The sequence below is a fragment of the Panulirus ornatus genome, chromosome 35, assembly GCF_036320965.1.
Source record: "Panulirus ornatus isolate Po-2019 chromosome 35, ASM3632096v1, whole genome shotgun sequence".
NCBI classification, from domain to species: Eukaryota; Metazoa; Arthropoda; class Malacostraca; order Decapoda; family Palinuridae; genus Panulirus; species Panulirus ornatus.
In genome coordinates this window covers 7,163,282-7,305,000 of record NC_092258.1, presented here as the reverse complement: position 1 = coordinate 7,305,000, position 141,719 = coordinate 7,163,282, and the positions used below count along the sequence as shown (strand labels likewise).

Below are 141,719 nucleotides of genomic sequence, written 5' to 3'. Positions count from 1 at the left end.
ACCTCCTGATCCCATCGCCGCAGTCTCAAGTACCAATCGAAGGAGTTTCCATTGCTTTTAAGAAGGATCTGAAGCGTTGCGGGGATATGAGCCCCAAACCAAGCCTGTGTTTTTTTCTTATAGAACCACGAATACAGTTTGGGTGTGTTTCTTTTGTATGTTATTTGTCCGCATCCCAGTAAACTGCTCCACTTAAAGGCTCACCAGTAAGGTGTAATGGAGGGAGGAGGTAGCTACGTAGCTGGAGCAAGGAAGGTCCTCCGATATCAAAGTTTATTTAGTTAAATGTCATATATCAATGTGCCATTTGTGGAGAGAGAACCACTCGCGGCGCTGGATCGAAACCCACAGTCGTGAAGTGATCTGCCATCTGGTATTCTGGGGATGATGAGTTCGGTCCACTGCTTACCAGCTCGCCTGGTCCCTGTCATCCGTGGAGAGAACCACTCGAGGTAATGGACCCCAACACATCATTAGGTAATGAGTAGTTCGTTCCACAGTCAGCCAGCTCGCGCCTCTGATTCTTGAACCTGGGAAGATACAGTTGCTCTGCGTCCTTCTCGGGATTTTCCCCTCTCGATGCCTTTACGTGCATGAGAATGAAAAGACAGTTTTCAAGGGCCTATATTGTATCCATTGCCACCAAGCTGCCTTGTGGCACTTTATGGTTCGCGAGTAATGCAGGTTTAATGGTGCAGAAGTATGGTGGATTTGATATTACAGAACTGTGGTACTTGGTGCGTGAATAATGCAGGTTTAACAGTACATAATGATGGTACTTGATGGTGTGGAAATAATGAGGGTTTAATGGCAGAGAAATATTCTAGTTCCAATTTCAGATGATGAGACCCGAGTTACGTCACTTGCTGAGGACTCAACTTAAAGCAGTTTGACCTTAATTATGGCCATGCAAATTTGATAGCACCCCGTACATCCACAGTTAGAGAGATGATTACCACGGAGGAAAACGGAGAGCTCCGGTGTTGGACCTGACAGGAATTAAGATTTTTAAATGGTTAAAAAAAAAAAACACGAATTTATGGACGAAAGGTAATTGTTAATCTTCCTAATATTAGATAGATACTGACACAAAGGATGAATGTAAATAGATATGGAATATACGTCAAAAGAAGCCATAAATGGTTGTTATATCACAACATTTCTCTGAGGCACAGGAGGGAAGCAAGAGGGCAATATATCAAGTCGTGATGGCCGGGTTTAACGCACTGTCCCCCAGAACTGTGTGTGTGGGAGGAGAAAAAAGGGGAGTCAAGCAGAGCGTTAAGTTGAGAGTTATGGCGACAGCTGTTCCTGCAGTGACACTTAACCCAGGGATGAAGGATGACGCGCTCAGGGATGGGGGCTGTCCAAAGCATATCCTTCAAAAGATCCTAAGGTTATTTTTTAGGGACCGCTCGCTTCTATGAAGATACACCTCTTGATCCTAAGGTTGTGCGTTTTAAAAGGACCGCTCGCCTCTATGTCAGTAAACACACTTCTGTATTACTATTCGTTTTTTGTCAAGTAGGAATGGCCACTTCGCTCCAGCTTAGATACAGTCGTCTTTGTAGAGAGGGTGATGGGAAGGGGCGAGTACCATTCGTCATGTGTGTGTGTGTATGTGTGAGGCGGAGACTTCAGCGTGGTGGGGTGTGCTGGTGGGTCATGAGGCGTCGTAAGCGTCTTGTGCCAGCTTTATAGGAAGGCTGGGGCCATGGTGTGAGTGGGGGTTCATGAGAGAACTCAATTAGCTTTCCTTGTGTTTTTCCCCTCGAGTCTTCGTAATTGGTAGATCAGAGTCCACGTGTGTTAATGACCTAATTGTAATTACAGTACTTATTTGTACAGTACAATACTCTGGTAGTGTGTAAGTGTGTAATCACCTCTTCGTACAGTGCCGTACTTTTGCACAGTACTGTAAAAGTACTTTTTGCTACATCTTCTCCAACACATTTCTTGCTTGAGTTTCTTTCTATGGCCTCTGGTTGCTCAGGCTCTTCCAACTTTCTCTGAGTTGTGTTCCCCGTCGACGTAAGAGAAGTGGTTTAGAAACTCGAGGATTGCGATCCAATTACGTCTTCCTCTTCTCTCATCCATAGTGGGCAAATTCATGAGATTTAACCTCTCACTATAACTCACCTCTCTTAGTTCTGAAACATTCTTTCTTACCCTCCTCTTTCTTGGGAATCTGTCCTTGGGTTTCACAGATATATGGCTATTAGAAGCCATATGGGTTATTAGCCAGAGTCCCTATTGTACGTCATATATACCAAATACATATCAACATCTGTTGGACTTCTTCTGACACGTCAGTTCGTAAAACGCTAAGACCTAGCTCCTGTTTCTCGACTCGGTGGAGCGAAACGGTTCGAACGCCTGATCGAACCAACGCAATCCCATTAAAGGTTCAGTTCTCTACCAATGGTCCGGGGAGGGGAATTCTCTTTAGGGGGGTAACGAGCTGTAACGACACTACAACAGATTATTACCTAACGATTAAGATCCTCTGATCTCACTTAAGAAACTAAATGGCAATTGGTTTTATTGCTTCAAACCAGGAGTAGCGTTCTCTTCGAAAGAATATAAGGCAGAACTGATAAACATTTTGACTCCTGTAAATATATTCCTGGTTGTAGGATGTCATGTAAATACGAGATGAATCTCATTTACAAGAATAGTAATAGACGAGTACAAATTCATTTACAGTAATTAGTGTAAATGTTAAAGACTACCGTAGGCTTATGATTAACGCAAAATGTCGTTACTCTGTTGATAAGTGAATGTGGTCCCCTGGTCATGATGGGAACGTGGAACATGGGTCATGATGGGGAGGTGGAACATGGGTCATGATGGGGACGTGGAACATGGGTCAAGATGGGGACGTGTTCTACGGGCCAAAATGGGGACGTTGAACACGGGCATAATAGGGACGTGGAACATGGGCCAATATGGGAACGTGGAATATAGGTCCAGATGGAGATGTGGAACATAGATCATGAGGGGAACATGGGTTAAGATGGGGAAGTGGAACACGGGTCACGATGGGGACGTGGAACATGGATCAAGATGGGGACGTGGAACATGGATCAAGATGGGGACGTGGAACATGGATCAAGATCGGGACGTGGAACATGGATCAAGATGGGGACGTGGAACATGGATCAAGATCGGGACGTGGAACATGGTTCATGATGGGGACGTGGAACATGGATCAAGATCGGGACGTGGAACATGGTTCATGATGGGGACGTGGAACATGGTTCATGATGGGGACGTGGAACATGGATCAAGATCGGGACGTGGAACATGGATCAAGATCGGGACGTGGAACATGGGTCAAGATCGGGACGTGGAACATGGGTCATGATGGGGACGTGGAACATGGGTCATAGTACCATCAGATAGTAACAGCAGCTGAGTAACAGTGGAAATATGAAATGTATCTGGTATGTCTGACGTATGGTAGGGAAGGGCCTCTGGCTTAATGACCCTTGGCTATTAATAGCCATTAAAGCCGGATAATTGCTTATTTATACTGTAAGCTTATCAAAAGCCAGAGTGATTGAGACCATCAACGTCATTTTCCAAAATCCAGTCCAGAAAAATCAAGATTGGACACCTCACGGTCTTCAGGATCATTCATCGATCATACATGGTCCCACAGCATGTATAGCTCTTTTCGTATACATACATACATGCATACATATATAATGGGATGGCCTTTGTTAGGGCCTCAGCTGCCCGTACCGTCACAGCTAACATTAAAAGAAATGGGAAAATAGAAAGTGTATCTATCTACATATCTATCAATCTATCAGAATGATACTAAGACCCCTTTTACGGGACTGCTGCAGCAGCTTCAAGTCTGCGCTACTTCAAGTAGCAGGGAAGTCAACCTTGAGAGTACAACGGAAGCAGAATATCGTCGTCTTAAAATCTGTGAGGTGTTTACTTCTGTGTGCAAGACTTGCTGAGGGACATCTGGAGGTAGAAAAAAACAAACAGCAAAAACTCGTGTCTTTGATAAGCGAGGAAAATTGGGCCAAATGTTGATGTGCGGCGCACCGTTGGATACGTTGGAATATATCATAGTGCCATGTTGGATATGTGGGAATGTGGTATACTGCTATGTTGTATATGTGAGAATGTGATATATCGTCATGTTGGATGTGTGGAAATGTGGTATACTGCCATATTCGATATGTGGGAATGTGATGTATCGTCATGTTGGATATGTGTGTATATGGTATGATATGATGTTGGATATGTTGGAGTATAACCTACTGCCATGTTCAGACATGTTGGAATATGATGACAAACTGCGATGTTAGACATTTTAGAGTATTTTAGCATTCTTCCATGTTGGGTATGTTGGGATATGATGTCGTACTGCCATATCAGACATGATAAGAGTTATGATATCATAAGACATGATGGAGTTATGATATCATATGCGACGGAGAATAGAGGGACTTTTGCAGGGTCAAGAGTTACATAGATAGACAGGGGATGGAAGGGCTGCTGACCCGAACACCTGTGTGTGTGTGTGTGTGTGTGTGTGTGTGTGTGTCTAAGATGTTGCTTAATGTATAAGTTATACATGTTTCTTTAAAAGTTTAATCACATGCTTTTGTTTTAACTTTTTTTTCTCTTCGTACTTCTATACTTGTTCGCCTTTCCCTCCTGGGCGAGGTAGCGTCAGGAACAGACGACTTAACCCCTAGGGAGAAAAATCTTTTATTGGCTCCTTTTTTCAGGTTCCCAGCGCCCCCCAGTCTTTCGCTCCTCTTCGTCGCCTTCTACCACACACACACACAGACACACCCACACACGGAAGACAATTGGGAAGTGTTCTTTCTCCAGTATCCCCAGGGATACTTAGTCTACAGGAATAGAAATAAAAACATGTAACTCACAAATGGTAGAGACGACTCCATATTCTATTTGCTATAGAAATTGTATGATTATTCCAAGTTAGGTTGTAGATTTCTCACCTCTTAATAGCACAAGGTCTGTACACACTGGGTTGTAAATTATCTGTCCAGTTAGCAGTTTACTTGCGACAGAATTGCGTTCTAATTGGTTGACACTCGTAAGCTGGTGTTTAATTGGCTAGTGGAATCCCCAAGCTCCTCTGGTGCTTTAGTTTGCCCTCGTGTGTTCTCGTGTCTAGATAACTCAGTTCTTTTTTTGTAAACCATTTGGACTGAACAGTGAAGTCGTGAGTTTATGATCTGCACCGCGGTATGAATACACTATATATATATATATATATATATATATATATATATATATATATATATATATATATATATATATACAGTAAAAGTCCTGCGTATGACGTTGTAATAATGATAATGATGATAACTGGAAGAACCGTAACAATAGACATTGATACCTTGAAGATACTAGTGATGGAGAAGGAAATAAATAGGTTGAGCATCAAAATCTTTACTTCCCAAAGGTTTGAGACTAACTTCGACGACTTTCCAAAGTATCTAGAACACTTCTTACGGTGTTCGAGGCTTAGTCTTTCAACTGGACAGTAAATACGAGTTACAGGACCTTAACTATTGTTCCCAAGGGTTGTAAAGACCTTTAATCTAGTTAGGAGACTTTAAGGTGTGATTCGTTTTAATCATGTACGGGTAAAAGATCTTCTGGAGGCCCCTGGGGAGCCGCCCCTAGGGTAAGGATCGTCGGCTGGAGGCGTCTGCCAAAGGTTTTCGGGAGCTTTCTGTGGTCTGTGAGGCCATCCGAGGGATCTGCGGGAGGAGGAGGTCCTGGAGAACTTCTGTAGGAGGAATGGTATGATGAAGATGATGATAGCGCCAGCGATAGAATCTGGTTAAGGGCGACTGTGATCAGTCGGCAAGAACGGCCGGGGATCAAAGTGTGATCCGATGAAACCATAAGATCATGACCAGCTGCTCTCTCCCAAGTAACAAGTTTACTTCATAATATTTCCTCTGATAACTCTACCATATTTTATACTATTTATTGATGTTATCATTTATTGTGTACAGTACATCAGTGTTGTTTAAGCCTGCTGGTTTTCTCAGCTTATGAGAAGCCGTAGTATGATTCAACTTAGGAGTAATTTGATATCATGTCAGTACCAACCTTCATGTTAAACGTGTTACTCTAAATATCTGATTTACAACGCCATTTACATCATCCTTGAAAACCCTGTAAACAGCTGAGGATAAGACATATGTCGTTTAACAATTCATAATTGCACTACGCTACTCTGGTCCCAGAATTGTACCGTGCTAACTATTGTAAGAGCGGCATTTCTATCGCCTTTTCCTGAAGTGATTTTTCTTTTTTTCACTTTTGCAACAGATCCGTTTGAGGTCCGACGATAGCTATGTCCACTATATCTATGCATTACATAGAAGGTTTTAAGTTTGCTATATTTACTATGTGTTAAAATTTGCCACATCTACTATATCTGCGCGTCATAAGTTGGGTTAAATGTAACATCGTAGATTGTTGATTACATTTTTTTATTCAGTCTACGATGCCAGAATACCTTAGCGCTTAAAGTGCTTTAGAATTGGGAAACTTAAGAAAATGGGACGTGGCGTACCCCTGTATCAGTGTCTGGACGAAACAGCACATTTTCTGGTCCCAGGTCTGTGGATGTTATGGCTTCCCTGGATTGGTAGTGACGTTGTAATTTCCCAAGTCTTTCCTGCCCACTGCTCGTTGCTGGATGAAAATCAATGACTGCGTCGGAGGGTAGGTGAGAGGATGGGTGGGTTCCAGTGTTTATCTGACAAGAATCTCGAGCCTGGTTCTTGGTTCGCTCAGCCGCCGCCAGGTGGAACGAGGAGGTTCAAGGAATACGTACAACAACAGATCCGGATCAGGGTTCGAAGCTTCGTTTTCGGTAGGAATACGTACAACGACCGATCCGCATCAGGGTTCGAAGCTTCGTTTTCAGTAGGAATACGTACAACGACAGATCCGGATCAGGGTTTGAAGCTTCGTTTGTCAGTGGTTAGGTGAGATATGGTCTGTTTCGTGTGGTTAACGAGTTCCTTGCCTTCGCTCGCACCAGAGGACAATTTGCCATGACTGACAGTTAATTTTTGCTGACGAAAATTGACAGATTAATGGGTCGTCCAGGTTTTGATGAGTTGACAGATTACCTATACTGCACTGCTGTTTACCCTTTGGAATATCATTCATCACAAGAAGTTCATAGATGTTATTTGTCTTTTATAAGCCTTTAAGATCACTGGATGATTTGTGGTCATTTTTGTACATTTTTCACGGAGCCGCGCGAAACAATTTTTTTATAGATTTTTACGAGACTTTCCTTCATACACACAAACTCGTGTTGTGAACGGTTGTGACTCTCCTTCATACAATCACGAGTGAGGGTTGTGTTGGTTTAGAAGACGGAGGGAGCGATGGTAAACATACGTGCCCTTCCTACCGTCAGACCACAGGGTCTATAATACTGGCAGACACTCTTCATACACCACCAGTGAGGCCCGACAGACCAAGAGCCATCTACACAACCCAGAGCCTCGACCAAGAGCCATCTACACAACCCAGAGGCTCGAAAACGCCCACAACACACAGGTAGCGTATCACTGGTGACTGTGGGAAGGTGAGCGGTAACAGAGGAGGAGTCTACCTGAACAGAGAGAGAGAGAGATCTATAGGTTATGGTTCATACCACATCCGCCAACGTTCTAGATGTATGGTACAGAGATCCCTCACTATATGATCCCGACGTACACCGTAAAGTCTACATTCCCTCGATTGATCCTGGTGATTCTCGACACACGAAGGTGTTTATAAGATGTTTTGTGGTGAGAGATGTGTAGCATTCTCTTGCTACTGTTTGGCTGCTGTATCTGCATTGGGATCAGATTCCACTGTCGAGGGTGTTTTTTCCCTCAGGGGAAGCGTCCATTGTTCCTGAAGGTGATAATCTTCAGGAAATCTACTCCAAAAATGACCCGCCCATTTGAATATCTAATTTAAAACCTTTGCTTTGTATTTTATTGGGAGTGGCTCAGACTACCTCCAGAATGCTAATGAGTCAGGTCTGTGCAGGGGAAGGGGCGATAACGGTGTTGGAGGTGGTGTTGGCAGCAGTGTCGGAAGGGGTGTTGGCAGTGTTGGAGATGGTGTTGGCGGCAGTGTTGGAGATGGTGTTGGCAGCAGTGTTGGAGATGGTGTTAGCAGCAGTGTTGGAGGTTGGTGTTGTTGGCAGTTGGAGGTGGTGTTAGTGGTTGTGTTGGAGGTGGTGTTGGCAATGTTGGAGGTTGGTGATGGAGGCAGTTTTGGAGACTGATGGTAGTAATGAAGAGAGAGAGAGAGAGAGAGAGAGAGAGAGAGAGAGAGAGAGAGAGAGAGACGCGTGTCTGAATTTAGCCTTAATTCTGCGACTGGATGTGTTCGAAACGAGCTAAAGCTGTGGTGTTGTTATGAATTAAGACGGGCTAGAGAGCTGGTTTCGTATGCGTCCTGTGAAATCTAGCGCCGTAAAATCTGCAGCTACGAAATCAGCAGAACTGTGTTTAAGTAGGTGATCCTGGAACTCCCCTTTTCCTCTTACTGATGAAAGGACTGGGACGAGACAGTAGAGAATGGGAAGCGGGACAAGTGTGTTGAAGAATGGAATGCTGAGGATTCTATTATATGACTCTGTGATATCCAGGGGCGAGGCTGGAGTAGTTCCAGGGGCTGGCTCAGCCTCCAGGGACAAGGGTCCGGGTTATGGAAGGATGAGGTTATGCAACGGTGGTGCTGGAAAGTAGGCACAGGCTCCACCAAAAGCGACAGGGGAGAGTCCGAGAAATGGCATAGCGTTCCAGCGCACCGGTTCTGGAACATGGAACGGGCTGTACCATGAGCAACAGGCTTCCGGATTACAGAATGGGGCTGCAGTACATCGACGCTGGAATGTGGAACAAGGTACGCCAATGAGCGACATGGGCTGTACCAGTAATACATTAGACCCTCAGCGACAGCCCGCTGTTGCAGAGACCACAGTGGCCAAAGGAGAGGAGAAGCTCTGGCCCACCAGCGCTTCTTGTTAGATAGGAGTTACACACGCACACACGCCTGGATTAACCCTCAGATATCTCGAAGACATTTGGCTTTAAAGTTCCCAATGGGGTTGGTGGACACGGTGGTCAACATCTTCTCGTCATGACATATAGAGTCATCTCATCGGTCTTCAGAACAGCATCACAAACACACACACACGTCAGTGATGTGAGCTCACAACACAGCACAAGATGCTGTGCTCGTCATCATCAAAAACACAGTCTCGCGTTGTTCAGCAACTGTGCGATTTATACCAGTGAACGCGTACGTTCTGAGCGCTTGAAACAGGAAGCAAAAGAAGGTGAATAATGCATTGCGTCGACCGTTTATAAAACAGCAGAAAAAGCTGATGCAGCAACTCATTCACTCGGGCCAGCGTACTTGAAATATACATTCTTATTGTCCTCCGTTTTCTGTGTTAGACCTCGGTCGGGTGTGCATAATGCTGAACTTATGGTCAGCATAACGCTGATGGCGGGGACCTTGCTGGTACTTTGTACTTGCGGGGAATAAGTCATAGTGTTGGGGAACAAGACTGCTGTGTTGGAGCGTCACAGTAGGTATTCTAGCCACTTGAAAACATCGTTTTAGGGCTTCACAGTGGACACCCCAGCCACTGAAAGCACCATTTGCACTTCATTTCCTGCAGAGCGCTATATCTATACTGAAAGACAGACGCATATATATACGACCGTATAGTAATCACGCATATCATTACGACCACGTATACCACAGACATACTGTTGTCTCTGTGCCGTTCCCTCAACCCTGCATTCAACACTGGCTTATTCACCGGGAATAACACTTGATTCAACTCCCTCGCTGAGTAACTCCAGACCTTCACTTGTTAATCGTTGTGTTGGGCAGGGGGTAGGGAATAAGGTCTGGTCATTCGCATGTGGCAAACACAGTGAGACATATGATCGTACTCGAGAGCAATGAGACTTGCTATTTGCAAGTATATACACAGAGGGGGAGACTAAAGTGGGTGAGAAGAGAACAGAGAGAACAATGAAAAAAGGGGAAGGGATACAGAGAGATATGGGAGTAGAGGAGGGAAATACTGGATTCTAAATGACGTGTCAGGACATATGAACCCCTGAATGACATTCGCGTGGAGTTATATATGAAGACACAAGAATTAGAGAACACTCGGTAATATATATATATATATATATATATATATATATATATATATATATATATATATATATATATACCTCGCAAACGCGGGAGACAGCGACAAAGCAAAATAAAATAATATATATATATATATATATATATATATATATATATATATATATATATATATATATATATATATATATATATATCATGCACATTAATGCTCATGTTCTAAAGCAAAAGCAATTTCGCCTGCCTCAGTGGTCAGTAAAAGAGAAAGACTAACTCGTAGTTGTATATTAGGCTTGGAACAACACGGACCGACTCACCCTGCTGGAAAATAGAGAGCTTATATTTAGGGCATAAAGATTACGCCGGAATTCTACTGTGTAACGCACTGCTGTAACTCACAGGGTAATGGAGTGAATGTTGAAGTACCCTAAATAGACACGGCCGACGCTTTCCACTGTGTGTGTGTGTGTGTGTGTTTGTGTGAGGATTAAGGGCTTCTTGGGGAAGTCAAATTGCAGAGGTATTCACCGAGACCTATTGTAACGTTCGTTGTGTGTGTGGAGTGCGGAAGCACCTTCAGCGTAAGTGTCGAAGAGAAGAGCCCAATTTTCGAGATGGTCGTGTAAAACTCGTTGGATGTTTCCTCATCCATGGGGCTTTATTGAATATTCTCAACAGTGATCTATTATACCTGTTGCGAATGTAGTCATCTGCCCCCCACTACGCGGGTGATTGCACACTGCCCTCTTATCCCCATTCATTTTGTCAAATGAAGTATTCAAGAGTGATTACACAGACAAGAATAGGGAATGGTAACCGAAGAACTAAAGGAAACGTATAATCTAACATGATTATCTTTCCAGTTGTGAAGACTTAGAGGGTTCGGTCATGTGAACCAAATAGTGAGGAAGAAAACATTCTCTTTTTGTCCACGTAAGATTCTGAGACAAATCTCACATGAAAATACTTGGATCCACATCATCTTGAGAAGGTCCGGCAACACTGTCTTCCATTATATGATTCCTTGGCTGGACCCACACTTGACGTCGGCTCTGTCTGCAGTGCCCTTGACCCGAGCGCTCCTTAACAGCCTAATACGTATGGTCTCTGGTGGTCTTTATATGGGCTGGCAACACTGGACTTGAACACGTCTCATGAAGATTGCTTCTACCACCAGGGTCCCGAGGGAGACCTAAGCTTGGCTCAGCCTAAGCTGCCAGAGCCTCTGGTTTTATGGCTTGTTTGAATTGCCCTTCTGAAAAGAAACTCTTGAAAAATAAATCTCTTTTCGTTTTACTTCCGAGGGGTTTATACATCCTTGAAGTTCTGTAGTCTGGTCCTTATAATTTATCCGTCCCTCTTCCATCTGCTCCCTCCGCAGGGGAACTCCGCAAGGGAAGCTGTGTAGGAGGAATGAAGATTGATCTGGTCACTGACCCTAACTCAAGTGGCTGACCGGAGGAGGATCCTCATACCCAAACCCTCCTCCTTATGGGTTCGGGATACATAAGAGTCTGCGACGATCTCATCCTCACTGGACCATCGTCTGATGGTAGGGCGTGGTAAGCTTTAAGACGGCGGTAGTAGCTGTCGTGTGGTCAACACGCAGATGTAAGTCATGATGCACACGAGGTATGGAATGTGTTCTCCTCCTGGATAAAACAATCGAAGCGTCGACTCCTTCGTCAGGAGAGATGGAGTCCTCCGTCAGTAAAGATGGCGCGGGATGTTTGGTATCTCCAGGAGAGATGGAATCCTCCGTCAGTAGATATGGCATGGGACTTTCACCTACGCTAGTGGGGAGCTGGAATCCTCCGTCAGTAGAGATGGGGCGGAACCATCAGCAAAGCCAGGAGGGTTGAACTCCACCTTCAGTAGAGGTGGCGCGGCGCTAAGGATCTGCAATCACCAGTAATACGATATATATATATATATATATATATATATATATATATATATATATATATATATATATATATATATATATATATATATAATCTTTTTCGTGTGTGTGTGTGTGTGTGTGTGTGTGTGTGCCTGATCTCTAATCAGACATTATGCCTCATATAATAACACAGGATTACCTCAAACTACTATTTACTGGAAAAGTGCACGAGGAAGCCTTCAGTATAAGATAATATATGAATATAGTGCTCCATGATTATATAAACTATCGGCAGTAATTCACCTTTAGAGAAAACTTCACTCTATATATACATTGCAAGTTAGGAGTTCCTCCCCTGCAATAATGTTTATAGATATTTTACAAATATTGGCACTTACATTATCCCGGCTCGAACCTCAAAGGCAAGGAAGGAATCCCCGGGAAGCTATTTACTGGCCTTACAGAAAAACTAATTTGGCTAAAAGCCTTGAGTAAGGAGGTCATTCCCTGTGCGTATTCCCTATCTGTTCCCGCTCCTCCGGCGCACGAGAGAAAAAAGAAATCTGGAAATAACGTCAAGTCTTGATTCCTGGTAACAGTAACATGCAAGGCCCACTTGACCTAGTGTGTGTGTGTGTGTGTGTGTGTGTGTGTGTGTGTGTGTGTGTGTGTGTGTGTGTGTGTGTGTACCTTTTGGTATGAGGTCTATGGTGAGACTGAAGATCTTTGGCGTATATGTAAGTATACGCCATTTTTCGTTAGTCTTTTCAAGCATTGGGCTGATTATAAGTTTTTTCAGCTGGAATATTAGGGATTTTGTATATCTTTAATATATATATATATATATATATATATATATATATATATATATATATATATATATATATATATATATATATATATGTACAATCTTTCGTCTGTATCTTTGCGCTACCTCGCTTACGCGGGAGACGGCGATAAAGTATAATAAAAGATATGTGTATATATACGAGGTTGAGAAAAAGTGGGCAGCAAGTGTTGAACTCTCATACTGTAGAAAACAAACAGTAAACACACCGGAAATGACGTAGCTTCGCTGACGGATCATCTCTCTAGGATTTAGGATTTTTGAGGATCTTCCTCGAATCTTACAAGTTGCTAATCTTAATCCATTCGAATCATGATTATTCCTGTATGTACATATGTGTGCGTGTGTGTGTATGTGTGTGTGTGTGTGTGTGGGTGTGTGTGTGTGTGTGTGTGTGTGTGTGTGTGTTAACCTAGCCTGAACATTCATGATCATACGAAGAACAAAAGAAAGTTTTGCCTGCACGGCAGAAGACGTTCGGGGAGAACATGGCAAGTGGGAATAGCATTTATAAGCCTGGAAAAGTGAGGGTGTTTTGGATCCCTCCACCAGAGGGCCTTTAGGAACTTGGCATTGTGGCCATTCCAGCGAGATCTTCCCTATTGCGGCCATCTCTCTCTCTCTCTCTCTCTCTCTCTCTCTCTCTCTCTCTCTCTCTCTCTCTCTCTCTCTCTCTCTCTCTCTCTCTCTCTCTCTCTCTCTCGCGCGCGCGCTCGGTCCCAATCACGTGATGGCCCCGGTTCGCTGATCGTTCCAGTCACGTGATGGTTTCAGTCACCACCACCACCTTTCTCCAACCCTTTACCCATTCCGTAACCCTTACCCATCCCGAAGTACCCCACCCCGTCACCCTTTCCTGATGGGGGAGGAACGTGGGTGGGTACTGCTAGTACTGCCTCGTCTGGTAGGAGGCCAGACATAACGCCTTGGTGCTCCAAGTACCTCGTTGGTAGGGTCTTTCACAGACCGTATGATGGTATTACCACTCTCCATTATGGACGATTGCGGGGCGCGCGTAACATATTCTCATCCGATTTCCCTTCCATTGAAGAAGTCTTTTTATTCCCCACCGTTTATGGTCAGGCAGACGTGGAGGAGGATTGTGTGTGGGTGTGTGTGTGTGGGTGTGTGTGGGTGTGTGGGTGAGACCAGTATAGTGACAAGATTCCCCAGGTGTTGACGAGGGCGCGCCTCTCTCTCTCTCTCTCTCTCTCTCTCTCTCTCTCTCTCTCTCTCTCTCTCTCTCTCTCTCTCTCTCTCTCTCTCTCTCTACCCAGCTGTGTCCACACACACCAGTGTTGGTCCTCCCCTCCACAAGAGGCGTCGCTTTCCTCCTCCTCCTCCTCCACCACCGTCCGTAGCGGACAAGCCCTATGTGATGCTGGTGGAGGGAGGGTCCACAGTCTTAGGGTATTGGAGGAAACTCTCGTATTGATGAAAGGACGAGAGAAAGAGATAGATAGATAGATAAATAGATAGATAGATAGATAGATAGTTACTTGATATCGAGATTTTGCCCAACTAGAAAGGCCAGCCGGTAGTGCTCACCACTGGAGAAATGTAGCATTATGCAGAATGAGTCGCCTGCACCACGTATTGTCAGATGTTTGTGTGTGAGGTGGTGAGATTGTTATGGTTGTGGACTGGATGCCAGCAGCCGCGCGTGCTGGTTGAGGCAGGGAGAGACAAAACACACAGTTGCATGGGCAGCGGGAGTGAAACTTGGCGGCCGCTGTTGTATCGTGGCGAAGGAAACTCTACGGAAAGGTAAAAGATATGGGGAGGGAGGGAGTGGAGTCAGACCTGAAGGTAAGAGGAAAGGGGGAAAATCAGACGTGAAGGTAAGGGAGTCAGTCATGACAGGTAGAGTAACACAGCCTGAGGGAGGCAACGTAGGACGTAATCCCACACTCACTCTCTCCTCCCCCTGGCCTGGGGTTCGCTCCCGCCTCCATGTGGCTCACGTCTTGACAATGGTAAGATCACATCGGGGTCCGCTCAACACAACGGCCGGGTTGAATACTAGGATTCCACAATGATTATCCCCAGACGATCCTTCCCTCCCTCCTCCTCCTCCTCCTCCTCCCTCCTCCCCGTGATATTCAACCCCTCTTCTCTCTCTCTCTCTCTCTCTCTCTCTCTCTCTCTCTCTCTCTCTCTCTCTCTCTCTCTCTCTCTCTCTCTCTCTCTCTGGCGGCCGGCTGTCACCGTCGCGAGCCGTGTGACTCAGTTACGAACGCAAAGTCGTGAGCATTTTACTCAACGCTCTCTCTCTCTCTCTCTCTCTCTCTCTCTCTCTCTCTCTCTCTCTCTCTCTCTCTCTCTCTCTCTCTCTCTCTCTCTCTCATCTGCGATGCGGCAGTGTGATTGTCACCTACATATAGCCGTTACTGAAGTCAGTTTAGATATGGCACATATTCTCAGTCTTGGAAACCAAGCCATGGCTCGTCGCGAGAGATCAAATTACGCCTCAAAAAAAGTACGAGAAATTGGATCCAGATTTCTACCATGTATGAGCAAGACTTAGGAACTGTTATGTTCTGATGTTACTCGGCAATAAATTATTCAGTCATAACTTATATCGACCCATATTCCTATATTTATTTCACTTCATCCTAAAATGGCGTTGTGAGGAACTCAATCCTTTACGTCGCTTAAGACTCTCATGATCTGGCATAACCTGTGCCGATGTGAAAATAAGTATTGCTCTCAACAGGCGTATTGCTCTGTGGTAAAGAGGATCGGATTCGACATATCGTTTCTTCTCCAGATACCAAGACTCATTGATATATCTGTTTTCAGGCTACCCATTCCCGTTGACCTGTCCACAATTCAGACACTAAAGCTTGGAAATATTTTATTTTTAGATATTTTTTTTTTTTCCGTTCGCACCGAAAAAAAAAATGGGTTTCCGTGTTGCAGCGTTTAGCGTTGCTGACCATGACTTATTCATGGGTCGCACGGGGTCGAACCGGGATGGGTTTGAATGGGTCATTTTACCCTTGTTCCGGACGCCACCTCTCTACGCTGGAAACGGCGAACGGAGAGAGAGAAAGAGAGAGAGAGAGAGAGAGAGAGAGAGAGAGTGAGTTTGCGTGTGTGTGTGTGTGTGTGTGTGTGTGTGTGTCCGCCCTTACAGATGACGTCATATACTATAAGACTTACCACGAATGACGACACAGCTCAGCCGCTCAGTGGCCCACCAATCAAGATTCGCGGGTTGGAACCCAATATGGAATCTGTGAATCGGTTCAAGACTCGCGGAGGAAATCGTGAGACATTGTGGCACACGTTTTGTGGTAACTTAGAGAGGAGATTGGAAGGGTCGACTCGCGGGTCGACTCGCGTTATGACATGGAGGACGAAAAATTTCGTTCCTCATTAATCATTTTAAGTTGAATGTTTATTCATCTGGTTTTCATTCGCCTGAGGTATACATGAATGTCTTGTATATCTTATGACCCATGGGGTATACATGAATATCATGGTTATCTTGCGACCCCTGGGGTATACATGAATATCATGTATACCTTATGATCCATGGGTATACATGAATATCGTGTATACCGCACGTTCCCTGAGATAATGAATATCGTGTTTACCTTATGCCCCCTGAGGTATACATGAATATCGTGTATACCTATCGTCCCCTGAGGTATACGTGAATATCGTGTATACCCTTCGTCCCCTGAGGTATACATGAATATCATGTATACCTTACGTCCCCTGGGGTACACAACGTACCTTTCCCGACCTCCCTTAAGGTCCTTTCCCCAGAGTCCATCCGTCTCATCACCAGCTTCCAGACGCAGATGATCATCACCGTAAAAAAAAAAAAAAAAAGTGGACTTGCTTATTAACGATGACCGATAATCACCAGCCAATTGCCTCGTTCACTCCGCTATGACCCGCGAACACGGCCACCAGGGTCTCGTAGATAAACTGTATCCAATGGATTCACACACACACACACACACACACATACACACACGCACACACATACACACACACACACACACACACACACACACACACACACAGGAGGTACCAGTTCATAGTCCTATGTTGTTGGAGTCTCCCATTGGTATGCTTGCTAAAGCGTTTCTTGGAGACCTGCGAAAGGCAGGTCATCAACCTCACTCACACCAACAGGAGAGATGACCTCCAATTAGATTAGATTAATCATTTTGATTAATCATTTTGATGACTTGTATGTATCCCTTTCACCCCCCCTCTGAAGTTCTGGGGCTCAAGTGGCCCAGTTGAAAAGAACAGTCTATTAACCGAAGAACTAATTCAATTTTGGACTTGAGAAAATCCTTTATCCCTGCCATCAGGTTTTGGAAAACCACATCAACATATTTCCTCTCCCTCCGGAGCCATCTAACTCCAGTGTGCTGCATCAAATATTTATGATCGGCTTCAATATCCTCCAAGAATGCCGTGGTAAGAGTCTGTTGCAAGGTCACAACCTCAATAGACTTATATATATATGTATATTGTAGCCCCAGCCTTCACGTCACTTACAAAACTCGCTCCACGCTGGGGAGATACCGTGTCACGTGATGCTGTTGTGGGAGGCGTCATTCTTGAGGTGAGTGAGGAACTCTCTCCTTCACACTGTTGCTGCTGGTGCCCGTCTCTTCCGGAGGAATACACGTAAGCGTCAGTCAGTCAGTCCCGAGCCATATGACACTGCAGAACGGTTCCTTGAACGTCTGATATATATATATATATATATATATATATATATATATATATATATATATATATATATATATATATATATGTATATATATATCTTTCTAACTATGCGCCATTTCCCGCGTTAGCGAGGTAGCGTTAAGAACAGAGGACTGAGCCTTTGAGGGAATATCCTCACCTGGCCCCTTTCTCTTTTCCCTCTCTTGGAAAATGAAAAAAAAAATGAGAGGGGAGGATTTCCAGCCCCACGCTCCCTCCCCTTTTAGTCGCCTTCTACGACACGCAGGGAATGCGTGGGAAGTATTGTTTCATACCTCGTATGCCCTTTCCATGACAGTGTCTTCAGCAACTTTTCTCTCATGAAGACGTCTAAGAACACCATCTTAATCACAGTTGCTCAGCTGGGCAGTGATCGTCTTGAGCTGGTTACTCACCTGCCAGTCACTGTTCGACGTGTAGTCCACGTTCTTCATCTGGTGCCAGAGTGTTGCAGTGTCTTTACGATATTCAGTTTAAGAGGTTCTTCAAAAAGTGGTATTTCGTCAGTTGCTCTGAACTGTTTCGGCAAACTTCCCCCACTTCAAACTCTTCTTTTTTTTGTTTCAATCTAATATTAACAAGCAAATGTACAGATTCTAAAGCTTTTTTTTTTTCATCGCTATTCTAATTTCATATTAGCCAACATGGCAAGGAAGATAGAATGCACTTGTCATGGCCGTGTTGTCAGATGAAAGGTAACGTACCATTAATGAGACAAATCAATACAGGAAGAATTAACTTTAGTTCCATTGGAGTCGGAAGACCCGACATGTCAAGGATGGGAAGGATAGAGGAAGAGGGAAAGACGAGAGAGGAGAGAGAGAGGGTTAAAATTTTTCGTCTCATCCATCAGAGTCCCTATAAAGAATTATTACTGGGGATATAGTTTCACTCTCAAATCAATCGCTTTCTTCCTCCAAATCTGGTAATTGATTCGCTAATTAGAGCGAAGATTTTTTAATGACCTGTTTTGGAATCCCATTCGACGTCCACATTCCACTGTATTACAGGACGAAAACTGGACAATGAATCTGTACTTTTGCCTCTCACGCCAAGAGCATAATGCCATTTTTTTCCCCCATCGACTTTTGAAATGGCTTTTTGATGACATGAGATTTACTTGTGATGATACACAAAATAATAGCACTCATTTTATCCCGGTGCCTCCAACAAGTTAACCCATCATTAACTCGTCCAACCATTTACGGACTTAACAACTTAGTACATCGTTGAAAATCATGATACATTAATGTACCTCCCAGGCCCCAGACCAGCAATGAGTATGAAGTTACGATCGTTCATTTCACTACGGCAATGGAATCCGAACGGACACATGGCATTAGAATCCAAACGGACGCGTCAGTCATTTCAGAAAATTTGAAATAAACTCTGCGGACGTACCCACCCATGTTACACTAACCTATACATTCCGTGCAGCCTCCTAGCCACTAAGATGCCTACGGTCACATCTACCCAAGTTTCACACGACAGACTGTGCGCCTATGGACTGCGTATGGAAAGATATTACTGTGGCACAGTGACTACTCACACTGGTTCTTCCTCAGTTCCTGTGGTACGAGGACCACGTCTCTCCTAGCGTGTGGAGGGAACTGCTCCCACCGGGTAGGTTCCGATAGTGAGGTTCTTCTGCACCATTGAACCTTCCTCTTATGGCTCCTTGAACGTCGCTTCCTTTGTACGAGAGACATTCCTAATTGAACATCAATTTCACGATTATTAGATACTTATTTCACATGATAACGGTCGAACGCTGGGTCATTATCACACACAAGCTAGCTAACGTAGGAAATGGCAAGCACGTCTGAAATATATATATATATATATATATATATATATATATATATATATATATATATATATATATACGGAGGGGGTGTTTTTACACTCGTAGAGTCACGTGTCTTCAGAGCCTTTCCTAATGTCATTCAGTATCTGGGCACAGTTCACATTCACTGTCTCAGCGACACTTTATTGGCGCACATCCAGGTTAGGGACAATAGCAGCTTCCAAATCCCTTTCACACACAGATTCCTGCAGCTTATTTCCTTCTAGGTGGTATTATTCGTCCTAAGACCCTCTTCCATTGAGTTCCAACCTCATTGATGTATATATACTCAGGTTTTATGTATGTATAAGTATGCATGTGTTTTTGTATGCTTGTTAGTATATATGAATTAATGTATATATGTATGTATTAGTATAGTATATATGTATTCTTGTATACATATATTGTAAGTATGTACGTAAATATTTGCTTGAATTTTCAAGTTTCAGCTGATAGTTCACCATTCCTTATGTCCCTTATGAATAATAACACCATAACACGGGCCTGTGAGCCTCCCAGGAGCTGAATAGAGAGACCTGTCCTCGTCCTCGCTGGTCTCGGGACAAAGGTAGGACGCTGAGCCCAGCACTTAAACTTCCTCCTGCCCGGGAATCAGGCTCCCTCAAGCGTGACTACCAGGAGACACGGTTGGGAAGTCGAGGCTTCCCTGGGAAAAAAAAATATAATGTTTGCTGGAAAAGTTTGTCGTATATCATTCAAGGATATTGTAGAATTCCTTAGTTGTCCTCATCTTACATTACACTATTACTGAATGCATATATATATATATATATATATATATATATATATATATATATATATATATATATATATATATATATATATATATGTTTCTTGTGGTATCATCCAAGTGCAGGTCTCTGGGAGGACCAATACATATTGGGATATACAGCAGTAAAGACCCCGTGTGTCTGATTGCTTCATCATACACAACCCCGGACGTGTGTAGGGAGGATGTGTCCCACACTGTCCTCTCTCACAGGTTTATGACCACAAGAGGAGAACAAACACGTATGCTGAGGGAGACGGACGGATCTATCTTTGGTGAATTTATTCGCCTCTTCCTTCTTCGAGTAGAATATATCAGTCAACCTTCAGACTAAATACGTTTTCTTTTTCAGGGGAATTACCAATGGATATATCTGTCATTTATCACCTGCGAGGGACTGATATTAATTCTATATGTTTTATCTTTTGTTATAGGGACCTTCCCACCTGGTGATAGCAGCACTGATTCTCGTAAGTACCTATCTTTTTATTCTTTATCTTTGATGCTCGTATATTTCTTTCTCTTTCGGTTAGACGATGTTGGGAGCATTTTGAGTTTTCCTTCGTTCGTTCGTTCCTTCCTTCGTTCCTTCCTTCATTCATAGTCTTCGTCTCTACAGGATTAGGGCCTGAGGGCCGTAGATCATGAAGTAGCAACAGTGGTCGTGTTGTGTGTGTGTGTGTGTGTGTCCGACTTTCGTGTTGCAAAAATTTGGATTCCGTCACGGAAAATTGCGTTGTTCTGCTGATGAACATTCGTCGCAGTCTACGAATCATAAGCGATTGATTCGTGGCAGGTAGAAGAAATAACGCCTGAGAAGTGTGGAGGTGGAAAGGAGGACGGAGAGAGAGAGAGAGAGAGAGAGAGAGAGAGAGAGAGAGAGAGAGAGAGAGAGAGAGAGAGAGAGATTGCTGGCATACGTAAGGTACGCCCCAGGATGTGTGTCTTGTGGTGTGTGTGTGTGTATAGAGGGCACCGTGTTTCTTATCACTAGTAAGAAGGTATTCAAGACAAACATTCAGAGATAAAAGATGGTCTGGAATCTTGGAGGATAATTCTCTCTCTCTCTCTCTCTCTCTCTCTCTCTCTCTCTCTCTCTCTCTCTCTCTCTCTCTCTCTCTCTTCTGGTGTTGGTTTTCGCTCCGAGCTGTGTACTAATTGTGAGGATGGACGTCAGTTACCCACAGGATAAGGAGCGTTTTAAAGAAAGGTTGAGAAAACTATTCCCATCGTCGTAAAAGGGTATTTGAACCCCTGGGGCTTCCCAGTAGTGTTATGAGGGAGTAGAATGGGTGTATCTCCCTTGATCTTATTGTCTAAAGTGAGTTTATCTCTTCATCTTGCTGGTGGGATGAGGCTGACCCACAGCGCAGCAGGGTCACGACAGTGGCTGGGGTGGGTCATAGGTCATCCTCCATTTGCTTCCTCCTGTTCTGCCGAAGGACGACCGAGATGGTGGTGGTGACCCCTCCAACAGAGTTCAGGTCAGGTCAGGCCTCTCTCTCTCTCTCTCTCTCTCTCTCTCTCTCTCTCTCTCTCTCTCTCTCTCTCTCTCTCTCTCTCTCTCTCCCGGCCACGTCTCCCTCAGGATAAACTGCGTAAGTTTAGGAAAGAAAGTTTGTGATGGCTCATCTGGGTTGTTTATATTACTGGCGTTTGTGTCTCCGAAGTCGGAGCGAAGAAGAGGAGGAGGAAGAGGAGGAAAAAAGAGATGGAGGACAACAAGACGAGAGAATGAGAAAATATGGAGACGGAGGAATGATGATAATGATGGTGACAGTGATGGAGGTGATGCAGATACGAAAAGGTGCAAGAGTAAGTGGGGAAAAGAAGACGAAAAAGGAGATGGGAGAGAGATAGAGAGTAAAAGAAAGAAAGGGAAAAATGCCACGGAAGGAAGATGAAAGACAGTCAGAGATGTTGATGGTGAAGAAGGCAAAGGAAAAGATAATGATGAAGATCAGAACATCATAGAGATAAAAGATAATAAGACGAGGACGATTAGAACACGACGAAGAAGAAAAGGAAAACAGGAAGAAAGATATAAAAAAATATATATATATCTTTAAGGGCGGCTTATAAACCAACAGAGCACCCAGGTACAAGACACTGGAAGGGTGGTGACCATATGGTTCACTGTAGGAATTCCAGTCCTCGGGCCCTGGATGGTTATCACTGACCACTAACTGAATTTTCCTCTCGAACGCTACTGGAAAGGGAAGGATTTTTACTTATTATTATTATTATTATTATTATTATTATTATTATTATTGTTATTGTTATTATTATTGTTGTTGTTATTGTTATTATTATTATTATTATTATTATTATTATTGTTATTGTTATTATTGTTATTATTATTATTATTATTATTATTATTATTATTATTATTATTGGGTTGGGTGTGGGCTAACAGCATATATATATATATATATATATATATATATTGCCAAAAATCACACATTATTTCCACGATGATTGATATCAAACAGCCTCAACATATCTTTGCCTAATCTCAACAAATCAAAAGATATATTTAATCAGCTGTGTCAACATTCCCTCCACTCTCGAATGCATCGCCAGTATATAAGAAATCAGAGCAGAGTATCGGCGCAAAGGTTTACCCACCATTTTCAGTTACGTTGAATATTAGCTTGGGTATTTGATAGCGTAAGGGGATCGCATGATAGCGTAAGGGGATCGCATGATATCCCTTGGTGTTCGATCGTCTCCTTGCCAATATATTAAGGAACAAACCCAAGGACAACCTTAGTATAATGCACGTTGTGGGTAGATCGCCAGCATGAGAGAGACCCATATATCATTAAGGGACAGTAGTTGACCACGATAATGTATATACGTTTTATACTCGAGTATGAAAATATCTGCTGGATATTTACTGGCATTTGAAGGCGCACGTTTCAGCTAGCGTCCTTTGATTGAATGTATATGAACTGGGTCAGCGAGCAGTCTATGTTACGAGTGGAAAAAGAGGACAATTTAGGTCATCATTCAAGGCACACCAAAAAAAAAACTTATGTCCTGGTAATTGAACTATGATGAATTGGCATTAAGGGTCAAGTTAATAGCTTTGATGTGTGGCACGCAAGGTCAAAAACGGGAATGGTATTTCGTGACTTCGATGGACAAGAAATGTTGCCTGGATTCCAATACCTCAAGATGATTGACTGGAACTTGTGAAACACCTAAAGTGTCGCACCAAAAAATGAAAATTTGAATGAAGATTCTGTCAGAAACAAAAGACGAATTTTTGTAACTCCCTTCGTTCTAAATGCAATTTTAGTTCTTTCTTCATTGCAACATTTATTCTGGATCTTTGTTGGACTCGAAGTGTCGCAATTAGCTGCAGCGAACAGTCGTCTCGATCTAGGAGGGCTGGGCTAGGGTTCTCCCATGGTGATAACTAGTGCTGAGAGAGAGAGAGAGAGAGAGAGAGAGAGAGAGAGAGAGAGAGAGAGAGAGAGAGAGAGAGATGTGTATAAGGTTTTGTCTCTATTTCGGGAACTGCATCAGCGAAGCTTCATATTTCCGCGGTGGGTTGAATGGCTGACATTTGACCAGCTCTCGGGTAGGAGGCCGCCTTCCTCATACTCCCCACACTCACCGATGAGGACCACAGTCCTCCGCAGGTGAGGTGACTCTTCCCTCATCATCTTAAATCTTAACTAGAACACTTGTGTACCATTGAACCTTCATCATTCGCGCGCACCATCAAGTACCACAAGACAGTCGACGTCTCTATTCCTGTGCCAGACTTTCCCACAGTGGCACATGAAAGCATTGAGGGCGAAATCCCGAGAAGGACACAGAGCAACTGTATCTTCCCAGGTTCAGGAATCAGAGGCGCGAGCTGGCTGACTGTGGAACGAACTACTCATTACCTAATGATGTGTTGGGGTCCATTACCTCGAGTGGTTCTCTCCACGGATGACAGGGACCAGGCGAGCTGGTAAGCAGTGGACCGAACTCATCATCGCCAGAATACCAGATGGCAGATCACTTCACGACTGTGGGTTTCGATCCAGCGCCGCGAGTGGTTCTCTCTCCACAAATGGCACATTGATATATGACATTTAACTAAATAAACTTTGATATCGGAGGACCTTCCTTGCTCCAGCTACGTAGCTACCTCCTCCCTCCATTACACCTTACTGGTGAGCCTTTAAGAGCAGAAGTTTACTGGGATGCGGACAAATAACATACAAAGATACGCACCCCACAATGTATTCGCGGTTCAAAAACAGGCTTGGTTGAGGCTCATATCCCCGCTGCGATACCCGTTCAAATACTCCCAAAAGCAATGGAAACTCCTTCGATTGGTACTTGAGACTGCGGCGATGGGATCAGGAGGTCTCGGGAGCCCACTTGTACGCAACACTGACCTGGTAATCACTAATATTCTTTCGTCGTTCTGAAGATTTGCTCGATGGACGAGAGGGTGAGAGAGAGAGAGAGGGAGAGAGAGAGAGAGAGAGAGAGAGAGAGAGAGAGAGAGAGAGAGAGAGAGAGAGAGAGAGAGAGGAGTCAAAAGTGAGGAGGAAGAGAGGGTAGGAGGAAGGAAGGAGTGAGGGAGCAAGGGAAATGAAGCAGTGCAAGGAGGAGGGAAAACGCTGAAGGAGAGAGTGAGGGGAAGAAAGTTAACTAAGACTTTCAGAAGGTTAACTTCTTGAACGGTTTGACGCTGGGCCTCAGATGACGTTGGTCTGTGGATTACGCTGGAATGAAGTGACTGGAAAGACTGGAACAGCTGTAACACTGGACCCTAACTTGAAAGACTGAAACTCTCTAAGCACTGTCCTGAACTTGAAACACTGTCCTTAACTTGATAATAGATTTCTCAATAGTGGTGAGGGTTATGAAGACCAGAGAAAATGTGAGGATCATAGAAATGTAATGAAAATTCCTTAAACGTGTTTAGGAATCAGTAGAACCTATGAAAACCTTACCATACTTCTTGTAGCATCTAACATTTACCTTATTTTCAGTGTTATGTGACAGTAGGTGCGCCTATCATGGCTTCTGTTGTGTATTTCTTCACGTACTTCACCTCCTTCTTAGCTTTGTATAGATTAATCCTACTTCTTCCACTGATCTCCAGAGCCCTCCTCACTATCGTCTCACTCATTATCGTAAAATCTTTTATCCTGTTAACTACACACAGCACTGTCATTATAGAGAAGATTGCGTATGTCCCAGACCTATTCCTGTGACACATCTGAACTGGAACTCGTCGTTCTTTTCACTCGTTGGTCATGATAAAGATGTGTTCTGCGTCATCGATTGATGACCGGGTGCCATAAGCCATTCTCTATTAACGGAAAGCTTGCTGCAATATGGTTCGTTTGCAAGTGGGATCCGAAACCCGTGTCATTGTACAAAGCCGTGTCAATTCATGTGATAGTGTACGATAGCAAAAGCGATTTAAACTGTAAATCAGCATATATAACAGAGGCTTGATTCTATTCACTCGGGAAAAAGCTCTTATTCATATTTGGAAAATTGTCCTACCAAAAATGCAGGACGTGTACGAGTATATCAGCTTCTTATCAGCATTATCAGTGCCTGGTGACTCTGGGCATAGATGATAACAAGGTTTGCACGACATTGCACTGCTAATCCAGCCATGTGAACAACGTGTGCACGATATTGCACAGCTAATCCAGCCTAATGACAACGTGTGCACGATATTGCACAGCTAATCCAGCCATGTGAACAACGTGTGCACGACATTGCACAGCTAATCCAGCCTAATGACAACGTGTGGACGTCATTACACAGCTAATGCAACCTCGTCTTGGATCACGCTTTATCTCCTGCTGTGGCTCGGGACGGTCATGCACGTACAGCGACTACAATGCGAGCCTTCTGCCGGGGCAGGAACCACAGTTGGCAGTTCTCTTTCTGTTCTCCCCTGGCCGTCAGGCGACCTGGCGTGTCCTGCCGTTGTTTGAATCGCTCGAGGCGGCTTGCATGTCGTCCACGATTTTCTCAATCGGCCAAGTCGCTTGATAAAAGGAAGATGACGGGGTTTTTTTTTTCGTTTTCGTTTTCTTGCTCCTTCGAGATGGCGTAATGTTATCCAAACACTCGGTTTTATTCGCATCTGTGACGTTGGTAAATGCCATTCGTCATCATGTGTGATACCAGGGTTACTGAAGCCACACCAGGACGAACTTCAGCACTTGGAATACACGTCATGAATCATCTCTCTCTCTCTCTCCACGCAGGTCAGGATCATCGAGCCACCCTGACGACGACTTATATTTCGTGTCGCCTGGGGGCCGCTGAGTGTTCGGGGGAGCAGGTCGGGGGGAGAGCAAGGTCGGGTAACAAACATTACCACCCTCCAACACTGGACCATGAAGGTAGAAGATGGGTCTCTCTCAGTGTCACCTCTGGCAGTGGGGTGCTGAGCTATACTTCGACTCTCTTTTCCACTGTTGGGGCTGTGTTATGTGGGCCAGGGAGACCCTAGCTGCCTTAGAGACTGTCGAGGATGACTTGAAGACAACTTTTAAGTTTTTTTTAAACAACTTTGAAAACGTTAGAGAGTTGACGGCTGGTCAAAAGCAGCAGATGCAAGGTTGGAGCAAGAAAAGGACATCAAATGAAATTAAGAAACTTGTTCGAAACGATGAAGAGAGGTACTTTTCTTGTGTAGAGTCAGTGGGTGAATGGAATAAGCACCTAAGGACGAAATTGTAGATGTGAACACCATGCATAAGTGTAAAAAGTTGTATCAGGGAGAATGTTCAAGAAATGGGGCCTCGCGTGTGAAGACCTCCATCCCTGTGAAACACAAATAGGTAGTTAAATATAGGTATCTATGCCATTATGATCCCTCACTTTATTCTAATCTCGCCAGCTGTTCGTTCGTGATATTAACACCAGTTTTAACTTCTCTCGTATCTGATGTTGAATAATAACATCATGACTCCATTCTCAAAATCACATTCTTGCGACCCCGTGAATCCAATTTTACTTGCTTTATTGCAAGATAATGTTTTCATGACAATTTCATGACGTCGTCATCAGAGACAGGTCAATAAACAAGCTATACGTTGCTCAGATAAACAATTTATGCCACACTTTTCACTTAACTATTTCGTTGTGAAATTGATACTTTGGGGGCAAGAATGTCATTCTATGAAGCATTAAGCTGCCAGACGTATGAATTTGAAGCATTGAGCTGCCAGACGTATGAATTTTTTATGCATAACAGCTACTCTGGATGTTGCACCGTCTGACGTATGAATGGAATTTTAACACAGCGTTTATAGATTATATGAGGCGCTGCGTTGCCAGAAGCACGAGTGCGAACGTATCATAACACGAGCGGGAATATTGCGCTGCCAGACGTAGGCTATGAAACTTAACACCTTTATTTTTTTCTCTCTCTGCATTTAACATTTTCATACATGTTAGTATCTAAATTTCAAACGGCGATTATTCGGTCGGTTTGCCATAAACGCCCACGAGCGTTATTCGCTGGGAAAACCGAAATATTGGCGGCGATATATATATATATATATATATATATATATATATATATATATATATATATATATATATATATATATATTTTAATTTCCATTTGTTAACTAGCAGCAAGCGACGCATATTGTTCTTCACGTTCAAAATCCACCCAGTACCACTGACATTTGTGTGTGTGCGTCTGTCTGTCTGTCTGTATGGAACACTCTCTCTCTCTCTCTCTCTCTCTCTCTCTCTCTCTCTCTCTCTCTCTCTCTCTCTCTCTCCCCAACACTGTTTATTTTGGCAGCACTTTATTCAGACGAACTAAACCATCATTTTCATTTTTTTTTTTTTGTTTTTGCACGATCTTAAGTTTGCAGTCGTACGTAATGATGCTTAAAGATGCTTCGCTCTCATTACGTACATGTAACGTGCTGCGAAATTTGTGAGTACACGGTTTCATGTCCATGGCATCGCGTTTGACCTTGGCCTCGCGTTTGACCTAACTCGTGAAGAACAGGTCATAGAACAGAACAGAAGACCCGAGAGTCGACCCGACACACTCAAAAACATTTTGAAAAAAAAAAATTGGATTAAGATGAATCTTTATTGACATCATCAACCGAAGTATAAATCCTTGCGACATATTTGCAAAAAAAGGTGAAATAACACGTACCCAAAAGTGATTTGTTATTTAGCATACAAATATCGTGTCATCTCTGAGAATCTGTCGTGATAATAGGAGTGGGGTCAAACATCTCAGGGGGACTTGAGTGATAGTGGCTTGCAAGGTGTTTGCCTTAAGGGGAAATTAACTTACAAGGTTCTGGTTATTTGCTGAGCCTTGTATTCCCCCACCCTACTCATGGCATGAAGTTGCAAACTGTTGTAATAAAACTCGCCGATCTTTTAATCTACGCGCATGAAAGTTAAATTAAAAAAATTTGTTCGTACACTCTCTGATATTCCCTGAGTCAGCTCTTTGAGGCTTTTGATGATAAAATTGAAGTTCCGTAGCGACAAGTTTCTCATGGGAAGAGGATGTAGTTGCCTAAAGGTATTAATTAGTCAAGGGAAAGACTTATAAACGTCGTCCATTCTTAAGAAGGTGAGGTGACGTCTGCAAACGTTCCAGTTGGAAGTGATGGCGTTGAACCTGGAGAGCGAGGGCTGTTAGACAAGTGGCAAGTCTCCTGACGTTTGACGCTCCTCCTCGTCAGTCGTCTTGTGGTACCAGAGGCGACAGGGAAGATGAAAAGAGACAAGGTTGTGACACACACACACACACACACACACACACACACACATACATTCACTGTCGTACCTTGTGATTGTATATGACAATCATATGTCATTCCGTTTCACTTTGTAATGCTATGATAAAGTATAGCGTTAACTCGGTCACCTGGGGGACAGACGTACCCAGCACCAGACATCCCTGACTATACAGAACTCCAGGCGAGACATCGACTCCCTTGGACGCATCATGTTAACGGCATGTGGCATCAGGCAGCGACACACGGCAACACGGCACCGCTTTGGAATTTCAGATTTATACAGACGCGCGAGCAAGGTATCAGACGTGCACTTGTGGTAATGATGGTCACAGCTGCTGCGGACCAGAGTTGCCAGTCTTGGTAAAACATAAGGTGGTTTCCTCCTCCTCCCGCTGTCGCCCTCCACACGACCCAGTGTCGTGACGTAGAGCTCTGATGTAGGATTTAGGATACAGACGCGAACTACGACGTGAGTGGAGGGAGGAACGAAAGACTTGTAGGGGAGGGGGAAGTGAGGGCCTCATCCTTCTAGGGTTGGCTCCTCATGTTTATCATCACTGGGACGTGGATGGGCGACCACATTATACTTGAGACAGATTTCTGTCTTATACAGACGATCATTTTTTTTCTTCTACAGGACGATCTTCTGCCATCGTTGTTGTAAAGGCCTTGGACGACAGCTTCATTATATATACATCTGTGGTCCAATAATGGATGTGTTCAAGATGGATGTAGCAACTAAATCCATATTGGCTGCGCTCATCTTCCCGTTTCTTCATAAGAGGAAAGATAATATCATCATCAACTGTGTACATTATGTTAAGAATTATATACCGAGGATCCTGCTTGATCCATGATGAACCACAGCTGTCATCAGCGGTCCTGGGGAGAGCAGCGCCTCTGTTGTTCATCCCACCAACACGGCGACTGGATCAGTGATTGCGTCTCCCTCGCCCACTTTACAGATAACCTAATCCTGCCGCCACATCTTCCTTTTACCCGGAGAAAATTATTAACTTTTCTCCCAATACTGGAGGGAGTGACCACTGGGTTTGCAATTGCCTCGATTGTTTCCCTGTACAGAAGACGTCTAAATCTACAACATTAGTTTTAGGATATATATATATATATATATATATATATATATATATATATATATATATATATATATATATATATATATAAAGAATAGAAGGAATAGAGTTTATACTTCAAAAATACAGTGATCTGGGTCTTGCATTAATCGTCTGGCGTTTCCCATACATCACCAGTTCGGGGAGCAAGAAATTAAAGCGGATTGTCCCCTGACAGAGATAAACTAAAGGAACGTCGTTTTACTCCCTGGAGGGATCAATAATCTGTCCCTGCTCCAGTGTAGGAACCATGAAGTTCATGTGTTGCTGGATGATTCAGCGTTTGTATCTAGATTACCATTTCTCATTGAATTATATTTTCATATTCAGGGGAAGAGTTTAAAAGAGGTTCTCCTAATATTTCAGGGAGAATTGTGTGGTTTTTATCGGGATTTTTTTTATATATATTTGTCTAGGTCTCTTATGGGATTTTGGGGGTTGTTGACGGATTTTCTGTAGCGTCTGGCGAGTTCCTGGTGATTTTCAGACACAGTTCCGGTGGGTTTGTTGTCCCGTTCGTCCTGGTCTCGAGGAGACGTATGTTATTTTCTGGCGTCGTCTTCCTATTGATCGATGGTGATGTATAGAGGCAAGCCCCTGGCGGGTATTATGGTGGTGACTGGTGGTCATATCTTGCGAGGTGGTCCTGGACGACCTGGGATCCTGGACGACCTGGGGTCCTGGTCATGGTCGTGTCAGACGGGTGATAATGACCCGCTGACGAGGTCGATTTGGGTAATGGCCGCTAGATAGATAGAGAGTGAGAGAGACAGAGAGAGATCCTGGTTGAGGATGAAAGAGAGTCATGGGAGGAGAAAGTGTGCCACAGGTTGGTGGGTGGGGAGGAAGAATTAATTGCCTTTGTCCCGAAGCTGACGACTCTGACGCCCTCGTCTTTGACAAGTTTTTCTCTCGTGTGAACGAAAGAGAATTCTCAAGGGACTTTTCAGAATTAGTTTTCAAGCCGTGAGAGTTTCCTCACCCAGTGACTTGAGGGAATTTTCTTCAAACTGACATTTTTAGAAATTATCCCATGTGGAAATTCCTGTCGCAGACGGAGGGCTTCGTCATGAAAACGAGAAGGGAGTCCTCCAGTGGGTCTCCTTTCCCTCGTTAAACCCCCACCCGTTAAACAATCATCTCCCATGTTTAACGACTCGGCCCATTACGCACGATATGAGGCGTATTTTATTCTCTCGCTGTTGGAGACATGGGTCACTCTGGGTGCGCACTCCAAATAATTCGTCTCTTTCCACTGCTGATCGTAATATCTTTGCTTTTATCCACATATTCTTTCATACTCTGGCACCAGTTTGTTGCATTTCCTCACTCGAATCTACCACCAGCTCTGTGTCATCAGCAAACAATACCTGCGTTACCCCTGGACAGACCGCAAAACCTGTTCCGTTTTCCACGATCCCTCGCGTTCCCCTTTCTTCGTGTACGGATCAAACAGCCATGGGGACATCAGACATTCATGTTAAAGACTAACCTTCAACCTGCAACTACGCAGTGTGCCCCCATCCTGTCCGCACACCCGCCTTATTATCTTGATATAAAACATTTCACTGCTTCGAGCAGCGTGCCTCCCACACCATATTTATGTTAAGTCTTCAGTGGGCGTCTAACTCAGCCGTACCCAGTGCTCTCGAGATTCATACTGCCAGCGTTACCCATGGCTACTTAAGAGTACCTGCGTTACCCATGACTACCTCGAGTACCTGCGTTACCCAGTACTACCCACTGTGCCTGCGTTACCCAGTACTAAGTACTTAAAGTACCTGCGTTACCCAGTACTTCCCACAGTACCTGCGTTAAACAATACTCCTCACCATACCTGCGTTACCCAGTAATTCCCACAGTATCTGCGTTACCCAGTACTTCCCACAGTACCTGCGTTAAACAATACTCCCCACAGTATCTGCGTTACCCAGTACTTCCCACAGTATCTGCGTTATCCAATACTACCCACAATACCTGCGTTACCCAGTACTACCTAGTACGTTACCTATGCACGGTAGATATAATTGCGTTGTCTTGATAATGACTTTTGATGTATGGCAGATGAGGAACAGTCACCTCCACATGTCAGATGACAAAGGGTGTTTGGAAAAATAATTCTTCCCTTTCTCCCTTGGCTTCCAGGAAGCTGATATTTTCCCCTATCGTTTTTTTTTTTTAGCAGATTCTTTGCTTGTGAAATGGCATGCAATTTGCAGTGTTATGACAGTGGCCGGGAAGGGGGGGGGGGGGGGGTTAAACATGGGAGTTCCTGTTCTGTGTATATTTTGATCCTCATCTGTTAGAGAGAGAGAGAGTCACTACATTATTTCTCGCAGTTAGCTGGAAACCATGAGAGATATATTTCATAACGTCTCTCTCTCTCTCTCTCTCTCTCTCTCTCTCTCTCTCTCTCTCTCTCTCTCTCTCTCTCTCTCTCTCTCTCTCTCTCTCTCTGCACACACACACACACACACATATATATGGTGACTGAGTTTGGTAAAGTGTGTGGAAGAAGAAAGTTAAGAGTAAATGTGAATAAGAGCAAGGTTATTAGGTACAGTAGGGTTGAGGGTCAAGTCAATTGGGAGGTGAGTTTGAATGGAGAAAAGCTGGAGGAAGTGAAGTGTTTTAGATATCTGGGAGTGGATCTGTCAGCGGATGGAACCATGGAAGCGGAAGTGGATCATAGGGTGGGGGAGGGGGCGAAAATTTTGGGAGCCTTGAAAAATGTGTGGAAGTCGAGAACAGTATCTCGGAAAGCAAAAATGGGTATGTTTGAAGGAATAGTGGTTCCAACAATGTTGTATGGTTGCGAGGCGTGGGCTATGGATAGAGTTGTGCGCAGGAGGATGGATGTGCTGGAAATGAGATGTTTGAGGACAATGTGTGGTGTGAGGTGGTTTGATCGAGTAAGTAACGTAAGGGTAAGAGAGATGTGTGGAAATAAAAAGAGCGTGGTTGAGAGAGCAGAAGAGGGTGTTTTGAAATGGTTTGGTCACATGGAGAGAATGAGTGAGGAAAGATTGACCAAGAGGATATATGTGTCGGAGGTGGAGGGAACGAGGAGAAGAGGGAGACCAAATTGGAGGTGGAAAGATGGAGTGAAAAAGATTTTGTGTGATCGGGGCCTGAACATGCAGGAGGGTGTAAGGAGGGCAAGGAATAGAGTGAATTGGAGCGATGTGGTATACAGGGGTTGACGTGCTGTCAGTGGAGTAAATCAAGGCATGTGAAGCGTCTGGGGTAAACCATGGAAAGCTGTGTAGGTATGTATATTTGCGTGTGTGGACGTGTGTATGTACATGTGTATGGGGGGGGGGGTTGGGCCATTTCTTTCGTCTGTTTCCTTGCGCTACCTCGCAAACGCGGGAGACAGCGACAAAGTATAAAAAAAAAAAAAAAAAAAAAAAAAATATATATATATATATATATATATATATATATATATATATATCAGCAGATTCATATAAAAAGACACGCAAGGGCTGCTGCAGGACAATATTAACCCAGAGACGAGGGAACGCATTTCTTCTCTGAATTCTTTTCTTTCACTGAAAGCTTCTTCTTTCACAGTTTTACTCCGTCGCGCGAACAACTTTCCACACAACAAATTTTGTCTTGCCAGTATATTTTGGCCAGTAAGTTCGGAGTTCGACATGTAACGTAAAATTATGGAAAGCGAACCTTTATATATATATATATATATATATATATATATATATATATATATATATATATATATATATATATATATATATCGTTTGTTTCTCCTCTCATTCTCATCATTTGGAATGAGTATTTTTGTTTAGTGTAAGTTCGGTTGTAGCATTACGGAAAAGGATGTAAATCGACCTTTAAACACATGTCTCATCGACTTCAGGTTTTTCCCGTTTTGTTGTGTATTTGTAAGCCTCAGAATCATGAATCTTGAGCCACAGAGAACCATAAAGTCCTGTCCCAAGTTCGGGTTCTAGTCCTATCCCAAGTTCGGGTTCTAGTCCTATCCCAAGTTCGAGTTATAGTCCTATTCCAAGTCAGGGACCTCATACAAGTCCTTCATCTGGACTGGATGTACCTATGTGCCCCTGGAGGAGGAGGAGGTGGATAAGGAGGAAGAGGTCAGGTCCTCAACAGGAGAGGAGAGCCCCAGGGACATACAGTAGGATCTGGTAATCCACAGGACCCTGCTGAAGGATCCCCCGCCACCATCGCCTTAATTAAGAGGTGGACAGGCGACCTCGGCCGCTCCTACTAAAGCTGCATTATTTGAGTGTAGTGGAGGGAAGGAGGCCTTCCCTGGGAGGCAATATGTGAGGCTATGGAGGCTAGGCCTCCCTCTCTCGGCTTTGATGAGACACAAAATAAGGCTACTGAAGACACTAATTAAAAGGTCCTGTGTCATCAGACGAGATAAATTCCGCCATCGGCCCGGAGCAAAGGCTCCTTCCCTCACTCTTTTACACCAAAAGGAATTCACTTTTCCCTCAGAGGAGAATAAAGAGAAAATACTAATGAAGTAAATGTTTTATTTCTGGCGAACCTTCTCAATACAGGTTATGAATATGGAGGTGTTCAGCTGAGCTCCTGAGTGCCTCTGGTTATCAGGAAAGATGGAACAGTCTCGTTTTCTTTACGTGAATATGACCAAAGGTTTTCTAAAAGGATGATGAACATGTTGCCAGACGTGTTGAAAAAAATCCAAGTGAGAACATTGATGAGATCTTTACAGATTTACCAGTATTGCTAGGTGCGAAATATATATAGATATATATTCACGTCTGAATATCATTCATCTTAGCAACCGAGTGAAAGATAACCCAATGTGGGATATATATGTTTATCTTTCCCATCGGCGCATGAATGTTGAAAGTTCGACTTCTAAAGATAAACGAATATCCAACATCTCATAGTTTTCGTGATCGTTTCAGACATTAAACAGGTAACATTCCACTTAATTTCTATGCTTTTGTTGATTACGACAAGTTAAGATATCAGTAAGAAATGAAAACGATAAAGATATTATAAAATCCTTCCTTGAAAAGCTCTTAAAAGTTTTCCATCCTGTGCCGTTTTAGGCAAACTTTCCTGACGGCGATGAAGAGAAAAGAAGGAAAGACGAAGCCTCAGCAGGTCTTGCAGGAGTGCGGCGCCCGAGGCATCATAAGCATGTGTGCAGGGGTGTATGATTACCTGGAGAACCGACCACCGTTTGCCCACACCCGGCGGCCTCTCCACGACCCCTCCTCACTACCCACACGTCACACACTATTATCATACAACTTACGTGGCAAAGAAGAAAAGTTATTCTTTTTGGCTTTTTTTATGCAAGAGAGAAGTATGTTTTCAAGTTATATATTTGATCAAGATGAACGTATATTCCTAATTATATATGTAGATATATGACTCTATCTTTGTAGTGAAGTGGTTGCCGTCTTAGGTTAACGGTCTCACAGTCACACCCAACTGTTCATCCTCACTTTCAAAGGTGATCAATAAAATGGGCATCCAAGAAGCCAGGGGTAGTAACATCATATTGATTACCCAAATCATCTTCAACAATACATAAATCAAGCGTCTGTGTGAATAAGGTGGTAAATACGAGTGGAAGTTGAACATTCCGTTACATAAAGAAACACTGTAAAACAGAAGCAGCAAAATAACAGCTAATCAACACCAATGATCAGCCATGTTGACTGCATCTTTTGTTTCAGTTCACGTAGATAGATTGGTCTTCTCTTTGAAGCTGTCAGCCACGTGAAACTGGTATCTATTTAGGGACAGAATACACCTCCATCAGAGAAGGTCTGATTCATTAATCACGACCCACAATCAACCATCAACCTCCAAAACACTGGTCGTGAACCCCCGCTACACTTTCGCTTCTTCCCCCACCAACCAATTAGAACTGAGGACCTGAACGGGTCATCTGTGTGAACCAGGTTGGTGCTTGTACACGTCCGCCCCTGCCACCACACGAGTCTGCCTCAACTCTCCCCTGACTCCTTGAACAGTACAGACCTCTCTCTCTCTCTCTCTCTCTCTCTCTCTCTCTCTCTCTCTCTCTCTCTCTCTCTCTCTCTCTCTCTCTCTCTCCCAACGGAGGCAACCACCTGAATAAACAACCCGAACACAAGCCGAGAGAGAGAGAGAGAGAGAGAGAGAGAGAGAGAGAGAGAGAGAGAGAGGAGTCCCGCCGCCTCATCTTGCCCTTACTTATATTTTTCTCTGCTTGTCCCGACCGCCTCTCCCACACCCACTTGCTTATTCCCCCTCGCAGTACCAGCAGAGGACGTGTCGCCTTTTTAGATGAAGTTTGCAACTAGAACATCCTCAGTCATTCCCTGAAGCTGCTCTGATGACTGCATTACTCCACAGGGCTTCAGGCTCTCTGCAGTGCAGCTTCCTCATGGACAGTTGGACTTTAGAGACAATTCTTTCATTTTAGTGATGTAGAATAACTTGTTGTAGTGAAGATGATGCACTGTGGATTGACATGCTCTTTGGCAATATACGTCTCAAAAACCTTTTGGAAATTTGCCTATTTCAAACTTCGTATACGTATCTGAATATATATATATATATATATATATATATATATATATATATATATATATATATATATATATATATATATATATATATATATCTTTCCTTTTTTCTTTCAAACTATTCGCCATTTCCCGGGTTAGCAAGGTAGCGTTAAAAACAGAGGACTGGGCCATTGAGGGAATATCCTCACCTGGCCCCCTTCTCTGTTCCTTTTTTTGGAAAATTAAGAAAAACAAAATATAAATGAGCACGATAGGATGGGATTATAAGAACACTGCTCAGTGGTTAGTTCTTCTGCCATTCAGAGCTGAAGGCTCACACCTATCCATTACAGTCACTTTAAACATAATCATCTTTGCCCTAAAAGACGCCAAGTACGTCCAGGAATCGTCGATTTGGGTTGAGATCTGTTACATTTGTTAGATATAGAATTCCCTGCTTGAAAGAAAGCATTTAAACGTACATTCCGTAAGCTAAAGACAACCACGAGGAAAAGCTGTGAGCTTGCATGTTTTGTATGGCCTCGCAGACGACGACGACCTCCGACACCCCATGTATCATGTGTTTAGCGGGGCAAAGTTGTGAAAGAGTCATCACTCAACGACGCGGAGGAAAAAGTCATTACTGACAAAGCTCCTGTAGTCGGGCGGGACGGACCGAACCTGGAAAACTGTGACCAGTGTGTTGTTAAAGGGTGAACGTGTATGGCGTAGGGCTGTCTATGTGAGGGGGGTCATGGGAAGTGACTCGTGTTCCAGGAAGATGACTGAGGTGGAAGGTGACTTAGACGTTCCAGGAATGTAATTAAGATGTTTCAAGAAGGTTGATTAGATGTTCAAGGAAGATCATGGGGATGTTCCAGGGAGGTGAGAGGGAAATTCCAGGAAGCTGGTTAGGAAGTTCCAGGAAGGTGACTTGAAGGATCAAGTAAAGTAAGAAGGATATCCAAAGGTGGTAACTATAGCAATGCAGTGGAGTGACTAGGACGTTCCAGACAGGTGATGAGGCTCTTCCAAAGACCGATGCGTTCCAGGGAGGTAACGAGTACGCTCCAGGAAATGATCAAGACTTTCAGAGAAGGTGACTACGACTTTCCAGGAAAGTTGCAAAGATCTCTAAGAAGAGAACAGTCCAAGAACTTATCCAGGACCTTGAGGAAGGATGGATGTTAAATGATGCTTTGCTCTTACCCTTACCATTTTCAAGTCCAGGTTTCCGTACCACAGTCTCATGCTTCTGGAATAGCAAGTTTCCAGTCATGGAAACAACGATGTATTATTAACCAGACGTACAGCCGCCTTAAAGAACTGTGAGGTTACCTTGGACTAAACTTATCAGGTTTGTTGTCACTTTGATGCTAACCAGCGAGAGATGTCGCGTTGGCTGAGGAGAGAACGTTCGAGGCTGACTCTGTGCAAACTGAGGCTGGAAATAATGGAGGTAGGATAGACGGACGAGGATATGATACTGGAAGGTGGAGTCTGGACGAGAGTTGAGTGAGTGCGTGAGGCAAAGGTGGATCCGTCGAAGATTATGTTATCAGAGGATGTCTGCCAAGTTTTGTTGTTGAGGCCGCGCTACTGGAAGACTGGTTCCACCAGTTGTAAACATGGGTAAGAGCTTTATGAAGACACTTGAGAAAATTTACTGAGTTTTGGCGATAGTTTACTCGCTGAGTTGCCACTACGCACGTCTCGTATACACAAGAACAGAACCACTCTAATGCAGCGCTGAGCAGGGTTAAATATCATCAGGGAGTTCAAGGTTTTCTCTGAGACTTGTAAACATCTCGAGAGTTCACTTCTGTTTTGTTAAAAACCTTCGTTAAATTCAGCTCAGGTCTATGGGCTTGGATGCTAAAGAGATCTTAAGGACTCTGAAGAAAAACTGGTTCTTGAGGAAAAACTCGAAACTTGTGTCTTCCTCTGAGCGAGTAACTGAATGATCCTCTTCCATCACTGGCCCGTGTCCCCCACACGCATCTTCCTCTCCGTCTCTTCTCCACTTTTATAATGTTCCCTCCTCCCTCCTGTTTCTTTTTCACTGATTTCAGTGGTTTCTTCTTCTTCTTCTTCTTCTTCTTCTTCCAGCTGTGTCGTTTAATTTCCTCCTTCTCCCTCCTGCATTTGTCCTGGTCATAATCATCCTGACCCCCTCTCTCGCTGCATGACGCTCATGCTCATTCAACCGTCTTTCGCTCTTTTGCGTATTCCAGCCACGCTGGTCGCTCCCTTACCGTTAGTGCCTTATCATGCTTTTCGTCCGTCTCCTTTGATGTTCATGTTTGTCTCCTTTTCACCATCAGAGGTAAGTTACAAGTCTCCGTCATTTCGTACGCGTCTGCCAAGTGGTGTATCTGTATAAGATTACCTTCGTGTGCACGTCCGAAGGATGTCTACGAAGGGCCTCACGCATCTCCTTTCAGAGGGTCATAGTCGTCCTCGGCTCTCATGTAACCATATCAGGGTTCACTCCGTCTCGACAGTAAACTTTTTCTTGGAAACACTCGGATCCCTCAAGTGCTCCTCGAGGTTTTGTTTCCCGGAAGACAGCCTCAGCTACGCACTTAGCTACCTCCTCCCGCCTCTTGCCTCAGCCACCCACCTAACTGTCTACCCTCGCCTCTTGCCTCAGCCACCCACCTAATTGTCTACCCTCGCCTCCTGCCTCAGCTACACACAGTGCCTCATCCTTTTTGTCTGTCGTGACCCTCATTATCTGCAGTCGTCTGCTAGTCTTCTCGCCCGTCCGCTTTCCCGCTCCAGCTTACGTTTTGTTCTGCTGCGTCCGTTCTCCTTCTGTGCTACATTTCTTCCGTCTGTGCTACGTTCATTTCGCCTCCACTACGTTCTTTCTGTCTCTGACACGACTCTCCTGTCTCTTTTATGTCCCTTCCGTCTCTACTTCGTTCTCCCGTCTCTCTTACGTCCCCTCAGTCACTGCTATCTTTGTAACGTTTCGTCCGTGTTTGCTACGTTCCTTTCTTGTTGGACTCTCTCCATGTGTGTGTGTGTGTGTGTGTGTGTGTGTGTGTGTGTGTGTGTGTGTGTCGCTTCCTTACGCCCCTCTCATCTTTCCTCCTCATTGCTTCCTTTCTTTACTGCCTACCACTGTGGCTCCTGCACGCACTCAGTGCGCTTCAACCCTTCTTCCTCCTCTTTCTCTTCCCTCCGTCCCTACCCCCGCACACACACACACACACACACACACACACACACACACACACACACACACACACAGGGGGGGGTAGGTGTGTCCACCTGACTTGGGCATCAGTGAGCGAGGTAAGCGAGGTAGGTAAGGCTCGAAGCAGAGAAAGTCGTGTGGTTCACTCCCTCTCCATGAATAATATTACGACTTGTCAAGTCTAAAGTCTTAGGGCGAGACACAACTCCGCAACGAGCAAAACGGTGGTGTGACAGGTGAGAGTGTTGGTGTGAGAGGCGAGTGGATGGTGTGAGAGGCGAAAGGGGATTTGAGAGGTTCGTGTCAACGTGACTAGTTGTTGTGAGAGGTGCTGGGAGAGCCTTCTGAGCCTTAGTAAGAGGAGTTTGAGAGCAATGGAGGGCGGGGGACCAAGCCGCATAATGTGTTACGTGTTTTGTAATGCCGGACCGACGTGTTGGCCTGGGAAAGACTGTTATTGTCTCAAGCACGACACACAAGTTGGCCCAAGTGTTGCCACCAAGCCCTGGGTAAGAGGAAGACAGGGTGTGTGTGTGTGTGTGTGTGTGTCTGAACTTGACAACATATATACCCATATGAAGTCCTCTTATTCTATAGTCATAGTTGGGCTACGGTTTTCTGACGTAAGATTCCATTTGTGTTACTTTTTCGGTGTGTCGACGCAGACGAGGACATCTGCCAGTACCGCCAAAAACGCCCCGTGTGTTGTGGGGAAATTCCTTTTTGTTCAGAGTGGCAACTTCTCGCCCTCACGAGCATTCGCCAAGTGGCGTGACGCGCTTCGTTGGAGCATAATGTTGCCGTTCTTAGTAAAGGGACACTTCTTCCTCCTCCTTGTACCACGACCGTCAAGGGCGTTTTTATAACAACGCTCAAAGTATTCAACCGCGAAGACGATTTCTGCTGTGTATATCAAGACTTGAGGGATGCGCTGTTTCATTTGGACTATATATATATATATATATATATATATATATATATATATATATATATACATATATATATATATATATTTATATATATATATATATATATATATATATATATATATATATATATATATATATATATTTATATTTATATTTATATTTTTATTTATATATATATATATATATATATATATATATATAGATAGATAGATAGATAGTTTGAGAAGGAAAACGACAAGGCTTAGCCAGACTGAATCTTTATGGAGAGGGGGATTCAGTGAATGCGATTCCAACTGGCGATCTGCAGCGAGTGATTCCATGTGGAGTGAATCATGATTGGATAAACCTTTCAGCACTCGCATTTGATTGGTTGCATTGTGTTCTCTGGTTATGACATTGTCAAATCTCTTATTGCTATGCCCTCGATTTTTGTAGATTATTATCCAGTACACCTTTTTTTTCTGTTTTTCATACGGGTTTTATGACTACCGAGGAATAGTATCGTTTGAGAAGTAAATTGGTGAATAAACATTTGATAGTGAGGCAGACTTTGTAGACACACCATCTCTAGTGAGAGAGCGACCAGACCAGTCTAACTTCGTATTTGTTGTCGTCAACAGGACACCGTCTGTCTCTTCTGGCATAGCCTGCAGATTTAGAAGGCACGGTAGAATTAGTGATACTGCTGGACTTCAAGCATCCTTGAACACCGCTGACCTACTGACGTTGTGAAATGCTATGTGACCATCTGGTCCCCAGATTATAAAGGAATCATCGCTATTTTCCAGTAAACATTCCCCGTCTGATTCTTGTCAATCTTGCAGTCGAAGATGCTTGCCAGATCCACCAAGCTTTAGGAAATGGCGGGTTTGTTCCTCTTCGTACCGGGCTCTCGTCCCTGTGGCTAGATGTCTCTTTGACTGTATCACCTGTGGTCCGTGGCGCCTGGCGTCCCACTCAGCCGAAGTACCACAGCCCAGGGTATGTATGGAGGCCGCAGACCGTCACCTCAATGTCACACACACACACACACACACACACACGTAACTCAGGAGTTTTGAGGGAGAGTTAGGCGATGGAACTCTTGAGATACAGAGAGACCATATCGACAGTTCTGAATATTCCTAGGAATATATTTTATTTTTCTCGTTTAGGATGTTGATGGTCGGAAGTCCTGATGTCTATAGGAAAAGAATCTTATCAGTTCAGTGGCAACGCAAGTGAGGATCTGTTTTTCTCGCTCTCTTTTTTTCACCACCATCTTCGTACCTGTGGAAGACCATTGTTCTTAAAACGTTTCCTATATTAAGATGGAAGAGTCTTTTACCTCGTACCGGCAGAGACACGTAACACCTCTGAGATGAGAGATATGGCTATAGGAGAAACATTGAGAAGTTCACAGGAGGGGAGAAGACATTCATATCTTTGGGATGGTAATCCTCGTATGTAGGGGGATCCCGTAGGAGCCAAACGCCCCCACAGAGGGAGGGAAAGACATGTGACGTGGGATATAAACCTGCAAAGGAACAGACCCGACCGACCCAGGAATAATATTTCTCGTGACGGCGTTACCATCTGCACTTAACGACTCTTCCTGAGACCTGCAGTAATTTGCTGGATAGATTAAAACTTCAGGACGGCCGAGCGAAAACCGACCCTCCCCTTTTTCTAAGTGATAGAATGTCTCTCTCTCTCTCTCTCTCTCTCTCTCTCTCTCTCTCTCTCTCTCTCTCTCTCTCTCTCTACAGATATATATATCTCTCTCTCCCTCACCTCTCACTCCATCAGTCCCGCCCCCCCCAAAAAAAAACGCCACGCATCACCCCTTTGCAGGAAGTCCAATTCGAGCGCCGGGGACTCCTGCCTTATATCCATCCACTTCAGCGAATGAGTTCGAGTGGAATCACCCAATCGCCAGAGAACACCTTTCTTCCTCCTTTCCCTTCCCCCTTAACACCCCCCACCTAACCACCCCCCCCCCCCCTTCCTCCCCGCACCCCCTACTTCATCCTCGTTTTCTTTTCTCTCTCTTTTTTTTTCACCATCCGTGCATGAAAGGCACACGGTAATTCGTCGAGCCTTATCTGTGCTCCCGTATCTCTTGATTTTTGCCAGACATACGCAAGATCCGTGTGATCAACGGCCCCTCGACATGAGTGGAAAAAAAAAATTTTCACAAAATTTAACGCTTAAGAGGTTCCGAGAAAATACGAAAAAAAAATGAAAGAAGAAAAGTTCTCCATTTGAACGAAAGAAAGTATTGGTTAAATTTAGTGGGGATGAGAAGGTTTGAGCATGTAGAAAGAGAGGTTGGGGTGAGGTTAGGCTGGTAGGATGAGGTCCAGGAGGGTAAAAAGGCTAGAGGGTTTCTTGAGGTTGACGGAGAGAGAATGATGATGAGGAGGAGGAGGAAGAGAGAGAATAAAACTGTACGTGGGCATAATAACTCAAAAGGGAAAGGGTGGGAGGGGAAGTTTGTCGTGAAGAACCTGGGTTTATGTAGGACAAGAGGTGAGCGAAGTCAAGGAAGGGTGATGGGGGTTAAAAAGAATGGGAGGACAGGGGTTTGAGGAGAGTAGGTTTGGGTGTAAGAGAGAGAGAGAGAGAGAGAGAGAGAGAGAGAGAGAGAGAGAGAGAGAGAGAGCATAGAGCGGATTACGATGAACAAGATGGTCTCAGAGAAAACTCTAAATTCTGGCCCATTGAGCGCTAACTGCCCTAAAGGCCTAACTACTTTACATGGAACCATCACACTGAACCACCCGAAGCCTGACTCCTTCCACCTTCTTTACATGTAATTAAAAGTTATAAAATAAAGAAAACGAAGGTAATTATCGGACTTTTCACGTGATTAAGACTCTGGACTCAACTTGGCAGAAAGAATCAGCATAAAATCTTAAAGCAAGGGAAGAGTTTAGGAGAAATAGAAGAAAAATATATATTGTGTGTGTGTGTGGGAGGGGAGAGAGAGAGAGAGAGAGAGAGAGAGAGAGAGAGAGAGAGAGAGAGAGAGAGAGAGAGAGAGCAGCTCTTAATTTCACGCAGAAGACAAATGAGACGCGTGTAATTCCGGGGCAGAGCTGCTATGACGTCAGTGGAGGGGGGGTAGGGAGTGGTGGAGGGGGGGTTGGTTGTAGGTGTCATGCCGGGGGGGGGGGGGGTGTTGTGTGTCCAAGTTCAGTCCGGTTATACGATCCGTCTCTCTCTCTCTCTCTCTCTCTCTCTCTCTCTCTCTCTCTCTCTCTCTCTCTCTCTCTCTCTCCCCCTAAAATGGATGTATTTTTTTTTTTCCTTTTTCAGTACTCTGCTGTTAATGTTGCCTTTGCCCACCAGTTTTTGCTTTTCCTTTTATTTATGCAAAATGTGTGATAGATCGTAGTGATAGCAATCCATTGTCCGAAGTCGGGATTTGCCACCTCAAATTAGTTTCGAGCCGAAGCAAAAAATGAATAGTATATTCATCAGAATTAATGCCAAGATATGAAGTGGAAGAAGTAAAGGATAAATCTGTTTTGGTACAAATAAATGACCATAGAGAGGTTGATCTTAAATATCCAAAGACAAAATGGTTGTCGGTCAGATATTTTGATGTACCATCCAACCAGAAACTGGGTCCTAATGGTCGTAGAAAGATAGATAGATAAGTAGTTGTATATATACATTTGGGCTCGACCAATGGCGGACCCGTACGTGACTCGTAGTCAGCAACGCTAACCGCTACACCACGGAGGCTTGTGTGTGTGCATGTGTGTGTGTGTGTGTGTGGAGGGCGGTGGAGGAACAGGGATGGTAGGCATATCATCGTCACCTCCTGAGCGGATTAGGGGGACAGCGCTGCCCCAATAGCAAGGAATGTATTTCTCGTTCGACCAGAGCAAACGACCTTATCCTCACTATGGCAGACGCGACACCACTTGGCGAAGGTTCAGCACCATCGGCCCGGCAGGAGATGTGTGGCAATGATCATCCATCCCGTGCAGCGAGAAGGATAACTCAGGATCCAGGGGCCGTGTGCAGAAAATTCTTAGATTTCTGCTTATTTTTATGCTTAGCTGAGCAAGTGACTTAAGTGCCACACAGAAGAGGACTAAGCACGATGCTTAGCAAAACTTAAGCATAAGATTTAAGAATTATGAAATGCAGTTTGGGTCGAAATATTTGTCGTCTGCTAAGCAAATACTTAAGCGTAGGGCAGTTTTCAGAAACATGCTTAGCAAAATTCTTAAAGTTAAGTAAAATTCTTTGGGGATTAAGCATACTTAAGCATTCTAAGAAGTTTTCTGCATACGACCCCAGAGGCCGAACGTGGGATTCAACCCCATTCCCAGATCCTGGACACTGTGACGAAATAGACTTTAGCCACAGGTGTGACTGCACGCGATTCTGCTTACCTTTCCTCAGTCGACAGGTTCCACGATAGCCAGTGTCTCTCCAGGTGTAGATATCTCGGGGTTTTTTCCTCTACCTGTATCGTAGATGCAGGAGGTAGACTAAAGACAACCAGGAGAACTGCTTCGGGACTTAAGGGTCTCGAATTCAGTCATCTTTGAATCTGGATCAAAAGATGCTACAAACTGACGTCAAGTTTCGATTGATTTGAAATGACACACAAGACTTATTTCTACATCAGGTGATTGGGAAGCGCTATATACAGTATATATATATATATATATATATATATATATATATATATATATATATATATATATATATATATATATGAATGTATGTATGTATTACCATTTCTTCACTTGTAGAAATTCACCTATAGATATTCCCTAACCTCTTCCCATCCACCGAGAACCACATTGATCTACGTCTATGCGAAACTTTACCATTACCTGCCAGAGTCGTTCCTGAAACGCGATCTGGTGTCTCTTACAAAAACTTGATGAATTCTGAATTAGGCTTTTTTGTAAGAGAGAGAGAGAGAGAGAGAGAGAGAGAGAGAGAGAGAGAGAGAGAGAGAGAGAGAGAGAGAGAGAGGTCTACCCCGGCGCAGTAGTTTCATTTAAGAGAATTATTCGAGGGTAGTGGTAGTGTTGGATTCCCTGGCCAGGGCGACTGAGTCGGATTCCACGAAAACTATTTCCACGCCCCACTGCAGCAGCAGCTGTTGTGTGTGTGTGTGGAGCAGCAGGCTGGCCCACTGCAGCAGCTGCTGTTATATGTGTGTGTGCAGCAGCAGTCTGTTCCTCTGCAGTACCTGCTATATTCTCGTGCAGCAGCAGTCTGTCTGTTCCTCTGCAGTATCTGCTATATTTTCTTCCTCAACAGCTTTCAGAGCCACTGTCTCGAATGTACCACTTACTGGCTTTGGTTACTGTGTCATACGATCAGTGGAACGAGTTGGGTTCGACTCCTGTATATTAGCCAACACTGAGTGACACTTGGCCCCCTCGGGCAGGAAGTCTAGAGGACGCTGGTAAACATTCTCCACACCAAATATTACCAGCTGTCACTCGTCCTACTGGCCTCTAGCTCTCAAATTTACTGGCGATTCAAAATGTCAGAGAAGCAAGTGTTACCTATACGTGATTTTTATTACGACAGATCAAGCGACTGATTGTATCAATGAAGTCCACGAGGGAGGAATTAACGTGTGATTTTACCCACAATGAGCAGAGCGAAGGCGTTTCAAATGGTTATCTTCGCTTCTGTACGTTTCTGTAAGTCTGATGCTTAAATGGATAACTACAGCAGCATTATGCTTGGCAGAGTGTCTGGACCTGAATCCTCCTGCCATACTCTCCCCCTCAGGTCAAAGGTCAAGGACAAGGAGTCTGATGAATCATAAGGATCCAGGCTAATCCCAGGTCAAAGGTCAAGGACAGAGAGTTTGATGAATCATAAGGCTCGAGGCTAATCTCAGGTCAAAGGTCAAGGACAAAGAGTTTGATGAATCATAAGGCTCGAGGCTGATATTAGACTTGATACTACGAGTCTTGAGGGGTTCTGAGTCTTATCCCTCGTATCATATTGTCACACGACGTCACCCGTCATGTGAGGGTCAAGTTGTCATCTCATGTCTGGTCGGGTCAGGTCATGTTGGTCAGTCGTTCATGTCAGGTTCTATATCGGTCGAGTGGGGGGGTGAGTCACGTGCGGGAGCATTGTGTTGCCCCGTTAAACAGGGATAGACAGATGATCATGTCGTATAGAGAGACAGAGAAATAGATCATATGATATAGACAGATGATCATGTCGTGTAAAGAGACAGAGAAACAGAAGATCATGTCATATAGACAGATCATCATGTCGTGCAGAGAGACAGAGAAACGGAAGATCATATTAAATAGACAGAAGAACAGGCAGGTAGACAGACAGACAGACATCGGCGCAAGATGAGACAGGGATAAGGGTGGTGCATTCCCCCCACCTCACCCACCGTCCCCTCACCTGTGGGGGAGATGCACATGCAGGTGTTGCATGTCACGTGAGGCTTTGTCTTGCAAACCCCCCCTGTGCTGGTCTGGACGGCAGAGTGCAACGCTGGGGTGGGGGTTCCTGTGTGTTGCATCGTGATGGTGTGTGTGTGTGTGTGTTGTAAAGTGTTGTTGTGTGTTTACGATGTTGCTGTGTATTGTACTGTGTTGAAGTGTGTTGTGGAGGGATTCCTGTGTGTGTTGCATCATGATGGTGTGTGTGTGTGTGTGTGTGTGTGTGTGTGTGTGTGTGTGTGTCTGTGTTGTAAAGTGTTGTTGTGTGTTTACGATGTTGCTGTGTGTTGTACTGTGTTGAAGTGTGTTGTTGTGAGCAGACCAGATAGCGTCAGGAGATCTTGCGTCACAGATTTCTGTTACATCAACATTTCACTTGATTATGCTATGTTAGGTTATGCTATGTTAGGTCACAGTCTGCCTATGTGAAAGTGTCATATATATTAGAATATCCATCGCCAGACTGTAGTCTCTCTGTTAGAGAGCCATATGTGTTAGGGTATGCTGTGTTAGACACCAGTCTTCCTGTGTTAGAGGGCCAATTGTGTTAGGCTAAAACACACGTGAAGCTGAGCTGTGTTAGACTGCAGTCTTCCTGTGTTAGAAGGCCTCATATGGTAGGCTTTGCTTTGTTGCACCACAGATCTTGCAGGGTCGGAGCAACGCTTGCGTTTCTTCGTAGTCCGAAGACGTTCCCTGTGTCCCTGTGGCCCAGGTTGTCATAGATCAGTGCCTGGCGAGGCAGTATGGTCCTACCCTGTGTGTGTGTGTGTGTGTGTGTGTGTGTGTGTGTGTGTGTGTGTGTGTGTGTCAGCAGGTTGTCACAGATCAGCAGGAGGGAACCTGGCGAGGCAGGAGAGTCTTTTCCTGACGTGTGTGACAGCAGCTCGACCTCCTTGTGAATATACAAGTAGGCCAGGGAAGAGGGAGGGAGGGAGCGTGAGTCACACACACACACACACACACACACACACACACACACACACACACACACACACACAGTGCATTGGAAAGAAGAGAAGCTGGCGGAAAGGGAGGAACGAGAGAGGGGAAGGAACTGGAGATGGGATGGAGATTACATAAAGGTGGAATGGATGTGTTTGGGTTGAAGTGGAGTGACGAGTTAGAGAGAGGAGTGAAGGAGGTGAGAGAGAGAGAGAGAGAGAGAGAGAGAGAGAGAGAGAGAGAGAGAGAGAGAGAGAGAGAGAGAGACGGTATGTGGAGAAAAAAAAAAGGCTGAAAATGGTTTCCTGATTGGGCCAGAGGCTGCAGCTCTCCTCTCCCCTCCCCTCCACTACCTGAAGCAGGGAGAGGTGTAGTGTGTCCTGCCAGCCTGCCAGGATGCAGGTGACAGGAGACAACACGAGCGGATGAAACGAGTCGAACCACGTCAGCCACAACGCAGTCATAGCCTCATGGTGAAGCAGACTCACTTTTGTGTTCGAATATGAACGTATGTTCGTATTCGCTGATGGCCACCAGGAAAAATGGAACTCTGTAAAGTCCCAAGTGCACTTGTGTAGTTCACAAAAGGATTTTGCCAAACTTGATAACTTTATGGCTCGTTTCTAGAAGATGAAATTGGACCAATAATTGACGTATGTGATGTAACTCAACATGATAACAATTAGTATATAACAATATATTGTTATATATTGGGAAATTTGAGGCACTCTTGCCGATTCCCGACACCCGAATCATACTTTCATCGCTGAAATGAAGGAACGATAACACAGATGATATAACCGGAGAGGCGAAATAATGGCCCCGTTCTATCTTTGAAACGAGAATGTGTTTGAGGCCGGATGTGGTGGAATGGGAGGTCATAATCTGCATATATTAGTGGCAGATGATGGATTTGGCCAGGCTCTGGGGGGAAGAGGCGGGAGATTAGCTCTTATTAGCTCACAATTTATGTTACAATTCAGTTCATCGTCTGTGCTCTCGTTATGCTTAGAATTTATACAGGTGTTGACTCCTGGGGAGATGGGAGGGGAAAATGCTTCTCACGTACCTTCCCGCGTGTCGTGGAAAGGCGACTGTGAGGGAATGGGAGGCTGGACATCCTCCTCTCCTGTATTATCTCCTTTTTTTTTTTTTAGATAGGAACAAAAGTGGGGGCAACACAAGGATGTTTTCCTCAAAGGTTTATACCTCGCCTGCTGTACCCACCCCTGGCCCAGGTTTCATACCTCGCCTGCTGTACCCACTCCCTGGCCCAGGTTTCATACCTCGCCTGCTATACCCACTCCAGGCCCAGGTTTCATACCTCGCCTGCTATACCCACTCCAGGCCCAGGTTTCATACCTCGTCTGCTGTACCCACTCCTGGCCAAGGTTTCATACCTCGCCTGCTGTACCCACTCCTGGCCCAGGTTTCATACCTCGCCTGCTGTATCCACCCCTGGCCCAGGTTTCATACCTCGCCTGCTGTACCCACTCCTGGCCCAGGTTTCATACCTCGCCTGCTGTACCCACTCCTGGCCCAGGTTTCATACCTCGCCTGCTGTACCCACTCCAGGCCCAGGCTTCATATCTCGCCCGCTGTATCCACTCCAAAATCTAATTTTCCGTTCGGTGGTTTTCAAGAGCCCTTCGCCGGATGTGATATTGACATCATGTCGATATTGGAGTTGTATTAATCGCTTAAACGCTCGCCAGCCAATTGGTCGCAGCGTTCCCACGCTGTTGCATCACATTCCCTTCAGTCGGGCTGCAGGAAACACTCCAAGACCTCTTAAAAGTATTCATCAAGAATCGTCAACTCTCCGTTTCGATGAAGGTCGGGTGGTGGGCCAGGCGGACGACGGGTTATGAACCCTTGAGAGGAACTTCAAATCAAACAGTTAACATTTCGCAACGGTCCAATATTATGACGAGTGGCGCCCGCCTCAAATCCTCTGGATAACCGAGTCTGAAGTGCCTGTGGTGCATTTGATTGGCAATATGTCAGTTGACAATATCCAGCCACAGTGACGGATGCTTTCTTGAAACTACACACGTTCGTGAACGCTCCGAGGAAATGAATTTACGTTTAAGACTGAAATTGATATTGCAGGTAAAAGCTGTTCCTTTGCTGCCCTTCCCAGCATGTTCACGTCCAATAACCTCTCTTTTGTACGTCTGTCAATCAACACACAACCTAATAACGTGCACTGATTCCCAGACCCACTCATAAATGTTTACTTTTGTGTTCTTTCTTGTAAAGCTTACGTGTCTTATCACTATATTCCTCTTGGGCATGAAAGTGTGGATATGAGCTTCTATATATTGTCTTAATACACTTCCTGATATGATAAACACTGGACCACATACAGTCTGCGATCCTAATGACGATGATGTGATTAAGGAACTGGATCCCTAACCCACGGGGTTGATGTTTTCATATTAAGGTCCAGATGAAATTTACGAGACCATAGATGGTAGAGGGGGAGGGACGGAGAGGAATATAGATAGGAGGTAGCGGCGGGGGACAGGACCAAACGCGTCTACAATATTGATAGGAGAACCAGACTAGCGTCTACAATAATGATGAGCGAGGAGCAGCCCATCACAGGGACATAAAGGATGCATTACAGACTTGATGGAATTATGGTCAGGTTGTCCACTTATATTTTTTCCTCTACCTGGCTGGGGAAAGCTGGAGGGAAATCTATGACCTGGCGTCCACCTCTCGCTGCTGGTGACTCGACATGACTGCCGCCCCAAGAATACACACACACACACACACACACACACACACACACACACACACACACACACACACACACACACACACAGAGTTGGTCTGGAAGTCCAGTTAGTTCTTTGTCAATAGGTAAGACTTGGAGGCTGAAGAGTGGCACCCTCAGTTGTCTACGACACTGGCAAAGCTTGAGCAAATGTGTGATTCTTCGCCTTACTAACTTCTCTCCCACTCGACCCTTGACCAGTATTATGGTCTAGCCATAGCCACTGCAACACATGCTGCTGAAGACAAGATACATTTTCCTTGGTCTGTGAATTGGCGTCCATCTTTATCGAACAAAGTCAGGTCACTGAAGTGGACCACATCAAGCGTCTAAGTCAGATTCGAAACGCCTGAATTTTCGACATAAATTCTCGAGAAAACTTTAATTTCCACTTTTTCCCCCACTGTGAACACGAGAGTTGGAAACATCCGTCCCATATGGTCAGTCTTTACTGTTGTGCATCAGACTCGTCCTGGTTCTTCTGGGTACCATCCAGCTGACCTGAGACTCCCCACCTCCATGTGTGAGGCAAGTCTCCACTGCTGTAGGGCGGGTCGTAGCCCCTCACCACGGGAGGCTCCTGGCTTGGCAATCCTATCCTGGTGTACACAGTCTCAGACCTTCATCGCCCGCGTGTCGTTAAGTCCGGCACCCAGCGCCTGCAATGGCATCTTTCGTCATTATTATAGGCTGTACCACAACTCTGGTGGGAGAGGGTCATACTCCCCTCCGTTGCCAGCCGGGGGGAAGGAATGTCAGGATACTGCATCAAGTCGCGTCCTCATGATGGACGCTGGGAGTGGGTTCTCGCAGTCAGGTTTTGAGGATGGTGTGTGTGTGGTCGAGTTGGGGCCAGGGAGGGGATGAGTCGTTCGCCGGAGAGACGAACCTGTTCCTACCGCATCCCGTGAAGGGGATAGGATCTATCCTCCTCGTCCATCTAGGACCCAACGCTAACCTGGGGTGTTTACAGTGGTAAGCCACAGTTTATGACGGGGTGATCCATGCGACGCAAATCATATCATTTTTTTCCCCTCCATCATAATCGCCTGTTTTACCCCATCGAAACCTGTTCGACGCTGCTCAACATACGGCACAGCTCGTCACTATACTGACAAAAGTTCATTGAATATTATGCAGAATATCGTATTTCCCAGATATTCACTTTTGTCGTATATTTCATATAACTTTTTAATGCACTGCTGGGCTTTAAAAAAAAAAAAAAAAAGAAAAAAAATAACTTCCATATTCTCGTTATTTTATTTTGAATTTTTTACGTTGATTATATTACCAGGAAATTTTTTGGTAAAAAGAAAAGAGAAAATACACCCACACACACACACACACACACACACACACACACAAGGGGATTTGCATATATTATACTTCACAGATACAAAAGTATATTTTGTGTGAATTGTCCGCGAATGAGTATTTTGTCCTGCCTGTCTACCTATCTGGCTGTAACAATGGGTTCTGATGTACTGTGTCAATTGCCTGTCTCTTCCCTCATTTGCATACTCTCTCTCTCTCTCTCTCTCTCTCTCTCTCTCTCTCTATATATATATATATATATATATATATATATATATATATATATATATATATATATATATATATATATATATTTAATTTTCCGAAAGAAGGAACAAGGAAGGGGGCCAGGTGAGGATATTCCCTCAAAGGCCCAGTTCTCTGTTCTTAACGCTACCTCGCTAACGCGGGAAATGGCGAATAGTTTGAAGGAAAAGAAAGAATATATATATATATATATATATATATATATATATATATATATATATATATATATATATATACTGCCAGGTTAGAATGATGTAATATTTCAGCAAGTGGGTTTACAAAGAGAGACATGAGAAACGCAGAAAATATGTGAAGCAGAAAAGGATGATAAGAGAGGAAATGAAGAAAGGTGGATTATTTCCAGATGTTGCACGACTGGAAATATGTGACACACTTTCGAGATGTGAGCCGAAGCCTGAATATGACGAAAGGCAATGAAACATTGAAAAAAGAATAGACTTGATACACAGACATCTGCCTCCCGGCGAGACTTTTGTCAAACTGAGCCAAACCACATATTCTATTGTGACATTTCTTCATGATGTATGATGATTTATGTATTACCTGATGGTTTTCCCAGACTGTAATTAATATAGGTTATACCTTATGAATTACCTGATGGTTTTCCCCACACTGTAATTGATATAGGTTATACCATCCATTATTCGAGAAGAAATTATAAGTTTCTGAAATAGATCCTTTTTTTTTTCTCTTCAGCAAAGTAGAGATCCTGATGAATATGCTGGCAGGTCTAAGAGAAGTCCTGGTGAATGATGCATGCGACAGTTCGAGATAATTTCCTTAAAAGCGTTTGAAGATTGATAACCAGAAGCATGAATATCTAATGGCAGCTCTCCGTGCCACTGGCCACTTTATTGAGAGAGAGAGAAAGAGCATTACCACCATTTCAGGGACAGTAAAGTGTATTTTTTTTCTCGGTTCCATTTCTAGTCGCGTCGATTTGTTCTGCCCTCAGAGAATGAGGGAGCGTCGGAAAAAATAAATTCGTCGAGAGAATGAAAAAAAGAAATATGGCCTTTGTCTCACAGTCAGGATTAGCAAGTGTAGTGTCTCCGGTAACGTTCATAATGTCATTTTACTTAGGTTTTACGAGTCTGGCTTGAAAAATATTAGTTTTTACTTATGTTCTTATGTTATTGTCTTTTTTCCCCATCTTCTCTTGTTCTCTTGGCTTCGTTCTTGGCCTTCTTCGTCTTTCTCCTTTTTTTTCCCCTTCCCGTCTACTTCTTTCACGTCAAGCCTTCCATATTTTGATTACTTGTTGATGTGGACTGAAGCGAAAGGCTCTTGGCAAGGCACAGCCCTCAGAACCTCAATGAAACCAGGACTTGCATAAACAGAAAGTATTAATGAAAAACACGAGAGAATGAAGAGAACAGTGTGAGGACAAGTGACAGAACTGGGAGGAGAGGTTTCATCGTGTGTGAAATGGAAATATAAGTTTGACTTATGACCGAGTCATAATGAAACAACGTAAGCCTAGCGCTGCGCACACGGAGGGTGTGAGATGGCTCGGGGCATCACATCAACACTCCCACGTCAGGAGGGTAGTGCTTCCCTGGGCAGTGGCTGCTGTCTACAACCTAGTGACACGGTGAGGGTGTGAGATGGCTCCGGGGCATCAACTCCAACACTCCTAAGTCAGGACGAACGTGCCAACAACAGAGTCTTGAAGTGTTGCCCCGAAACGTCATATTATTTGCATGAGTCCCAGACCTCGACTAACACGTCTCTTAGGGAAATATTTACCGTGCTGTCATCGCCTCTCCGAGCTCCCTGGCATGCAGGGTGTAAAGAGATCAAAGCAAATGGCAAGATTTTCAATGGAAATCTGGTTCGGAAGCAGAAAAGTGACTTAGTGACATTGGATGAATTGATGTGAAAAATTGTGTGTGTGTGTGTGTGTGTGTGTGTGTGTGTTGGCAGTTAACCTTTACGACCGCACAAGCACCCCACCATCGCTCTCCCAGCCAGAGGAACGCCCCAAACTGTTGAAACATATCAGTGGCAATTTAGTCTAGTGCCCAGCAATATCGCTGTATCGAAATTGCCGTTTGAATTATCAGGTGAAATATGGCAGTGTGTCCCGCGAGCCCTGTCCACGATAGGATCGACCGCCCTGTGTAAACAAACACTGGGCCGTCGATCCTATCTAGGACAGACTCCGCGGGACACGGAGCCGAATTTCGCTTACATTCAGGAAGATAGATTCCCATCCAGGATTTATTCCCATCCGGGAAGTCAATTGCTACAGTGTTGAGTATTCGATTGCAGGTATCTCTCTTAGACTGTGTGAAAGGAGTATCTCTGTTAAACTGTGTGAAAGGAGTATCTCTGTTAAACTGTGTGAAAGGAGTATCTCTGTTAAACTGTGTTAAAGGAGTATCTCTGTTAAACTGTGTTAAAGGAATATCTCTGTTAAACTGTGTTAAAGGAGTATCTCTGTTGAACTGTGTTGAAGGAGTATCTTTGCTGAACTGTGTTAAAGGAGCATGTTAAATGTGTTTAAGGAGTGTAGCTTTATATATCAGAATATCTCTGCACAGCGAGTAATTTTTTTGTGAAAAAAAAGAGTCTTTACATCAGTATTTTGTCTCATTAAACTAAACTATGTATTGGGAGAAAAGATATAATTAGCTAGTTATTTTCTTTTATATTTAGGTGGATGAATGGAATACACTGTACGTGGGGTGAGGTGAAGGCGGGAGCGATGTAACCTGCAGTGATGTACGGGGGTGACACTTGCACCCGGAGTGGTGTTTCCTTGGGAGGATGGGAGTGAGGAGGCTAGCAAGGTGGGCCAGTTAAGGTGAAGCCTGATGAAGGAGAGAGATTTTGAATGAATCTAAATCTAAAATACTTTACAGTGGATTCATTAGAGGATGCTTAGAATTGATATATGGACAAAATGTATAGGGGAAGAATGGTATATCAAATGTATATGGTTTATCCAAAATCTTATACCACAGGGGATATGTGTGAGCTTCATGGCTTTGATGTTGATAGCCATCAGACCCAGCACACAGCTCAGGCATGTGTTAAGAAATAAGTCTATAGCCATAGAACCATTATAGATTTTTCTAGCTAGAGAAATTGAAATAATTTTTTCGAAATCGTCACCATCCATTCTTACGTTCACCATTTTTGGAAATAGATTGCAAGGAGTTGTGGCACGAGAACTTAATTTTGCTTCATTTTCCGCTCTATTGATATTCATTATTACTACTCAGAGGTAACCTAAAATAATGCTGAAGGTCTGTCTTTATTCTCAGAGTCGACAAAGTCATTCCTCACTAGTTGTTTGTGTTCATAAACACAGTGACCAGAACTGAGCACAAGATTATGTTCTTCCCATTCAGTATTATTGTCTTTCAGTTTTAAGCTGCCGTGTACCAAAGAGCGACTCTCCTCTCTGCTTCATCGTAAGAGTTGTTGACAAGCATCTGGAGTTGTCCAGCGCAGTTCCCATCCATATTCCTCATGATTCCTCCCCGCCCGTACCCACCTGGAGGGTGGAAGTCTGGGAGAAGCAATCATCATTTAGGCCCAGCAGAGGCCATATTGGTATGCAGCCTTCGTAGTGTGTGTGTTTCTTGTGTGTGGCCTTTGTCCGGGGAACGCCCAGCCTGTGCGCACTTTACCTGTGTGTGTGTGTGTGTGTGTGTGTGTGTGTGTGTGTGTGTGTGTGCGAAATGAACGGTACTGGAAGCTACTGAGCCTTGGGATAGGTTGTTCCTGGTCCCCGGGATGTGTGTTTGACTTTCCCGAGAGTTGGCTGACTTCAGTGTACACGAACTCACCCCGTTTGTCTGAGCTGGTCTCGTTGGGTCAGACTTGATAGAGTTTCGTGTGTGCGTGTGTGTCTGCATCCTCCTGCTGCTCCCAGGCGGAGAGGGAGGCACGAGACATGGTCTGTACTCGTGCTTGAGGACCGTATGTCATTGTACTTTCTGTTCCCTCTTGCTGCTGCACAGAGGGAAGCACGAGATATGGTCTGTACTGGTGTTTGAGGATCGTAAATCTCGAATGCTTTTGGTCCGGATCATATCAAGGTCTCGTGTGATCAAGACGAAGGAGGTTATGACCACGAGCACCTGTTGTGATTGTGATGCACAGTCATGAGGTTCGTCACTGGATCCTTTATTTCCCAGTGGTTAAGTATATTCTGTCGTTGATGTCTAGGGTTTTTACGACGTCGTGTGCTCCCTCACTTCAGTCAGTCGAGGTGTTTCGAGTCGAACGTAACGAAACGGTCAGCGGTACGTATCGTAGTTGGCGCCGAGCGATGAAGGGAGAGAGAGAGAGAGAGAGAGAGAGAGAGAGAGAGAGAGAGAGAGAGAGAGAGAGAGAGAGAATGAGGGAAATTCTTTCACGTCACTCTTACGTGTGGTAGAAGCCACACAAAAGGCTTGGAGGGTGGGATTCAGGGCCTCATTCCAGTTAAAACTCATTTCCAAGAAAGGTCGAGTAGAATACCGCCCACCATAACAAGTACCGCCAAGTGTGTGGTACCTGGAGTGGTGGTGGGAGGCAGGCGATGAATCGAGACGGAGAGCGAATGGAACCGAGACTACATCCCTGGCAAAGGAAATTCAAGTCTCTGAGGTGGTTGCATCACCAACAACACTGAGAAGACGAGAGATCCTTTGCCTGGAATGGAGAAATATCCAAGACTCTATAAGGGTCTTGCTGGAGCGGAAAACTTACTGAAGGGTGTAACGTTTTGGGTCATAACTGTACACGATGAGTCTGAAATGTTGTGGAGGTACATGTTAATGATATACCCGGTCACAGAGGTCAACTAGGGCGTGATGGGAAAGAGATGAGCAACCCAGTAGAGCAAATGTCACATAAAGGAGACTTGAGAAGATGAAAGGCTTTGACTAGAGAAGGCAGTTATGGCTGAAGATCATGAGAATTTGATTTAGCTTTTGGTAGAGAGGGTGAAGGAGTGGGAGACGAGATAAGTCAGGCTTCACATATACCCGACCATCTCTCTTCAGCAACACAACTCCGACCTCTGGTAAAGTATGACTGGAGAGACGCCCTAGCTGCTCACTCGATGGTAAACAAAACCACAGCACAACATACCTTCGTGTTGTACACACACACACACACACACACACACACACACACACACACACACACACACACCCGCCTCCTACAGTGCTTGTACAGTGACTCTGGGCGCCTTACCTTCGGCAGTTGGATGTTCCCTTCCGTGAGAGGAGCATTTTATGATACCCTTTCACATCTGCAAGAGAGAGAGAGAGAGAGAGAGAGAGAGAGAGAGAGAGAGAGAGAGAGAAGAGCGTCTACATCATATCGTAGTTTATCAGTATTCCTCAACTTGTATGAAGATAAGGCGGGATGTTTATCATAGGAATGGATACATGTGGTAGTGGCTACGGGATCATTATTTACTGCGAAGAAAGACGCGTGAAAGTTGTCTTCGCACAGGGAGGGAGGATTCCGGCTGGTATAGAAAGAAAAGAAAAAAAAAAAGCTCCTGGAGAGACAAATTAACTTTTTCAGGCCATGAAAAGAAAAAAATACGTGTAAAGTTCGAGCTTTGTTCTTTTGTTTTAGTTGGTGAAGGAAGGATGTTGTTCTGTGTGTGTGTGTGTGTGTGTGTGTGTGTGTAGGAGAGGGTTGATCATGGGAAGGGCTATAAGAGTTGGGTATATATATATATATATATATATATATATATATATATATATATATATATATATATATATATATATATACTTACAACAAAAGACTGAGCCTTATGAAAAAATATCCTCGCTTCTCTCTCACATATCATTGTAATATTAAAGAGTGAAAGAAGGGAAGGTTATTAGTGGAGTCTGGAGGGATGATGACCAGACATGGCTGGCCGGTGGGTCATGTTGATGTGGTCGAGTCTTCACTGGTCCACCAACCTCCCATTACTTGCCGTCATAACACGTGATTCACGAGGTGTATTTACTGAGCCGGGAAGAGAGACACAGTGTGGCGCTTGTGCATTTGCAAATCTTTACGTTCAGGAAACAGTGGCTCACTGCATTCTGCTCCGTGACTGACGGGGTCAACTTAACCCCGTGTTCTTCGCTGATGAGCTCATCCTGCGTTTGACTGAAGGGCCACTGTAGACCACTGCTGAGATCCAGTCGAGATGGAGCGTTTAAAACGCCACCAAGGTGGCGACAGACATAGCCTCCTCGAAGGCGTTCATTATAGCACAGGCTCCTCTGGGCAGTCTTGTGGCGACCCGGGGAACCGACCGCGGTAATGAACCCACCACACGACGAAGCTCTGCAACCTCCACACACATAACCTGTGGGTTCGCCGTCCCCCCAGTTGGATTTCCCCGGGTGTTGTCCGGAGGCGTTATGACCAGAGAGGGTCGCCAAGTAGACACTTATGTCCCGTGAGGCGCGAAGGAACCGCCGCTTCCTCAGATAGAATTCCCTCCCGGTGGCGTCGAAGGAAACTCTACCCCTGGGTAACGTATGGCCACTTCTGTCACTCTGGAGTGGGTTTATCTCTACGGACGTTCCCCAGACAGGCGAGGTTGGCACAAGGGTCCGTGTGACGCGAGGGCAGCCGACCCTTGACCTGCCAACGCCCGGTCATGTGGGAGTCATCAGGTCAAGGTTAGGTCGAGGGTGGGTCACACAGACCCTTGTGCCAAACCTCGCCTCTCAGTGATTACGAGGTCAAATTGACCCCATCCCATGTTTCCTCCGGGTCTGTATACATAACCTGTGTTGAATCTGTTTTCTGTCTGTGTAACTAGTCCACATTTCTTGTTTCTCTTGCATTCGATATGTACTCATTTTCGTCTCTCTGTCTATCTCTCCTCACATTCATCTTCCTCTTCTTTCGACTCTTCGATACTCTCTCATCCTCGCTGATCATAATCATTCGAAACGAAGATGAACGAAAAGGTTCGTCAAAATATTTATAACAGACAATTTCTCTCTCTCTCTCTCTCTCTCTCTCTCTCTCTCTCTCTCTCTCTCTATCTCTATCTCCTGTTGAACCACAATAATATCCGTGAAAAGTCTGTTCTTTCTGCTGGTTGATTAAATATTTGCATACGTTAATTAGATTTGTCACAGGCAAAGGTTAAGATGACTACTTCAGTTGTTTTATACGGAAATTAAAAAGACGTGGCGAAAATTGCTGGGTGAAATTTGATAAGAAAAAAAAAGAAAAAGAACTTTCTTCTCTCATGGGTAAATGGCCATGATATAATTCCCTATCGGAATGATTCCTTATAGGTAAAGGGGCTTTTGTGGGGGGGTACTTTGCGCATGTGTGGTGAGATAACGAACTTGTTTTATCGAAGGTTTTTACAGAAGAAAAGAAAATTGATTTGGATTCGGGATGTGTAAGTAGATTGGGGAAGCCAAGTATAATCGTTCATATTCTCTCTCTCTCTCTCTCTCTCTCTCTCTCTCTCTCTCTCTCTCTCTCTCTCTCTCTCTCTCTCTCTCTCTCTCTCTCTCTCTCTCTCTCTCTCTCCAAACAAAGACACCCCCCCTCCCATTTACCATCGTCACACACACACGGCTCACATCCTCTGCCACACGGAGTGGTCGCGACCCATCCCCCCTAAGGACTGAATTACCCTCATTGTCTATTGAGTCAGGTCAGTAAGTACCACAGGCTGGTAATCGGGCTGTGTATGACGCACGCGAGAAGCAAGCAAACATCTCTGGCGATGCATGATGCTGGCGTGTCGTCCTCCAGGATAGATTTTTAATTGGGCCCTTCTTGTCATTGGCCTTTTTATAAATGCGTTTTAAGTCAGTATGGCTACACTGGTGCTTCTTTTTTCAGTGTGACATCCTCGTCATCTTGACTCCCGAAGTCATCATTGTGAGAGTTGTGATGTCAAAGACGTCAGGTCTCGTCTACAACCAGATGCATGACTTCATTGTAGCAGTCTGACGCTTGTGTTGTTAAATTACAGGGGATGTCACTAACACAACGCCCGTGTTGTTAGGGTGACGTCATCTGCACAACACGATTGTTGCACGATGTCAGGTGGACATCACCCGTTGTCATTGTGATGTCGGCAATATAGCTGTATATCACCCGTTGTCATCGTGATGTCGGCAATATAGCTGTACATCACCCGTTGTCATCGTAATGTCGGCAATATAGCACTGCTGACATCATCTCTCTCCGTCTTGACATCTACACTCTGTCAGGATGTCACCCGTGTCCACCACATTACCACGACGTCCTCAAAGGGGACTTCATTTCCTCGACCCTTGTACATCCTTCCCCGCGACTGTGGGAGTTCAGGATCCAGGGTTGTCCTCCACAGAACCACATGTACAGCGGCTCCACAACTTCTCCCCCCTAAAGAAAATATCCCAGACTGGCCAGAAAGAAGAAAAAGATGTCTAATGCTTCGTAAATGTTAATCAAACATTGACTCGTGTTAATTAAGAGACACGTACAAAGCCGGTGGGTTTTGCAAGTCTGATGTTCCCTTGGTAAAGAAGGTAATTAATAGGGTCAATATTGAAAGAAAAAATAATGACGCCAGGGTTTAAAACCATGAGCAGTATGGAAGTGAAATATAGACCCATTTTTTTTTTTTTATTTTTTTTTTTTTTTGTATTAGGCAAGATATAAGATCTGAGAAGGTCCAGCCAGGAATGATGGGCCAATAGGAAATTCTCTCTCTCTCTCTCTCTCTCTCTCTCTCTCTCTCCATTTCGTGACTGCAGTACTCAACGCATGTATATATATATATATATAAAAATGAAAATCAAATGTTGTTCTTGGCTGTTTGTGTTGTGATTTACACACACTTCCATGTGTAAACACAGACAGTGGATGTGGTAAGTTTCCGACCTGTTTTTCTTTTTTTAACATTTTACACCTCGACCGTCTGAGGCCAACAGATGACTGAGTGCAATAACACACTCAGGATGTCCTCTTCCTCCATGCCACTCGCACGCACTCTACGTGATGTTCGATAATCTCAATTAAACTCTCACTCGACTAACCTTTATTGAAATGAGAGGAAGAAAAAATGATTGCTCAGCAGTGGTCAACATTGTTTACATTTCGGTATTGCCATCTGCAGGTTTCCATTTTTTTTTTTTTTTTTTTTTTGTCTATTCTCGCCTGAAAGCCACTCCTTCGGCCGCTTCTCCTGCATAACAACAATGGGGTGATGAGCCTTGTGGGCGGATTTCCATTCTTTACTGCTCCCTCAGCGTTTTAAAGTCCACGCCGTTACCCTTAATAATAATATCTCTTTTCTTTTTTCCTTGACCTCGCATGACCTTTTCTTCTGACCTCTTGGCGACCTCTGAGACGATGCAACGTGACCTCGCCTGCCCTGCAGGGTTGCAATTCCCACCATAATGTCTTTGAAATCATCCTTCCCCGAGTCCCAGCCTCTCTTTTTCTTTTCCACTCTGAATTTAGCTTTACCAAATGGCGTCGTAGCTTCGTCTCTTCGATGTATATCAACTGACATATTTCTCTCTTGTATCTCTCCTGATGATGTGATTATTACACGAAAGTGCACTTGGGAACTTATCGGAACTTGTCGAATATATATATATATATATATATATATATACACACTCATAACTGGTCAACACACGTTGCATTTTCTATATTACGAAAATGGATGGGGGAAACAAATTTGAGAGTTCGTAGTACAAAAGGCTGACGCCAACATCACCCATGAATAACTGAGGTTAAATTAGTGGACAAGTCCTCACCACACATGTACATAACTGTTGGACAATATCCATTGTATCCACGAACACTTTATGTCTACTGGACAATATATATTGTTTCATTTGCGACGCGACAGAAAAACTGACTCTGCTGTATCCTCTTTTGTTTGGCCTGGGAAACGTAGAATGGTAATAATTGATAAACTGCTGGTCTACTTTGACCTATATAAAGGATATATATATATATATATATATATATATATATATATATATATATATATATATATATATATATATATATATATATATAGATAGATAGATAGATAGATAGATAGCTATGTGTGTGTGTATTTTCTACTTGATCGCCGTTTCTCGAGTTAGCGAGGCAGCGCCGGGAAGAGACGTAAGAAATGCCACATTCGCTCGTATCTGTTCTCTTTATAATTTCCACCGGATGCGAATGTCTTAAGACAGTATGAAGATATCCTCTCGAACAAGTCCAGATCCTCTTTTCATTCCACGTCAAAAAAAAAAATGGAAAAAAAAAAATAAGGACTCGAAAATATTTCTTGCGAACGAAGTCTCTCGTCCAACCTTGCTGGAGATCCATCTTACCAGCGAATGAAGGATTGTGAAGTTTATCGTGGCGATCATTCTCAGGTGAGGGGCAATACACACGGCTAAGTAGGCCATTTTAACGCCCAGAAGGACGTCGTAAAGCTGAGTTATACCTTGTGGAGTTGACAGACTCCGACGTTATTGGGAGCAGTTGGCTGGCTGACTGGTCCTCCAGCCCAGGCTGTGGGAAGCCGCCCATACACCTGATTATCTCCCTTCACGCGGGCGTGGGAAGGCTTGGTCGATCGAGGTGGGGTTCTTAACATGGAGGAACGAAGTATATATATATATATATATATATATATATATATATATATATATATATATGGGAGCGGGAGCATGGAAATCCTCCTCTTCTGTTTTGCTTTTCCAAAAGAGGAACAAAGAATCGGAACAAGTGAGGATGTTTTTTCCCCCTGTAAGGCTCCGTCATCAGTTCTTGACGCTACCTCGCTGACGTGAGAAATGGCGAACATGTATAGAAAAAAGATATATATATATATATATATATATATATATATATATATATATATGGTTAATTATTTTCCTAAATCTAATCAGGTTTGAAAATACAGGTGAAAAATGTATTCATGTGTACAGTCTGATATAAACCTGTGATACAAGATAGAAATAATTACGACAGACAGTGAGAGGATGTTACATAAAAATGTTTCATAGTTCATTTACTGATGAAACCGAGCCGTAATATGCATGAAACTATGGAGAGATAAGGCTGCTTAACTTCGTATAACAGTGATCAGCCGTTGATTAACGATTAGATCAATTCTTAAACTTACGACAAGCAGGATCAAAGACAGTATGATCAAGCAGACTTACTTCCTAAACAAGTAAGCTTTTAAACCAGTAGGCGGTCTTAGGGGGAGGGGAACACTGTGTGCTGCCAAGGAAACGCGGAAAGTCAACATAATCAAGAGAGTTCAGTCTTTACTGAGAGTTAGCTGGAGACGCTGAGGAAAATGGCAAATAGCAATATATTTACCGATCGTTCAGACAGAGAAGACATCACTGTTTTGATGTAGAGTTTGAAGTTTTCTGTCGCCCAAGGCTGCGTTACTTTAAGTAGCAGGGAGATGTAGACTCCATTGGAGTGAAAGATCTTTATCGGAGCTGTATTCTTTAATGATACAGCCTCTCCTAAGGTGACTCTTCAGTCGAGGTTTATCTATTTAGTCATTTCTTTATTCGTAATCTCACACACACACACACACACACACACACACACACACACACACACACACACACACAGAGAGAGAGAGAGAGAGAGAGAGAGAGAGACAGACAGACAGACAGACAGACAGAAGTGTGTGTACTCTGTAACTCACATTCATCAAAAGACATTGCCCTGGACGCTATACCACCCACTAGTCGCCCTTCACCAGCGTATATTCCCACAGCACTGGTCCACTGGGGTCGCGAGTTCCTTTTATATCGCCTATTTTCCAGATTAAGGACAGACACCCCATCAGTACTGGCCATGATCAAAGGCTTGTTTCCCCCCCCCCACCACAATTTGCACTGACTGTGTTTTAGTGGCGAGGGGATATCATTCTGTCATCCCGGCTGGAGCTGGTGTGGTATCTGATGCCGAATTAAACCGCGGCGTATATTGAGTGTAACACAGAGAGTATCCAGTTGAAACACATATTCGTTAATGGTTGTAAAGGTCGAGCTCTATCCTCAGTCGGCAAAGGATTTAATTAAGCGAGGTATCGTAAATGTATAACCTACGATGCTGTTGTTGCCCGTCATTTTAAGAGCCGTCCGTACTTTACACTGGCGTAAGGCGTGGTTCTTTCCGTTCTCTGATGGGAGTGACGAACGGAGGTGCACTACTGACCAACGAAGGTGGTGTAGTCGCCGAAGTTTAGGTAGAAGTGAGGTGGTATGTTTATATGTAGCTCTACGAACCATACAGTTATGTGAGGCACTTTCATGGAAAAGCAGTCGTGTCTGACAGGATCGCCGTACCAATAGTACGATGGCGAAAACAGCATCTCTCTCTCTCTCTCTCTCTCTCTCTCTCTCTCTCTCTCTCTCTCTCTCTCTCTCTCTCTCTCTCTCTCTCGACTGAAGTTATCCAGTTATGCATCATCTTGTAATGAACTGACTTATAAGATTTCAGGTTCGCTACAGAGGCCACACCTTGAAAGTAACAGGTTCTCTGTACATATGAACATAAACGTAGATACTGTTCCCTGTTACACGTGACCAATAACCCAACTGGTAACGTAACGGTGGGCGTTACGTGTGGACAGGGGAAGGTACCTGTGTGACACAGGACCTGGACGGGTTTATAAGGGATTATCCAGTTATCACTGTCACAGTCTTATACTTTCTTGTCCCGTATTTAAGACATGTTGCTGCCTTCTGGGGGTGTCTCCCCTCACCTCAGCTGGCCACACGACGCATCACGCGCCTCTCCCACAGCAAGTCGGGTCTCAGGAGAGACGAGACAACACTGTCTTACCATCTGTTTCCTCCCATAGTAATCCCCCCAGACCAATGTGGGGCTACAGCGGTGGTCGTCCGGTCAACAACAAGACCAGTGAGGGAAGTTGTGAACGTGAAGATATCTAGTGTGTCCTTTATCATGAGGCAAACTTCAGTGTCATGACGTGACCAGGGAATGTGCTGTTACAAATTTGACAACGAAGACAATGTCTCATCTGTCCTGCAACACACACACACACACACACACACACACACACACACACACACACACACAGAGGAAAAATCGATGAAAAAACATGAACAGAAAACGTAAAAACAGAATATGTTCCTGTTCGGCTAGTGCGTCCCGGACTCTTTAGAAAAATAAGGGCTTTGTTATAAACAGATTTTGCCAACTAGTCAGTGTAAAAATATTTCTGTCGGGTCTTCAAACGAACACATGAAATACTTTTTTTTTGTTTTGTTTTGTGTTTGACGGGCTTTAGGTGGAAAGTATTTCATTACAGGCATCAAAGTAATTGAAGGGAAGACAAAAGTAATAACGAGAGGCCGTTCGCTTCGGTACAAAGCCCCATCAAAAACCTATCCAAACGTGATAACAAAGTTCCATTTTCCTGCCATTCCCTGCCCTGTCCACCCACTCGCCCCGTGTTAACCTGCGCTGGACCAGAAAATGTGTCGTTTTCTGGTCTGTGATGTATGTAAGCTCCCGGAACACCTGTCATAAAGGGATGACCTAGCACTGACACAGGCTAAATTGGCACCTCCTCAAGTAGAGACGAGAATGTCGACTACTGCCTCGCCTTTCAACGACCGATACTTTGCAGATCCTTCCCTTCGAACAAACACAACATCGTCAGAACACATAAACGTACCGTGATTTTTACCCATAAGTCCGGAATGACCGCTTCCACAATCCAGTTTTAAGGATCATTCCACCATCACTCCACCCATTTAGAAGTGCGTTCCCCAGGCATGTACTAGTTACGCTTTCTCGTTTGGACGCCGCCTACCTCCTCAGCATTAAGACCACTGATTCACTCCTCATGTCAAGTATATACATGCCTCACTGTAGACACACAACACATACACAACACAGTTGTCCATTGCTCACCCGAGAAAGACACACACACAGAGCAACACCGCACATCTTGTCTTGGGCTCCTTCCCTGTCGTGGGACGTGGCCGGCTTCCTGAGCGCTCCGGGAGCCCTGAAGAAAGAGATCCTTAGGCAGGAAGGCAAAGGTATATAGGATATAGATAGGTAGATAGATAGTTCGGTAGGTAGATAAGAGACAGACAGACAGACGGACAGACAGAGATTATAGATATTCCTTCCATGCAGCATCTTAAAGTAATATACCTGTACTTACTGAAGAAAACATTCCTTAAAAGAGAATAATCGGGTCGGGAGGAATCATCCCAGGACCTTCAGTGGTTCCCATGGAAAACGAAGCCACCAGCTGTGTTTGAAGCCAACACAGAGACGTCCACCTCCTTTGCTCCCATGCTCGTAGAGAAGCCATCCAAACCAAACCACGTCTCGTAGAACGAAAGATTCTGAAAGATTTACTGGGTCATTTTCTTTTCCGCAAGATTTAGGCGGAAACTGAAGTAGGTAGACACTGGTTCCTGTATCTAATTACGAACGGTTAGACTCCCGACACCTTCCCTGAAGAAGAAGAATGTTACAGACTTGGTAACCCGTAGAACCAATGGACTTACAACTTTCTCCTCTAAGTTCTTTATAACAACTTTCTCCTGTTAAGTTCTTTATACCCTCTCCTTTACTATCCTGTCTCCCTCGATGTAGATTGAGAATGTAGGATATTTTTACTGTCTTTTAGGGGATAACCTCGTCATAGGCCCTCAGACATCTCCGTACATTTGGAGTTTTAAGATACGATTATCATCTGTCGTCAGATAACCTCGTCATCGATCAGTCAAGTCTTGCGTTGCCTTCCAGTATACTCTCATGTACACCTAGTGGCCATGATCGACTACCGCCTTTAGAAAGAAAAGAAATCCATGAAAACTCCGAGAAAGACAAGGAAAAAAAAAGACGTCATATAGAGAGTAAATCCTCAATACGTAAAGTATTATCATTCATCAGTGTATATACACAGACAGAGCATTCCTACCTCCCCTACCTGGACGAGTGAAGGGGATCACGTTACCAGAGCCATTTGACGACTCTGATCCCTTGTTACACAAGCCTGGATAACACTTGTCACGGTATTGGATAATCTGTGTCACATTTCACTTAATTACATCTCTCGTATCTCGCCTCCGCTTTAGTGCCAAATCTGGTTCCGCTCTGTACACAATATTTTGATAAAAAACATTTTTTAAGTGTTGGATGATTTGTGTTAGATTCCAGTCCTTTAATGCTATCGTAACTGTGACGTAACTTCTGCTTTGTGTAAGGCTCTCTCCACACACACACACACACACACACACACACGCACACACACACACACACACACACACACACACACACACACGCACACACACACACACACACACACACAGAAAGACAACCTCTCAAAAAAAAGAAAAGGTACTGGACTGGACGCCATTCTCCACAACAATGACAAAAAAAAAAAAAGTGGCTGACCAACACCACAGCCGGACGCCATGCCAGAGTCACTCACTGGCAGTGGAAGGTTGAGTTGGTCTGACGACCAGCGGGCAACACGGTCCCTTGTTAACCCGACGGGACACGGACACCCTCCTGAAATGTGGACGGCGTCAGAATGTCACTTTGTTGACAGTTTTGACACTTGACAGTGTCCGGCATCTGCACCACAGCAGGGAGACAAGTCACGAACATTACCGCTCCAGGTCTAATGATGAGAAATAATGAAAATAGCGGAAAAATAATACAAAACAGCGGGAAAAAAAAGTTAAAGTTTAATAAAACTAGAAGACTTTATCTTCTACGATATTTTAAAGTGAGCTAATTGAATGATTAGTTTTGGAGAAGTGAGAGAGAGAGAAAAAAAAAAAGTTGAAAAAAGGAAATCCATTTCAAAATATTCCTGACATGAAACCCCACTGACAACATCAAAGTTGACACGGCTGTTAGTTTTATATTCATTTCTGTGTAGCAGTTGTAAAAATCGCTCGGTGTCATCCGCTGTGTGACGGCCATGAAAATACTGGTTCACTTTCGTCGGGAACATCAGGCGTTATTGTGTTGTTTACAGTCGCGTACCGTGGCTGTCTGGTATTATGATGGTGTTGTGTCATCTCTCTCTCTCTCTCTCTCTCTCTCTCTCTCTCTCTCTCTCTCTCTCTCTCTCTCTCTCTCTCTATCTATCTATCTATCTATCTATCTATCTATCTATCTATCTATCTATCTATATATATATATATATATATATATATATATATATATATATGGGAGCGGGTGGCTGGAAATCCTCCCTTCTCGTTTTTTTTTAATTTCCCAAAAGAAGGAACAGAGAAGGGAGCCAGGTGAGGATATTCCCTCAAAGGCCCAAAAGCCCAGTCCTCTGTTCTTAACGCTACCTTGCTAATGCATGAATGGCGAATAGTATGAAAGAAAAAGAATATATATATATATATATATAATACGTGATGCTATTGTTATTACCCATATATTAGTATAGACAAAAACACTCTAGCCAGAAACTTCCCGTCATGAATAATTTTCCTGCTGTTGAGCATGACAAGTGAAGAATCAAGCAATTTACCAGGCGGGCGGTCATGAGGCCCATAAAACACCCGGGGAGATGAGGTACACATGTCTCCCCCTCCCTCCCTCCCTTCTCCCACATGGGGAAGGGGAGAGTATTGGCGCAGGGGAGGAGGAAAATGTTGGCAAAGAGGAAGGGGATATGTTGGTAGCGATGAGTAAGTTTGTTGGCAGTCGGGAGGGAAGGAACATGTTGTCCTCTTCTTAAAAGACAAGAAATATAGATTCACTTTTAAGGACATTTGTTCTTTGGGGAACTTTAATGGTCACTGGTTGTATGTTGATGCACAACTGCTTCAGAACAGATGGTAGTTCGTGGGCTCGTATCATCAGAGACGGAGAGAGATGTGTGACTTATCTGGCTCACGAAAAAAAGGAAACGCAGCGTTAATCAAAACTTGGGGAGAGAAGTCACGAGGGAGACGTGTAAGATGAGAGTGGCTAGAGAGCATGTCCCTCCCCTGCCTCTGTGTCTACCTCACGTGTCTGATCAGTGACGGACCCCTCGTACGAGTTAGTTAGGGGAAGAGACAAAAGTCGCACCTCGTCCTTTGTCTTCCTGACCTCTGGCCCCCTTCTTGTACCTCCCTCTTGTATCTCGCTCTTGTCCCCAGTAGCTCAAGTTCGTACGGTGCCAGTGATTAACTAACTAATTCTGGTTTACATGGTGCCAGTCATGTTCTAGTTATTCTAGTTCACACGGCGCCGTTGATGGACTGATTCCTAGTTCGTAGACACACTCCTTTCGGACTCGAGGAGATATGCATGGCATATACCTTGCCCACTTGTAGCTTGAAGAGCACCTTGGAAGACCTGGGCCGAGGATGAAACTGGAGAGGAAGTAGGTTCAGTGGGAGGAGATGGGAGAGGAGGACCAGGTGCAGAATCATCCAAAATGGCAATTGGTGGAAGGTAAGGTACTGCTGAGGAGGACCAGGTTATCACCAGGAGAGTTAGGTGTTGATTGATCAGGTCAAGAGACGGGAAGAAAGGTTGAGTTAAAGAAGTTCTTTGAGATTCGTTTAGGTTAGGACAAAAATCATTTATCTGTAGGAGTCAAGTCACTACACTTCCTTAACTGAAGACGTAGTTGGCCCTACCAGTAACAGCTATGAAGGCTTGGTTGACTCGACCAGTAACAGCTATGAAGGCTTGGTTGACTCGACCAGTAACAGCTATGAAGGCTTGGTTGACCCTACCAGTAACAGCTATGAAGGCTTGGTTGACTCGACTAGTAACAGCTATGAAGGCTTGGTTGACTCGACCAGTAACAGCTATGAAGGCTTGGTTGACTCTACCAGTAACAGGTCTGCAATAATTCCGAGCGAGGACGAAGGTCGTCTGATCTTCAGGAGACAGGGAGAGTTTCATTCCCTCTGTCCTGGTGCGACGGGCGTGAGAGCCGGACTGATCAAACTACGAGTCGTGGAGAGAGATTTAGTAGAAGGGACGCAGGTTCCCAATTAACTCTAATGAATACAGGTTATCTGATCCTGGCCAATCATCGTAGCCTGGCTGACCTTGGGGGAAATAGTCAAGGATAAAGTCATCGAACTCTCACTCCTCAATTATGTTTGACTGAAATACTTTTTTTTCCTTTGGTCACAAGAAGTTATCAAACTTAGACACACCATGGGATATCCAAAGTCATTGTTGCACCATCCATGTCAGCAGGACGAAGTCAAACACTTACCACTTTAATCCTGACAAAAATTCCTCTAATACAGTAAAGAAAAAGACCAACATTTCTTGTTGTTCCAGCGAGTCTTGCCAGCGATAAAGGAGTATGAAAACATGACTGGACGCATCCCATAAAGTGAACCATAATTCGTACATTTCCAGTATAAGAATATGACCACCATATCTTGTTTATATCTTTTCCTCTCGTCCTATAAAATGCTTAGAATGATGTGGGCAGGATTATTGAGGGCTTCCCCAAGTCTCAACACATAATATTTTACCAGATATTCTCAGTATCTTGTGATGACTCTCCCTCACTAGCGTTGTCTGGCCTGCCATGTAACCCTGAAGTATCCCTGATGATCGGGAAGATACACATTATGTAATACACTCCTGCCTTAATGAACACTTGCATCTCCTTACTGGAATTACTGTCAAATTAGCGCCCTGGTCTCCACCATTACCGAGTGTGTTATAAAAGATTCACTGTTCCCTTTACCTGCTAATACTTAGATACACACCCGCTGGATCCGTTACTCACGCGCCGTAACCGTTATTTACCCTTCGTAACCGTTACTTAACCGTTATTTAACCGTCGTAACCGTTACTTACCCGTCACGACCACCGGGCTTTTAAAGCCTCGAATATTTGAGTTTATATAAACGCTTAATACTCCAAAAATATCAAAAATCATTTATCAAAACGATTCTGTCTCAATCAATTCATTGATGAATTATTGATTAGCAATATGAATAAACATCTAAATGATATCATCTGTATTAGAACTTTGATCATTGGAATGCTGACAATTCAGTGACCTTTTACAATGCGAGTGACCCTTTGAATATGATCACAAAGCTTCTTCCTCAACTTTTTTTTTAATATAGTAATATGTCTGAGTGATTGGCGACTTACGTTTTTGATCCTCATAACGAGCAGAGATTCAGCCATTCATTTTAAGCATAACAAATCAGCCCTGTTGACTAAAGGTGAAAGTTGAGTTTTTTTTTTTCTACTTCGCATGAGACTGTTCACTGCCATGCAAAATATTTTACCGAATTGCCTTCACCTATTATTTACGCTGGGGATTCGGAACGGCTTCATGTCCTCAAGAGAAACAGGTGAATGTGATGATGTTAACCAGATTCACTCTTGCGCACGCGCGCGCACACACACACACACACACACACACAGAGAGAGAGAGAGAGAGAGAGAGAGAGAGAGAGAGAGAGAGAGAGCCTCAGGATCCTTATATAGTTAACTGTTATCTAGCAACCCTTCCTGTGGGTCTCCGATTTCGGAATAACCCTCCTACAGGCTGGCGATCAGTGAACACATGAACTGGTAGATAAGAAGATCCTTAAAATGCATCAATGCCTAAACTATGGCTGATGCTTCTCGCTCTGTCACCCAGGGTCATTTCTCTCTCTGCCTGGTTCAGCGTTTTGCTGCCTGTAAGCTGTGGAGGGATGGGAGCGTCCCGCTGTTCTCTGCCTTAGGGCTGCTCTGACCCCTTCTTGCATTGGCTGCTGAATATTAGGAAATACTAAAATAGGTGCAGAATTGAGCACTTGCTTTAGTGTGTGTGTGTGTGTGTGTGTGTGTGTGTGTGTGTACTTACATGGGAATAAAGACATGGTACATATAAGTAAGGTCAACCATACCTTCCACTCTGTCATAAAATCCCACATAATATACATCACAAAGACTGATTCCCAGATACTAGGGGTGTTGTATAGGTACCATAATCATTTCTCTTGTGAGCAGCTATTTCATATCTACGGGGGTTTCATTCACTCAAAATACAGAGTACTGCTCACACACCTGGACTCTCTATAATTTTTGGTGTGTGTGTGTGATATCGTCTGTTTTTTTATATTTTACCATCCATTACCTACACAAGGTAAACCAGACTCAGATTTGGGGAGGACAAAGAAATCAGTACATCTTTGTGTGTCGGTGGAGGAGGACTTCGTGCAACCGAAAGAAATTTAAGGTCTGCCAACACTGTCTTTGGGAAGGTCTTTTATGCTCCATTAGTTGCGTCGCTCTTGTCATCATCCCCAGGTCGATCCTAGGCTACGAATATTTTCTCTTCCCAGTTCAGGTTCCACTTAATCAAATTTTCTCTCGGTGTTATCCGTCTCATCTTAATTGCCTCCGGGTCTCTGAGGATTTACATCTTAACCGTCCTTCATTTTGTGATGTCTTCGTGATGCCAAGGAATGAGTTGACTTCCAGAGGTGGAAGACAAATGAATTAAATATTCACGTATCTGAACCGCGAAGTCTTTTACTGAGTTGCGATAGCCATTCCTCGTGTTAAAAGCTAGGCTTCTCCTTTCCCTCTCAGGCTATGATATTTTCCTTAATCTTCCCCTTGGCATTGCAACCTTCTTAGGCGAAGAAAAGTTTTTGTGCGAGTAAATGTTGGGTCTTTGAGTGCCCCAGCCCATGAAGTGATGCCAGAGACCACTAAGGTGGTGTTACCGGGCTCATTCATGATTAGGAAAGTGTTTACAGGACTTCAGACATAACTGCAGTTACTAATCAAAAATAATCCTATAAGTTATATATATAAAAAAAGAAATAAAGGACACTAGATCAATGTAATTAAGTAGGTCTGGCTACGTTGCTATAAGTGGGAATCGCCAGCTATATCTGTGTAACTGTGTGGTAAGTGTAAGCATCTTAAAGTTCAGTCAGTGCAAGTACATGTTCGCGATGTAGTTGCATCACAAGACGTGAGACAGAGTTCCTCAACGTGAGACAGAGACGATGGGATCCACTAAACAGCGTCGAAATTATTGTATTCAGAACCTGCGTTAATGACTTGAGGACACCTTACCTAGAACTTGTTTCTGTAAGCGGGTTAGTGTACAGGGACACCTCATCCTTGCATGTAAAGATGTAGCAGCTTCTCCTTACGCTCTGGACACAACAACTTCGATTTTTCCTTCGCGCGTCCAGTGAGGAGGAGCCTGGCGTCTCTGATGTATCAAGCCATGCTCTCCCATCGTGAGTCATTCGGTTTCGTGTACCTGGAGGGTCTTCACACCTTCCCTTTGCCATGAACTGTTGCACGTCTGTCAGCGGATCTTATTTCTATGCTTTAAGCTGCCGTTCAAGGTTTGAAGAGCTGCTTCATCCCCCGTCGCCATGACTGTCAGGATTGCAACTAAAATCTGTGGAAGTATATTGTAACTGAGCCAGCTATACTTTTAGCAGATAAAATCTGCTGCAGCGACGATAATCATTGGAAGGATTTTGTCATCAGTTATAACTATATTGGAGTTACCTGCACTCATATGACCAATGGCATTCTTAAGACACCGTCTCTCCTCCACTCAAAATATCACTGACAATATCATACGCAAAATAAATGGTTTTTAGTTGGGTGTAGACTCCATGAAACAGATCACTTCATTCTTATGTCATCTGTATATGGGTTCCGATATGTCTGGTTGTGTCAGCAACGTTGTGTTTTAATGGAAAGCTCAACAAACAAGGGGTCAAGGAAGAGGGGCCGAGAGGGAACAGTTGTCTACATAAATACGCCAGTGTCAGGTGGAGCTCTGCTGAAGACTTTTAACAAGTCAAATAGAAAATGGAGAACACATCCTGTGCCTTAAGGTATTGCCACGTCTAACCTTTACTGGCTAGACTTTTATTTCCTGAGCAGTTTGTAGTGTCAGGTATTAAGACCATCACTCAACACCGCTCACCTGTTGTAACAAAACTGACGTGATATTCGAATATAATAGTTTGTCTGAAGCTCAACTGCCGATGAATATCTTGTACGGTATAAACCTACGTATGCGTTAACTTGTAACACTTAGCGTACAGTATACATCAGTATCGGAGTATAGCTGTTCGTGGGAGCACAACAGAAGACAACACGACACAAAATGTCAGGAACTGAGGCATGTTTTACTACCCCACCAACAGGTGTACACTTCCTGGTCTTCACCACAAGTCAAATCTAATCGACATAATCCTCAGTACGTTCCAGAGACCCACATAAAACTATGTACAGGTAGAACAAGTGATGAACAGCGACCCAACAGTATTCCAACCAGATCTACAGTAACCACTGGCAGTCCTCAGTTTAGCCATACATTATGGTCGACAGTGTAGGAGGAGGCAGTCCATGTAGCAGGTGCAGGAGACGCCAGCCTCCCACCATCGCCCGTGGCTCTCCACACCTCCAGGAACTGTAGTCAGCTCGTCTCCGGACACCCCAGCTCCCTTGACCCACACGTCCTCAAGCGCTACGCCCCTGCAGAGCGGTCCTCACGAGTACCTCATCCATTACTGGACCTGGACGAGACAGAGAGAATGTGACAGACTTCCAGTCGTTCCATTCCACGGTCCATATCCAGCTCCAGGAGGACAAGTGCCTCACTTCACACGTCTGGCAGCAACTCACGAGGGGAATGTGGCTGGTGTCGGCGTTGTCTCGTTGTTGTCTCAATGGTGCCTGGCTCCTCGCGTCCCCCTGGCTTTGATGTAACCATAGAAGTGTAGGTAAGCTGGCTCCCTCTGCCACCACTGGTGGAACTGGTGTACACCACTGTGGTGTTGCCACCTTAGGAGGTACTTTACACCACCAAATGTGAACTGAATATCACTATTCCCGATGTAGTAACGTTGTTAAATGATAATCATAAAAACATGAGTATATTCTCGAAGCACAGAGGTGGAGCAAGAACACCCAGACCCCAGCAGATTAAAACAGATCCTTTCGCTTAAGGGTTTTACCGCCCCGCCTTAATTGGTCTAATTAGTACACCTGGTACTACCGCTTGTGGCTCACCAAAGGCGGGCGAGTCAGCAAGGAAGGTCACAACTAGTAAGGGATAACGGTTGAGGAACAGGAGACCAGACGAAGGAAGGTCACACACACAGGTTAACCCGCAACCGACAGGGTCTTCTGGTAGGGTTTAGGGTACGTGGCACACAGAGGGCGATCTAGAGTTAAGTAAAAAGACAGGGCAAGTATCAGTATTTCATCTACGATGCAGACAACCAAATTTTACACTATACGTACACACACTGTGGGAGTGAAGGGTGGATGGGGCAGAAGTTTCTTCGTAGATTTTGTGTCGATTATCCTGACTGGCCTGTTTAGGGGTGAGGCTGGCTTATGGCTTATGTTTGAGGAGTGTTACGTGAATACGTGCATGTGTATGTACTTTGTGAAAAGGGCTGTTTTGGGTAGTTTAGGTTAGGAGTGCTTCTTAAAACCCTGTGTCATATCAAATGATATAAAATGTCTTGTTGCAAAGCCTTCCATTGTAGTAGCAATCACCCAGGTCCTCAAAATGCTAGCGGAAATCTGCTCAGGTTCAGCTCAGCGCTTCCGGACTGGAATGATTTGACAGATCTCCATATTTTTTTCAAAAAAAAAAAAAAGAGAAGGTTTTAAAAGCAGAGCCGAGTCATTTTCCGTAATACCCGGCTTACTGAGGAGAGAACATTAAAAAAAGATGTGTGCAAATCTTAGCGTGCCATCAGCATTTGCCAGACTTAGGCTGGTGATGTGAGGCGGGAGAGGAACTCGTCATCTCTCACGGAATATCATCACCGGCCAATAACAGGAAAAGTTGTAGACTGGATGTTGTTGGGGAAACAGATATTTCATCCAAGAGCTGAAGCTCGAGTTAATCCACGGGCTGCACTGGAGGTGCAACGCGAACCAAAAAGAATATATTGTTAGTACTGTTCCGCGATAGTGAGATCTGATACGAGATGAAATATGTAAGCAAGAATCTCTGAGAATCATATATATATATATATATATATATATATATATATATATATATATATATATATATATATATATATATATATATATATATATATGTAAGGCTCCGCCTGCTTGTGCTTGCAGAGGGAGTAAAAAACTTACGCCAGCGAGGATATTCTTTTCTCCTGATGTCTTGCTATCCTGTCACACAGACATTGCAAGATACATACATCACCACCTAACTTCCTTTAGTCGACTCCCCTGCCGTAGCTTTTACAGTATTGCCATGTCTACGAGGGGAAAAAAATCCACATCAGAAGAGTGGATTTCTTTCTTTCTCCTTCTCTTATTCAAACTTGTTTCTACAGTTACATAACTGATCTTGACCAATCAGATCTACATACCTGTTCATGCTCTTATGGATTTATCTCCGCATTTTCGAACCTTCTCTATCTACTCCATCCACTGTATACCGCCACCATCTCCAATGACGTAGGTATTGCCTGGGTCTGCTCCACAAGGGAGGCAATGTACACCTTTTCCCCCAATCTGGTGTGATTTCACTCAAACGTATTCCTTTGGATGCCTTCAGAAAGAATCACCGTATTGCTTTTAGTGTTTAAAAGACCCGAGGGAGCGATTACACTTCTCATTTCCAGTGCATAAAGTAATTCCTTTTGTTCAAAGACAATACATTTAATGACAGGTGTAAGAGAATGATTCTGATATATATATATATATATATATATATATATATATATATATATATATATATATATATATATATATATATATATATATATATTCCTGGTTTGGTAATTGTACAATGAATATGTAGTCAGCACCGAGTGCTCAGGGTGATAAAGTTCTTCGACGATATTATTGAAAAGTCGAGTATTAAAGTAATCAACATAAGTGATGTGTAAAAACGTCTACTCCAGTGAAGAAAAGAGAAAATAAAAGGACAATACGACTGAGCTACTAACTTGGAGAAACTCTAGTTACGTGGGGAAAAAAAAGAAAAGAAGGACAATACGACTGAATTACTCTAACTTGGAGAACGACGACATGGAAAAGTGTGGACAGACGAGTCGCATTTAAATCCCCTCTCTGTGATGATAATTATCAGCAGTGCAACTGAATGTTTGTAATTGTTGTAAAACACAAAGGGTTTAACCTACTTCTTATCACACTGGCATGGCCTGCTAGGCTTGCGATGCGCTTTGAACAATAATTACATGATTTTTGCATATATATATATATATATATATATATATATATATGTGTGTGTGTGTGTGTGTGTGTGTGTATATTAGACCACCTTCTACGACACGCAAGGAATACGTGGGCAGTATTCGTTCTCCCCCATCCCCAGGGATATAATATATATATATATATATATATATATATATATATATATATATATATATATATATATATATTCCTTTTTTTCATACATATTTGCCATTTCCCGCGTTAGCGCGGTAGCGTTAAGAATAGAGGACTGATCCTTGGAGGAAATACCCTCACTTGGCCCTCTTCTCTGTTCCCTCTTTTGGAAAATTTAAAAAATGGGAAGGGAGGATTTCCAGCCCTCCGTTCCCTCCACTTTTAGTCGCCTTCTACGACACGCAGGGAATACGTGGGAAGTATTCTTTCTTCCCTATCCCCAGGGTTGATATGTATTAGATATTTGCAGAGTCTTTACGAGTTTCGTTACAAACTGGTAAATAATTTCAGACACTCCGGATGTGCTGTGAGCCAGTAAGGCACAAGTACACAATGTAATAATTTCACCAAGATAGCAAAGTCTGAAAAATGGGCGGAATTAGAACAGATCTGTGCAGTTTAAGAATAAACTATCTGCAGTTTTTCCCATTTTTTTAAGTATATGAAAAGATTAAAACTTTACTTCGTCAGTGAGAAGACTTTAAGTTTTTTCTTCATCAGGCTGATTGCTGCCGCTCTGGATGAAGAATGGGAAGAGAAATATATACACAGATGGATTAGAAATAATCGTAAAGTCTCTATATTTACCCGTCAAAGTTTGTATGTGTGTTTCACATCCCGGGGGAACCGATTTTTGCCTCTGAGCGAAGTTACTTCGTGTATCCCTATCTACATCGCTGTTCTCGACAATGGCAGAAATTTGGATTTATTCTTTTCATGTTGGTACACATACCCGCTCATTTCCCTGTTTACTTTGCATTTTTTTGCAAATTATCATTTTTTCCTTGTTTGTTAAATGGCGTATATTTGTTAAATTTCATGTTTGTGAACTGATTTACTGTTTTGAAACCTCTACCTTTAAATCGTACATTTGTTTCTCACATTCATATTTATCACATGGCTTCTGTATTCACATGTATGACACATCATTTTCTTCAGTCTACAATAATGCTTACGTACTCTTTTTCCGTCAGTTGAACGGTATGAAGCTTTATCGAAGGTGACGTCATTCGTAGTGACACCACTTGCACATGAAGTCCAATATATATATATATATATATATGATACAGCGCTGGTGGCTGATTCATGTGAGAAACTGCAGAAGCTGGTGACTGAGTTTGGTAAAGTGTGTGGAAGAAGAAAGTTGAGAGTAAATGTGAATAAGAGCAAGGTTATTAGGTACAGTAGGGGTGAGGGTCAAGTCAATTGGGAGGTGAGTTTGAATGGAGAAAAACTGGAGGAAGTGAAGTGTTTTAGATATCTGGGAGTGGATCTGTCAGCGGATGGAACCATGGAAGCGGAAGTGGATCATAGAGTGGGGGAGGGGGCGAAAATTTTGGGAGCCTTGAAAAATGTGTGGAAGTCGAGAACATTATCTCGGAAAGCAAAAATGGGTATGTTTGAGGGAATAGTGGTTCCAACAATGCTGTATGGTTGCGAGGCGTGGGCTATGGATAGAGATGTGCGCAGGAGGATGGATGTGCTGGAAATGAGATGTTTGAGGACAATGTGTGGTGTGAGGTGGTTTGATCGAGTAAGTAACGTAAGGGTAAGAGAGATGTGTGGAAATAAAAAGAGCGTGGTCGAGAGAGCAGAAGAGGGTGTTTTGAAATGGTTTGGGCACATGGAGAGAATGAGTGAGGAGAGATTGACCAAGAGGATATATGTGTCGGAGGTGGAGGGAACGAGGAGAAGAGGGAGACCAAATTGGAGGTGGAAAGATGGAGTGAAAAAGATTTTGTGTGATCGGGGCCCAGGAGGGTGAAAGGAGGGCAAGAAATAGAGTGAATTGGAGTCATGTGGTATACAGGGGTTGACGTGCTGTCAGTGGATTGAAGCAAGGCATGTGAAGCGTCTGGGGTAAACCATGGAAAGCTGTGTAGGTATGTATATTTGCGTGTCTGGACGTGTGTATGTACATGTGTATGGGGGGGGGGGTTGGGCCATTTCTTTCGTCTGTTTCCTTGCGCTACCTCGCAAACGCGGGAGACAGCGACAAAGTATAAAAAAAAAAAAAAAAAAAAATATATATATATATATATATAGAGAGAGAGAGAGAGAGAGAGAGAGAGAGAGAGTCCAATGTATATATATATATATATATATATATATATATATATATATATATATATATATATATATATAATTAAACATATATACACTTATGCATATACTTATTCTATATAGTATATATTCCTGCATATATGTAGGCGGTATATCGCGTTAGGCTACGCTAGTGTGAGTCATGTTCCCCAAAATTAAATCCATTGTATAAAATGTTATTGTGAAATCTGAAACTGAGTTGGGAATAAATTCCATTACTGACTGAAGCGGAAATTATGATTATCATTATTATTCAAATGTGCTTTTTGAAAATGTAAAAATGAATGATCGTGTTATTCACGACCGGTATAATACACACGTGTATAATAACGAGGATTGTGTAATTACTTTCAGTCCCATCGATTACTTGCGATGATTCCCTTATTATTTTGTTTTGTTTTTTAATAGTTTCATGTGAAGAATGTCGTCCTGGTGTGGTGTTGTTCCGTCCCTTCATAAGTAATGGAAGTATATGATGATTTGACGTCCGTCTGGGGGAAAGAGAGAGAGAGAGAGAGAGAGAGAGAGAGAGAGAGAGAGAGAGAGAGAGAGAGAGAGAGGAGGGGGGGAAATTATCAATCTATATTTTCTATCGTGGAATAGAAATTACCATCACAGTCAGGGTAAAAGTTCCGTGAAGCTTGATGCTCTCTCTCTCTCTCTCTCTCTCTCTCTCTCTCTCTCTCTCTCTCTCTCTCTCTAATGCCCTACTCTGTCTCATGTTTGTTGATCTCGTAATCACTCTCAGCTTCTCTGACAACCCAAGCAGTTCGTTCATCGGGTGATGACATGAGGGTCTTATGGGTTTAACTTCACAATATCCTCGCCTGTGTATTCATTATATGGTTTATTTATCCCGTAAGAACTCCTGGCCCGTCGCCCATGTCTTTCATAGTTCCCTGGTTCGTCCCTTTTCTTTTTTTTTAGAAGACTTTCAAGGTGCTTGACCCTCTTTATCAGCAGTCGAATTCCAGTAATATTCCCGCCAGTCAGTTTATCCCCGTGCTGTCGCACTGCCCACTGTTGGTCATTTGGGTATATGGAATGTCTCTGAGGTATTGTGAGGGTACTTCTACGGGAAAGTAACGTATTATCTCTCTTTATATTGTATAACGTATCACTTTTTTAGACAGAAATGTTCCTTTTCTACGTTGCCTCCACTGTTGAAGCAAGACGTCTGTGTATTCATGGAGACTATTTATCTTTCTCTCGGGCAGTGGGTGGCAGACAACTACAGACAGTCGTCACCACACACCTCCTCATACGGTAATACGGTATTGGACAATTCAGCTCTTGGCGGTGGACAATTGGTCGCCAGATAGTTTCCGACACTCCAACAGACGACGTGGTAGCGAACGATTTTGCCAGCAGGCAATTCTCCAGCGGACGAACCCCCTCACCGGACGCATCTGGCCAGCACAGTTCCCTTGCCGAACAACGTGACCTTAAACAATTAAGACCAATTAGCCGCATGGAAAAATGCGCCACTGGCTGAACGTGACACAGAAAACATTTTCCGCCGTGTAAAACATCGATCTTTTACGCGGGATTTTATGATCGTCAAACACCTGTGTGATAAATGAGGCGGGCCCAGAGCCGTGGCCTGTGGAGCAGCGATGAGGTGAAAACAGATTAGTTGGAGATGAGGAAAGTATTGTCATCTACCGGCTGAGAGAGAGAGAGAGAGAGAGAGAGAGAGAGAGAGAGAGAGAGAGAGAGAGAGAGAGCCTGGACAACTTTGCAAGATGTAATATATTTCGTAGCGAAGTTTGGCAGCGTTTTGTTGGGTACAGTGGAACCTTCTCTTTACATAGCTACAGAAAACACTCTCAGTGTTAGTATTAAGTCCATGTTAGTCAGATTAGGTGGGTTACTTGTCTCATTAACATAACACACCACATGTGTATATATATAGACAGATAGAGATAGATAGATAGCAAATTAAATATGCATTCTGCTAGCTGGGTCTCCCGCCGTAGCCAGGTAGCGTCAGGAACAGAGAAACACACCTGTCTTATTTGGGAAGGAGTGCAGGTGTGCAGATGCGCACTTACCAAGGCATTCGTCCGGAATTTTTGCCTCCGCATCCCCGAAAAACATCGGAAGCACTGATACAGGAGGGTACTTACTGATAGACATCTCGTAATTACGGTGATGGTGGGCGGTTGCAATCAGTGTAAACAATCGTGAAGGTTTTACTGCTGGAGATTGGCTCTTATCAGCCTTGTCTCATATAGGATGGCAGTATCTTGTGATTATGTCTCATTCCTCTCCCATCCCTCACACACTTTCTCTCTTGCTGTCCACTTCATACTCTGTCTCCTGCCTTCCCTTCACACTTGTCTGTCTTCTTCCTTCCCTTCACACTTGTCCGTCTTCTTCCTTCCCTTCACACTTGTCTGTCTCCTGCCTTCCCTTCACACTCAGTCTCCTGCCTTTCCTTCACACTCTGTCTTCTGCCTTCCCTTCACACTCTGTCTGTCTCCTGCCTTCCCTTCACACTTGTCTGTCTCCTGCCTTCCCCTCACACTTGGCCTCTACTCCTTCTCTCACTACCGTTTCCTCTCCTCCTCCTCCTCCTCCTCCCCGTTCGTTCCTCATAATTCCTACTGACGTCACTACAGGAGGACATTACGTTGTACATTCGCTTAATTAACGTTAATGAAGGGAGTGAATAAAAGAACGCCTCCCTACGCGTTATCGTCGCCAAATATGAAACGAGACAGACCGTAATGCATTACACAAAAGTGTAACGTACCTTAATTAAACATACATGTGAGAATTTGCTTCACGCCGTCTCACAGAACATAGACAGACTAGGAAAGTTGATTCGATGAATTTTTTTTTTTAAAACATATGAAAGAAAAAAAGAAACTAAGTTTTCAGAAAGTTTCGTCATCATATCAGAATGCGATAGGGTGTTATATTACGTCATATAATATAGAGGAATATAACGTAAGACCCAAGAATATTCATGGTTTGACGGAGCCATACTAGTCTCTCCACTCACACTCGGGGAATCCTAAACACATCCTTATGTCACTGTGTGTGATAATCGTTATCAGGGACACTTATCCGTCGAAGCACAGATGAGGAGGGTACCGAGGGAGAGAGAGAGAGAGAGAGAGGAGAGAGAGAGAGAGAGAGAGAGAGAGAGAGAGAGAGAGAGAGAGAGAGAGAGAGAGAGGAGGAGGAGGAGGAGGAGGAGGAGGTGGTCAGCAACATGCGACATTATCTTCCTTCAGACACTGATGGCGATGTGACCTTCCTACTGCCAGGGAGAGGGGCAGGTTATCACTCATGACCCTCTCTCTCTCTCTCTCTCTCTCTCTCTCTCTCTCTCTCTCTCTCTCTCTCTCTCTCTCTCTCTCTCTCTTCTCTCTCTCTCTCTCCCCTACATCATCATGACCATCGAGACGGCACGTGACCCCGAGCAGTAGTAGATGGGGGGGTGTCAACATCCCCTTGACCTCATTCCACCGACACCCACCAAGAGAAACAAATAGACCCCTAAAAGAAAAAAAAAAAAGAAAAAAAAAAAGCACTCGCCACTTGTGTTCCTTTTGTCCCCAAAGAGCCGCAAAAACTTGGACGAAGATCAGATGACAACCCACGGACCTCGACGTGTGTGTGCCGCTGGGTCCGTGGCCTCTCCCGAGGTAGAATGAATAATCATTTTCAATAAGATGGGATTGGATTGCGGTAAATCGTCAAGTTCACTCGTCAGAATAACGTACGATATACAAACGTAAATCATCAGAATGACAGGAAAACCACAGCTTCGGGTGGAACTGTTCTCCAAAGATCCACGTAGACATAGACTAAAGATCCACGTAGACATAGACCAAAGATCCACGTAGAGATAGACTAAAGATCCACGTAGACATAGACCAAAGATCCACGTAGAGATAGACCAAAGATCCACGTACAGATAGACCAAAGATCCACGTAGACATAGACCAAAGATCCACGTAGAGATAGACCAAAGATCTACGTACAGATAGACCAAAGATCCACGTAGAGATAGACTAAAGATCCACGTAGACATAGACCAAAGATCCACGTACAGATAGACCAAAGATCTACGTAGACATAGACCAAAGATCCACGTAGAGATAGACCAAAGATCCACGTACAGATAGACCAAAGATCTACGTACAGATAGACCAAAGATCCACGTACAGATAGACCAAAGATCCACTTAGAGATAGACCAAAGATCCACGTAGAGGTAGACCAAAGATCCACGTAAAGATAGAGCATTTTTCTGATCTCTTTTAGAACCATCCTTGTGCTTAATAGAGACGTACCTAGGCGGGAGATTCCTACTAAAACCACAGAAATATAACGACACTAGACACCGGAATCGAAAATGTGAACCGATTCTGCTTTTTATTTTCGAGAATCCAATATCCTGCTACAAATATACAAACACAACTTGTCATTTGGGTTAAAAAGTAATGGGGTTGACATAGACCCCACTGGGAATTAATGGTAAACAAATATACGGTAGTTACAGGGTTAGTGGATATGCAAAACCTTTTATTTTTTAATACCAGAACTGTATTTGTAGAGGACAAAATATGCACAGCTCTTTATACATTTCTCTCCGTTGGGAACATATTCATTGTGACCATGGGGAATTGATAACTCGAAATAAAAGAGATTTCGCTATCACACACCAAGATAATTCTAATAACATCGTAACCAATGCAATAAGGTTACACAGTTAATCCATACACTGGGATTTCCTGATAACCATAAAGGTGGGACGAAACACGACTTATCGTGTTTCATTTGTTTTTTTTTCTCGTAGTTATTAGTGAATACTTAGACCCCCGGCGAATCACTGTGGTTTGTGTGCGTCCACAGGGATATGTCAGTCATGCAGTCGTGCCTCGTATATGTAAGTGACGTGGTAATGCAGGTCACGCACAGTTTAGAAGGACGTCAGATGAAATAAGGGCTGAAGGCGTGAGAAACATTCGTGTTACATAGGACAATATTTTCGGTTGAATCTCGTGAGTCTTTTCAGGACTTTGAGCATCCAAACCTGTTGTGGAACGCCTGGGATCTCCCTTTTCTGCCTCTGTTTCCAGGTATATCCGACAGCGTCAGACGCTTTTTGTATATGTTCCAGAATTAATAAGAGACAGAACAGAGGCACTGTGTGTACCCAGAGTAATTGCATTTGTCCTTGAAAAACAAATCTTATTTTTATGAGAATTTTTTTCTCCCCAGGTTTCTTTTAGAATAAACTCAGAAAGAGAATTTTGACTCGCATCGCAGTATATGAAGTTGATATTAATCTTGATGAAATTCTTGTATTTCAAACCTCGAGAACCAGTGTGCAATAATGAAACCAAGAACAGGGAAACAGCCTTTCATTATTTTCCTTTCCCCGTCTTACAATGGTGTCGGGTGATGGACAGAGAATGAAATAAACAAAACAGAAAAAGAAAATTCGAGAATGAGACAGAAAAGGACAACAGATCCTCGTACCACCTCCCATAAGGTTGCCAAGAAAGGATGAATGATAGGATTAATAATGCTTCAAGACACGACAATAGAGAGGAAACATTTTCTTTTTTTTATTTCAACATTTAACGGCTGTTCGATGGTGCAGCTGAAGAGATGTACATGTTGTCAAAGGCATCTGCCAATTAGTGTCTAGAGACGCGAGACAAAGAGACAGTGTGAGTCGCCAGGAAGCAAAATGTCCAATAAAATGAGCTTCAAGGAACCTGGAGCTGGAAGTATTAGATAGAAGGAAAGTTAGAGACGTCAAAAGCTAATTAGGTGGAGAAAATTCCCATTTCAGATTTGAAGATAAGCTTCTGTGATAAATGCTGCTTGTTTTCTATTAAGCTCTAAGGGTTAAGTAGGTATTCATGAGTTTGACTCATGTGTGAGTTCATTCCCTTTGCAGCAGTTGATGAGTAAAAGAGTTTGTAATAGATGAATCATAATCAAAACCATAAAGATTGCCAAGTTATGAAAATGAAATGTATTAACTCTTTGTGCACTGCTTATTTAATACGTGAGAGATGTAATATATTTTTCTTAGCATTGATTACAATGTTCATGTCATGAAACAGTAATGCATTTTGTTATTATTATTATTATTATCATTATTATTATTATTATTATTATCATTATGATTAATATTTTTATCATTATTATTATTTTTATTATTATTATTACTATTATTATTATCATTATTATTATTATAATTATCATTTATTATTATTATTATTATTATTATTATTATTATTATTATTATTATTATTATTTGCATGACTAGTTATCATTTATTTGATCATTTTATCATTACCCCAAAACCTGTTTTTGAACGGGTCCTGCTGTTACCCTAGAATCTTTTTTCCCAGGGGTTTCTTCAGCTCCAAGGCTGCGCCATGCTCAGTGGCAGAGGTAGGATGGCCTCTTTAAAGTTTTTTTTTTCACAAGACTGTTTTGTGTATTACATCAAGTTTTCCCTTATATTTTCTTTAGGATTCATGTATTATATTTTGTTTTGTTTAAGGCCACAATGGTGAGCGTGAGAAAGTATTTGTTGACAGGAACTATCATCTCGATATCAATGAATATTGCCATCTAGCGGTGGTAGACCTAAGTGTACGGTTGAGGTTGTGACGTACCGCATGTGTGAACTATTCTACGGTGTGTTGCGCTCTCAGTATCCTCCAGTCTGGTATCCTTAACAATATTTTCATATTTTCTAAACAATCAGTTGACAGTGAGCTATTGTGGTGAACAGTCGAGACGTTTACTTCCTCCGTGGCAAGGGGATCGTGGTGCTATACCCTCTACATCCTTAGCAATTTGATTATATTAGCTCCGAAAACAACTCTTGAGTGTTCAAATCTGGGTGGGGGTTTTTTTCAAGAGAGAAGTTTCACCATGATTCTTACGTGAAGTGAGAGGAATGGGCGTCTGAGGTACAGCAGCGGAACGAGGTATGGGAGGTTGAGGTGGTCACTGGTCCAGCCCCCCACGAAAGCTATCGTGGTGGAGAGGACCCACCCAACCACACACTTCCACAACGCCGTCAGGTAAAAATCAAAGTCACCGAAGTACATTTGCGAAAGCGGGCTGGTGTTGTAGTTTTACGATCCCGTGTTGTACCTTCGTGGAATCATTAATGCCTCTGTATATAGTTATTTAAGAAGTGTTAGACCTACTCTTCCCTTTACGTAGCCCTTTTGTTTTCCCCCTGATATACACAATCCTCACCACTGTCGCATTACTGATATCGTAGAATAAGTTGTGATGGCCCAAAATCACTCTACCACCACTCCAATTCTGTCATTAAACACTGATCAACTGCCAGTGCAAAGTAGAATCATACAATATCCAAAGCTAAGGACTTTTCCCAGATTTGTATAACGGTATCTGAGTTGACATGAATTATGAATACCCCGGTTACAATATATTATAGCAAGGCCACCATTGGTTTGTCCACCAGAGACTAGGTTTGAATATATTCAATGAATTTCGTACATTTGTAGATATTATTCCTACGTTACAAAAACCATTGGTGCAGGAATTGATTTATTCCAAATGTTCCTGACCCTCACGGCTTCATTTCTTTTCTTTTTTTTTATTCATTCAGTGACTTGTATACACTGGCTTTTGTTGAACTACCGGACGCCGGTTTCCACGGCATATCAAATTCTCATGCGAGTTCTCGTCATCACTGACCCTTCCTACCAGCGAGATTTTGTTTATAAATTCATGAGTGTCATATTATTTTCAGAGGCAAGATGGTCTGTAGGTTAAGATAGGTTGAGTTTGGTTTCCCCACGTCTGTACAAATGTACGATGATTTGATGAATACTAGATTGAGTTTGGTTTCCCCACGACTGTACAAATGTACGATGATTGATGAATACTAGATTGAGTTTGGTTTCCCCACGACTGTACAGATGTACGATGACTGATGAATACTGACGTGAATTTCATGTGAACCTCCTTCCAACCGTGGGAAGGAGCGTACGGTACCAGAACGGTCAGCTTGACCGTATTGTTGCAGACATATTTGAGCGTTTCTTACTTCACCCTTGTTGGGTTATTCCACAGTTCTTTCATGTTCGTGGTTTATCTTAGTTATCCCATTGGTATAAGGCATATATCTCATTGGTATAGGGCATGTATAGTTCATACACGTTAGATAATGTCACCATAAATGCTGTAAGCTGTTCACTTTCGATTCATTCATGGTTTAATCACTTCGCCTTTGAACTAACCTGACTGATTTTCAAGTCTTAACCACAGATGTGTGATAAAAAATCTAATTACCGCTGTTTTATAAGCTTATATTATTCAGGGCTTTTTATGTAGAGTATCTGGTAAGTTGACCGGGTGCAAGTTATTTACGGTTACCCTGTCAGGATGAGAATGCGATCTTCGTGCGCGTCGGTAAGGTTAATTAAAGACGAGGGTACTACTTCTAGATACGATGGCGTGGCGTTTAATTTGCTTTTATTAGTGTGGTATTGATTCTCATTCCATCATAATCTAGGCGTCATTCCGTTGTGATTTTGCAGGTGATCAGACGACCCCGTGAGAGGAAGCGAGCAAAGCAGACATGAGTGCGTTGGCGAGGCGGCTGGCGACTTGCGTGCCCCAGGAGGTGGCTACATCCTCTTCCAGGAGAGCTTCCTGTGGTGCTTTGGAGATCCCAGTCTCCTCCCTTTTACGTCCTGAAGCCATCCTCTCCCCATCTCACATTGATGACACCACCAGTCCCCTGCATCATGCCGCCTCTCCCCTGCCACAGAACACCACCAGTCCCCTGCATCTTACAGCTTCGTCCCGGCCAGAAAACGTCGCCAGCCCCCTAAGTCTTGTTGCCTTATCCCTGCCGCACAATGCCACCAGTCCCTTGCAAGTTGCTGCCTCACCCCTGCTGCAGAACGCCACTAGTCCCCTGCAGTTTGCTGCCACACCTAAGATCACGACACATGTGCCAGCAACAGGCAAACCCATCCTCAGACCAGGTCGTCGGGCATCTGTTGGTCCTTCCGCCTCACTGCTAGACCAACCGACACCTGAGTACCTTGGTCACAAAAGGGCGTCCCTCGACCCATCTTGGATCTCTCCAGCTTCGTCACCTAAGGATGAATCTATAAGGTTAGTCGAAAGGAATCAAGGGAGGTGAAGAACAGGTAACAGGTGGTAAGTCATACACAGTGTCAACAAAGGTAAGGCCATGTATGCACAGATAGTTGGTCTGCATAACAGTTCTCCTGAGATGGGGTCCTTACGATATAGGTTACGATCAGTCTTGGCTTCCAAGTCCCTCACACACACACACACACACACACACAATCATTCAGCTTATTTTCAGCGAGATGACATTCTTGTCAAGGCATTCTCGCACTGTGTTCCATCCTCATTACTTTGCCTTTATTTGGTGAAATCTTCTTCACTTTCTGCTTCCCTTATGACCTTAGTGTCATCCGTATTCATTTGCCAAAAGGATTGGACTCCTACCTAAATGCCATGTGTGCCAGAGAGGTCACAGAACCCAAAACCGAGTCCTGCTGCACGCCACTGGTGATCCCAACTCATTTTCAAAAGGTTCCTGGCCAAATTATTTGGCTTTTTTTTCTGCAGTTCGGGAAGGGAGTTTACATTTGTGTTTGTTTCCCGTCTCTCACGCACACACGTAGTATTCATACATGTATATAAACCCCATGTGACGTCATGTACCCATTCAGCGACCGGTTTCAGTGGGGAGGTCGAACAGCACAGGATTGGCTGTGAACCGGTTGCCTAGATCGGGATTCTAACCCTGTTTAGTTAGTTTCGTGTGTCGCAGCACTAGTCTATGCCCTTATAGACTTACCAAACGTGCATTGTCAGATGCGCTCTGGCAGCCATGATAGACACATCTACCCAACGTTCCCTCTTTTATTTATTCTTTTTTTTAACGGAGTTCATTTCCTCATAGAAGTTACACATGAACTTTTATACTTTGTCACTTAATGCTTATTGCCTCCCACTTGAGGAGTTTTACCTTTGCAAGTGGTCATCCATTTTCTATCTGGTTATTGTTTCCAGTGTTTTACAGAACGCGCTCGTCAGAGAGATCGAGGTGTAGTTCAGCGCAGCTTTGTAGTCTCCTTCCTTAAAGCTGAGTGTAACACTTGCCCTTTTCCACTCCCATGGCACTTTACCTCCCTCCAGCAACATCTTAAACAACATCTTAAGTGGCTCGTCAAGCTGTAAAGTGCACATGTGGAGAAAGTCAAGGGGTCTCTATTTGCCTTTAAAGATTTCGTTGCTCCCCATTCCACCTCGCTGGTGCTGTAGCGTCTCACGATGTTCAAACATTTTTAATGTTGTCATTCATCTCGTAGAATATCTTAACATCATCCCGTCCAATGATGTTCCTCAGCAGCCCTTACCCTTATCAGGTGGTTTTCTGACAATTTACGTCTTATAGATTCTTTGACCGTTTGTGTTTGTATGACATTACAAGTGGCACTCAGGGAATAGTACTGTGAATAAGAAGAACGCCTCCTTTCCCTAGGTGGCGGGTATGGAATTCCGGGATAGCAGTCAGTCCCATCCAGGGATTCCTGAGACCGGCTTCTGCACTCACCCCGGCGGAGCCGATTCCTACATCACCCCAAGACCCGGGACCCACCCAAACCCCTACGTCCGCAGCCCTCGTTCGGCGGCGGCACACGCTGCACAAGCACGAGATCATGGCCTCTGCCCCTCGAGTCTTGCGGCGACAGTCCTGTGGCACAATCATCGTCTTCCCTTCAGCGGATTATCTCAACTCTCCCAAGGTGAAGAGAACCCCCGCCTCCCTATTGTTTCTCAGAGCAGTTGCTTCCTTCATATTTCATGTATTTAGATCCGATTATGAGTTATACAGCTTACTGCCGGCGCCTCGAGCAAAGCAATGCAGTATACAAAGGAGAGACGGTAGCGCGACGGAATTATCAGTTTTCTGTTATTAAGTTGGCTGGTTGTAGAAACCTGCGCTTGGGATGGGGGACTCGCCTGCTAATTCAGGTATATTGCCTCTTGACACCATCTTGATATTGCTTTATGGCGAGGACGTCATCTTCAAATGGTATTAAAAAGGGGTGTTAAATCATGGCTTCACATAACTCGTTTCTTTCACTTTAAGAAGAAATCTCTCTAAAATATTGGTTAGGAGTCGTAGGGAAGCTGATACGCACAACAGTGACAAGGGATATCTACAGGAAGAGAATTACGTACATGTTATTACAATCGATAATGAAAAAAGACGTAGCTTGAATTCTATAGATTTTTGAATTAGAGAAAGAAGTTTGCCATATCTTTATAGTATCGATGACGTATCTCTTCCTCATTTACTCCTGATGTATTGCTTCTGCCGTTGATGGTCAGACTAACCGTCTTCCCCAGCAGGCACCAGACAGTTCCTGGAGTCCTTCCAGCGTCGCCGTGCGTCCTTTCCTCTCGACCTACCTGGAAACCACCGCCGCCAACAACACGCGCTTGGACTTCGACCGCGAGAAGCACAAGTGCGGGGAAGACGGAGAGGATTCGAAAGGGAAGGGAACCCTGGGCAGAGAGAGGAGTGGGGATGGTGCGTGCTTGCAGGTGCCCAAGATAGCAATGAATGTGGCTGAGACCAGTGAGTAGTGTCAGCTTTTCAATATATATATATATATATATATATATATATATATATATATATATATGATATAGTTAACAGTACTATATTTTACATAATGGTATGTAACTAATGAACTGCATTGAATTAGAATATTTATACACATGTTTTGCATTTGTAAAATCAGAAATTCCTGTTTGGCTGGCTCTCGAATCATCAAAATGAAAGTTGCAGTTATCATCATGCAGAATTCTGTTTAATCTCTGGCTTTGAACTATGACTCAAATTGCCAGTGTCAGTAATAGAACGACTACTACCCCGACAGTTTCCCCCAAGGGTATGACCTTGTTAGGGTCCCCTTCCTTGGTGGTGAAGAATGATTACCAGCACCACACACTCCCGAGTTCATTCACTGACGGAGGCACTGAAGGTACCACAGGTACCTTGCGTGTGATGCAAGAGGCCAACAGAGGTGGCCCAGTGGCCAGCACCTCACGGAGAGCGTCGTGGCACGTCTTCTCCCCAGCAGGAAGGACGGATAGCGGCTTCCCTCACGCTGGGGTCATCACGGGAGCCTTTGGCACACAACACTGCAGGTAAGGCAAACTCGGTACGCCCCTTACCCGTCCCTTCCCTTACACACACACACACACACACACACACGTGATCAGTTACTCAAAGAGAAGGGTAGAGAGAGAAAGAATCGCTCAGGAAGCCTGAGTCGTATTTTAGAAAACCGAATAGGGAGAGTGAAAAAAGATGTTTACTATGAGACCGTACACAGGAGTAGGCCCACTGAAAACGCCCTGGTCAGGTCTCTAACCACCGGCACCACCACTGCTGTCCTAGGCACTCCCCCGTCGTCCCCTGTGTGGGCTACAGTGCCAAGTGGCGGTCGGCGGGCGTCTCCCCGAGAGTAGGCAGTGTCATAGGACGAGGCGGCTTTGGCACCGTGAAAGTCGGGCGCCACAGAGGTTTGCTACCCAGATCCAGGTTTGACACCGTAGAACTTGAAAGCCCCGCGCTGGGGTAATGCACACTACTAGAATTTTGGGCTCACGGTGGTAGCCAGTGTTGATGCACCGTATTTGACAAGGTAGTAACCTAATTGCCGAGGTTGTAGGTAATTGTATGGTGAACTTGTAAGGCTTTGTGGGTACAAGGGGTGAGTATGTCTGCTGCTTCACGTATCCTGGAGAGACGTTATTTCCAGTAGTACAGGTCTAACATTGTATAACTGTCCTTACATTAACTTTAATCATTATGAATAACTGATACCTTACCATGTGCATTATTCATTACTTGTCTACGAATAACATATTAATTTGTTCAAGTTCCGTATAACCATTGATATCTGATCTTATCATTCCATTTCTTGTACCTTGTTTTGTGGAATGTTTTTTATAGTGGGTTTTTCCTTCCAATTCCAAGTGTCACTTACAGTAAGAGATAGTTTGAGAAGTGGATATAGTTGGGATAAATTGCATACATCATTTGCATTCATAAAAAATACGACTTGGGTGAATTTTTGTCATAGATTAACCAGCTCCCCCAGGCGGTTCCTCGGTATTAGTTTGAGATTTTTAGAGTTTCCAGATTTAGGAGGGAGAAAGAGAGCAAAGTGTGCAATTTTAGGTAGATGTTCTCGTGTGTTTACGTAGTGTGATTTCATTTCGAGATTTAAGGCTAAGGTTAAAAATGTTATGTTGGTTGACACTGATGTTGAAAATGGAGGTTAATGATAATGTTAATGGCATCAAGTTAATACTGATGTTAATATCTGAAGGAGTGAAGGTTGCGGTGAAGGTCCTACGTGGTGGGCGGGCGGCATCATCCTCTAGGAGGGAGGCGTACGCCCTCTCCCTCCGCCCTCACGCCCACCTCGTCACCATACACGCCCTCGTCACCCCCGCACCCACACCTGGATACGCCCGCATTTCTTGGGCCGACAACACCGCCAGTCTTAAAAGCCACGGAGAGCAGGTAGGGAGATTAGAGAGATATTGCATTCAGTAGATAAGGTGATACATCTTTCGTCTTCTCTTGCCTCTGTAGTTCGGTTGAATCGTATGGTTGCGTTTGTTGGCTAGCTGGCTACACTTCGATTTCCATGATTTGTTGGTATAACGTAAGCAAATGCTTTTTGTTTCGGTGTCTGAGTACCGAGTGTCTCCTGGCATCACACTGTCTCGTCGTCTGGACTCCGTATCTCCTGGCATCACATTGTCTCGTCTTCTGGATACAGTGTCTCCTGGCATTACATTATCTCGTCCTGTGGATACAGTATTTCCTAGCATTATTGCGTCATCTCTTCGTCTTGAAAGCCCTCCATTGTTTTTCCCCCCGTTGTATATCATGGCGACATCACGTGAATATCATCCTCCGCGTCAGTATTCTGATATCTTCCTCACATCGCCAACAACTTCAGACCAGTGTATAATATTTTCCAGGAGAATTCTTCGGCTGTTGTGAAAGTCGTTTGCCTGCGGCTAGAAGAGATCATCACGTCCAACTCCCAGTCATACCCCTCCCCCAAACGACCTGTCAGTGGCTGAACTTGATATATCTTTTCCATTTCTCTGGATTGAGGAGCATTTTTCCCTCCTCCACCCGCTATAATGTGACTCCCATCCTCGCTTCACAGCCGTTTATGTATTTGCTCCTTGTCACTTCCTTGCTCCTCATTCTTGGTGTTGGGCAAGTCAGTGATGGAATATGGAGAATGATTTGCCGTGCATTTAGTAGAATCTGACCGAGGGCCTGGACGTAAATGAACGAAGGCATACTGGACCAGTGTGTTATATGCCTGCCAAGTTTCTGGTCGATCAGCCCAGAGGGGGAAGAAGTGGCGGGCGGTTTTAGTTTGTGTGAGGGAGAAAGTGATAATGATGGGAAGTGAAGCCTCGTATCTCGCATCTTATGTTGTGGACGTAAAATGTTTACCTTTTCATTCCCTGTTCGACGTCGGATTCTGCTTTTCTTACTATTAACCAGATGACCAGCACTGAGGTGTATTTGCTTGTTCTTTCTCCTGCAGGAGGAGACCCTGTCCCTCCCGGCTGTGGCGTCCATGTTTGGATTACCCCTGGAGGATGCTACGGACCCTCTCAGAGATAAGGACGACCCCGGAGGGTGTAGGCGGAGGCCAGGGTGGACGTGGGTGGTGAGCGAACTCTGCACGCCCCACACTCTCCTCACACTCATCAATGATCCCTCACTGAACCTCAGTGCCTCGGTAAAAGTCAGGTAAACCGTCAGCCCCAGACTCGATGTATGAACGAGACGTACCTTTCGTTGCTGACGGCAGAAGAGACTTTATGGGTTGGTATTTAATGATCCCGTGTTTACAGTCTTCCAACACAGACTGAAGTGGATTGCCTTCCCCTCTCACCTTTGACACTAGATTATGTATTGATTATTTAGGTCACTTGGGGGCTTAAAGTAGCCATTCTGCAGGGCTTGAAGTCCGACTTTCACGCATATTGGAATCGTAACTTTCCGAAGAGGGACCAACCAGATAAGGCACCATAATCTATATTTTCAACAAATCACTATTTCCACACACACACACACACACACACACACACACACACACACACACACACACAAACGCGCACACGAATAATCCTACACCAGTGATGCTCATCTTGTTTTTCACTGTGGTACAGTTCACCAGGGAATAAATGTCAACTCGACATGTCACCCGTGTATACATTTGTACAATGATTGAGAAAAAGAAGAGACAGTGAGCAAATCAAGGAAATTCATTTCCGAATGACCGTAATTATAACTTTTGTTTTCCCATTCAGAGCTTTCAAAACTTCGTGCAACAGGAAAAATATGTATATGATGCTACACAACAGACAAACAGTGACCAGTATCATTGCTGTGTTGTAAGGACTTGATTCATGACCCCTCCTAAACAATCTCATGCCCACTGTTGTCATTCGTACAACTCCTCTCTGGTCCGAGTCTCTGGGTCATCTCTGCCTGTCTTCCTATCCAAACCGCCTCCTCTCTCTCTACCCCCTTGGCCGAACAGCCAGAGAACAAAGACAGACTCTCGGTTGTTCTTGATGAACTATGTGTCTCATTATAGACCCAGGTTGGTAGGTTGTACCCTCAACCGTGGTTGGTAGGTTGTACCGTCATACCTGGTTGATAAGGTTGTACCGTCATCCCAGGTACACGTGCCACCTGGCTAGAGGACTGTCGTACCTGCACTCACAGGGCCTGGCCCACTTGGACGTGAAGCCAGCCAACGCCCTCCTCACTTCCCTCGGTCACCTGAAGCTCACGGACTTCGGATGCTGCACCCGACTGGGCCAAGCGGACGACCCGGTACGTGTATTGCCATGGGTGAAGTGACGTGTGGAGGGATGTTGTGGGTTGACGTGTAGAAGGGATGTTGTGTGGTGACGTGTAGAGGGATGTGATGTGTGCTTGGATGTTGTGGGTTGATTTGTGATATTTTGTGGTGACTTGTGGAGGAATGTTGTGGGAGGGTGACGTGGAGAAGTGTTGTGGGGTGACTTGTGGAGAAATGTTCTGGGGCTGGCCACTTGTGGAGGATGTTGTGGAGTGAGGTGTGGAGGATGTTGTGACGAGGTGTGGATGATGTTATGAAGCAAGGTGTGGAGGATGTTGTGGGATGAGGTGGAGGATGTAAGGTGTGAGGGAATATTATCCTGAATATGATTTCTGTTTCCCATGGGCCATCGCCATCATTTGCTTGTACTACTTTGACAGGTGCTGGGGACAGTGGGGTACCAGGCACCTGAGGTATTACGAGGGGAGGTGGGAGGCACCTACAGTGACATGTTCTCCCTAGGGGTCACCATCTGGCATCTACTGACCCGCACCTCCCCCTACCAGGGCCTCCACCCCCACGTCATCATCTACCAGGTGAGTACCGTAGGTGAGTCTCACTCACCCACAAGGTGAGGTCTGTTACACCTGCCAGGTGAGGCCTGCTATCCCACCAGGTAAGTCCCTTCTATTATCCCAGTCATAGTATAGCTTAGTAATGAGTGTCTAGACTGATCTTCCTTCCCTCTATATTCCTTCCTTCCTCCTTCCATCTCCTTACGTGTTTCTTCTCTCCATCCACTCCCCACCTGCTCCGCCTCCCCTCCCGAAGTTGAGGCGACGATGAACCCACAACTCAGGCAGGCACTTTGGTGGCGAGGCTGACAAATTGCACCACGGCAGAGCAAGATGCTCACAAGACGCAAGGTTGGCGGCATCCTAACCTCCCTAACCTCTACGTTTATTTACTCCACAGCAAATATTTACATTTGGTTCTCTCTAGTCATCATGAGCAGTGACTTTTATGATCCTTTACTCGGGCGTCCATCTGGATTTCCATAATGTAATTGCTCTCTGCATCTGTCTCATTAACGTCAGGATTTTTTTTTTTTTTACAAGTCTGAAATATATGCGATCGTATTAGCCGGATGAAGACCAGTTTTGATAAGTTTTATTTCTCTCTCTCTCTCTCTCTCTCTCTCTCTCTCTCTCTCTCTCTCTCTCTCTCTCTCTCTCTCTCGGAGGTCATGAGAGGTTTCTCTAGTACCAGGATCTTGCCTTTTTTTTTTTATATTGAGGATCTAGTCACGAACAGAAGTCCACTTCGAGGCCGGGCCTTAATTGAAATGCAGAGACGTAATGAAAAGGCAGAAGAAGAGACGAGGTGAAGTATTCACATATTTTATAGGAAGTGAAAAGTCTGTCTTTTAAAGATAGTGCCAGGCCATAGTTATTGGGAAGTACATGAAAGGGTATAGAGCTTCAAATCTCTGAGATGTAAGGAAAGAAATAATGATCAAAACGCCCTACCCTTGAGTTGCCAACGGCCACCAGTAATCTTGTGACGCAGCAGCTTACCGAGTATTGCCTGGTCTAGCTTATGGTGTGTACACTGTACAAGTTCCAGCTCCCGGGGGCCAAAAACCAAAGCAATACGTGAGTCGCACAGCCAACAGAAATACTGAATTCAGAAGGCTAAAGTGATATGCAATCCTGTGGTAGCTGCATGTTTGCCTGGGCGTGGACCGTGTTCGGAAAATTACGTGTAGAGTGTTATATAATTGATGTAAGACGTAGGCATAGATTTTCAATGGGAGACAAACAAAATGGTCGTGTCCTGTTGTGTATGTCGTGGTCTCTTTCAGATGTAAACTTTTCCAGTTTTCCACAGATCTTCCTCCTGACAACCATAAGAAATACTAAGCAATGCCTTTCTGATTTCGTTATCGTGAACCTCGCTTCGTCTCGCGTCATAAGGAAAGTTAATTCTACTTCCTCTCTGATTTGCAACTTGGCTTTCTCTGGGAATGAGCGATTGATGTAGCGTTGGGTTTACGACGAAAATGATGACTGATTGATATATGTATTCGCTTCCTGTACTTCATGTATTTCAAAACAATTTCCTACGAAGAGCGTGTAGTATATTCATGCTGTATGCTCGTCCATGCCCCATAACTAACCAACGGTAGAGTGCATTATTCACACTAATGTGGACGTGAATTTAAGAGGATTTATAGTGAGGCTTTAGTTACCTGACTTTCCCCTCCGTCCGCCAGGTGGCTCGCCTGAGGCACCGGCCAACGGACCATCAGCAGCGGGAGGACTGCGCTCCCAGCACCACCCTAGAGGCCCTTCTGTTGCGTCTGGCAGAGCGCTGCTGGGCCGAGAATCCCCAAGACAGACCTTCAGCCAAGGCCGTCTGCAGCATTCTAAAGCCAGTCTACCACTACTGTGTCCCCTGAGGAAAGAGAAGACGATCCTCATCCGTCCTGTACTTGACGGGATCTGATATTCCAAACGAACCCTTCAAACACATTCGTCCATAACATAAAGCCAGGTGTTGATAGCGTTTGCATATGTCATTCGCTGGCAGTGTGAAGTGTTTCTAAGTTTTTAGCATTGCATTTTCTATTAATGGTACTAATTTGCTCTTCAGTAATTGATTTGTCAGACAGGAGTTCATTGAACACGTGTGACAAATATAATGGCGCATGACGGACATGTTGCCGTGAAAAAAAACTACTGGATCCATATGTCTCGCAATCAACGATAGGCTCCCGTGTAGTGTGAGGAAGACCAGAAGTTAATATGGCTCTCGTGTTTCTTAAAGGAGGTCGGGGCGTTACCACTCCCACCTTAGTTCGTCAAAGCATTTGCGAAGAATTAGTGGGTTGTCGAGGCGTCAACTGTTTCCCCTGGTGTGAAACGTAGATGCAAGGAGGAAGTGTGTTGTGCATCCTGCATGAAGAAGAAGAAAATGGCACAACGTCTCCGTTCTTAACTAACTTTTGACTTAGATTTCAGTATTTTGCTCAACATATGCGTTTCCTTTTAGTCTCGGGATTTTTTAGTATTCTTTTAAATGTTCGAGAATCGTAAATTTAGGCTTCATAAACACAAATTGTCTTTGTAGAGTACTTTATTGTGTAGGTTCTGATAAAAATCAGTGTAGTCTAAGTTATCTTTCTCAGGTATTTTGCAGATTACATTTTACTGTATATACTTTTCCGTCCGTCACTTGGATGTACACCATTTTGTGAACGTAGTTAATACCGACTCAAAAATAATTTCACATTTCCATGGTAGTTGTTTTGTTAAAAGTTAATATGAGATATCGATTTTGCATCTTCTGTTTGGATGCGACTTGCTGTATTTTATTTGTTAAATCGATGCATTTATGAGAATCTTAAGTGTTCGCATCGCGTTCTCTTGTTTTGCTGTATATATTTGCTTTGATTTTTACTACACATAAAGTGCAAGATCTTGCATACATAATTTTGTGATGTTTCTTATTTATATTTAACATTTATTCGCTTAACGTAGTCAGCACTTCACACACTAATTTTCCCAGGGTACTTTTCGATATCTGTTTTTACTGTTATTTTTATCAATTTGTGCACACATTAAGGATACCTCCTACTTATACTTTATTCTTCAGCATACCTTTTAAAGTTGTATAATGTATATAAACATCTAGCATCATCTTTCATATCGGCAAGGTGTTTCTTATAATGTATTTTTTCAGGCTTATTTTTGTAATCTTACTCGGGGTTCTTAATGTGCTAATTGAAAGACCAAAGAAGCTCTTAAGGGTAGAGGATTTGTGTTTCAAGTAAAACGGTATTTGATTTTATTTTGAAGTGTTTGAATATCCTCTCCTATCACTAGGTTAGGATAATAGGATTTATTATTGTGTCAGTAGTAGGTTTTGCTAGTAATGATAAGCCAGTAATTGTTATAGATAGGTGGCGGGAGAGAAAGCCACGAATATATCTCTCCATTAATGGAGAGAAAGGATTTAGGGAGTTGTAGAATTATAGGTGGGCCTTTTTGATAATGGTTTCTTTCCCTAACACCTCGAAGCTCTGGTACTCTGACTTTTCATGACTTTCCCAATAACTATTACCTGGCACTAATTATTTAAAAGGCTTTTCACGTCCTACAAAACTTCATAGATATTTCTCCTCTCTTATTTTTCCCTTTTCAATGAAGGCCTGGCCTTGATGTGAACTTTTGTTCATGAATGAAGCCTCAAGAGGGGGAAAAAAAGACTTGTACAAATAACGTACGTGAAATAAAAGTTCTTTTGTGATGCCGTTTACTAAATTAGAGAATACAGGCTGTGTTCCCGGGTAAACAAAACCCCTTTCGGTGATTGTGTTCGTAAACAATACTGGAATAAAGCCAGACCCATCCCAACCACATCCACACTTTAAATCCACATCACTAGCGTTATGCTTTAACATGTAGGTTCACTGGAAAGGGTTTTTTCTATCGTTATGTTTCTATAGATTACATTTTCTTTAAAGTAAAGTATGTAATTTTTACCAAGAGTAGATCATCGTAACCTTTAGAAATACTATTCAATCCAGAAGGCATATCAGGATTATTAAGATATGGCTAATGTTTTCATTGTGGTGACACCGTCGGAAGTTTTTATTACTAGATAGAATAATGTTTTTCGTCTCGAATAGATTGAATCAGTGACGACGAAATATCTTTGCTTTCACGGTCTTCACGACACCGTCATTTTCACGAACTTTTTTCCTCCTTTTTTTTTTATATTTATGTGTTGTTCTAGCTTTTCCCTAACCCATTTTGATGACATGATGAATAATTGAACATAAGCGTTTTTAGTATTATTTATAACTTTCTGATGTAAGTTAAAAGAGTGACGTTTATAGCCTTTGTGTTCCTTAGAACTTTAACTCTTAGAGGTGATATAGGATGAGTAGACTATATCCCCCTAACTTTTAGAGGTGTGATAAATAGACTAGAGCCCCATATATCTTTCCATTCATTTTCTGTGTCAGAATTGAAGTATAGAAAACGGATTTGTTGGGATACTATAGCTGGTGATAATAGTATGAAAGATACATGATAGTGCACAGCAGTAGTAGTAGTAGTGGTTAATTTGGATTTGATAAAAGTTCAAGAAAATAGCATCAACATAGCATATAATATATGACACTGAATACGGAGGATAATACAAAAGAATTTAGAAATTAGATGAATCCTTGTGAAATTACAACTAATTAGACGCCACTTGGCATGGTTAAAATATTTAAGATCTATATGTTAAGTTATTCATTGAAGTTAACAGTATTGTGGGTTTCTTTTATCAGCAAATGGTTATTTACATATCTTTGGATTTTGTTTCCATAGTGGATTTGGAACATTAATTTCAATCGATCCCGTATGAACAAGCAGTAAATATGAGATGTAATTATCTAACCGACTAACGTATGAATAGAAATTACAAGAAAAGAATTACGAAGAAAAGAAAAGTATGATAATAGCAACGTATCGTAGACAGAATAAAAGATCTGAAATTTATATAGACTTGTCAATGATTTGATTTTCATAAGGTCAAGAGCTAAATGAAGTGGTAGTTAAACGAGTGAAGTCTATCGAATGTTATCGTAATTGAGGAAGTTGTCTCAACTTTTTCACGATAATTCTGGGGTCTGGTCGTCAATTTCATACACAGATAAGGAGAAAGGGTAGTCAGCCCTTCTGTGACGTGTGACAAAGGAAGGAGGAGGAGGCTGGTTGACCTTCACGTGGCTTTGTAATCGGACAGACTTTACATAAGTTCCCCATTACAAGATAAGCGTTTTCTTAAATAGCTGCATGTTAGAAAATGGTACGTTTGTTGACATACATCATCCGATCTTTAGGAAGAATACCGATTGTCCGTTAATTTAAGGTGAGTTTATGTTCATAAACCGTAGAAAATTGCCACCAGTCATTCTTCTTATGGCCGAGGAATTCTTGAGACACAGTTCCTAATCAAAACCAGAAGGAAGAAAGTTCTGAACTCTCCCCTCGTGTGCTTTGCACCCCAGCCAAAGCCTCTGCAGTAAAGGGTTTAGGCAGTTCCGTAATGATTTCTGCTGCCCCTTCATTTAGATCCCAAGTGCCTGGACATTTAAGGTTTGCGGATGATATCGTGTTTTTTGCCATGTTTAGGTTCTTCGACGTGAAGTGGGTCCACAAAATAGTGACTCGATATACATCCACTGGGATAGATCAAACATACGTTGCGGCCAGGCGTCAGGTGGAGTTTTCTATTTAAGCTTTGACGGTACGACACTTGGGTTGATGGAGTTAAGAGCAGTGGACGAGAGCGGGCGTTGAGTGTTATGAGGAAGGAACAGCTAATGCTGGAGAGCTGGTCACCCAGGCGGTAGAGGAAGGAATGCCTGGTGTTGACTCTCCTCCAGTATGGCGTTCCTGGCCAAGCATGACGGGCGAATAAACACGTGAACAAAGAACCTGACCTTTCAAACTTTATGCGCATTATTTTTTTTCTTCTTTAATGAAAGTGTAAGGTTTATGGTTCGAAGAATCATTGATGGCTGGTTTTTCTTCACCTAGATTTATCTAAGAGTTAGTGTTTTTTCTTCAGTATGTTCTGTTAAAACATTTTAGAATCTAGCTCTTACTCAATGGCCATTTGGTTAAGGGATATATTCAGAGTTTATTAGGATTACTTGATCAAAATATAAAGTTTGTGTAACGTCAGAATCGGAGCCATCTTTATGAATTAATGTTTTCTCTTCAGCTACGTTTAATCATCAGAGAGAAATAACAATTGGTCTTTCTGCTTTGTTAAGGCCCCTTAAAATCTGGACCCTTTCGAAGCGTAGCCTTCAAAATATGACGTCAGTAATTTACCAAAAAGCAGACGCACATGTTCTTGCCCATAGATTTTGACGAACGTCTCTAGTTAAAGAAAGTTGAATCCGGAAATTGTCTCTTCTCTGTTATACAGTCAGCCTTTATGTCATTACCTGCCTTTGCAGGTGTGAGGGCGACTTCTACGAAACTTCTGCTCGAGAATCTCAATCCTTTCACAGCTGTAAAAATTTTCCTCCGAAATTTCAGTCCCTTTACAATTGCAGAATTTCTCTTCGAGATCCCCGGTTCTTTTTTTAAAGTTTCGTTCTTCTTCCCAGAATCAGATCTTTCCCTGGACATTACTTAGAATTCATTTCGCCCGCCAGTCTCATTCACCATCATTAAATGTTTTAGTTAAACTCTCTTCATTCAGTAACTCGGTAGATTTCAGCCATCGAAATGCGAAAGCCTTCATTTTTCTTTTTGTTCCTAGGAAAACGTGACACCGTGGCCTCTATGCCTATAATTCTGTTTAGTCTGACAATATTTTCTTAGAAATCATTTCCTCTGTGTGCCATGAACTTCATACACCACCATTCACAGCCCGTCATGCCACAGTCTGTGAACTTACTATTGATTATATCTTAAGCTTCAGCGCAATAAGGCATAGGTATGTATTACAAGTATCCCATTACTCATAATGATAATAAGCAATATGCCTGCGTTTTATTGAAAATACGTCTTATGTGCAGTAAAACATTTTAAGAATATATCAATGACTGCAAAATAGTCCGTCGTTGGTTGACGTGATATTTACGGAAATAATGAAGTAGGAAGGGTTCGGCGTTCACGTCCGTGTGCGTGTCCAGACTCTGGGAATTTTTTTTTTTTTTTTTTCTTTTTCATTCTACTCTGGTGGTTTCCGGCCGGGTTGGCGCGCGCTCACACTTTGGTTACGTTTTACATCCGACTTTGGTTCCCGTCCTTGTCTTACGTGCATGTTTGGTTAAGTTTTAATGCGACATCAGTTATCAGCCACTAATTGAGGTACGGTCGTGTAAACTTCGTTGATGAGTATTTCAGCATCCAACGAAAAGTAGCTCGCCCTCACCTTCCTATCACGCTTCAGAATCGAAAATTTCAATCGGTGAATGTACTTTATTTTAGGGTGTAGGGAAGATGCGAAGCTGTGTTTTTGACGGTTGACAAGGACAGAGCAGCAGACTGGTAAAAAAAAAAAAAAAAAAAAAGATTAAAAATACCGTGACATAACGTGATATAGTTTAATATGTTTAATATAATATGATACAGAGCATTCGTGTTGCCGCTAATGATGATCGAGTGACGTAATGAAATATTCGTTCCATTGCCATCAGTGATGATCGACAGTCGAACAGTCATCATACCAAAACAGAGTGTTTGACCTGAACAAATACCGCCTTCCTCTGGTGCTCTTTCATCACGCCAGGGTACGGTCAATTGCTGTTAAAATGCTGTTGCTTAGGCTGCTGAATGGCTGCTGGATGTTTCGTGGGCTGCTGGTGTCTGGTAGGCAGTTGGATGTCTCGTGGGTTGCTGCATGTCTCATAGGCAGCTGGTTGTTCGTGGGCTGCTTCATGTTTTCGTAAGTTTTTGGTGTCTCGTGAGCCATTGATGTCTTATTAACTATTGGTGTCTCGTGGGCTGCTGGGTTTCTTGTGGGCCGCTGCACATTTCTCCCGCGAAATGCGGTGCAGTAGGCTCTTCCCCCAACCCGGCCCTGCCCTCACAACTCACCGCCAGAATCAATAAGTAATCAAGTTGATGTTTATCGCGACATAAGGGGCTCTGACAAGAGTGCGTGTGGAGAGAAAAAATAAATTCAAGTCAGCAGTATTTTTAGCCGCCCTTCACCATTAGGGCATTGCTATCATATGTATAATATTTCCCAGCTATAACGCACTTGGTCACCATACATTGGTTTTGAAGTATTGGCGCTAATTCTGCGTGATATGGACGAAAACAAGGAAACCACCTTGCTTGGGGTCTGTAAACTCACGTCATGGGAGTGTAATTAATGAGGGAAGCCATCGTCATCAGAGCCTCGCTATGTTCCGTCTTGTACCGACTCTATCATGGGCAAACACAAGGTTTTCTCTCTGCTATTTCGACGAATTTTCATTAACGCTTTTATTGTTTTGCTGGTTTAGTAAACTAGCCGTTTAAACCACTTTAGTTAGGTCTTATGTGTTTATCTATTGACGTGTTAGCCGTCAAGATTAACGTTTTTATTTAGGGATCTCATTGTTCCCATAGTCTGAGGGGATTTGTAAGTTTACAGCTAACGAGGCAATATGTAGTCCATAAGAGTCCAGTGAAAAAACAAAAACGAAAAAGTTCCTTTTGGAGGAGATGCACCTTTCGTCCCTCGGCGGCGTTACAACCTCGCCTAAGGTGACTTTCTACTCACAGTAACAGTTATATGGTCGTTTTAGATACGTTCATTGATGTATTGTGACCGTATTCAAGAGTGGATTCTAAACCAAGTGTTTCCTCCTGTTACAGGATAGCTTTCTCATCCCCGTAATGGGACTTCGATTACTTTATTTAGCATCGTTTTGCTTTACCTTTCAGGCCCACCGTATATGTTGCCTGATGACAGCAAAGCTCACACGCTCGTCTTTGAATAGGTAAAGGGAACGGTAACTTGTTCTGCTCATGTTGCCAGAGTGCTGGCTGGTGTGTGGGTGATGGGGAAGTGACACCACTCGCTCTGTTCTTACCTCCGAGTGGTCTGTGCTCAGATTCAAAGGTCAGCAACCATAGGGTCCCTGTGTCTTGCGTCATCCCCCTCCGCCATCCTGGGTTCGGCAGAATTTATCGACCACAAGATAGCGCTTCGCTAAGTGCATCATATAATTTAATTCTGTAAATTTACGATTTCAGAGGTAATAGATCTTGAATATGCTTTGTCCTCAGATACTAAGAGAACGTTACATGCTTTCGGGACGCTTCTGAATCCTTTGACCACAATGTTTAGAATGAAGTTAGTTGCTGGGTGCTCCCTTATCTCGGGACTTGAGTCGGACGGGTGACCACAGAGAATCGAAAATCAACCGGACGGAATGTGATCACCGACATGAAAATAGTGGATCGTAAAGTAGTAGAATATATCATTTTTGTGAGCTCCCTGTCGCTGCTGCCTTTTGAAGTACTGAAAGAGGAAGTGAAGTCCCTCGGGTTACAAGTTTCTTAGTCCTTTATCAGATCCTTCGCAGATGAAAACTTTTTGAAGGGCTTCACCCAACGTTCTATCGTAAAGGAAACCTTAACACAGACAGGCTCGCGCGCTTCGAGACTTATGATCCAGTGCAACAGAAGCCTCTGGAGTGAAAGGCCAGCTTACTGGGCTACTGTATGATGCTTTCCCGACCCCTGAATATCTTTAAAATGTCGGTGGTGGGGCTGGTAGATAGGACGGGTGTGACAGAGCATAGGGCTTGAGGAAGCTGGTTTTGTATCGAGAAGGCATAAAGACAGACAACAAAAACAAAGGGGTCTAGCAGGGTGGATGCGGAGTCCCCGTTCGTGGACTGATCCCGTCTACGAATTTGTTGCCGAGATGAATCACTGTGGATGATGAGGGAGGCCAAAGTAGTACAGCGCCAAGCCCCTCGCAGATGCAGATCGATAAATCGTACAAGGTGCTGTGTGAGCGGGCAGAGTGTATGCTGAGGCTCGGCCCAGATGGTCCTCCTTGTCTCTGAACATCAACAAAGGCTGCGTGGAAGCGACCAACACTGGCGTATATTACCACAGCAAAGTAAGCTCTTCGAAGAACAGAACCTTTGGAGAATATATGCTTAAGTAGCATGAATGATGAGTATAACAGGAATGCCTTAGTCCTATGTCAAGACTTCGACCAGTGACACGCCGCCGCCATGTTTGTTAATCTCACCCGTCCGTTTTCGGTGTCTTGTGCCGCGCCAAGACTTTGCCGTAATGTTCCTCACTCCCCTAGGTCGGTGTGTACCACCGCTCTTCCCCACGATACTGCTTACTTGCTTTCTGATAGGGTCCTGGTGTCACCCCAGGACTCTTTCTTTTTTTGTGGTTCTTTTATCTCAAGGCTGGATTTCTTTTAGAGTTTCTTTGACGATAATGTACTGTACTTCATCAACTGATGAGCATATCCTCGCTAAAGCGTCTTCACTTGCAGTGTAACCTCAGGTAGGCGTCTGCCGGCAACACCACACTTTCCGTATTATGTTTCTTTTTAAACATAAGAAAGAGTCTTTGATCTCTTGCCATAAGCTCTTACGGTCCGAAAGCTGCTCAGCTTCCAATCGCAGGGAATTGTGGACTCCTTTGGAGTGATAAGTTCTTTGACAAGACAGTACACCCATGATACAACTTCGCCAAAGATGGCTTCATTTGCGGTTTAACTTCGTGTGGGCCGGAATCCGGTGTATGTGTGTTAGATTACTATATGTGTTACGAGAAGAGAGTTTCACACCCGTGTTGCCCCGTCACTTAACTATGTCTTTAATCTTATATGTATCAATTCCATGGGTAAGATGAACACCCAGGTTGGGTGTGGGCCAGGATTCGAACTCCTCCAGGTCTCTTGTAAACGGCCCCATGTTTGCTCGTGGTTAGTAATACTAACCATTTCAAGACGGAGTCGTGTGAGTTTGTGTGATTTTGTGGACTACAAGTAGTAACCTCGCGAACGGAGAAATCACCGACGAGGCTGGATTGCAGGCTCAATCCCATAAAACGAGTCTTGGGGTTGCATATATATATATATATATATATATATATATATATATATATATATATATATATATATATATATATATATATATATATATACACAGATAAACACGAGGTAAAGTGAAACGTGGGAAATCCCAAGTGCACTTTCTTGTGATTAATACATCGTCAGGGGAATGCAGAAATATATCTCCCCTGGCGTTGTATTAATCACACGAAAGTGTACTTGGGACTGGATGTTTTATCTTTTCTCGTAGTTATCAGCAAATACTACCTCACGCGCGTCACGGTGACCTACTGCTAAATATATATATATATATATATATATATATATATATATATATATATATATATATATATATATATATATAGTGTGTGTGTATGTGTGTGTGCTACTGTTGCTTCGAGGCTTTCGCAACCTCATGCCTGCAAAGGCCCCATAAAAAGGGTCCTGGGTTTGCATGATATATATTATGTGTGAAAAGGTTTAGGGAACCGAGCATCTTAAGACTTAAAGTAATTGCTTATAGAAGAATAACAATATAAGTAATACTCGTTGCGATATTCTGATTATTAATCCAGTTCTTTTGTGGCGTCACTTCGGTGGCAGCCACCCATATTGCTTGGTGTCAGCTGTGTCTGTGGTGACAAGTTCCTGACAGTAGTGATGTAGGCGTCAGCGGCCTGACGAGTGTAGCAGATGCTGGCGTTGACTCACCCACCCACACGGTTCGCTGCCAGCCAGCCTCACTTCGTTGGCTAAGCTACAGTAACCCCTCAGTACCTGCTGATGGGGCCCGGCGACGGGGCTGTGCATGGCGACACCTGCACTCGTTTTGCCCGGGGAAACATACACCATCTTGCTCTCGAATCGAAAACCTACATGCTTCCGCGAATAACGGTTGACTAGGGTGGACTTGAATATAACAGGCGTCGACCAGCGAACAGCTGACACACCGCTCACAGTCCACCGCCCATCACTCTCGCTGCCTCATTACAGTTACGACACAATCTCCCGAGTCGATATCGTGCAGGTAAAACAATAATAGCTGCCTGGACAGATTTCACTAATTTGATGACGATGGTCTGAGAACTCAAAAGGTGAAAGACGATCCATCAAATTAGATCGACAATTCTAAATAAATCTCAAGACACACAGCACTGACCTAATGGATAATTCTGCAAATGCGCTTGAATATGAAAAAATGGCCTTATCAGTTTCAGCCTACATTACAGTATCACCTTCGATTCTTTCCTCGATTCATTCAGGCTGTATAACTTTGCTGTTATACAAAGACAACAGTTAAAGATTCGCCCGTATCCATAGCCGACTTGTGCCCTTGAAAAGCAACATAAAATCTTTGTTTTCATGGATTGCAGTTTTCAGTTTTACAAATGAATACTTTTCGCCGTAGATCTTTACGTTTTCTGAAGTGTTTCAGCACGCAACAACTTACTTATTAACAAATGTATTATTTGGAATTTTTTGGTAGTCGAATCACTGACTTTATTAGATGCAAAGGGTTAGGCTCCTTTCTTGTTACAATAAAACAAATACATTTTAAAACTGCTGTTCGTTTGACAGCATGTGTAAAATAGTTACACGTTTGCGTTAAAGTTACTATGGTTCCCTGAAAGTTTTCTTTGTTTCATTGGCATGACCCTTTACCTCAACGGTACTTCCCTTGAGCATAACGATAATACTCATTAAATGTCATTTAAGATATCAGGCCATCACTCTCAAAGAGCGTAGCCTATCCCTGGCTCGGGGTGTTTACATTCCTTACATTCCTCACCAGCTCTTGCCTCCTCGAGTCTCCAGGCATTGGATCCCGTAGCACTGGTGTAGTTTCACCTATGCCGTCCATGTCACTGAACCTGTATTATCCATACCTGAATATTCTACAGCCTGGCCATTATTCTTTATAATACTTTTTAGATCTTGAACCGGAAAAAATTGTCAGCTGTCCTTGTAGCACAGTATTCACTACTGTCTTTCAAGAGCTGGTTTGTCGACATTTAAGCTTCAAATACTGATGTTTCATTTGATTATATTGAGTGTTTACCAACAGTGTCGAGACATGTCGATGGTGTTTACAGAGTAAACTACCTATATAAGCATAAAGATAGTTGCTTGCATACATACGTTTGGGTGAAACTGCGTGAAAAATTACTCAAGATCAAGTTCGTATAATTTTCGGTGAGCCGAAATGAACGGTTCAAAGCAGCCCAGCAGCCACCAGTGGAGTCATTTGCTTTCTCACTGTACTATATATCATCCACTCTTAAGTCCGTCTGAACGCTAATTGCGCCTATCTTGTTTCTAACATACACTGGGATATGTTACCAATTTTCTCACTTCCAAAGTGCATTTTACTTTATACAAACACCTTTAGCACAACGCCACAATCCTTAGGTGTGATGCCCTGGCCTTATTAGGGTTATGTCCAAGGACTACATAGTCTTTGGTTATGTCAAAGGCCTGGCCATCATACCCAAAGGTCATATCGTCGTGCTCATCAGGATCAAGACCCCGTCTGCACAAGATTATGTCTCCTCAGCTTTATTTTACACTTAATCCAGATTAATCTTGGTAACATCATTGTATACAAATTCTGTGAAACTTGAGGGCTCTCCATCTTACCTCGACGAGTCCCCAGTCTTCTCTCCGGTCTCCATTCTAATGGATATCCCTCGGGCCTCGAACCGTCCGCTACACCTTCGTTACTTTGTTGGGTTTCTTATGCACCTCTTAAGTCCGTATCAGACGAAAAGAAGTGCAACCTCTCGGGGAGCTAATGGATGTGGTGCAACCCTAACGCTGCAGGAGTCTCGTAAATAGGGTCCGGGGTTTAATCAAAATTTCTATAGAAACATAATTTCTCTGTGAAATCACCACCAGGCCTGAGTGGCAGCATAATTAAAATCCTGAAAATTGTTAATACCTGATGAAGTAAAACTAAACATAAATCTTCGTCTGAATGTCTCAATCATTTTGAAACGATGCATGGCTCCTGTAAGCTAACCGATGTACTTTGCAATAAACAATTTATCCTGTATATTTTTTGAATGAATCTTTTGCTCTCCCTCCCACTTGCATGTACACTTCACCAGCATCCTCTCGCACACCTGTTTAGAGCGTGTTTTCAAATCTATTTTACATCTTGTTTACTGTGACAGTAAAATATGCTCGTCAAGATAACAGTCATTGATTGACGATTCTATACTGACATTGTCAAAATGTAAATGAATAAATTGTGAAATAGACGCACTGGTAACCTTACACGCTCACTCCCTCGACTGCTGCAGGCCATGCAGGTCCCCAGCGTCTGCGGGAACTCAGACCAGATACCCCTACTGCAGACAAAGTAGGCCGCTACCGTCAACAGGACCAAGTCCTGGTTCCCCAACCAGCTGCAGGCGAGGTAGGACCTTAGCGTCAGCAGGCACACAGACCAGGGCCCCCTACCTGCATTAAGCTAGGTACCTTCCCAGAGTCAGTGGGCACTCCCACCATGTCCCCCTTCCTGTGTAGGCTAGGCAAGTCCACAACGTCAGCGTGGACTCGCACCATCCGCCGCTGACGACTGCTAACGTTCCTCTTTAAATCCCAGGATATCCAGCTGCCTCACATCTATTTCCAGTCCCGGCCATTGGTCGCCGGTATCATCCCGTAGCAACGCTCAGCCGTTTCCCTGGAAAAAAAAAATACTTCTATATTATATATATATATATATATATATATATATATATATATATATATATATATATATATATATAATGGAAAGGATCACATTTTTGCGCGTGATCAAGTATGTGCCTAAGAGTCCACAAGGAAAATGAAACAAGAACTTATCGTGTTTTATTTTCCCCGTTGACTCTTAGGAAAATATATATATATATATATATATATATATATATATATATATATATATATTTTTTTTTTTTTTTTTTTTTTTTTTATACTTTGTCGCTGTCTCCCGCGTTTGCGAGGTAGCGCAAGGAAACAGACGAAAGAAATGGCCCCCCCCCCCCATACACATGTACATACACACGTCCACACACGCAAATATACATACCTACACAGCTTTCCATGGTTTACCCCAGACGCTTCACATGCCTTGCTTCAATCCACTGACAGCACGTCAACCCCTGTATACCACATGACTCCAATTCACTCTATTTCTTGCCCTCCTTTCACCCTCCTGCATGTTCAGGCCCCGATCACACAAAATCTTTTTCACTCCATCTTTCCACCTCCAATTTGGTCTCCCTCTTCTCCTCGTTCCCTCCACCTCCGACACATATATCCTCTTGGTCAATCTCTCCTCACTCATTCTCTCCATGTGCCCAAACCATTTCAAAACACCCTCTTCTGCTCTCTCAACCACGCTCTTTTTATTTCCACACATCTCTCTTACCCTTACGTTACTTACTCGCTCAAACCACCTCACACCACACATTGTCCTCAAACATCTCATTTCCAGCACATCCATCCTCCTGCGCACATCTCTATCCATAGCCCACGCCTCGCAACCATACAGCATTGTTGGTACCACTATTCCCTCAAACATACCCATTTTTGCTTTCCGAGATAATGTTCTCGACTTCCACACATTTTTCAAGGCTCCCAAAATTTTCGCCCCCTCCCCCACCCTATGATCCACTTCCGCTTCCATGGTTCCATCCGCTGACAGATCCACTCCCAGATATCTAAAACACTTCACTTCCTCCAGTTTTTCTCCATTCAAACTCACCTCCCAATTGACTTGACCCTCACCCCTACTGTACCTAATAACCTTGCTCTTATTCACATTTACTCTCAACTTTCTTCTTCCACACACTTTACCAAACTCAGTCACCATATATATATATATATATTGGAAAGGATCACAATTTTGCGCGTGATCAAGATATTCCTATGAGTCCACGGGGAAAATGAAACACGATAAGTTCCCAAGTGCACTTTAGTGTAATAATCACATCATCAGGGGAGACACAAGAGAGAAATATAACAGTCAGTTGATATTCGAAGAGACGAAGCTATGACGCCATTTGGTAACATGCGATTGTCCAAGATATCAGTCATTAATTGACGATTTTATACATTGTCAAAATGTAAATGATTAAACATGCGATTGTCCAAGACATCGCATGTTTACCAAATGGCGTCCTAGCTTCGTCTCTTTGATGTATATCAACTGACATATATCTCTCTTGTGTCTCCCCTGATGATATGATTATTACACGAAAGTGCTCTTGGGAACTTATTACACGAAAGTGCACTTGGGAACTTATCGTTCATTTTCCCAGTGGACTCATAGGAATATATATATATATATATATATATATATATATATATATATATATATATATATATTTTTTTTTTTTTTTTTTTTTTCCAAAAGAAGGAACAGAGAAGGGGGCCAGGTGAGGCTGTTCCCTCTAAGGCCCAGTCCTCTGTTCTTAACGCTACCTCGCTAATGCGGAAAATGGCGAATAGTATGAAGAAGATATATATATATATATATATATATATATATATATATATATATATATATATATATATATATATATATATATATATTAAGGATGGCACACTCAGTAAGTAGGGAGCTGCTCTCGGTAATCCATCTGTCTATCATTATTATTCAAATAAGTACTGTCATTCAGAGAGGTATTCCTTGACAGAACCTTAGCAACACTTACCAAACTTAAACTGCCTGACCTGAATAAGATAAGATAAGATAGATTTAGTTAATCACACGAGAGGTGAAACCGTACATATAGCATCCAACTCTCAGATGCTATCAGCATTATACTATCAAATAGAATTTTAGAAACAAACTTTGATTTCAACTGTTGCTTAGATCTTCTTGATATATCTATGAATTTTACAGAAAGAATATTAATATTTCTTCATAAATGGTATTAGAACTTTAACCGAGGGAATTATTTCTAACATTACCTAACGGATTTCAGCTAGGCTTGCTAACTAGAATTGCTATGGCTAAAGCAGACAAAAATCTGTTCAGGGTGAAGCTGTAGCTGAAGAAATGGATGATAAAACATTTAGTATGGTGTAGACAAATGGAGTTTAAAAGCAAAAGATAAGCTGTTTGCAAGCATTCAATTGTGCACCTGGGAAAGAATGTTGAAGATAAGCTGGGCAGGACATCAAAGCTGAGAACTTCGTTCGTAAAGTTGAAGAGGGAAGGAAAAGATTTCACTCAAAAAAGTAATTTAGCGCGGATACAAACGCAGTGGCTTGGGAGCCACTGCCGCAAGATGTGATGGAAGGAAATTATAGAGGCAGAGGACCACTTCTGGATTGAATTAGTACCATGGCGTTGAATGGGTACAGTGAAGTGTGATCAATAAGGATGGGGTGGCCACTAAACTACCTTCATGGCGGATATGCGTAACTTTAAAACTTTGCCTAGATTAGTAACTTTGATCCTTGTAAGGTGGCCTTTGAGGCCAGCCTCTGGTATCCATGATTACTGCCTTAGATCCTGAGTACCTTCATTATAAGTTGAAGCAGCAAGGTTACCTATTTGGAATGACCTCAAAGAACTAAGTGTAGTTTACAAGGTTAGAGTGGCCTTTAATGGCCCCTCCAATAGACCACAGACCTTCATATTCCCTGGTTCAGTTCATTGACCAGGCCGCCCCCTGTATACCACATCGTTCTAATGCGCTCTATCCAATGTACGCCTCTCACCTTCCTTCATTTTCAGGCCCCGTACACTGAGAGCATCTTTCACTCCATCCTTTCTCCTACTCCTTGGTTTCCCCTTTTCCAAGATCCCTCCACTTCTGTTCCAACATACCTTCTTAGTCATCCTTTCCTTACTCATCCTCTCCATATATTCAAATACCTCTTTAGCAAACAGCAAAGGTGGCGCACTTGATATCAGTTGTGGACTTAAGGTGAGATGTTATTAAGTCTGTTATTAAATGTGTCTATGTTGTTGCCTTCATGTACTGTAATAGGTTGCCTTATTCCAAGTAAAGGTGAAGTTTGTGCATATTTTTGTATCCATTATTACGAGTGAAATCAGACAAATCTATCCTTAAAAATTGTTGCTTAGATTGAGCTTACGAGAGCCTCTGATTATTTTAAGTACCTGCATTATAGTCCACTCAACCAAAATGAGTTTAGGTCGCCCAACTGGCTCTCATAGGATTTGTTCCTCAAAGACGTGTAACTAACGTAATATATATATATATATATATATATATATATATATATATATATATATATATATATATATATATATATATATATATTCTTGTCCGTAGTAGAATTAATGCCTTACGATTATGTCTGAGCAGTGATTGCGCGAAAAAAAAAAACTTACATAACCTTAATGGCAAGAAAGTTACACAATATTCATATTTCCAAATCATAAGAAACGCTTTCCCGAGAAAGAAGACAAGAATAATAAGTCACGGATTATGAAACAAACGTGTTTTCCATGATATTGAGTTTCCTCTGACTTTCATTAAAAGTTGTCAATACAATAAGTAATATCCAAGTTGGCCGTAGTCTTTTATTGTATCAAGTGAAGACAGTATGTATTGGCTTATATAGCTTACCAACCTTTAACTGCTGGGCCATTGGATACATTTCATATTTTCACATCTTGAGGAATTCAGCGTACGTTTGACATTAAATCAGATTTAATCTTGCTTTTGTTGGCAGTGGGAATTTAGGGGGAATTGTGGGAATAACCGAAAGGAAGTGGCTGTGATTCACAACTATGTATAATAATATGAATGACATTTCACTTTGGGACATGGCCTCAGTCCATTTTTTTTCAGAGAGAGAGAGAGAGAGAGAGAGAGAGAGAGAGAGAGAGAGAGAGAGAGAGAGAGAGAGAGAGAGCGAGCTTCGATCGGACACATAGGATGTAGTTCAAACACTCATTTACTCTAGATGGACTAAAGGTTTATTCTTCTAGGCAATCGATAAAACAAAGAACAAACATTAGGTTACATAGCGAACGAACCAGAATAGAGGGACTTTCATTGGAAAAGGTCATGACCAGCAAATCTGTATCGCTTAACCGATTATCAGACGCAGTACTATAGGATTTGGTCATATGTGTTCATACTTATAATCACAACTTGATTTAATTCTGCTCAGAATGTTTTCTTACGACTTACTTTAATAACCAGATGCAAGCGGCAATGCTATTTTTGTATCTTATTCAAAATATAGAATCAGCTTTCAGTAAGAGAGAAAAGCTCTTTTTGTAATTAACATAAGGATTCTATGATCACAGGTTTTCTTTATAGCTTAAACCAGTAAATGTATTGCCTGAAGAAAGCAAATTAAAAATTATCAAATATGAAACGTTTAGCTGATATGTCTGTTTCTGTAAATAGTAGAGATATTTTAGCTTCTCATTTTGTAAATTCTGTATTCTCTTTCCTTTGAACCGGCTGTTCTCTTATATTTTTCAATCTTGCTTTATTCAGAATAAGAATTATAAAACTATAATTATTGAATATTAAAATACAATAACAATGAAAGAGACGCAGATGAGTGGGCGCATGCGCAGAGAACACCAACCGTGCGTGTGAGCCCCGTTTTGAATATCCAAGATGGCTGCTCGGTAGAGACAACTTTTACAGCTCAATTGTTTCAATGTACTCAAAATATGTAAACAAACATATGTTAGCCGTTTAGCTTTTGCCCAGTGATTCATATATGGTATATGAATTTACGCTCAATATTTCAGACCTGTGCGATAAGTTAAAGTCGCCTGAAACTGTTGATACTTTGTTGATGTGGACAAGACAGTTCATGTTTACATTCGTTTTTAAGTCAGAAGTGTTGTATATTTCGAGTGATGTGTGTATAAGTGATGATTAGAGTGCAATATAAGTAAGAACATAAATAGTTACCAGTGAATTACGATCATCTGAAGCGGAATTACCACAAGGTATGTACTTTTAACGTCTTATATGGTGTTTACAGGAAAAAGAAGGCGTGTGCCCGCGGAAAGGCTTCGTAGATCAGTTATTATGATGTTCCATATGTATCTTTGGGCAGAACCACTGCCACGTTGGTTCCTCATCAGAAAGGGAACATTGTCACACTTTATTCCCTCTTGGTAGTTTATGGAGGAATTAGTCGCTTGTCGTGATTAGAATGGCTAAAGTTACGATGTTGTGTTTTATGTCAGTTGGAGGTATTGACCCCTATACCAGTGAGGACTCCTGTATCATGGGTCATAGATGTTAATGATCAATAGTAGTCTAAGATTCTCTCAAAAATAGATGACCCGTGATCATGGTAGACTTTGTAGACTGTTTGTTATTAATTTTCCAGATCGATGGAATGTGACATTCGATATACTAAATGTACGTGGCTCATTCCTTATCATTAGGGTAATAAAAACCCATGAATTATTGTGTGGAGCAGTTACCCAACTGAAAATGTTTGTAAGTTGAATGAGTGCCTACATATGGATGTGTATTAACCATATGATGATGGTTGAAGGAAGTGTCAGTTGGGCCGTTTGAAGGCAGAAGTGTGTATTTTGTACCATGCATTATTTCCTGATTGTTTTCAAGTAGTTTTGGTCAAGTTTCTTAACTTCATAATACTAAGTAGTTGGAAACGGCATGTGTTGCAGCTGTACATGGAGTTCAAGGGTCCTAATGTGATCAATCAGAAATTTCATAAAATTCAATTTGTACTTGTAATGTACTGTTTATAACCTAGAATGTTACCATAGTAGCATGATTGGATTTATATTATTGTGTAGTGAAAAAGATGTTGGCAAGGTCTACGAAGATCATGGAAAACGTACTGTGTGAAATCGATGAAACTGTTGTAGAAATCACTGTGACCTATGAAACCTCATGTAGCTTCCTTATGTAGCATAAATTTAATTTGTGATGAGAGAAATGTTATTGTTTACATCTGGTTCCTGCTAGTTTTGGGTATCTTGTTTGTAGTGGATTCAAGAAACTGCCAATGATTTGATGTAGAATCATTGAACTGCATGGAATGTTTGACATTAGACTTCACTGATACATGATGACAAATATTAATATTTGAATTAGATGTTGGTTATGAGTAGGGAAAAGTCCAGTCTATCTTTGCAATGCTGTTTTCTTCTGTGCCAATCGAGTATTTAGAGAATATGGCTAAAATAGTTAGGCTTGATTTCAAGCATTGCATTTTAATGAATAATGTTAGATAAAAGTAATCGTTTATCAGGGAAAGTGTTGGGTCAGTTAAAGTATGTATTGTATGTAGAAAATCAACAGCTACAATGAAAACTTTACAAAACCTCCCAAGCTGTCATGATTTATCACTTCTGTATCGTTGATTAGGTATACATCTCATCAGTGATTGAACAAAGCAAAAATGGTGCCATTTGTCAAATATCAGTTGATGGTTAACGGCCATGTACCTTCAAGGAGCAGACAAATTTGATTTTGTCATATTTCTACTATCATTTTACCCTAAATTTTTTATGGTTCTTATGAAATGTTTCCAAGTGTATTATGTAATCATAAGCTCAGTAATCCCACATTTACCAATTAAATATAACCCATATCACCTTGTTTTATGTAATTTAATGAAATGTAATGCTATAAACCATTCTCCAGACACAGTTGAAGACGTAATATAGTGATGTGGTCCTAAAATGATTGATTACTGCTAGTGGAATTTCAGTGAAATTTATAAAAGGTTTGTTGATGTCTGTAAGTGATTTACATGCTTTTTAGTTAACCCCATATTTTCCCTGAACATTTTAGTCCCTCATTATTATGTTAGGCTCCTCAGCTTTCATTTCTGTAAACACAGTGTACTTCATCTGCAGTACAAAATTAGTAATTTTTGTAAGTGATTGAAGTGACCTTGAAAATTTACAATCATAACATACCTTCTAGGTTTGTCGTACATAAAGTATATGTGTTAAAAGTCCAGTTTAGCTCTGCATTGCTGTTGTAAATTTTGGTTATTGCTTGATATTGTTTTGCTAATGTAGCTTGATGTTTTAGAAAAAGTGCCAGAGCATGATTATAGCATAACATTCTATTGTTTATATTTAAAGTGATAGTGGTAAGGGTTATGGAGATCAGGGAATATTTGGGGTTTATTGTTGTAAAATTACTGGAGGTGAAACACATTGGGAAAAATCAATAGAACCTTTGAAAACCATCTACCATTACGAGCCAAATGTGTAGTAGAATTATAACAAATCAATGGGTCTGTTTCTGTGGTAGTGTGAAGTGGGTGCTTTGGGGAGGGGATGGGTTCGGTGCAAGTAGCCTGTTGATGTATTGTCCCTTAACAGTGAAATAGTTACTGTAAAGGAATAAAACTAATTATGAGTAGACTCAAGTGAATATGTTTATAATAGTGTTCCATACATAGTCTGTTATCTGAAATCATAGTAGATATTGCAGAATTTTGAAATGATTGTAGATATTGCAGAATTTTGTTTTTTGTATGTGTTTTGAGGACTTTAACAAAGTTGTTCTGAATGCTACTCTTGACATCATTTTGGATACTTCACAGCTATCCCCATTTGTCAGACATTATACAAAAACCTCACCCAAGCTAGTAGCTGGAACAACAATTGGAATATACCATCTTTGAATATGTCTTGTTAGATATTAGTAGATATTGCATGACATTGCAACCCCTGGTCAATCTTGTTGAACTAAAATGTATGGCATATCATCAAAATGGCTATCATGAAACGTGAATATGTACAGAATAGCAATTAAACTGTTAATATTGCACAAACAAATATCATTGGCCAAGTGGGTGTATTATCAACCCTACAGCAATACTTTTGTATAAATTTTGTATCACTGTATTTTGGTGCTTAGTTTTACTGGTCTTTGTTTACATATGTGGGCAGTTGCCTCAGTTACCATTCATGACTACTGGGCATAGAATATGTAAATTCTGATAAATCTCAGCTGCTGAGTGAGGTGATGTGATGTATTCATAGGTTCTGTTAATTTTTTGTTTCACCTACTTTTTCTTTAATGTACAACTTTTCCCATCTCTTCATAACCTTTAGTGTTATAGCTTCATTAAGGTACAAGCAAAAGCTTGGAGCTTCTTTATTTATTTTTCCAGCTAGTTCACTTATAGTAGAGTAAGATGTGATGCTCTTTGTTGAATAAGATATGATGCTTTAAATCATGCCACCACATGTCCTGTTTCGTAAACTTTGTACATCTAAAGCAAACCAAATTAGACAAAATGCTTACCTTCATATTTGATATTAATGGAGGAATTATTAAATCAATGTCCTTACTTTATTGGTTGGTATTAAATCAGGTTAGCCATGTTTTGAAACTAGCCTTGGATTTGAATAATTTTGTTTTGAATTGGCATTATAGTGTTTAGAGAAAAAAGCAGTTGAGCATGATATTTTATTTAGTTGTTGAATATAAGGCAATAGTTGTGGTAGTTATGAATCTTGGAAAATGTGGGATCAGTTAACATAAACATAGGTGAAATGATTGTAAGAAAATGAACCTGTGGTAACCTTGCTTAACTCTCCTAGCAGCAGAGTTTTCTCTTGATATTCAATATTTTAGCTGAAGTGTACAGTTTGAACAATGCTTCAACTTCCAACAATTTTCAGCAAACATGACAGACTGAGTGACTGCTCCACTGTTTATTCTCTCTACAGGGAATGATTCCACACACCACAATACAAGGATAAGAGTGGCAGAGCATGATGTAGAGATTTTGTTTTATATGTGACAATAAGAAGGGTGGAAAAAAGTTGGTGGTGATCAGGGAGAATGTGAGGTTAATTATTTTAAAAGGAGTAAAGCCCATGTAGAAATCAGTGTAACCTATCAAAACCTCACACACATTCCTTTAGCAGCCAGAAATTACCCTATTGTCAGTGATATTTAAAAAATATGATTATTATGGTTGTTTACTGTGTCTTCTCTTTGTTGACATCCATATTATATGCTCCACTTTGCTATATATGGTCTGCTGAAGGCAACCACATCCAGCAGATACAACAAACTCCATAAACATGGATGTATTCAATCAAAATTATGAAAATTCATGTAAATGGAGGCTGGTAGGGAAAATGTGAATTAGGTATTTGTACGTTCTGGTGCTATAATGGGTGTTTCTCTTTTGAGTAGGTTCCAGTTTTTTTTCTTTTTAGCTCGACACTATCAACATTGGTCGTATGATAAAGAGATCATCCAAATCACATTGTGCTGCTCTTATTATTAGTCTATATGCAAAACTATTTGCACAAACAAAATAACTCGTATTGTAAAGCTTATAGAGTGACATTGCTGAATTGAAACATTACCAATTTTGAGATCTGTAGTGACTTGACTGGTGGGATTGGATTTGTTTGAAATGCATAAAGGACAGATCTCTTAGTAACCTGAGGAGGAACACAGCTCCCCCAATCACATTACATTAGCACAACTAGGTAACACTCCCTGGTTTTGCCCAAACCTCTCCCTACACTACACCCCTAGTCATTGATGAAAAATCTGTATTTTGTCTAGTAAAGAGAATTTCAGGGTATATTTTTGAGGGAGATATGAAAGACCATAAATTTTGTGTGAGGTACAGCACTTAGTCAGTGTTAGGGCACTCCAGTCCAGATGCTTTTAAATCTTCTGTTATCATATCCTTTCACTCGCAGTAATTATATATACAGTACTGTATGAGGTACAGCTTTTACAGGTCCTGTGTCCATCATTGTCACTAACCCTTTCAGGATGAAAGCTAAGTGGATTTGGGGATCCATAGGACAAAGATTTACAGAAAGACTGAAAATATATGTCATTCTTATCATTTGATAGGAAATATTAGATAAGTTAAAGCAAGGAAAACTGATAGATTTATTATACTTTTTGCTCTACAAACAGTAAAATCTGATGTTTTTTGCTTTCATTATGGTGTGTATGTTGCCATTTATTGCCTCCTTCGTCTTTGGTGCTTTTCTACCATCACCATTGGATTATTGATGCTCAGTGAAACTTTCTCAGTGCTTACAGTTCTGCATATGCCAAATTATTATTATAGTAGTAAGTACTCCAATTTTATTCATTGATTAACCTCTGACTAGATTGAGGCATTATCTTGCATGTATGCCAGGGCCACATCTTCCTGTTTCACAATATGTAGGTAAATGAAACTTGGATACTTTCTCATTGCTGATTATAGTATAATTGCTTGTGCCACATCTTTACATACCGGTAAAGCATGCCTTTCAGTTTAGACATTTGGCATGCAGACAAATGTTTAGACCCAGCAGCTATTGTCAGCAACTGTCAAAACAGACCAGGTGCTATTTGTGGTTTAGAGTTAAATGCCTTCCCCTCATGCAGACATGTACCATAGTAATTATACTACTCAAGCATTTGTAATAAAGAACTTTTTTTTTTTTAACACAAAATTTACTGTCCACTTTCAAGCAGCTCTGTACAATTTGAAAAGCAAACAGATATTTATTTGTTACCATAGAAATGTGAGGCATGTAAAGTGTAATATGTAATGTGAAAACATGGTTTGGTGCAGCTTTGACAGAAGTTACAGCTTTTGTTTTTTAATTTTTGTTGCTCTTATATCTATATTTTTTGGTTTGTTTTGATTATGACAAAAATCCAACCATAGTTCATATTTGTGATGTTTCGATGCTAATGATTTCTCATAGGAATTGGCAGTGATTTATTTGTGGATGATTAGGAAATAGAACACACAAGGTTTTGAAGAGATTGGTGCATGCATTTACTGAAAAAAATCATTCTCTAGTGTTGGAATTTTAATGAAATTCGTTTAATATTTTAAATGTAAAATAACTTACTTTGGTTTATATTAGATATAGTTAAGGAACTTTTCCCTTAGAAAGGTAATGGAATGTCATTCTTCAACATTTTATCCTAAATTCACTCTGTTAGTATTTACCAGTTCTCATGCTTGTCTTGAATAATGCAAGTATTCAGATGTGTACATTACTCATTACACTTCTGTATTTGTAGATTGGTTTACTTATCCATTGATGAAAGGTTGTTTTTAGTGATAAGGAAACATTCACATTTGTTGCAGCAGTTTGATGTATAGGGAGTACCTTTTGTAAAAGTATTAAGCATTGTAGTGCAGTAGCAATTTTTTTGTGTAGGTTGAGATTTTGGATTTTTTAAGTTTGATTATGGTGTTGTTTACCTTTCTTGCTTGTGCCTCAGTGATTTCAGTTTCTCCCCATAATTCAAATCCTTTACAGTATTGGTGCAGGCTTTGAAATGTTTCACTTTCTAACACTAGTTTTGCCCACCTTGAAATGTGATGCTAACTCATAACAGTAATCTGTTTGTGAGAATATTAGTGTGTTGAAGCACATTATACTGTAATTGGGTTGTCCTTTTTTTTTTTTTTTTTGTGCAAGATCCAACCTAACTAACAACTCTTTGGAAGTGACTTCAGTTTCCTTGTATTCGCAGAAGGTAAGATTATCAGACATAATTACTCAGGACTTCTACATTGTTCACTCATGATTTGCTGGTGTCTGTATCTGTGGTATTCTTTACTATTTTATATCTCCACTCTCCCTTCACTGGAGGTGTGCAAGGATGGAGTGGATTGGAATGACATGGTGTACAGGGGTCGATGTGCTGCCATTGGTTTGAATCAGGGCATGTGAAGTGTCCAGGCTAAACCATGGAAAGGTCTATGGTGCCTTGTGGTTTGGGTGGATTACATATGATTGAGAATGGCTGTGATTGGATGTGCACACTTAACTGAGATGTTCATTTTCTCCTTGTGGCTGATCGATGAGTGAGTATATGGCTTAGACTTGGGTGTGTATGTGCGCATGTATATATTGGAGTAAAGGCATGGTACATATACACAGGGTTTAGAGACAGAGCAAGACAAGTGCAAAACTCTTTTCCCAAAATTCACAAATAGTAATCTCAGACACACATATGCCCTAGAATGATTTTAGAGGCTATTTTCACTTCATCATTGATGGTGATACATACATTTTAGACATATATCTGGCCTTCATTTTATTATTCATTGAAAATGTTAGTTTTTCTAATGTTGGCATGCATTGCATTTGATAGTTTAAGGCCCCAGAAGTAATGTTTTTTGTACTTATTATGTCAGTTGCATAGCATGGCAGACACTTAAGGATTACTTTGTTGTCATCTTCCATTGTCCATCTTTCCTTCATCTATGTTGAAGGATTCATAGCTTGTAAAGTCTTTAGTAGAGCCTCATTAAACTTTACTCACTTATTTTCCAGCCTTTAAAGAACTTTAGCTTGAATTTTGTCTATTGTTAGGCCTCTTGAAATAAGGTTTTAAATGGAACTGGTCCTAGCCCATAACAAAGAAAAGCACACGTTTAGCCATGATCTGATTACTGTGAAGATATGTTTTGATATTTTCCAGACAACACTTATCGTTTTGATTTCATTTAGAATCATTTTGCTACATTGCAGGAACATAGGTTTTCTCAAGGACACCATTCTTGTATTAATTGTGTTGCATGCTTAGCATGGCAGATTGCTTTGTTCATCTGTCATCACTTTGTCGTTGGAAGTCATACTTAAAATGCAGCTTTACCTTGATACAACTTTGTTTCTAAATCATGTACAAGTATAAACTTTATGCAGTTGTTTTCCACCTTTTATAGAATTATGTGGCATAAGATTCATTGTTCTGGATTGTGCCCAAGTTGGGCTTCTTACAATGAGATTTAATCTGGAACTTATTGTGTCGTAGAAGGCGACTAAAAGGGAAGGGAGCGGGGGGCTGGAAATCCTCCCCTCTCAGTTTTTTTTTAATTTTCCAGGAGAAGGAACAGAGAAGGGGGCTAGGTGAGGATATTCCCTCAAAGGTCCAGTCCTCTGTTCTTAACGCTACCTTGCTAGCACGGGAAATGGCGAATAGTATGAATAAAAAAATATAACTTTAAAATTACCCCTTGGTCATGGAACTTAAAGATGAATGTTTTGATAGTTTCCAAACAAGTATTTCCACCCAGCTGTATTTCACTCCAAACAACTGTGCTGCACTGCAACACAAGTATTTCATTGAATGCTCTTTTTAGCATTAATGTATCTCTGTAATGGTTATAAGAATAGAAGGCTAATGAAAATTTTATACTTGTGTCATATGTCTGCATACACACACATGCTGTTTAGCTGTCTAGCATAATATATTGAAACCATGACCTGTAATGCTTTAGTATATTGCCCATTATTAGTTTGCAAGTTTCTGTTGCAGTGAAATATATAAAAGCTATATACAACAAACAACACTGTTGTATCACATCATTGTGTAGAAGTCAAAACCCATGGACCTCTACATTTTTTCCTTTTATTAAGAAATTAATGACATTATATTTCTGTAGCAGTCTCTTATACAGCATGGTATTGTCACATATTTTTTCAGCTTAAGCTTCTGGTTTGTACCATGTATGGAATGTTATGAATGATATTATGTACTCATCATTCTTTGTAGGCCTGAGACATTTTTACTTATGAATTGAAAACATATTGTATTTTTTCAGTACTTCCTTGTGGATAGAAAAGAAATTCCTGGTTTGTCTTATGCCAAGTTTTTGAATTTGTTGATACTGGAAGGGAACCTTGTTCTGTATTTTACTTTTTATTGTCACATTTTAGCTTCATTCGTGCTCCGTAAAGAAGTCTGTTGTACGATGATAATGTTTTTGCATTATGGTTAACTTAGCTCGTGTTATATTATAGCTTACTTATAGATTGAGCTTTGTAGGTGGATACAAGCCTTCAGTCAACATGATATACACACTCCCAGCAAAGTAGGGTTGTCTCTACAGAATCTTTGCTACTTGTATAAACATATAATACTCTTTACTGTGCTGTATATTTGTTAAATGCTTTCCTTTTGTAAAGTTGGGCATTTCGATAGATAACTCATGGATTTAATGGATGACTTACACTGGATAAAAGTGGTTTACATTTTTAGTTTGATTAATATTGAGCTTTTGGAGCAAATGGTGGTTGTAGATTTACCCTCTTGAGTGATTCACCATTTCAGTGATGAGAAGGAAATGTGTCATCCTTTTATTTAAGGAATTTTGTGGAAATGACCATTAGTCACGCAGTACATAAGAGTCATTATGCAAGACTGTAAATGAACATTGTTGTTTCTCCCAGTGAAATGTAATGAGTGGTATTTGTTTGTTATATATTTATATTTTGATTCATTTATTTACTTATAGAAGTTCAAGTCATGGATGAAAGGCCTCGTCAACTCTAGGCCTTAAGAGAGAGTAACTTGTTTTGGGGCTGTTCATAGCTTTAACAAAAGAATGTCATTTAAAGATAAGTTAAAGAAATTAAGAAAGTGTCTCCCTCGTTAGCAAGGTAGCGCAAGGAAACAGACGAAAGAATATACATATGCATTATACATGAAGTGGTTTGATCGAGTAAGTAATGAAAGAGTAAGAGAAGTGTGTGGTAATAAAAAGAGTGTGGTTGAGAGAGCAGAAGAGAGTGTTTTGAAATGGTTTGGTCACATGGAGAGAATTAGAGGAAAGATTGACAAAGGGTATATGTGTCAGAGGTGGAGGGAACGAGGAGAAGTGGAGACCAAATTGGAGGTGGAAGGATGGAGTGAAAAAGATTTTGGGCGATCAGGGCCTGAACATACAGTAGGGTGAAAGACTTGCAAGGAATAGTGTGAATTGGAACAATGTGGTATACTGGGGTCGACGTGCTGTCAATGGATTGAACTAGGGCATGTGAAGCGTCTGGGGTAAACCATGGAAAGTTTTGTGGGGCCTGGATGTGGAAAGGGAGCTATGGTTTCGGTGCATTATACATGACAGCTAGAGATTGAGTGTGAACGAATGGAGCCTTTTGTCTGTATTCCTGGCGCTACCTCACTGAAGCCGGGATAGCAATGCTGTTTTTCCTGTGGAGTGGGGAAGCAACAGGAATTGATGAAGGCAAGCAAGTATGAATATGTACATGGGTATATATGAAATGTGTGCGTATGTCTATGTTGATATGCATATGTATGTATATGTGCATATGTTGGCGTTTATGTACATATATGTGTATATGAGTGGATGGGCCATTCTTCGTCTGTTTCCCGGTGCTACCTCACTGGTGCAGGAAACAGCAATTATGTATAATGAATAGATATAAATAAATATATATCCTAGCCTGCATCAGGTACCCATTTTATCGACCAACCCCTAGGGGTGGATGAAGAGCTGGGTTGACTGTGGATTGCAGCAACCAGCATTCAAACCTATGTGCTCTATCCTGGGTGGCTTGTGAATGCACCTCAGTCAGGAACACTAAGCGCTACATGGAAGTTCTTATATGGTGCTTGTTGGTAGACATAAAGGGTTGCACATAATTTTACATAAAGATCTTATGTTTACATAAGTAAATACTTCTGTTTACCGTCAACAGTTTAAGATTTTTATATATCTTTTTCATGCTAAATAGTGTTGAATGATCATTAGGTTTGTGCACTTTATGAGTTCAACAAAATCAGAGCAATATGTACTGTATTAGCCAAATTACCACAGGATCAACACTTGAAAAGACATTAGGTTCATGAGGTGACTTTAGAAAATGAACTTGTAGATAACATTTGACTTATGCATTGGGTTAGATTTAGCTAACTTGGAAAATTATGGTATTGATTCGAACTAACATTTTTATTACAGTAATACATCTCTCTGCAAAAAGGATTGAGGTGGTGGTGTGCTTCCTCCATCATATCAGAGTTTGAGTAAAGGCCATGTGCAATATCATATTGATGAAACGGAAATCCCAGACTACTGAAGAGCTGATAATGAAAATCTTTGCCATAATCATAGAAATTCTGCCTAAATTTGATGAAAGTCTTTGGTGTGGAAGAGTTAAGAGTATGCAGTTGAATGTTAAGGAAAATTTTCTGAATTTTATGTATAGACAAAACATTCTAAATCAGAAAAAATCAGAATTAAGTGCAGAGGTTAACTTTATTGAATAAAGAAATTGAAGAAATTTTCAGAAAGGCAAAGACTTTAAAAGATAAGAAATTCCTGTACAGTCCTGTACTGTATTCTGTACTCTGACGTACACTTTTCATAATCTGGAGGGGGAATGCAAGATGATTAGTTGGCAGATTTTCAGAAGAGGGTATCTCAAAGATTTTATATGTATGCAAGAAGGAAAAAGATATTTTTGGATAGGACTAGTACTGGATGAGATTTATTTTTCCTACCATGCCCCATAAACAATCTTTACCAGTACTTTTGTGCTTCAGGACTTTATACTAAGTTATAGGAGAATTGTAGACGAATTTTATCTCTTATCTGTATCTCTGGTGTCTGTTCCCGCTTGGAACTCCCTCAAGGGGGTGGGATGGCCACGGCTATAGTCCCCATAACTAGTGAACTCCATTGTCGCTTTTAATGAGTTTAAATATATTGTGCCTTGTAAAAGATGTGGTGGTGGTGTGGAGGGGTTGTGAAGTGGAGGCTAGGGTGCTTCCAGCATGTCCAGGGTGAGACTTGCGGGGTGGTTTTTACTGTGGCCAGTGTATCGTGGTCGGACGTCCCAAGGTCGTACTGGTCAGGTAGCAGGGTGGGGGTTGTGGGGGCAAGGAGAGAACCGTCTGTTGCAGGCATGCTGTTGGATACAGGTGAAGAGGACGCGAGACTCTCTCTCTCTGTCCCTGTTTGTCTCTCAGGTTGTAGTAGGTAGCCAGTTACCAGGGAGATATATTACTGGTACTCCCGACCTGGATATCGGGAGGGTTCCAGACAGCTGCGCTGTTAAGTTTCACTGCTTTGGTTCATGTTACTATCTTTTCTTTTTGCCTCTCCCATCCATGGGATGCTGGCATTCACCCTTAAAACTTTTGGTCTCTCCGTCTCACACAACACTTTTTTGACAACAGACCTAACTGTAGATGTTACCCATCGTACCGTCTTGCTCAAGGATCATGCCGTCGTGCCTAAGGGGGTTACCTGACAACTTGTTAGGACCCAGAGTTGGTTGGTTAACATATTCAGAGATAATTAAACCTGGTTTTCATCACTAAGCCTGGTTCACTTATGGGATTGACAGCCTCAGAAACCATCGTAATATGTACATATCTGTGAGATACAAGAGTGATGTTTCGTGGAGAAAATGTTGACTGGTAATAGAGAACATCTTTAGGTGAAATATTACTGAGGTGTTGGATGGATTGTAACAGTCGCTGTTTTGTAATTGATAGAAGGTCCCTTATAATATATATATATATATATATATATATATATATATATATATATATATGAAAGGATCGCAAGTTTGCGCGTGATCAAGATATTCCTATTAAGTCCACGGGGAAAATGTAACACGATAAGTGTTTCATTTTCCCCGTGGACTCATAGGAATATATATGTATATATAATGGTAGATGTGCATCCAGTCTATGTTAATTATGAAAGTGAAATAGATGCAAGTAAATTTATTTATAGATTGTATTTGTGTAAACCAAGGTCTTGTAGTTATCCACAACTGGTAAGGTAATGCCGCCTCGCTATCCACATGGTGCCAAATCTCTCGGAGCTGCTGCTTCCTTGCTACTCACAAGTACATGTGTCTCCCGGGCTCTGGGGACGTATGTAAACACATCCTAGGTAGTGTACCAGCTGTCGGTGAAAAGTGATTTTATTCCAAGAGCTACTAAGGAGGTCTACAAACTTATGATGAGCTATGATGGATTTCTTCATTAATTTTCGTACTCCTACATTCTTGTCATACGAGATGGCCGTGGTTGGGGCACATTTTTCCCATGCCATGTCTGCCAGTATTAAAAGACTTAGATTGGTAACTTTTTAAAGTTCAGTGAACCAGGTATGTGATGTTTGGGATAAGATTGTCATCGACCATCAGGAGTGTGTGTATGTTATCATTTATGTGTACCGTGTTATCACAAGATGAAGGCATATGAATCGATATGGTCGAAATTTGGATTAGATAACGTTTTGGTGTGCCCCCAACACACTAGCTTATGCGGTGTGATTAATGATGCGTCACATTTGTTGAATATATTTGGGCTTTTCATCATTTTGATCACATTTTCATTATTCTAAAAAATGCGGAGAGGTTGGGGTATCAGAAACAAATAGCATTATCTATCATGTAAGACATTCTTTGGTGATAACGCGCAAGCCCTAGGGGCCTTTTGGCTAAATGTGGTCGGAGGGTACTCGCTCCTTCAGTGATAACGCTGTACATTACAGAATATAGTAGCTTAAGTTTGAAGACGTTGAGCTGGCATCAGATGCAGCAGCTTTGACTGGAAGGAGACGGCTGTCCATTGTGTGCTGCGGCAAGACAGCAACAGCTGCTGAGAAAGGAAGAGCTTTTTTACTGTTGAATAAGTTGAAGTGGCGCGGGGTTGAGCAAGCGATGCCAGCCAGACTTGTATATGCTATTTCAGGTTATTTCTCGTCGCCCTTGCTTTGTCTCGGTTTGTTTCATTACATTGTAGGTGTGTTTGTCTACACTCGAAATGACTGGGATGCTGTGTTTCTTGTGTTCTCTCATGGGCTTTTAGTGTTGGTTATTTTCTTTATGGTCCTGAGTCTTACCCAATTCCCGTCTTGTCCATTGTGTGCTTCCCGTGACCTTCGCCCCGTACACCGATTTTCACACTTTAAAGTTTTAGTGTTTTTTCTCCCTGTGTATTTTTCTTGTTTGCGGGTGTCCGTGTGTGCCCTCTGCTGGTCCAGTCTGGCGTTTGTTTCGTCACCGTGTTAGGCGTGCAGCAACGACTTTGCCTTTCACCTGAGTGCGGGACTGCGGCGCTCGGCAAAGTAGACCGCCAACACTGAGGAGCTTGGGGGTGGGGGTGACCCGGGCCGCCAGCTTACAGCGCTCGAACTGGTATGGGGTCAGGTCCTTCCTCGCTTATTGGGCTGACGGCTTGACAGTGGAGGTGTGTGATGTGGATGGTCGTAGCGGCATGGATCGGTGATGCCATTGTTGATTGTCTTGGCAGTAGGGGTGATGGCGATGTCGTGGGGGACGCAGGTGGCGTCATCGTTGGTGTTAGTGGTAAAGAAGTGGGGCGCAGGTGTGCCTCCCTTCTCCGGTCGTTGGGTACAGCCTGCGCACCCGCGCGCTCGTACGGCAGCCATTGTGCGAGTGTACTTGGGGTATGGATCGTCTGTCTCTCCCCGAAGAGTACGGGTAGCCGTTCTTTCGAATTTTATTTTTATTATTATTATTATTATTATTATTATTATTATTATTATTATTATTGAGGAAGAAGAAGATAAGCTGAACATTTTCATCTAGTACCTTCCCATGTGAGATAACATCGGTGGGGTGTGGGAGTTGGATTAGTTCTAGCACTTGTCAGATCACCGTAGGGCTTCACCCCCGCTTACGCTCTCCCTCCTCCACTGCTTTGGTTCACCGTCGTCCTCTGCCCGAAGGTGGGGTCTGGGTCTGCTCCAGTGTTTTTTCGCTCCTCATTCCATTCAGTTCTCCTGGTCGGGGGACGCTCCAGGTCTGAAGCAAAAAAAGAATTGGTAATGAAAATAAACTTCGAAAGCATCGGAGCTGGAGGATCCATGGTCTCTTTATGTTCACCGCTAAAGTTCAAGTTCTTATTAGATTTCTTACATTTTTTTTTTTTTTTGGGGGGGTGGCGTTTAATTGTAACTACAGAATCAGGTTCTGGAGCTTAGGCCAGAAGACTCATTGTACATTCTTGGTAAATCAAATCTGTTTTGTGGTGGGTTGGAGGAGGGAGGGGATTTCTCGTTCTCCTTGGAAAGAACTCGCACCTCACGACTGTCTTGTGTCGTTCTCATTTTGCCTGCAACGTCTCTTTCCTCCATTTTTTCCCCACCTGTGCTCCTCGTCTTCATTCTTCCACCACTACCACATGGCATCTTTTCATATCAGTGATGAACACTTTGCTCTTACTATAGACTGTATGTGTAATGGTGAACTATAGTGGACGTGAGGTATATTAGCGGATACATTGAGTTTATGGCGACTGCTTGAATTTAGCTTTTTGAACTTATCCTGCGAAGGCTGTCACAGTTTGACTTATGTTTGAGTAGTGTCATCGTTCGTACGTAGTGTTAAGAGTGATTACCATCAAAAGAGTCAGGCTGGACGGCTGGCTGGCTGTGACCAAGAGCTACAACCCCATCTAATTGGGTTGCGCCGGGAACATGAGGTGGTGGGGCTGGTCACGGAACCCGGTCACAGGCGGCTCTCACCATAACGTAGGATTTATAGGGGTTGGGTTGGGCGGGGGGTGGAGGCGACTCCACGTGGCGCTGTTGTTAAACATTTGATGTTGGGTTGTGTGGAGGTGAAACTGGCCCACCTTGTGTTTCTCATGTGCCTCTCTACGGCGATGGGTGATGTAACGCACTCTGGTTGTGGGAGGGAGGGGGCTGTCTTTTGTCTGTGGAAGTTGGTAGACTAGTTGTTTTGTAAGGTATGTTCACACAGGAAGCACTCGCGCACAATGTTTGCGCTAGCCATACCTAATGACAGAGTCTCGCGGTACTCCCACTTTCTCACTCTCTCACACAGGTCTAAAACCCTCCCCGTAACACACACTCACACATACGATACTTTCCATGAAAGATGAATCATGCAGATTGTTTCAGGTGAACAGAGACAGCTTAGTTTGTTGGTTCATTACTGTCTTTGCTGAGTTGGAATTACGGCTGGAAGCTGATGGAGGGGATTTTGGCCAGATCCTTCCTATATTTGGGATTATTAGCCGGCCATCCTATCTTGTCGTTAGTAGTAGAAGTACTCTCAGGTGATATTCGGGCATGAGAGAATGTGATATTTGTTGCAGGCGTGGCAGCGGGTCGTCCATCACGCTAGTAGAGGACGGGGGAATGGAAAGGTCTTGTGAGGCCGTCACGGTACTTAGCTTGCTCTGGTAAACACCAGTGTGTGTGTTTGTGTTCTGGTCCTTGCATGCATAACCCTGTATTTCATGCTCATTTGCATGTACCTGTGTGTGGAGTTTCTAGATTGGAATCTCACACACACACACACACACACACACACACACACACACACACACACACGCTGCTGTTCCAGCAAGTATATCACACACACACACACACACACACACACACACACTGCTGTTCCAGCAAGTATATCCTGGTCATAGTTGATTGATTTAGCGTCATCACAACCCCCACCTCCACTGTCACCTACCCCTCCCCACTTCCCCTTTCCTCCTCACTCTTTTCCCCAGTCCTCCTCTCTTTTATCGTTTCACTCCCCTCCCTTAACTCTTCCTCCTGTCTCCCAGCCCCTTTCACTTTCTGCTTCCCCAGTCCGGGAACAGTCAATTGGAGGGCGAGTGCGTCTGGCAGTTGTCACACCAGCTCGCAAGGGTTGGTAGGTAGGGTGGCAGGTAGTAATTCCTCTCCACACAGTTTATTGGCATCGTGGGTGTAGACCTGCGCACCACAATACAGAACATCCGTCACAACTGCTATTGCTGTCGGTACATTCCCATAGCAACTCTTCACTCATGAGTACCTCAGTTCCATCCCCTTGAGCACGACGGCACAACCTTTGGTACCTTTGGCCTTTGACGTGACCCTCAAGGGTCAGGGGTGAAAGGTCAGGCCATCATATCCATGGATGGTACCGCTGTGTTCGGGAGGTTGAGTAAGGAAGCTGGGCTTGCACAGTGTCGCTTGTGAGCATCACCCCACCCAACCCTTCTGGTCATTTCCTGTGCGCCGCACAAACCGAAATTACTGACAAGCGGGGCCGGGGACTGGTGACTGGGGAGCTGGGATTTTATTGGCTGGGGAGAAGGTCAGGGGAGGCAGTGGGTGTCCGTCACTTTGGGGTGCGCTTGCTTGCTGCTGGCTCCACTGCTTTCCTTTATCACCGTCCTTCTCCATAGGGGAAGCACTGTTCCTTGTTGTAATGCCCGCTTCTCCAGTATTTATTTATATCTTTACTGTTTGGAGGAGGGCAGCCTTCAAAGTTTTGTTCGTAGTCTTTCATGAAGATAATTTGTCTCGGAAGAATTCTCTCTCTCTCTCTCTCTCTCTCTCTCTCTCTCTCTCTCTCTCTCTCTCTCTCTCTCTCTCTCTCTCTCTCTCCGTAGTGTGTGGTATGTTTAAAGGCAGACCAAACCCTGTCAAGACGTAGTGGCACTATTTTTATCAGTAACGGCCTGGCTCTGTAACGGAGCGAGGAATCAATAAGAGACCGCTGTTGCCACAGAATTGTTTACATAATTTAAACGTTGGTGTGGCGGGTGAGTGAGAGGCAAGGCGAGGCGGGCGGGCGCCGGCCGGCCAGGCAGGCTGACATACAGGTAGGTGGGTGTATGTGTATGTTGGGGTTGGTACGCGCACATAGCTCACAAGGTAAAATATTCAGCGGAGGTATTTCTCCTTGGAGATCCGGTCCTGGGTGAACAGAGCACCGCGCCGCGTCGCGCGCGCGCAGGACTGACCATATGAATAGTCCGAATACAGATTTTAGAGCTCGTGGAAATAGTACAGTGTGTCGACGATCGTCCAAATTCAGCCTTGAATAACTTTCCTATTGAGAATGAAAAGATCAGCATCGAAAAGAATTTTTTTTTTTATCCGAAAGTTTCGTAAGGCCACTTCAACTAGTGCGTGGAAGTGGGACGTGAAATACATAAGCGGTAACTCATCTCCTCCCACGATCTTTCTAGCGTTTCTGATGTGATGCTGCCCACAGCAACTTGAATCCGATGTCGTAGATCATTGAAGTTTTTCGACCGTACGTGCGTCAGCTCTGACGTAACCCAGTAGGGGGAAAAAAAAATTCATCGGCGATATGTTCGGAGATCGAGGAGGCCAGCTGATGAGGTATCCCACATGTCAAAAGAAAAAAAAAAAGTATTTCCACTCCATGTCGAGAGTCGCCCCATCCTGTTAAAAAAGTAACTCTTTCTGTTCGTTGTTCGAGTGTGGGGACCCCAAACCTCTGCATTATATATAGGTAGGTTGGACCTGTAATGGTTTTCTCGCTAAAGGGGGGAGAGAGAGAGAGAGAGAGAGAGAGAGAGAGAGAGAGAGAGAGAGAGAGAGAGAGAGAGAGAGAGAGAATGTGTTCCTAGGTTGCGTCTGCTCACTGTAAACGTTTGCTCAACTCGCTTGTTAAAGAAAATAAATCTGATGTGTCTTTTTTGTCTTGCTGTAAGTTCATGTTTTCTCCTATATAGCTCAGAAGTTTATTAAGGTTGGATTTGCATAATTTTTTGTAGATACCTTGAACACACACACACACACACACACACACACACACACACAGAGTTGTGTAGCGGTTAGCGTTGCGACCCACCAGTTTCACGAGAAGGGCAACTGGCTCACTTCCAACGCAGTCGTTCATCCTACCATTTTGGTTCAGATGATGAATGACTCACTACCTGGCACAAGCCAGGATTTTATATATATATATATATATATATATATATATATATATATATATATATATATATATATATATATATATATATATAATTGTATGCTTATACACAATTTGGAGACTTACACAGATGTAAATTTCTCCATGATATAGAAAAAAAGTGCACACGTGAGCACTGTTATGACTTACTTGAGTTATATATAGTTGAAAGGGTTTCTGGTTTTAGGGGATTTACAGCAAAATTTAATTATATATATATATATATATATATATATATATATATATATATATATATATATATTGTTTTTTCTGCCGTTTCGTTGCAGTTAATGACCTCCGTCCCTACTCCATCACGTTAAATTGGTCCAGCGGTTTACGAAGGTAGTTTTGGAAAGGACAACAAGGTCCAATTTGCGGAAAATCCTCGGCGAAATTGGGGGGGAAAAATCGTTGATTTTAAATGCTTAGTGTGTTGTAAATAACTCGGGAGTGTATTTGTAGTCATGGGGGGTCTTCTAACCCACCCTAAGGCTTGGCTGGGACCATTGTTGTCTTTCGGAAGACTTTTTTTCTTTTCTACAAGGATTTGTATAGCATACCTTGATAAATCTTTCATTAGTATTATAATTATTTTTATTATTGTTATTATTATTACATCAGTAAAGTGTTTTTAAGTCTACATTCTCTTCGATGGTCACGCCCCAACGAAGTTCTCGTTATTTCACGCCACAGTTTTAGAGTGGGATTATGTCTTTTTTAAAAAGGGCACATTGGGGGAGAGAAGACCTGACATTTTCTCTTGGGACTAGGGGTCGATAAACGGGATGCAAGAGGATCCCTGATCAACCTCCATCCGTCCTAGCAAAAGTCAATGGAGGGTTTCTCTCGAGGGGGGGCCCAAGTTTGGCTGTAGGCCTCTAAAAAACCCGTATCCCAAATGTTATCCCTCCATGAGATGTCAGATAGAAACAAAGGAAAAAAAATGACGTGTGTAGCCGAGAACTTTTCTGGAATTATTACTGGCGAGCGGAAGCTCAAAAGAGGAATTCTGAAACAAGTTCTCTCCTCGCAAATAACAGAACCATCTGGTGAAGAATGATGCAATGAATCTTATTTTCTCGAAAGTTTATAACAGCTAATTTCAGGCAAGTATGCACATCGGACCACCCTAGCACACCATGCAGGCTGTACACCACTGGGATTGACTTCATCAAGTTGATTTCAGCGTGTGCGGTGAGGGGAACAGCGAGACCTCAGCGTCATAATAAGGGACGAGTGGCAGAACGACAGATGACACCACCAAGGAAGGTTACGCACCGATGCACCCCGGACATGCACCGGATGTGTATCCCCGATAGGGGAAATGCAGCAGGTCTGGGTTTATCGTGAGTGGTGTGCGCTTTTTTATCGGAGACGGAAACGCGAGCCAGACATCAAGGCCGTGGCTTAATCAACAAAGGAAAACGAACCTGTCGAAAGAAATAGAAGAGGTTGACTCTGCACTCGAATGTATTTAGTGGAGCAGAAAGAGAAGAGCGAAATGGTATCTGATGAAGCTAATACTTTATGTATATGGCTCCAATGGAGGAATTATCTATCATTCGTGGGCAGAATAATGCGCTAGGACACATTAAAGCCATGTACTGAAGGGTGCCAATGAGAACCTAAGTTCGGTTGTGTAAAAGTTATCTCAGCCACAAATGCCTCTGAGGACTTCTTAAGCTGACATGATTCTTGACGGGTTTTCATATCTTCAGGACGAGAGAGGAGAAACTGATGCTGACTCTTGAAAGCATAACTGCACCCCAGGCGAATCCTGTTTCACTCTAGGAACTCGCAAAAATTAGATTGAAAACTACGGGGAACGTCTGGAAGCACAGAGACTTTTAAGTTTCGTGAGTGGAGAATAGAGAGGTATATCTTTATACATAGGAATTCTTAGGGGTCATCAGTTTGCACTAGAATTAATCCCCAGTTGTTTCTGCTGGTATCAGAAGCTTTATTGAATGTCACGTAAAACTTGAGATGCTTTGATACGGTAAGAAAAACGCGCGAAAACATTCTTGGTCTAAAGTTTTAAGTGAAAGCCTTAGATTTAGTCCTGTTAACGGTGAGCTTCATCAACTCGCAAACGAAATATCGAAATATGCGGGACCATTTAGGTCCACATTTAAAGGATGGGTAGGTGTGTGGGTCTCGACCTCAGAGAACAGCGATACTGCTCAGAGGAACAACAGTGCATACTATGGTTTCATCCCACATCTGGGATGTATAGGCTGGGCCCACATGGCGAGGTGCTGAGCCCGTGGTTTTGCAACCGACGAGGAGCTGAGGTCGTGGTCTTGTAGCCTGGGGGAAGTATGTCCTCTTGGCTCGTCTTTGTGGAGTGGTCGTGCCTGTCTCACACTGGCCGTGGCAGATTACACCCGAGGTATTACAGCGGGACATGAATGGTGTAGACCCAAGGAAAACACTTGACTCATGGCGCCATAGTGCCGTTCGCCGGATGTAAGAAGTATGTGTTTCATGTATTACTTGAGAGTGAAAGTACGCATTTGCCATGCCATTATATATATATATATATATATATATATATATATATATATATATATATATATATATATATATATATATATATATATATATTCGTTGGATTTCTCCCCTCCACCCCAACATTGTGGGGATTGACGTCAGGAAATGTCCTTTCACTTCTTGGTATTTTGTTATTTCCTGCCCCAAGCTCTCGTGTGTTACGTGGGAACCATTATTAGTGAATCTAATTTATGCCTGGTCAGCTCCTGCGAGGTTGGTTTCTCTGCTCTCGAAGGGTATTGTTACGAGTATTTTGATTCTGTGCTGCTGAGAGACTTGGTGACACTGTATATAAAAAGTTTGTGCTGTTAACCTTGTTCTGTCGCAAGTAGCCCAGTTAGAGTGTGTATACAAGTTTGTGCTGTTAACCATTTTATCTACCGAGTAGCCGGTTACAGAGTCTGTCTATAAGTTTGTGCTTTTGGCCATGTTCTCTTCAGAGTAGCCTAGTTATGGTGGTTTGTATGTGTGTGTGTGTAGTAGTAGTAGTATTGTGTTTATTTTACGATACGGAGAGGGAGTTTTACACTTGTGGGGCCCCATCTCTTGAATAGCCTCTACTATTATACGACTTTTTAAGATGTTTGTACGATATCTGCAGTAACGATGCCCAAAGTCATTCTGATATATTCATCCACTGCTCTTATACTATCAAAGTACCTTCCATATCTTTAAGTTTCTTGCTTAGTTTTGTATTAATGTCCTCTGGTTGATATATCCTAGCATATTTCGAATTATTATAGAGTGTCACTGGGCTGTTTTGAAAATTTGAGGTTGTTATCAGGTCTACCCTCGCTCTTCTTTCCTTCAAGAGAGGCAGATTTAAAAGCCTTAACCTTCCCCTATGAACCAGTTCTCTGAATTGTGTTACTATCTCTGTTCCCCCCTTCTGGATCTTCTAAATTAGCTGCTTCTGCTTCTTCAGGTGGGTGCAATGACCGAACTTAAAGATACATATTCTATTTTTTGGTCCTCTGGTGTGAACAGCTTGCAAGATATTTCCTATTCACGAATGGTGTGAACAGCCTGCAAAATATTTCCCATTCCACGAACTTTGAATATTCGCGCTTCCGGTATATGTCATCAGACAGTCGGTCTCCTAACTAATGTCCTAAGTTGAGACTGTGACAACAGGTTAAGAAGGACGATGTCAACTCCCTAGTGTTTCACACACAAAGATTCCTGCAGCTCGTTTCCTTCTTGATGGCAATCATAACCGAGGCCTTCTTTCGGTGTGACCCATCCTCATTACTACATGTTTACTCGGGTTGAGCTTCACCAGTCATGTATCTGAACCCTCTTTGGAATCTACCGTGGTCCCCTTGTATGTAGATGCTGCAGTCCCAGTGACATTCACTTCCCCCCGTGGTCATCTGTAAACATATTCAGGTAGAAGGGAGTCCACACCTTGTGGCAAGTCATTCAGGTAGATTGATGGTCTCAGAGCGGAACCCTGAGGCACTCCGCTGGTAACCGTTTTGAGAAGGCTTCCCTGACCTGCTTGCTTTGTTTCCTTCCACTTTTTACGTAGTCCTCTGTCCGCTGAAGGAGTCTTTCCCGTCCGGTGATCTAGCTTCTTCATCCTCCCATTTATGTGTGTGTGCGTGTGTGTCTTTCTCTGGGCTTGCGCTTGCGCGGAGGAGGCTAAATCTTATATACCCGTGTTGGTCTTTGTTTTAGCGCGTCGTCGGTACGACCCATGGGTGTGACGGCGTGTCGTGTTCACTAGGTACCGTCGTGCTTAAGCGTCGTATCATTGTGCTCTGGAGTCGTTGACGTCGTGCTTAAGGACCACACGTTTGTGCACAAGGGTCGTACTGTTGAGCTCGAGTCGTTTCTTCGTGCTCGATGTGGTTTGCACCGTCATGATCAAAGAGTCGTTCAAGGGCTGCACCGTCATGCTGTAGGGGTTAAAAGGTCGTTCTTTGCTTGGCCTCCTCCGTGGGATCCATCCCTTCTGCGCCACATCCGACGACATGTGGCATTAATCTTTTTGTTCAGTTTTAAGTCCCTGTCTCCCCCTTACCCCCATCACAATTATGTATTTTGTGATAATGCAGCGATACGCTCCCTTGGTGTGTGTGTGTGTGTGTGTAATATATATATATATATATATATATATATATATATATATATATATATATATATATATATATATATATATATATTGTTTTATGGGTGTTTTTTAGCCTGTGAATTAGTGACGGAGTGAAACCCGTGTGTGTGTGTGTGTGTGTGTGTGTGTTTTAAGTCTTGTAGTAGAGGAAGAAATATCATAGTCTTCTTTATACAGACTTGATGGCCGTGTGTGGTGGCTAGTGTGTGACTGCCTGTTGTGTTATGTCAGAAGATTCAGGGTTGGGCCAGCTTCAAAGTGCGTAGCACATATTGAATGCATAGGCTCGTCTTGAATATGGAGAGGCCATATGGTAGCCCTAGGACTCCTTACCCTTTACTGCTTTCATGCAGTGTCCGCGAGTGTAAGGGGTTAGGCGAGCTTGGATGTGCTCGGTTCATCATGGGTAAAGTGAAGGAAGTGGGTGTAGGTTGCATGAATGATGCTGTTAAGTATCCAGTGAGGTCAACATCATTAAAGGGTTTTTATGGTTCCCGTTCTGCTCGGAGCTTTTACACGTCGAAGCCATCCTACTGACACTAGCTATTTTGAATCTGTCACCAATTTCCTGACCTACTTTATATGAGCGAATATTACGTACGTGTTTATCGTATGTTATTGTGAAGGGAAATGTGTGTGTGTGCATGTCTTTTATGTTGATGTTTGTGTTAGTGGGGTTTGTCAGCGATTGTTTGTTTGGGTATTCATGTGTGTCGTGTTTGTGTGCTTATATGTATGTGTGTGTGAGAGGGAGATAGAGCGATTTTGAGTTGCTTTGGTATTGTGTAATTGATAAGTTCTTAAAGGGGAGGGATTTGTGTGTGTGTGTGTGTGGGAGGGGGGCAGCCCTTGTTGCCATGGGCAGCTAGCGGTGCCGCCTCGTCTGACAGCACCCCCGCTAACACCTACCCACACAACTGCGTCCATCCTTAGCAATGCAACACCCACACGCCACTCTCGCCCTTAACGCTCCACCCATACGCTGCGCCATTCCCTATCACAACAGCCGCAAAGCTTCCCATCCCTCTCCCTGTATACATAGACTTCACGTATCCCTTGCCCTGCATCCACACATTACGCTCATCTCTAGCGCTGCAACCTCACGCTACACTCACTCCTAGAGCCACACCCTCACGCTACACTCATCCCGGCCGCTGCACCCTTCTCTGGCACTAAACTCAAACACAACATTTATCCCTAGCGCTACACCCACACTCCTACACTCATCCGTAGCACTACACCCACCCTCTGCACTTACACCCAGCGCTACTCCACTGCCACGCAACACCAGTCCCTAGCGTTACACCCATTTTAATTCCCGTGTAGGTTGGGGATGGAAAGGTTTTTGTCAATTCCCAGGAGACAGGGAGATAAAGAAATTTGATTTTAGGTTCTCGGTAATCGCTCGTGAGGGGGTTGGCGCATGGAAAGGGCTGAAAAAGTCCTGTGTGTGGTGGTATCAGGGTATTTGATTTCAGAGGAAGGGGTCAGGCTGTTTTATGGAGGCAAGAATATTACGGTGGCGTCACGGGTTTCGTGTTGGTTATCAGGGGGAACGTGTCTCCTGCACCCAGACCTGATTGGAAGGGTACGACGTTACCGTGGCATGCAGAGTGGAGTTAGGCAGTTTTGTAGTGCGGGCGGAGGAGGAGGAGGGAGGAGGTGGTAGGGCGGCCCCGTTGCTGGACACAGGGCCAGGTGGTCAGCCTGGGCGTACAATGGAAAGAGTTGGGTGGGGATGTGGGAGTTGGAACGGGCCCGTGACGCGTTATTTAAAATGGTGCCGCCGCCCCTCTTCCTCCTCCTAACATGGCCCCACTTGTCGTCATCCACGGGGGAAGCCTCCCTTGTTGGTGTT

At 42.9% G+C, this 141,719-nt stretch overlaps 2 protein-coding genes across 10 annotated transcripts in view; both read left to right on the top strand.

Annotated features, from left to right (window-relative positions):
• Nucleotides 1–20,774: 20,774 nt before the first annotated feature.
• On the top strand, nucleotides 20,775–99,965 carry LOC139760119 (uncharacterized). Of its 3 annotated transcripts, none has more exons than XM_071682984.1 (11): nucleotides 20,775–20,793; nucleotides 88,731–89,316; nucleotides 90,722–90,986; nucleotides 91,594–91,825; nucleotides 92,130–92,400; nucleotides 92,654–92,778; nucleotides 93,591–93,787; nucleotides 94,842–95,050; nucleotides 95,989–96,145; nucleotides 96,554–96,709; nucleotides 98,389–99,965. In XM_071682984.1, the coding sequence occupies exons 2-11, from the start codon at nucleotides 88,772–88,774 to the stop codon at nucleotides 98,572–98,574; spliced, it is 2,343 nt and encodes a 780-aa protein (XP_071539085.1). In that variant the 5' UTR covers nucleotides 20,775–20,793; nucleotides 88,731–88,771; the 3' UTR covers nucleotides 98,575–99,965. The 3 variants fall into 3 exon arrangements, with proteins under 3 accessions (XP_071539085.1, XP_071539086.1, XP_071539084.1); XM_071682985.1 differs by lacking the exon at nucleotides 20,775–20,793 and adding an exon at nucleotides 86,914–87,236 and having other exon boundaries at nucleotides 91,597–91,825; XM_071682983.1 differs by lacking the exon at nucleotides 20,775–20,793 and adding an exon at nucleotides 86,914–87,236.
• Nucleotides 99,966–116,299: 16,334 nt separating this feature from the next.
• The window catches only part of upSET (SET domain-containing protein upSET), a 145,333-nt gene continuing 119,913 nt past the window's right edge, over nucleotides 116,300–141,719 (top strand). For 4 of the 7 annotated variants that reach the window (XM_071682981.1, XM_071682980.1, XM_071682977.1 and 1 more), the window contains exon 1: nucleotides 116,300–116,664. The gene's annotated coding sequence lies outside the window, so the exon portion shown is untranslated. The remainder of the gene's footprint in view (nucleotides 116,665–141,719) is intronic. The other 3 variants (XM_071682976.1, XM_071682979.1, XM_071682978.1) reach the window with 1 other exon arrangement.

Bases quoted from the DNA above. Each gene is read 5' to 3' on its own strand.
- LOC139760119 (XM_071682984.1), top strand. From the start codon at position 88,772: ATGAGTGCGTTGGCGAGGCGGCTGGCGACTTGCGTGCCCCAGGAGGTG. The intron at 92,401-92,653 runs GTAAGGCAAACT...CTGCTGTCCTAG, and splicing joins TTTGGCACACAACACTGCAG to GCACTCCCCCGTCGTCCCCT. The intron at 96,146-96,553 runs GTACGTGTATTG...CTACTTTGACAG, and splicing joins TGGGCCAAGCGGACGACCCG to GTGCTGGGGACAGTGGGGTA.